Below are 144,179 nucleotides of genomic sequence, written 5' to 3'. Positions count from 1 at the left end.
TTTCTGAAAAGTATCTTATGTAAAACAGAACCTATTTTAATATAATTTTGAAATCTGTGCTGTTGAAAACCTTCTGTTGTGTTATTATACTTTTTATTTTACAGCCTGTCCAGTTTTGAAACAAATCCCCAAGTAATATTTGCTATCATTTGGGTTTTTTATAATAGACTGAAATGTACAGACCTTAGTAAATTTACTTAGCAATACGTAGGAAATGGAGTGTGGGATTATTGTTGGTTTACTTTGGGTGCTTTTCTTTACATGGGTAGAACACTTTTGTAGAATGACAGAAAGCCTCAAAGCTAGTGCTGCAGCATGTTGTTAAAAATGTGGGTTTGCTTGCCTTGTTTACATTAGGTAGGTTTTTCTGCCTGCTAAATGAGAAACGGATGAAATAATTTTCAGTGTTTACTATGGCAAGAAAGAGCAGAAATTAGACCTGTTGGATTTTCTACTGTGTGCCCATCAGTCCTGTGGCGCCGTTCCTAAGCAGCTGTTATTAGCCAGGGAAAGGTTTTGCAATGTTCATGTCTACAGTTTGTATCCTGAGGTTTACCACATACTGTAGTATCATCCTTTACAGACTGAACTGTGCTGAAGTTACAGGAAGGTTTTCATGACTGTGCATATTCAGAAGTGGTATGTAACTGAGAGAGCGTTACTTATTTAGCTGGGGTTTTTTTCTGTTTTTCAGCTGTCTGAATAAATTTTCAAAATGAAATAATAAAAATTAAAGCAAGAGGTCAGCTTTTCTGTTTATTTACTCTGTTTATTATCTGATCTATTGTTTTCATGTTTTCTTTCCAATTTGTTCACATCAGTCTTTACTCACCTTCATGTTAGGCCCAATTACTCACCTTCATGTCCACTTTTTTTTAATTTCTAGTTCTTTCGCTGGTTGGTGCTTCCTCAGCTCGGTTAATTAATAGCCTTCCCATGACTGCCTCACATACTGCTGCTCTCTTAAAACACAGGCAATTAACTTTCACAAAATTTGCAAACTTTCCTCTCGCTCTCTGATCCGTCCTTCTCCTTTACTGCTGTTGTGTCCTCTCCATTGACACTATGGGATGTTTGGGTAGTACTGTAATCCATTGTTACTTCATATAATTTACAGAGTGTGAAGAAGAACAAAGGCACATTTTCGGCTAACTAATGAAAAATCCCTGATATAAAATTATAGAACAAAAGAATGAAGAGAGAAAAAAATAGAAAGCTTTCCTCATATGCTCTCATATTGGGTAAAACATCACATAACTAAGCTATCATTAATAAGCAGTTTTATTTGCAAGTTTCAAAATATTGTAAGGCAATTTATCAAATCCAATTGCAAGTAGTAGACCCATGACTATTTCAAATGCTACACAATAATAAAAATTACTTCAATAAGTTTATTTTATTTTGTTTGTCTATGAAAATGTTATACTTTTTGTTTGGCTACTCATAAAAATATACAAGACTGTCTAGTCTGTCTGTCTACAATAGTTCACCATAGTTCAAATGTAAGAAATTACAGTGACTATCTTCTATCATAAAACTGTGTTCAGTAGCAAAAGAGGCTAGAGAAATCTCAACTTTCCTTAATGTTCCATAGAGTATACTACCAAATATATGAAAAAGGACCTTCTAAAGAAAAATGTTTTATCCTGCAGTATAGTTTGGGATGTATTGCACTTCACAATGAATAATAACCAAGGTTTTGGTAAATCTTTAATGTGCTAAGAAGTAGATTCTGTCTAAAGAAATATAGTTAACTTTTAATCTTTTAGTAAGAATTTGCACTTTTTTTGGTAAGAATCCAGGGTTCACTAATAATGAAAAAAATTTATTTTGATAAAATATTTAGCAAAAATAGCCAATGTCTAGAAAAAGCAACATCTTCTTTTAATATTTAATGTTAAGAGGCTCTTAACAGATAAAGAGGTAGAACTTTTAATAACATTTAACCTTTCAAAACCTTTCAGCATCTAGAAAAGAAATTTAGACTATACAGCAGGACTGGCAGGCATATACAGGCATTTAATGCCAAAAATGTTCAGTGACTGAAAAATAACTTAGAAAATACCTTTAAAACCTAAATAGCATGAACAGTATGTGAGAAACTATGCATTCCCTATCTCTTCACACCTCCATCTCTGCCTGAATTTTCCCAAGGGCAATCACCATAGTGTTCGTCTGTTCCTTCACTTACCCCAGAGTCATTGCTCAGTGTCCCCTTCTCACTGCTCACTCTTCATCCTCCCCTGACCTACCACCACTCAGTATTTCAAGGAGACAGCAGTTTTCAGAGATTATTCTTGAGAAAAGTGTCCTTTAATGAGATTTTCTTTTAACTCAGGAAAGTCATTAATGGAGAAGGTCACAGGTGCTGTATATGAATGCTTGGATGTCAGATCTTCGTGGCCCACAGTCAATCACATTCAGCAGTGAGATGGGAGTGTAACTTTTTAAGTGCTTTTTCATGTAACATTCTGGGCATTCATCCTTTAAAGTTTCATAAATTGATATCCCACCCCACTTTTTCCAAACTTTAATCCTCCCTTAACATTTGAATTTTAAGCTTTAATACAAAACAGTAAGTGTCACCTTTTACATGTCTAAGGCATTAATACAGTCTGAACTCATCACGACTATCCAAACACTTTTCATATAACCACTTCTGATTAATTATTTTTCCCTGAATCCATCATGGTCTGCTGACAAAGGCTTCTGCAACTCAGTGGGCTCTTTTTCAAGACCTAATGTGAAGGTCTTCTCCAAAACTATAAGAAAAGCACATTTAATTCCATTTCTGGCTGGTCCAAATCTTGAGCAACCTGAAAAAAATTACCCTTGTCTTGAGCAAGAGATAGGACCAGACAACTTTCAGAGGTCCCTACCAGCCTGTATAAATTTATGTCTATACATAATGCTAGACACATACATGTTATGTCTATAGATAATACACCATGCTTCAAGCACAGAAGAGAAATAGTTAAGACACTGATGGGCAAAACTGCTACATAAAAATACAATTCCTTCTTAGAGTAAATTTGCCTGAGAAGCCCACAGCAAGGGGTGCATCGGCAGCCAGAAATGAAAGACATAAAAAAAGAAAATTTATTCCAGCCACCCAGCAGCTGTTTTAAACTGCTGTTAATTTCATGGTTAACAATGAAGAGATGTGCTTTAAAAATAGTTTTATGACAAAACATTTTTTAACCACAGGGTTTGGAGGAATGACCAAAAAGGGGTTAGTGAGTATTGGAATATATTTTGCTAGCCCAGTTAAGCATAAATCCTACCCCTTCTCATAGTCAAAATTTGTCAGGTTGTGCTGAAGGCTAGCAACATAGAAGAAACACATAATATGGCATTAGGTATCAAGGAAAGATGCACTGTTAGACTGCATGTAGCTCAAGGTAAATATTCTGTGAAATATGTCACCAATAAGGTGTTGTAAAAGTCAGGGGGTAGGTTTAAAGATTGCCTTTTATACGGAGGCATCCAGGATTTTATATTTTGGAGAGGTGTGGGTTTGTCTCCAAAGAGAGGCAAAGACATGACACAAAACTAGCAGTAAGCTTTTACTGTTGCACATTTGGCTGGGCACATTTTATGTTAGAACATTTATGTTTTCAATTGTTTTCATACATACCCATTTAAACTGGAGCCCAGATCCTTTTTTTTATATGTATTATCTTTATGTTTTCTTCTGAACTTTCAGGGATATAATGTTTTAACCTCAAACTCCTCTGACAACACTAGTTCTGTAAGTTACCCCTGGTGTGTAACTGATACAGAGTTAAAACAGTGAAAAAAAATTTGAATTTTTGAAAACTTTAACTGCCTGCTGATCTTGGCTAAAACTGCTGGAAAATTCCAAAGGCTCACCACCAGCAGAGAATACATCTTGCCAGGACAAGATTTCAAATCCTGTGATAATTAGATCTAATGATTCCACATGCAGTGAGATAGATTACAATCAGGTGCAGGATTTCCTTTCTTCACAGGAACCCAAAATGCAGGGATTTAAAGACGCACCAACCTCACGACATTGCTTGCTTGTTTGTTTCAAGTTGGATTATAAAGCACCTATATTTTCAACATTTTCCAATGCCAGGCATTTGGTTTACTTTTTGTGGGCTTAGATAGATACTTTCCTTTGAAAGATGTTTCCCAGGTACTAATTAGAAGATCTGTGAGCAGATAGTTTTGGCTGCTTGTTTACAAGGACCTTTTTTCTTCTGTAAAGCTATATTGCTTTTGTTTTCAATCTCATGAGTGCACTTTTTTTCTGCATAGCTACATGATTTTCCTGTTAATTTCACTGCTCATAATATTTTTGGGCCACCATCCTCATCTCCTTGTTCAGTGTCATACTAGAGTGGGGAAAGGAGTATGCTCATCTTAATGGTATCTCTCCAGCTCTATGCTTCTATGTACCTTGGTCTCCTGGCAATGAACACACAAAGCATATGAATCTAAACAACAGTATCACTGTTTGGCACCTACTGATCTCTGTGGAAAAAATTGCTTCATCTAGCTGAGAATTTGACCATTCTTTTAGCAAGCTATTATTTTTTTTTCTGATAGTTTTTATGAGGTAATTTAACTTTTTACTAAAAACTGTATAGACCACTTTTATTGGAGAGTCCTCTATTTTTACCTATCACCCACTTCATTTTGGCACTTGTTTTTTGAGTGAGTGACTTCTTTGCTTTATATACAGTCTTGCATGCAGTGGTTTTCTGTTGAAATATTCTGGGAGGAAAGGCATGTCAGAATCTGTCCAAAAATGTGATTTCACAATCTGGGTCTCTGACTTTCAGGCAGAGACTTTCAAACAAACATCTCTCTGAGTGTCAGAAAAGAGCCCTCTCTAAAAGTCACAAGGCGATACTTCAGGAATTTAATTTTATCTTTAGTTTTGCTAAAACTGTACCCAAAGGCATTTCCAGTCACAGATTCATCAAGACGAAAGCATCACAAAAAGAAAACAGACTGCAGAGACAGTCAATATTTCACCACTTGTTTTCTTTTCACCCAACTTCTAAACACCAAGAAAAGGGAATACACATCTAGAGCCAGGATTTGTTTCCCATAAGCATGTTTTTAATTTTCTGCTGGTCTGCATCATTATCAGCAGTGAACCTGTCCAACAAATCCAGGGTATAGCTGGACAATCCCCATTTTGTTCTGGCTGGGTCACCCAGGACTTAATGGTTAATTTCTTCCATTTTCCATATAATTTTTACCACTATTTAATCTACTGAATAAATTTAGTTCTATCTGTTCCTTGGTACAGGGGATTTAATGGTAATGTAGTGCAAGGGAAACATGTAATTACTGTGAACATTTCCCAACAGAAATGTGTCATCAGTCTGATGCTCATTACACAAAACAACTTCTTCCTTTGTAAGGAAGGAAATTATGATGAATTTGAAATGTCATTTTATGTCTATTTTTCTGCTGATTTAACAGTTTCATAGGAAACAGGTTTTCAGATGTGATTTCCCAGGAGACAAAAGGTATTTTAAAAAATGTAACTGTGGTGAAGAATCATGAAGTTCATACTGTTTTATTCTCTTAACCTCATTGTTACAGTTACTAAGGCCAGAGGAATGATATCATCTGCATAACACATAAAACATATTTTAACCTAATTCTGAGCTCAAGCTTTCTCTCTAAAAACAGATGGAATGACTGCACTCACAAATGCAGTCAAGAATGAAGTATGAGAATGAATGCAGGAATTATATAAGAACCCAGGATATCTTGCCATCACAACTATAAACTGCAACTCAAAGTTAGAAATTAATATATCCTGTCCTTGAAAATTATGCTTTCTATTCTAAAATCCTAAAATTATCCTTCTTGGGTATTCTGAGAGTACGGTTTCCCCTAATCATCAAACTTAGCAGAGAAAGCATAGGCATAAGAAAAGTTTCACAAAACTGCTGAAGTAGATTAACTCTGTCCACTAGGGATGCTGTGATTTGAATCTTGAGACAAATCTTAAGCTTTATACAATTTTTCTTAAAGACCATGAGTGGTGTACAATTAGCTGGAATCTTATTCAAAAGTATGAGTGAGGAAAAAAACCCAGCCAAACAGATTGCCATGTGAAAACTGGACAGAAGTAAAAAACTGAATTTCTGCCTCAGTTCCAGAAAAAGCACATTTTTTTTTTCAGACAGCAAAACACTTCAGCATTCTTTGTACTTTTAGAGAGCTGTTCAGATTGCAATTGAGACAGAATATGTTGGGAATCACTGTGAAGTATTACTTATCTTTTTTGATGGAAAATAGGAATCAGCCTATTTTCACCTCTTCATTCCATCTAGTTTATCTAAGAAGGAAGGTTATGATGAATGAAATTATGTGCACCAGCTATTCTTTGGTTACATTCTGCAAGTCTTCTGCACAAAACCACAGAAAGCAGCATATATTTTTCCTATGCAATAAATATCCTCATGGTATAGCAAATTAGAAGTTCCCTGACTATATGGAGAGAGGGATAATTCACTTATCATCAGATATCATGTCTCTATCAAGTTCAAGCTAATCATATCAGTCCTATGAATTCTGGAAAAATTATTAAATTCCTTCCTAAACATTTTGCTTTTTGGAATATATAGATATTTTTAACTCTTTAGCAATGTTAAAAAAAATATCACTTTACTTTTCAGTTATTTATCAGATAACTTTGTAGATGCTGCTAACAAAACACCTTTCTCTCTTTTGGAAACAAAACTCATGCTCATTGCAATTGCAGAGAACATAATCAGAGAGCTGTCCACAAGTTCAAAATGCAACTCACATTATATTTCACTTGAAACACTATTACTTTAGTGCTGATTACAGGGCTCAGTACATGAATACAGGAACTTAAAATCTGACCGCAAGTGCTCTGAGCTGATGCATTCTTTTAAGCAGAGTTTGTGAAACTAAGCCATGTGGTAGGACATTAATTACACATATCTCTTTTAAAATCTTCTTTCTGCCATAAATAGGAGAACCTAGACAGTGCATTACCATTTGTTTGTTATTAGAACATTTTGGTTTTACCATTTAGCTGCTGTGACAATCCAAGAAGCTGAGGGAAGTTGCAGTTAGAGTGTGTTACACATTGTTTATTTTGGATAGAACTAGTCAAAAGAATTCATTATTATTTATGTTACTGAACACCTAGAAACCTCAGATCTTGGGTGAGGATCCTACAATGTTAGATACTACTTATTCTTAAAAGAGTGGATGAGGGGAGAGGAGAAGAGAGGAGAGGAGAGGAGAGGAGAGGAGAGGAGAGGAGAGGAGAGGAGGCTGAATTTATTCCGTTCCTGTATAAATAATAATATCTTAAACTGTAATGTTAAAGCAAAAGATATAACAAGTTTCAGTAAGAATCTCAGAATACATATTTTATGACTTTAAAAACTTTCTATAACATTTTGTTATAAAATGTAAGCATGCAAAAATAGCTCAGAAACAAAGGATCCTGCAACTTTACTCCATCTAGGATTAAAATAAACTAGTTAAAATATGCAAAAGTAACATCATGTGCAATAACATGAAAGTTACTGTATTTTTCAGTTTTAAATTACTAAAAACAACATTTTTACAATTAATACTCTATGTTTTGTACTGGTTGGATGTTTCTTCCTTTTCTAATCTCACTCTGTGATCCTTTTGAAATATTTAATATTTTTCACTTCATGCTACAACCCTATAACTTCAGTAGTGAAACTACCTGGGGTCTCCTAACTCTCCCTGACTCGTTCATGAGCCTGAGGAAATGAGAGCACAGACAAAAGCCATCTAGCTTTGGTGGCCTGGAAGCATTTTTCAGGCTGCTTTTCATCACTTCTGGATTGTGCCATGATTTAGGACAGTATGGTGATTAACTGTAAGCAGTTCCCAGGCTGGTCCTCTCTCATCCCTGATTAGCCAGCTGCTGTCCTTTCTTAGTTACTGATCATGCTCCCGGCCAACTATCCTAAATTTTCAAACTGTTTATATTCCCTGGAAGTCTATAATCATCGTCTTATCTTCCCCCTAACATCTTCCTAATGCCAAGCTGCTGTTTTCTATCTTATCACCTTCCAATCAAACTGTCCTTGCACACCATCCCATCTGTTGCATTTCTGTTACAAAATTCGGTATTTGAGAAGGTTTGGAGAAGCCTGTAGCTCCTGCATTATTGAGTGAATGTCCCTCCAACTTCAGAAGCATTGGCTCAGGTTTCTGGCCTAGGTTCAGATCCTCTCAGAGGTTTTAAGCAGTGTTCATAAATGTGAGGGAGGTGGTTTGAAATGAGACTTGTGAAAAGAAAAATAAAGAGATGAAGAAGAAAGACCTGGTTCCAGTCTCTTTTTAAAAGTCAGTGTTTAAGTGTATCAGATATTTACTGGAATAGAGATGGGGCTTTTGGAGCAGGTTTTACACATAATTCCAGATATGAAATTGTGCTATATTCTGGTTCTTGTGTGCATTCCAACAGTGACACTTCTACTTCATTGAAAATTGAGCTTTGTGGGATACAGAAGGTGAGGAGAAGGCAGAGCCAATGTATTACATGCACAAATCTCAAGTGCGCCTCCTTGCTCTTGCACTAAAATACATCATTCTGAAAAAGACTGCATGCATATAAGAACATGCTTCAGTGTTTCACCAAAATTATTTTAGAATCTGCTGTCTTCCTAATATTTGGGAAGATTGCTTTGGTAAAAGGTCTGCATGCTCATATAATTCTTCTGGTGGTGAATAGTGTTGCATCCAGTTGGTGGCCAGTCACTACTGGTGTCCCCCAAGGATGAGTGTTGGGCCCAATCCTGATTAACATCTTAATTAATGATCTGGATGAAGGGATTGAGTCTACCATTAGGAAATTTGCAGATGCCGCCAAGTTGTGTGTGTGTCGATCTGCTGGAAGGTAGGAGGGCTCTTCAGAAGGACTTGAACAGGCTGGATCCATGGGCTGAATCCAGTGATATGAGGTTCAAAAAGACCAAGTGCTGGGTCCTGCACTTGGGCCACAACAACCCCAGGCAGCACTACAGGCTGGGGACAGAGTGGCTGGACACCAGCCAGGCAGAAAGGGACGTGGGGGTACTGACTGACAGCAGCAGACAGCCAGCTGTGCCCATGTGGCCAAGAAGGCAAATTCTGTGGCCAGCAGGACCAGGGAAGTGATTCTTCCCCTGTACTCAGCACTGGTGAGGCCACACCTTGACTGCTGTGCCCAGTGCTGGGCTCCTCAATTTAGGAAGAATGTCCAGGGGAAGACAACAAGGCTGGTTAAGGGTCTGGAACACAATTGCTGTGAGGAGCGGCTGAGGGAGATGAGGTTGTTTAGACTGGGGAAGAGGAGGTTCAGGGGAGACCCCATCACTCTGTACAACTCCCTGAAAGGAGGCTGTAGCCAGGTGAGGGTCAGTCTTCTCCCAGGCAACCAGCAATAGGACAAGAGGACACAGTCTAAAGCTGCACCAGGGGAAGTTTAGTTTGGATGTTAGGAAGAGTTTCTTCACAGATGGGATGATTGGTCATTGGAATGGGCTGCCCAGGGAAGTGGTGGAGTCACTGTCCCTGCAGGTGTTTAAGAAAAGACTGGATATGTCACTCAGTGTCATGGTCTAATTGACAAGGTGGTGCTGGACTTGATGATCTCAAAGATTGCTTCCAAACGAATTGATTCCGTGATTCTTTTGAATCCAATCCCTGTCTTCACCCTCTTTATGGCCTCTAGCATATTCTGATGGCCTCTGTAATTAAAATGAGATTGAGATTTTTATCCTTGCCACTTTCTTTTCTCAGTTTTAGTAAGTCAGTATCTTCTTTCAGCTGGTCATTAAACTTTGTTTCCATTACCACTGATGGGTTTTTTAAAAATATATTTGCTGCTTGTTACTCTTGGGAGTAATTTCCTGTAAACATTCATAAAAGTATCCCAATTTCTTCTTAAAAATTCCCCTTTAAAACCCTTCCCTTTTAGGAATAGAAGATATCTGAAAATTATTAGCTCGGTCTAAGTTCATGCTCCCCATACTTGGAGATTGGCCAGGCCAGCTAACACTTCCTTACTGTGTCCCTGCTTGTCTTTTTACATCCGATTAATGTCTCTTGTCCCCTTCCAAGACCTTTCACACACACACACACACACACACACACACGCAAACATGCACTCCAATTACAATCACTATAGCACTAGAGAACCTATTTACCCTGTTTTCAGAACACTTAGCCTAGTCTCTAGCCATGGGCCGTCATACATCTCCAGGAATTGCAACAATCAGGTCAAAAGAAGCCCTAGTACTTGCGCTTTTCTATTAGACCCTATTGTAAGAGATATGAGAGGCAAAACTAGACCATCCTTTAAAGGTCCCATTAAAAATATGATTCTTTATTAAGTAATAGCACTAATTACATTATCTTGTTCTAAAGAATGGCATTGTTACAATGCGCTTCCAGTCATCACTGCCTTGAAAGGCTTTTTTCCCCTTAAGCCTAAAAGCAAGTTTTGATTGCTAGATAGACCTGTGACATACAGATTTTTTGTAAACAAATAATTTTCTGAAACCATTGTGGAGCTTCTTGGCTCAAAGCAGCTCTGACTGGAGGCAGAGACATAGCATCTTATGACACAGTCCTTATGGTGAAGCATGTTCTTCTGATAGGAGTCAGTCTTGGCTTTGCTTCCATAAAGGAATTGGATATGTTATATGCAGGTTTACTCCAGGATCTTATTTGACTTGCATGGCTTTAGACATCTTATACCACCTAGCAGAAAGAGAAAGTGAGATATAGGGATTCTGTATGTGCTGTAAGCCCATATGTACAGCTACATATAAAACTATACGTATATCTAAGGATTTTTCTTCCTGGAATACTGAAAAATCTACAGGGGATAAAACCCTGCAAATCTGAAGCACAGCATAACCTGTATTCATATCTTGTGGTAACAGGATAAGGAAGCAAGGCGTGCATAATATTTAGCTAATAACAGGATGATAAATTGTGCATGCTCATTTGAGGAAGGATGTTTCAATTTAGACACAAAAGTGACAATGTTCATCTCCTTTGTGACAGTAGGACTTTCTAGACCAATGCTTAATTTTTGCAACATATTTATCCTGCTGCTTTATCCTGGAAGACCTTTTGCCCCATAGTAAGAATTTGAAGCTTTAGTAACAATGTTATTGAAATAAAACTATCTAGAGAAAACAGATATGCTTACAAGGCTACAAGGGAAGAGGGGATGTTTGTTTTAAAGACAGGTAGGGATGTTAAAGTTTGTGTCAGGTGAACACCATTCTTGATTTTTCTTTCCCAACAAAACTGAATTTCCCCATGAAGAGATTTTTGCTTTTACACTAAATTGTAAAGCACAGCATCAGTCGAAAGCCTTCTTTCATCCAGATGCCCCACAGTAAAACTTGAAAGGTTTTACTGTGACAAAATTAGGACACACATTGGGAATCACTTCATAGTAATAAATCTGTTTATGATGCTGGAATACTAAAAGTATATAATTGTGTCAAGTCAGTCATATAAAACATAAAAATCCCACAGATATGACCTGTATTGATGGTAGGAAGGGTAATGGTAAAAATATTTTTTTTTTCTTTCTAATTAGTGCCTCAAGGAAATACTTTTGATAGTTTCTATTAAATACTCCTTAGTTTTAATTATCTTCCCTTGATTCCAAGGTTGATAGTTTTGTCAGTATTTCAATAAAATGTTCTGAAAATGTAAAGAGACCAACATGATCAGTAGTACCTTCTCCTTAATTCTTTTTGTCACTGAATATTCAGAAACCAATACAGACTTAGCCAACTGGCAATAGAATAAGTCGAATACATTTACTTCAAATATTAGAGTGGCATTCTATAATCCATCTTTTACTTAAATTAAAACTGGGTGTCTAAACTTCTACTTATCAAATGCATATCAATATCTCTACTTTCCAAAATGAAAACAATAACCCTGGCAAGCATTTTTATTGGCTTAAATGCAGTAAAAACATGTCTCCCTTTAATGTGACTCAGAACACATACTTCAGTTACAATTGGACTTCCAAGCTCATCAAATTCAATAGGAGTCTATGTTGACTTTCTAGTTTTTGTTCAGGACGTGGGCATATGACATCAGAGGCTGGCTTTGCAAGCTTGTGAATATTTTTGGCTCAATTGTCTTCTACCAGTAGGTGTCTTGCATCTCAAAAAGTTATACCAGAACTCTCATGCTTTGATCATAAATACCTCAGCACAGAAATGGAACAAAAGTAGAATGTGCTTTGATTAGAATATGTTCCAAAAAGATAAATATTTTAAAGGCTCTAATTCTGCAAATGTAATTTTGTCATAAGCTCTCGTTTGGAAAACTAACCAAAAGGATCTTGAAACATTGTTTTCATGCTGGGCCCAAAGAAAAGGGATCAAATTAATTACAAAGATTTACTAGGCCTGCACAGCATAGTGAAACACTACACACAGATAGCAAACAGCCCTTAAGTGAGCCAGCTCAGGTATTGGATATGTACTCTTCACCAAGGCAAAAGTACTGGACTGTGCAGAGCAGTGGTGCTCCAGACATGAGCTGATTCCAGAAGTTAAGACTTCTCAGGTGCAAGGGAAGATGTTGCTGTGCTTGGAACTGGTTGGAAACCCACTGAACCGTTCTTCTGATTGAAATGTGTCTCATTTTAATTGAACATTTTTAATTAGTGAACATTTTGGTTTTGTAAAAGAGAAAATTATGTCAGAAAAGCTAAAATTATTTTTTTGCTGATGTTCATTTAGTCATTTCCTGCCTATATTGTTCTTTCTGCTCAATAAACATAAAATATTTCATCATAGAACTTAATATTTTCTTTTTACTTTATAGTTTCTGGATTTTGACCTTTTACTTCTCTGATGGTTAGCTCTCTGAATGAGATCGGTTTACACAAAGTAGTGTGGAAGATATAGTGTGGAAAGATACAGTTCAAGAAAGTTCAAAGAAAGTTCACAGAAAGTAAGGAATAAAACTCCAAAATTTAAATTCTATGAGTCCATAAGATTTAACATTCATTAACATGCCCATGTTTTTTTAGATAATTTTAAGCCTTTTAAGACTTGTGAAAATTTGACCTTTCAAAATTTTTATTTTTCATTGTGTATACAATGTCACTTATCCCAATATAGGATAAGGACACATCCTGAAATGTTTTAAATGCCCAGTGGATTAAAAATTTGAATTCATTCTCTCTCATTTGACATATAGTATTAAAAATAATTTAAGTATTTCCCACTGTACTTTTAAACCATATTTTCTTAAAAGTTTTAAAATGTCACAAGAAATGTCACATTTTTATTATCTTTACTGAAAGTTGAGCATAAGTACACCAAGGTACAACAGTTTAGCTTTCATTAAGTGTTCCAATTGTGCTAATCATGGAGGTGCATTTGTCACAGATGATATATAAAGCTCCCAGGACAATTAAACAAAGGAGTTTTAAAGTATCTGGTCAATGGAGTAACTCCCCTGCTAAAGAATAATGGATGTGTTTATCCACAAAATACAAGGATGCATGAAATTTCTGTCATAAAAATGATCAACCTGGAGTGGCTTAAACTAAAGTATCTTTCCTTAGTATTTAAAAAATGGACATAATCAGTTTCATAAAGCTCCTGAAATTTAATTGTTGATGACATGTCTTATTTTTGTGGAAAATTACGCTGCTTAAGGACAATTTCTTTCTAGATGGAAAGTGCACTACTGCAAATGCATGAGCTCTACTATTTCTTGAGGTGCTTGCATTTACTGATTATTCTGTACTGTTTCTCAAACATCTCTGCCTACTTCTGCCTACAATATAACTGCCTTATATATGTGTATCCCTGAAGTAAATTGATTTATCTAACTCTATGCAGAGAAATGCTCTTCACTTAGGATGAGGGAAAGGCAGTGGATGTCTGTCTAGACTTCAGTAAGGTCTTTGCCACTGTCTCCCACAGCATCCTGCTGAAGAAACTGGATGCTCACGGCTCAGATGGAAGTATTCTTCACTAGGTGAAAAACTGGTTGAATGGCCAGGTCCAGAGAGTGGCAGTGAATGAAACCAAATTCAGTTGGTGGCTGGTCACCAGTAGTCTTCTGCAGGGATCAGAATTGGGCTGGTCCTATTTAACATCTGTAATGATGATCTGAAGGAGGGCTTTGAGCACATCCTCAGTAAGTTTACAGATGACACCGTGTCAGGAGAGAGTGTTGATCTGCTGGAGGGTAGGAAGGCTCTACAGAGAGCCCTGGATAGCTTGGATCAATGGGCTGAGGGCAACTGTATGAGGTTCATCAAAAATGGGTGCCAAGTCCTGCACTGGGGTCACAACAACCCCAGGCAGTACTACAGGCTTGGTTATGAGTGACTTGAGAGCTGCTCAGAAGAAAGGGATTTGGGGCAGCTGGTTGCCAGGCAGCTGAACATGAGCCAGCAGTGGGTCCAGGTGGCCAAGAAGGCCAATGCCATCCTGGCCTGTATCAGGAATAGTGTGGCCAGCAGAACCAGGGAAGCAACTGTCACCCTGTACCCGGTGAAGTCACACCTCAAATCCTGTGTTCGGTCTTGGGCCACTCGCTTCAGAAAAGACATTGAAGTGCTGAAGTATTTCTAGAGAAGGGCAACAAAGCTGGTGAAGATCTGGAGCACAGATCTTGTGAGGAGCAGCTGGGGTTGTTTAGCCTGGAGAAGAGAAGTCTCAGGAGACAACTTACCGCTCTCTACAAATACCTGAAAGGAGGTTGTCTCCAGGTGGGGGTCCATCTCTTCTGCCATGCCTCAAGCAAAAGGATGAAAGGAAATGGCCTTAAATTACCAGAAGTCCAGATTAGATATTAGCAAAAAACTTTTTTACTGAAAAAAATTTCAGGCATTAGCATAAGTTGCAGAGGGAGATGGTGCAGTCACTGTCTCTGGAAGTGGTCAGGAGGTGATCTGGATGTGCATGAGCAAGCATTAAAGACCAGTATATCATGGTGTAAATGCCTCCTTTACAAAGATTTATTTAGATAATGAAGAGCCTCCAGTTTGTATGGAGCACTAACATATGTGTCTGTATATTGTAATATACGCTTAGAAAGGAGAGCTCTTTATTGGGACATCAAATATAACAGTTCCCATTCATACAGACTGCAACCAAATTCTTTTCAACCTGCTTCATCACCATTCTAACCTTCTTCCCAGAATTTATTTTTAAAAGAATTTGGAAAGAGTTAAAAAAGGACTATGTGACTTCTATTGGTCTTGGGAACTAAGGATTCTGTGTTGATCTGTATTATATTTGAATTCAAAATTACAACACAGAGATATGCAAAATGGTAAAAACGACATCTGTGTTTCATTCAACATCTTTCAATGACCTCTTCTGGACAAGTCAGGCTTAAAAAAACAATAAAAGGAAATACTGACATTTTTCTGATAATGTCTTAGCCTATGGTGATTTGTAGCTCATGGTTTCTTTTAGCAAGATGCACTAGTTTCGGTTTAATAAACCTTTGATTGGTTTATCTTTCAAAAGTTTTGCCCCATCACTTTTTGGACCTAAATCTTCAATTGTAGAATTGCATACAAAGCATTTGCCTTGAAGCTGGATGGCAACTTTCAAGGATACCTTAGTTTTTGTATTCGTAACTGTTTATCTATATATAAATATGTACTTATGTTTACTCAGGATGTTCTCTTCCCTCCACTACAAGTTGCTTGAATTATAAGCTTTCCTATTAATGTACAGAATCATTTATAAGCATGTCTGATCTCACATTTCTTTATCTTTATTTCTCTGCTTCCTCTCTATAGGCCTTCCACTATGTGCAGAGAAAATAAAGAAATAGTACTCGATAACTACATAAAGTACCTTTAGTACTTCCTCAGTTACATTAGTGTCATTCTCTCTACCACCCACAATCTCCACAGAAAATCTGCTAATAAAAAATTTATCACTGCTGAGAACCATGGCACTTTTTTCCTTAGTCTATTCATTCAAAGAAAGTAGTTTCTTACTATATACAGAATGGTAATAAATCCCATCTCACTGCACAACAATGTATTCTTGTTTTGGAAAATATTTTTTACTACTCGTGAAGGCATTATCATCAGTTGTTTGTAGAAAGCAAATGATGCATTAAGACATTGCCAGAAACAATTGCAAGAAAAACAGGACTTAACTACTTCCATTTCTTGGATCAGCAGCAAAAGTAAATAAGAAACTACAGACTTGTGTTGCCATAAACACCATCTTCTGAAAATGTGGAAACTCAGAACTAGGAACATTAATTGCTGTAAACTTCCCAGAGAATATGTGATAGATAACAGCATGCTCTTCTTTCTTTATATCTAACTTAAATCTACCCTTCTTCAGTTTAAACCATTGCCTCTTGTCCTGTCACTACATGCCTTGGTAAAAAGTCTTTCTCCAGCGTTCTTCTGAGCCCCTTTTATGCAGTAAAAGGCCACAATAAGGTCTTCCCAGAAGCTTCTCTTCTCCAGGCTGAATGGCCTCCATGCTCTCAGCCTCTCTTCAAAGGGGAAGTGCTCCTCTGACCTGCTCTAACAGGACTGTGTCCTTTTGGAGGCCCCAGAGCTGGATGCAGCACTCCAGGTAGGGTCTCAAAAGAGAGCAGCAGAGGGACAGAATCACCTCCATCAGTCTGCTCTTTATCTGCAGCCCAGCATACTTTCTGGACTTTCTGGCTTTCTGGACTGCAAACACATTGCTAGCTCATGTCCAGTTTTTTGTCTACCAGTGTTCCTAAGTCCTTCCCTGCAGGACTTCTGTCAATCATTTCATTCCCCAGACTCTAATAGTATTGGGGATTGCCCTAGCCCAGGGACAGGACCTTGCACTTGGCCTTGTTGAATATCATGAGGTTAAATAGAAAGCAAATCCTAGAGATGCAGGTTCAGTGAGGTAGCCTCAACAAAGTGCATGATTACCACATTTGGTAATAACATTAAAAGCTTCTGTAGTAAAGCTTTTACAGAAAAAAGTGAAAACCAGATAATCAGAACTTTGGCTAAATGCTTCTTATGTAAATGATTTACATAAAATATTTAATATATGTTAATAGCAGCTCTAACAAGGCTTAGAGGTATAATTAAACCACTCAGGCTTGGCAGGAAGTAGTCAGTCAACAATTAAAAAAAACAAAAACCAAACAAACCCCTCTCAGAAAAATGAAAAGAATACCTGCAGTTATATAGACTCTACAGCTGGTTAAAATATAACCATTTTTTCAAGTGAGCTGAGCCATCAAAGGAATCTGAATTTACATCCATGATCAAAATCTAGAAAGTAATCTAGAGATAAAGATGTAAATCTTCAAACATACATATATTAGACATGCAACCAGGTTAAGGATGAAAAAAGATTATGGAGAACTTAGAAGAGGATGCCCAGTCATCAATCCCAAAAATCTTGCAGCTTCTAGCAAGTTTTGCCTTCAGAATTGATGGAGATCTTTAGGCAGGTGACATTTCCTGAAGTGTCTCAGGGAGGCTATTTCACAAATACTGCAGAGGCATCTGGCTGTCCCATTTTAAAAAGCCCTGCATTTCATATTTATTTCAGTTGTATTCTTTTGCCACTGATGTTGTATCTAGAGACTCCTCTTCCTAAATAAATTCTTTTTGTGTTACTATTACTTTTGTCTGATGTGATGAATCACTGTGAATCAGCACCAGGTGATTCAGAGGCTATGCCCTGTACAGCTGCTGGAAATTGTAATCAAAGAGGCCAGCTTGATTGGTCCTTGCAGGGATAGTCCCATGTATATATATATGAAGATCCCAAAAGCAGGTGGCTATTAACTAGGTAATGAAGCTCAGTTAAATTTTTGGGGTTGTTTTAGGGGTGGTGGTGAGGAAATTGTTGGGGTTGTTTTAGGGGTGGTGGTGAGGAAGTTGTTGGGGTTCTTTTTCTTCACCTTTTCTCATGAGGGGGTTTTATCTTTGCCTCCTTTCTGAGGTGGGTTGCTGGTTTTATTTTTTTTTTTTATTAACTAGAAGTGAGGGGAGCTCAGGATGAATCAGAGTAATGCAAACTTCAGTGGTCTGTGTGAATGGCTTTGACATTTATATGGAAGTGGCATGTTATGACTAGGTAACTAAACTATAGGTAAAGCTAAAAGTAAGGCTGTAAAATCTCAAGTTTCAGTATAAATCTTCTTTTGAGCACTCTCAGTTTATACTGGTAGAAAAAATGTGACACAATAATGGTGCTAACTCAAACAGAGCAGTTGAAATGAGGCTGCTTTGCAAAAAGTCTGAATAACATGTTTTTCTCCTGTACACAAAACTGTGTATGTATTTGAAAAAACAGTAAAAGTTTGCTTAAATCAGCTGAGTGAGAAGGGGCAAGACCAGGGGTCAAAGACAAATCCAGTGACTATTATAGACCTGTTTGCTATGATTGGTACAGATGGTACTTTCTGACTCCGTCAGTTGAAGTCCAGCTGTGATGTTCCTGTGTTACCTCTCCACTAAGCTTCCAATAGATCATTACTCATAAATAAGTCTTTGAGGCTGATTTTGAAGGGAATCCAAGGTAGCCCCACAGATAACTGTGTAAGATGTTTCATCTGCTTGGATTTAAGAAGTTTGTTGTAAAAAGCCGGTCCACAAAGTGTTTATTATGGTGTGCTCTTGAACTCTCTGCAACAGCACTCTTGTGTCTCACTTTTTTAATCCATGTGTGGTATTACTCATATGAGTAAATAGCTCTTATCCAATCCAGATGTTGCACAATCTTTTCATAAACTTGCCAAGACATCTGATGCTAGAGCTGTGATGTCATGCATGCTCTATCCACCAACACATTAATACCTTGCTCTCCTAGTCACATACAGCTAAGCACCTTTTCAACTCACATTCCTACCAAACCAACTTCTACAAAGTAGTTACTTTGAAAGCCCCTTCTTTCTTTACTGTTGACCTTGTTGCAGCACATCAAACATAGATGGTTTGATACTGGGGAATTACTTGTCTAGCTAGAAACTAGGCTGGTAAGGGTGATCTGTGGGATAATCCTGACACAAAGTTTCATTAGCATAAATGGGGTGCCCTGTGTACCCTGTAGTATGTCCTTCATACACAATGTGATGAATGGTCAGGTACAGTGGTTTGAAGTCAGCTTTTAGAGAGCTGTTCAAAGAGAATGCTCTTGTAGCATTGATGTTTTACCTCCTTGAAACCAGTGAAGTTAGAACCCTGCTGAATGTTTTCATGGTGACTTGCATCTTGAGGTGTTTAAGAACGTGCCTCTAAATTAGTAAATTCATTTAATAAATAATGCAGAGAAACCATCTACGCTTTCCTTAGAACAAAGTGGATATTTTTGCCCTCTTTAATAAATGTTACATCACCAATGAACAGCAAAAAACAAAAGTTCCTATGAAAAACAAAATAGTGTTTTTCCATTTTTATATGAAACTCTAATACTGCATCTCTGGCACAATGGGATGCTGTTCAGAGAAGAAAATTAACAGCACTTCCTGTATCACTTTGTCACTCAGAAATCTGCCCTTGAGCAAAAACTTATTTTTTCCAATTTTTTAGTGTAAGTGAAATCTGGAGCAACCAGCAAAAGAACAGGCAATGCTGTTCTGCAGGAATGTAATACAGTTAGTTTTCCATCTCTGCTGGAACCCTTACTAAAATTCAAACTCCAGTTTTCATGTTATCCAGATTTTTTTCTTCTTTAATATTTTTACTTTTCCACTGAACTCTCTCTTGCTGAGATGCTACATTATTCCTTCACTGAGAGTCTCTGGTTTATGCTTCTGTTTATCTTTCTGTCCATCTGGCTGTACATTTGTGGCTATGCAACATATAGAAACATAAGGCAAAGAGTTTTCAAGATGAGTTCTTATGTAATATATTGAATTTACATGTTTTATTATGTGGTTTTTATTACCTTAAGACAGCGTTAAGCAAATGAGTAGTTTCAGGTAGAACTTTTAGTCTGATCAATTATAGACATTTAATTTTTTAACCATTGCTTCTTCCTTGACATCTTCTGTCCCTAGTCATCTTGAAGAAGCCTTTATATTTGAAGATGTGGACAGTGGAACAGTTGTTTACATAGCTGTTATGGTTTATATTTTCTGTTTAGTACAGAGCTACTTCTGAAAAGTACGTGAATGAGAAGTAACCAAAGCCACAGAAGAGCGAGCTTAGTACTATTTTACACCCTAACCTCATATGGATACCCTCAGGAGTGAAAATTCCTCTGTGTAATCCATGTAATTGCACACATTCCGTCAGATGAAATATGGGGGCAAAGTGATTAACTCATATTTTTTATTATATTGCATGTTTTACAAAGATTGGTTATTAAATAACCTCGTGAAATATATCTCTTAGTGTGAAAACATATATAGTTTCATTTATTTAGCATCTGTTGGCCTGTGAACTCAGACCTGTGCAAGTCCTTATCCTTGAAGTAGGCTTACCCTTATGAAATTTCTGTAAGTCTGACAATACTAAAGGAAACTAATTGCACATGTGATGATTTATTCTCTTAATATAGAACTTACATATATCAGCAGAATAATGTAAATTTTACATAATTGTTAATAATGGTATAGGAACCAAATTTCGGCAGGTCAATAAAATGCAAATGTTTATTAAATAGTGCGAATCAGTAATAAAAATGTGCAAGTCTCAGAATTTCAGCTAAAACAACTGAGAAATTGAACAAGTTCCAATGTCAGTCTACAGGGTGTAATTTCATTACTTGCATACTTTTATAAACTCAACCACTTGCAAAAAACTAGTGTTAATTGGAAAGTAAAGATGGAGAAGGTTCCCTATAAGCATATTTCACTCTTTCCTCAACAATTTTTAATGGGATTTTTTTTTTTTTTTTGGTCAAACCTAAAACCCCAAACACTGATTTTTCTTCTTTAGGAAACTGAAACATGGACATTTTTGTCCATAAAATTCAGAAATTTGTGTATGTGTTGGCTAGAGTCAAAATTCTTGCCAAAGTCCTGCGTTGGTCAAAAGAGGTTGAGGGAAGCATATGGTCTTTTCATTTAATTGAAAACTAATTCAGCTATTGAATAAACATTGATAGAAAATATTTCTTAGCACCAGTAATAAACCAAATACTGTGTGATTTCGGCTGTCCACCCAAATGAACAACCACTTACTCATCTTTCTGCCATCAAACATCGTTTTTAAAGGATTTGATGACAGTGGTGGCCAGGATAATAAGGTTTCATGTTCTGCAATTCTATTCTGAATTTTTAAAGTGCTTTTGAACCTTTCTCCTTATTTCTCTGCAGCTGAAACACTTCAGGGAAAATATGGTTTTAAAAAGGCGGGGGAAAAAATGCAAGTTATTATATTGAAATTTTTAGAGCACATAACCACCAATTTCATGTTTCATTTTGTTTTAAAGTAAATACTATAAGTAAATATTTTGCCTTAGAAAGAGCAAAGAGATTTCTGAGGGTTTAGATTATGTAATTATCTGAAGTCCACAGAAGAAGCTTGTATTGGCTAAAGCCTGTACTTTGCAGCTATAAAAGAAGTAATGATTTAATTTATTTCTTTCTTAAATAAACATTTAAAGGCCAACAGCAACTCAGTTTATGAAAGTACAAATATTAAAGCCTACAAAAAAAAAAACGCTTTCCTGTTTTGACCCTGAGAAACATTTCACTGTGTGGTCTGGACAGGTACTTCTGGTCAAATTATGATAATGAGTCAGATTTTATCTCTGCTTTGTGTTGTGAATTGGGAAGGCAATTAATGTGGAATCAATTTGGGAGTCATCCTGTATAAAGCAATGTACATTATTACAGAAGGCTGCAAAAGATAGGATTTCATGTAATGATTTGTCATCAACATACATTTACCCTTCTGCCTCACGGCATGAAGGCTGGATAAATCATGTTTCCATACCCAAGCAATATAACTTTGATGTATACTGTAGCTTTGGGAACACCTGTGCATCAACCATGTCATGCTAATAAAGATTAAAGATCAAAATGCTTAAATAATTCACCTGTTTTACATCAGAGAGAGACAGATTCTGACAGTACAAGACAAGCTAAAACAAACAGAATATAGAGGAGAACAGGAATTTCCTGTGAAAGTCATTGAATACTCCAGATGTCATTGTGTAAATATAATCTGAACAAAAACCCAGGGATCACTTTTGTGTACTGTAAAATAAATTGGAATTTGAACATTTTACTCTGTCCCATCAATGTGTATTCACCATTGCATTTCCAGGTTCAGTTTTAAAAGCTGTACCCTTTTCAAATGGTGTGAAACTGAAATGTAAAAGAAATATAGTACTGTATTATGTGCAGAACAAAAGCTTATTATACTTCAGAAATAGTTAATAAAATTCAGTCTTGAAATAGAAAATAGATTTGCAAAACAGAAATATGAGATAAGACTTTTGTCTCAATCAAGAGGACTTTTCCAAAAAATGTGAAATGTAACAGAGAACAAGGTTACATTTTTGCCTCATTTTTAACAGCTTGGAAAAAAGAGTACTAGAGCCAAAATGTTGCCTTTAATGTTATTTTCAATATTCCACCATGATTTTTATCAGACATCTCCCTTTAAAAAAGGTCCTTTTTTCTCTTTCCACGTTGGGGCCAGTCTTACTACAGAGCAAAACAGATCTTCATTTCCTTTTTCATTTTTGACATAGTTAAATGTGAGAGGAAACATACCAGTCTGCGACTGATGTGTTCCCACCCTCTCTTTTCTCTTTTGTAAAATGAGATGTCAATAAAACCTTAAATAATTTCAAAGTGTTAGTTACAGAAAATCTAGCTATCTTAGGTGCTGAACATAATAGGAAAATCACAAGTCATGTTTTAAAGAGCATCAGTTTTCAACTGGTTTTACAAGGACTGGGCAAAGAAGGTGAAAATAAACCAAAGTATGTTTAAAAAAAAAAAAAAAGAAAAATATTTGAAGGAAGACTTCTTTCAGCATGGGGGAAAAAAGCTAAAACAATAAAAACCAAGGCTTTTTAATAGGTGTGGGGGAGGTACTTGCAAGCAGTTGAAAAGAATCAGAAAATGAGAAATCACAGGGCGAAAAAAGTTTAAAAGGTGAAAATAATGAAATGTAAATAAATGAAACATAAATCAGGACCAGACTGGCTAGAATAAATTGAGCAGAATTTACAAGGGAAGAAAGAAATAAAAAGAAGCAGATTTATTTCAGAACTAAAGGCCCTTCAAAGAAATCCAGAATGTATAAGAAAGTTGACCTAAGTGAAATGATGTGCAGTTAAAACTGGAAACATAATTAAAAGTAAAGTGGTTGGAAATATTATTATGAACAAAAACCTGAATACCTAAAAATTGAAAAGAACAGAAAAGTAAAAATTAATATTGCTGACTGAAATATAAAACTCAAAGTAAATAGAATAGAATTTAATTCAGAGTGCAAAAGTAATATGGCACAAAAAGCTGCAAGGCTTCAGTCTGTTCATTTCTAAAACCTACCTCAATGGAAGAGACTTGGCCTTCATTTTAAATATACAAATCAAAATTGGAAGCCATTGCTTTCCATAGGGAAAAATGATGTTGCCACTTTTTATTTGCAGCACAGTTAAGTTTGGTTTTTTTCTTACAATTTCTCAACACAGAAGTTGAAAACACACTAAAAACAGAGATCTCTTTTTTTTTTTTAATTTTACTGACCTTACTTTGGCAAATACATACCCTGAAATAAGCTAAGATAATATTCCTTCTTCCCTGACACGTGGTAGTAGCAGGCCTGATATCTTTGACTCTCTTGTCTGACAAGTGGCTACAACTGGACACAGGAGCTTGTTCATACAAAAGATGATTTTTTTGCATGTAATTTTATACCAAAGGACAAAATTAATATTTTGTTTAATGAGAGGAAGGATAAGTGAAGAAAATCAAGTTTCTATCAGCTTTCTTGAAGTCCTGTGAAAGATGCTATTTAATGTTCTGAGCAAGTAGTCAGAATCAAGTACATCTTTATTTTATGTACTGTTATAGGTTACTTGAGATAGGAACCTGTTCTTTTTCTGTACTCATGGTGAGCTCTGCAGATTGCATATCTGGTTCCTGTAGAGAAGGGATAGACATTTAACTCATCACAGACTTAAAGGTAATCTGGTATCTGTACTTAAATGCTCTTCCTTTTCACTTAAGCTCTCTCCCAACTTCAGCTGGAAATCAATGAAAAATAAGAAATGTCACTGTGAGTCTGTCGAAATGAGGCTGCCAGAGTATGTTTCAGATATTTATACTTTTTTTTTTTTAAAGATCTAAACTTGCTAATAAATTTATATTCATAGTGTTGCCTTAAATTTACTGCCTATATTAAGTATCTCTACAATAAATGGTGCTATTTCTTGTTCCAGAGTAATTTTCAGGTTATAGTATATGTATCAGAAATAAGGAAAATCAACACTTCTGAAATTAAAATACCATGTCACCTTCATTTTCTTAAAAAACCCTTTAAGAACACAGCATGGAGTTATTCTGATCCACATTTACAGTAAGCGTGCATGCGAGAAAGAGATTTTCAAGACATAAAATCTTATTAATGAGTATTATATTTCTTACTACTGTAATAATAATGTACCATTCTCTTTTTGAATAGAGTATTTTATTTCAAAGTATTACCTTTGGTTACTGTTATAGAAGCAACCCCAACAGTTTTAAAGTTGCTTTTAAAACTCGTGTTGATGGCAATAACAGTGAACTTGTGTTTCCTTTGAAAACTCTGAAATGTATGGAACATGCAGCTATTTGAAAAGATATTCTTAAATAGGAAAAATTCCCTAATCCGACATGGAAGCTGGATAACAGAGGATAGCTACTCTCCATACTGTAGAAATATTTTCTAATTTCGTATAAACAAAATGGAAATGAAAGTGTTCTTTATGATTGTATCCTTAAATGCATATTCATGGCTGGCATTGAGCAACAGAATTAGAGAAATGGACACTGCCTGATGATTTGGCTAATGTTTTCATGCTAAGAGACAACTTCTCTCCTATTCTCTGCAGGTCAGCTGGCACAAGGACTCATGATGGAGAAAAATGGTACTGTCTCATTTTGTTGAAAAAGATAAATGTCAAGGACACCCTTCACTGGAATTGCAAATCCTTCATGATTCATAGGCTGACATATAGGGTCATAGGCTTGTCACAGCAATAAGAGCATTGACACAGTAACAGGCTAAGAGAAGATGATGCTTACAATGAGGGAAAGGAAGGATGGACATCTGTTAGTGTAGCCTTTGGCTACACTAGGTTCCTGGACAAAATCCTACAAACTATATTTCATAAAATATGAACTTAGGTGTCAGGATCATTAAAATTTTTCTTGGTTTCTTTCTGCCGTACTCCTATTATTTCAACCCACGACTGCTGGGTTTTGACCCATTCAGACAAGGATTCTGTGTTGCTAAAACCCTTCATTGAAAAAGAAGGGAGTGGTTACTATGGACATTATGCAGCCTCCTCTGCCTCAAGCAGAGTTTCTGAAAAAGCTTTGTGAAAATGAACTTTTCCTAAGGAGAGGAGGGGAGGGGGAAAAAAAGTAAGAAAACTTTCTTTGCTGTTTTGTCCATTCTTACTGTGACAGAGAGGAGGTTTTCACAGTTTCAAATAATTAATGAGTTCCCCAGTTAGACTATGTGGCTACACTTTAGAACAAATTTCAATACTGTTCTTTGTTATCCACAGTAAGTTAAATCATCTGTATCAAACGTTATTTTGTTGTACGAAAACTGTCTGAAGGAACACTATCAAAGTTTTAAGACAAGAGGTATTGAAGTTTCAGAAAGATGATTAGCTGCTCCTTGTCACAAAACTGATGCATGATTTGGAAGTTGTAAATACAGTTATTAGTTACCTATGGAAAAAGAGCAGACATGAATACAATATACATTTGTCTTTAAGCTGAGAGGACATTTAAAGAATGAGAATGAAGAATACAAAGGAATCTAGTTAATATGTGTGTGGTTAATGATTTCTAGTATGTTTACTGAAAGAAAACATGAAATTGTTCTTCATTAAATTTGTAGATGACACACAAAGAGACAGGGTATTTATATTCAATTTATTTGGCAGGGTGTGGCAGCAGGGGAGCTGCTGGGGTGGCTGCTGTGTGATCAGACCAGCTTAACCCAACAGGGTCTTTTCTGGTGCCACACACAGGCTCTGGAGGAATTTGAGAAAAGGACAGTAACCAAGAGAGGTAATGGAAAAATCTTGATCTGAATATTACCAGAAAATGGTATACTTGTGAGGAATGTTTTGTAGTTGCAATGTGGTGTAGGGGCAAAGGGTGTGGTGTGCATGTGTTGTCCACCGATGTCAGTGCAGTCATGATATCAGTTCAACTTTGGTGGACAATTCTCTTAATCAATGTATGTGAAGTTTTTCTAGACTGTGTGATGAATGTATATTTTAATGATAATTTTTAAATATGTGTTTCACAGAGGTGAGGGGGGAATGTCTGGGGGGCAGATGGTCCAAGTGTAGGCAGAATAGATAAAAACTGAAGGAAGCTGCAGTCTGTAGGGAACCCACACTGGAGCAGCTCTGGAAGAGTTACAACCCATGGGAAAGACCCTTGTTGAAGAAGTTTATGAAGGATTTTATCCCATGGGAGAGACCCTACAATGGAGCAGGGGAAGAGCATGAGGAGGAAGGATCAGCACACCTGAAGCAAACCCCTTCCCCATCCCCCTCCCCCACTTAAGGGTGCAGGGCGCAGAGGTACAGGAGTCAGGAGAATCTGAGCCTGGAAAGAAGTGGGAGTGGTGAGATGTATTTAGTTTTGGTTTTGTTTCTCACTATCCTACTCTGTTTTTAACTAGAAATTAAATTATTCTTCCTTAGTTTTAATCTCTTTTGCCAGGGTGACAGTAATTGGTGAGAGATCTTCCTCACTCAGCCCATGAGCTTTTCAGCTTCTATTGTTCCCTTGTCCTTCGGAGCAGGAGAAGAGACAAAGTGGCTGGGTGGGCACCACTGGGCTGGGTGACAGCCAGCCAAGGTCAACCCACTACAGTATGGAACAATGAAAAGTTTCTTATCAATATCTATGTTCTCTGCAAAGTCTGTGCAGTTAAAAATAAAGTCAATAAGCTACACAAACTGGAGGGCAACTTTTAAAAAGCAGTGACTAAGAAAAAGGTACTGAGACAACCAGCTGAAGGAGAATAGGTTGAAAACGCTTTCTGGTAAGTGCGATTTTTGGGAGTGTTATGGTAAATTTCTTATGTGTAAGCAGAGCATAAGGATTGGGAGGTGCAAGTGTAGGTACTGTGATTTCCTACTGCCTTTCTCTGCATGGCACTTGCGAAATGATTTTTTTGATGATGATGTCTGCATCTGGAGTTTATTCAAGAGAAAAATAAGGTGATTGCATTACTTTCTGTAGGTAAGTGTGGAATAAACTTCTTAAAGTACAGACATATTTAACAGGAAGATATTTCACAGTATGCAGTGGCTGGAGGCTTATATAAGACAAATTCAGACTAATATTGAGGCATTCCTTTTTAACACAGAGTAGCTAGCCATTGAAATAGCTTTTCTAATGGAGCATTGAATTTTATATCATCTGCAGTCTTTAAATAAAGGCTAGATAATTTTTCTAAAAGGTCTCCAGCTCAGAAGTTTCAAGGTGGATACATCACTTGCCAGTTTAAAGTCTAAAGCTTCTACAAGCAGGTCAAGATACAATGATACCTGATAGACTTGAAATCTGTGTTAATTCTTAAGAGGGATATTAAATGTAAATGATAGATTGGAAAAGTAATTGCCAAGAACAATGAGGAAACTTAGGCACAAATTTAGTGAAGTGCTTTTAGAGGTGAAAAAGGCAAACACAGACTTGTTTTATAAACACAATGGTCTGCATCCAAAAAACAAAAAGTGTATTCAATGAATGACTAGTGATTTCATTTTAATGCATCTTACTATAGGTTTTATCTTGTAAGATAAACTGGAAAGATTTTGGAGAAAATCAACAATTCAATAGGACAAAGTTTCTCTTTTACTGTGGTATTTGCATTTAATTATGTACATTTCATGTCTGAATGATAACATTTTAGTCAATGGGTACAAATGACAAGGAAAGCAAAAAGAAACATGGTGCAGGATGCTCAGCTTCCTGTATACTTACCCCTAAAGAAACCTAGTTTAAAAGTAGGATCACTAGCATTTCATCACATCCAGAGTTTTGATGTTTTCAGGGTTCATAATTCAAGGGATATTTTCTGGAGAAACAGCTCTAGACTAGGGTGAAGCCAGATGCTTCTCACAAACCATATTGCAAATATAGTCGCAGATCATTCGTTATGACTATAGCTATATACCTCCATTCAAGCCGAAACTTTCACTGTTTTTTGGAGAAGAAGAAATTTCTCATAAATTTATCTGGCTTGGAACAATTAGCATAGCATTCCTCCCTGAACTTTTCAACAACAAGAAGCTGACTCTTACGCCGTTGCTGACAGCAGAGGAGAAACCAGCAAAAATAAGGTGCCTACCACTAAACCTGGAGCAAACTTACAATTGAGCAAATAACTGTAAAAGACTGTTATGGCTGACACCACACAAATGGCTTTTTTGCTTTCCAGTCTGTGTATTCTATCAGAGTAACCATATGCTTTTATTATATTAACAATAATGCTTTGCTCCAGAAAACAGCAGTGATATATGATTGATTTGCCATTGTTCTGTACTTTACCATGTGGTTCTTGCTATGCTTCAATTTAAATACAGACTTTATTGCCAACAGCTTTATCCTACATCCCTCCAAGATAGCTTTCACACAGTAGGAATAGCAAGGAAAGCTGCCAAAGGAAGGCCAAACTTTTCACATAGCACCTGTGCACAAAAGAGTTGCACACCGCTAGTCTGTCAGAGGGCAGACCAAATTGATCAGTAGGGTTCCCTTTTCTTTTAAGGACAGTGTGTCTTGTGGAAAAACAATGTCTGAAGCTTGACCTCCTGCTATGCACTTCCTCATCTGACAAATAGAAATTAGGTTTTTTCCCAGTTCATATGAGGGCTGTTCAGATTTGGGAGTCACGTATAGCAGAAGTTATTTGGTATGAAGTCTATTTTCCGTTCTGCTTTGATTCTTCCCGCTGGCATTAGCAGCCTACCTGGTCTAGACAGCTGTGTTCTCTCCTTTTCTGGATGGCATTCACAGGCAGCTCATTTTTCACCTCCACACTGGAACAGAGTTTTCCTGGAGTAGTTCTTCTTTCTAAGAATTGAGGATGACAGCTCAAATGTTCTTAGAGCCTTTACTAAATAGATTTTGGATGATCTCTTAAGAAGAGGCAGAGCTAGATACTGATCAGGATGTCTTGCTGTACTAAACTAAGATGCATGGGTGCAGCAACCTTAACCTTTTTTTCATTTTCTCCTTGACTGCAGGGAACAGGCATTGTGTTAAACCGCAGCAATGTAGATTCAAGTAAAGGCAGAGTTTGGAAAAATTTTATTATAAGTATCCTTTGATTCTTTCTCTTCTTGTGGGGCCCACCAGTTAACTAACTAACTAACTAACTAACTCTTAACTCACCTGGCACTAAACCCCCATCCTTGCACCCCTTAGAATATAGGAATTTTAACACGTGGAGCTGATTTTCTTTGTGCAATAGGTGGAGTGGCAGCCACTGACGTATTCCAGTATTATATCCTGCTTCTAAACAATGTTTACCCTGTAAAGCATATTCACCAAGTGTAATCCTGTATCATGGAATCTTTTAGTCTTCATATTATATATCAGCTGATTTCCACTATCTTTTACCCTTCAAAAAAAATTAGAAATCTCATACAGATGCGATTACACAGATTGCTGGGTGTTGATTTTGTGTTAGTCCCTCAAAGAAGTTATATCCCTATTCATGAAATTTTAGAAGATACACCAGGGTTCTCATTGTGTGGTTTTATGAAATTATGGTGCATTCAATTGGTTTCCTTCAGGTTGTCTATTACTTGGTTCCTGTTTTACATGAGGATAAAGAGTACTTTCCAAGTACAAAACCAGACCATTTTTATATCAAATACTTCATCTCTATCCACAAAAGCAAAAAGCTATTTCCCTAGAAAAGCTGTGAAATGGATCATGCAGTTGATTTGGGAAAATTGATCTTTGCTCATAGTAAAATATGACTACATGGTAAGTGGGTATTTCTTTTCAGTAGCAGAGATAATGAAATTTCTTCCTGGCTCATACTTGTGGATAGAAACAAATAGGTGCAAAGTTCTCACGGCAGGAGTGTTTTTACCTTTAGAAATATGTCCCACATCATATTTTAAAATTAAATTTATTTTCAGTATATAGAGAAAAGAAATTTAAGGTCTATTGATAACTGGCTTTTTCTGCATTTTTAGGGGTTTCCGTAGTCCCTTGTTACTAGACAGAACGAAACACTAAAGCACTACATGTATTTTTTTCCACTTATTTGGCTGGCAGTACTGTACATTTTCAGCAGCTACATGGCCATGCTGAACTGTGTGTTTTTGTGTTCATGAGTTGTATGTTTCCAAAGCTCAGAAGTCTGATTCAAAGAAACTATGAAAATGCACAGGCAGCAGAAATGACAACCTACAATATCTTCTGTGGTTCATGAAGGATGTGAGCCAAGACTTCTGACTCCTCTTACTTTGTGTGGGTGGTCACTTGACAAGTTATCTGCAGTGATATTACTAATACACTGATACTTTTATTTGAAGTCCAAGCCTATCAGTTAGAATGAAATCATGCTGAAGAACAAACACATTTTACAAGGACAGTGAAAAATTTCTTTGAAATGAAACTTAGCCTCATGAAATCCACGGCTCTGGCAAGTGTCTCCAAGTGGATAACCTATTCATCACTACCAGTTTCTGCAGTGGGTTGAGGAAAACTATCAACAAAACACCTCGTTCCCATGAGCATCAGAACATCCCTGCTGCCAAAAATAACCTCATTTTTATGACTATATAACCTGCCAGCATCTAAATACGATTATTAGCCTCAAAACTGTGGAGAAAACAACTGCTTTGATTTTGTGAGCTGAGTACTCACAGATCCCCATTACACAATAGTCCTAATAAGAAATCCAGGTCTCATATGGCCCGGATTTCTAGGAAGAGCTGCATGTACATCAACTACCGAGTTATTCCACTTAATGCAAAAGCCACCAAAGCAGCTAAACATGGTAGAGTTTTTTTCTGAAAAAGCTAAATATATCCTCCCATTACAAATAAAATCAGGCATTAATAAAAGGTTTCAATGTGTGCTGATCTCACCCTATTTCTTTGATTTTTATTTTTTTTACCAGAAATAACTGGGGAAAATGTGGTATTTTCAAGAAAATTTCAGTACCAAATAAGCATCTTTCTCCCACAAAGAATTTCTAAGGACCTATCAACTTCAGCTTGTCAACTTTGCAAAATGATTACAAAATCCCAAACCCTCCTTGAAACTGCACATAAACCATTATTTTTATCCTGCAGTTCTCAGGATTAAAAAAAAATGCCTTGCCTGCAGCCTGCATTCCTCTGCATGTGGTGTGACTGAATCAAGCCTGAACTAAGAGTGCCAAACTACAGCGTTAAACTTCTTGAGAAGAGCTCCAGCTCAGGTCCCTGCTGGATGCTTTTTCAAGTTCCATTCTGTGTGGGGGCAGCATTAGGTGTCATGCTCTCTAACCCCCTTCATAATTGATTACCTCAAGCTTGTATCCATAAAGCTGAAATATTATGCACAACACTGTGTTGAATGGGCTGGATGCACACTTATGATTACACTTGAAAATGAAATGGGTAGATATTCTGCCCAGAATATAGTGCTCTAAACTGCCATAATGGAGGAAACATAATAGAGTGTGACAGAAAACTCTCAGGCATTTCTGTCATTGAGAAGAATGGTTTTCATGAGGATTGACCAATATCTCAGTACCAATCCATATTTCTGTCTTCATTAATCTATTTCACAAGACATGTGCAGCGTTTCTCCAGATACGTTGCACAGATTGGAATCCATGCTCTTATCAGCAAATGTTTTGACCCAAAGCGTTTTAACAATGTACAGTGAAGGACTCACAAGAAATTAAAATCTACATTTGTTTACAAATCTGTTAATCTCAGATGGTATTTTACTATTTCACTTTGAATTTGTGAGCAAACTTTTGACTGAAAGGCTAAAAATTAACCTGAATCTCATTCTGCCTTGGGAGGAGCATAATTTTTTTTATCCTGCAGATCAGGTAATTGTTATTGCTATTACAATAATCAGATTCCCGCTGGTACTGAAATACTGTCCATATATTTCAGTCCCAGTGTAGTGATATACTGGTAGAAAATTGAATCAGTAGATCAATGACTCTTGCCTTTACAAAGACAATTTCTGTCCTGACCAGTCACAGCCTAACTAAAAAGGAAAGTGAAATTACTTATGAACCCCTGAAAGTGCAAAGCCATCTTCCTTCAGAGAAAGTATGAGCATATATTTATGTCTCCAAGTGGCCCTAGTATATGTGGCTTAAGATACAAGCAACCTCAGCCATACCTGAGATCCCAAGCTATGAAAAATCTATGCTCTGGCTAAGTTACATGGTGCTGATTGTTTCTGGTGTAAAGTCAAGGGGTTCTCTACTGCTGGTGTCTAATACTGACTGCAAGAGACCTAGGACTTTATCACTGCTAATCCAATATAACTTTCCTTTGCTAGAGTGCAGCTAGAATTCCTTATGCCTTCTTAAAAAAGAAACTCAATATAAAAATAGAAAACTTTTATTAACTAGTAAAAGAATTCTCACTCTCCTATTTTGACTGTCTTCAATGTAACAGTGAAAAATTTATTGTTATGGGAATATTAAGATAAGGGTGGCAACATATTCAGAGTTTATGCAGAAAATGGCAGGTAGAAGAGAGATGAATTAAATGAAATCACACACGAAATCTCTGTCAAAGTTAGGTTTAGAACTGGTATTCCCTGATGCATAACTCTGTACTTGGACCTAAAGCAATTCTCTCCTGTTAGCTCTATAAAGAAATCATTTTAGATACTAGTTGCATAGCAGAACAGGCTTCAAGCTTACCTTGTATACCTGTCCTGACACTCTTGGTGCTCAGCTGTTTGGACATTTGTGCACGCTGTGTCACAGCTCCACATGTGCCTTGTCCATACAGCATCTGCTGCCACACAGTCTCATTCTCCCAAAGCACACTCACGTGCTGTATGTAACTGCACATCATCAGTGCACTTGAATTTTCTACTTTTAAAGCAAAAATCCCCAATAAACTTTTTTCCACCTTAAAAAAATAATAGGGAAAAAGATAGCTAAACCCGTCAATTAAACTGCCTGCTCCTCCTGTTAGTTCAAAAAGAGCTATAAAAAAGAAAACCTATGGTAAACACACTTCCCAAGGGTTATAGGGCTAGTCACCTCTGCACTAGGCATGTGAAATTGTATCAGTATCCAATGTCTCCTAATCCCACAAAACACATTTGGAAGTAAGGACACATTTCTTTCTTCATCTTCATAAGAAGAGTGTTAGCTTCCTTCCTTTCCAGTAAGCAAGATATGTTTTTTGTTTCTAAATCTGTCACAAACTTCATTTGTGTCCTTTCCAGTCTTTTTCCTCCTTGCACAATGGAGATCAGACATCCTATTTCATGGAAGCTTTATGCAAGTACAGATTTAAACTAAAAAATAAGAAAAAAGAAAAATAGAAAGCATGCATCGTGCGTCTCACAGTTCTGGGAAGGGGCTAAAATTATCGAAATTATTCTCACATTCTCATAGGCTTAAACTGTTGAAGAGTCAGTGTTGTCATAACACCAGCAAAGAGGAAAGTCCTATGTAGGTTGTGCACACCCTGTGCACTGCCTGTTGTTTCTAGAAGCAATAACCACCCAACCCATTCCCAACTGTGGACAGTGTCCTGCCTCCTGTAGGTTGGTACCTGCCCCTTTCCAGGGGTAGCATACTGGCTGGGAAGAAGGTGTATCCCCGGGAAACTGCGCTTGGTTCTATCTGCACAAGAAGAATCCTCCCACTCACTGATTTGGAGGTTTTTACAATGTTACCAAGCATTACTCGTTACAAAGATGACAATCTCTCCGCTTTGGTAACAAAGTTACCTCAGTGGAATCAGCTCCCAAACCTCTTTTTATTCTTTTTTTTTTTTTTTTTTTTTTTTTTAATGAAAAGATAGAGGTGAAAAGTTAAATGTCGGGAAATATAATGTATAGAACCACCTACAAGCATACTCTTCCCTCCCATGAAAGATATTGTCTGGGGGGAAAAGATTTTTTTGCAGCTCATATAATTATTTTTTATAGCACCTACCAATGAGTAGAACTGTCTCCTCCATGTGGAAAGGAAGCACTTGCCATCAGAGATGAATTCTTTCTAATGCTGGTGATGATGCAGGCATATTAGTTCAAGGCTAGACTGTCAAACATAAATTAGGAGCCAAATGACTGAAAATCAAACAGATACTGCCCACACTGCACAGTTTGGCACAATTATGTGACATGTGAGTCAGGATATGTAGTACATAAAAGATTCAAAAATCAAAGTCTTCATTTCTAACGGTTGCTTAGGGACATGTCTTCAAAGGATTAAGCTGTGTGGCACCCGTTAAAGTAAACAGAAGTTTAAAGCTTAAATCTTCTGTCCCACGTTCAAGACTTTCCTCATTGTAGCATGACTTTCCTCATACAGAGCATGAAATATCATAAAACCCTTAAAACTCTTAAAACCTGAAGTCAAAGTGAGGGGTTAATCCCTTTGGTTTATGACACACCACCTGACTCACCTCTTCAGCATCATATAAACAAAAAAAAAAAGATGAAGAGAGGCATTATTTTGTCAGTTTTGAAAGGGTTTACTTGTGTATTTTTTCTTAAGAAAGGAAAGTGAAGAGGAATATAACTGAGCATCAGTGTCTCATTTTGTTGCTGTTGCATTTTCTCTCCATTTCAACAATTGTCATAAATCTTCTGGGGTTAGGGAGATACAGACTGGGGCAGCAGTGATGCTACCCCACAAGTTGCTTCTGCCCAAAAGGGCAATTGTAAGACAATTCAAGATCTCTGAGACTCAGCTCTTGTTCTATTTGCATAAAGAATTATATCTAGGTCTCACTAAAGATGAGTATTCATTTGTCCTTTCTCAGTAAAACTGTCTTGAGGGAACAGTAGGTATCCCCTACCAAGTATGTTTTCTATACTACTGTCTGTTAGTACCTTGACTGAAGCAAAACCAAATTTTCCTCATTTCTAGGCACAGCCTTAAACTCTGTTACACCACATGCTGAATTTCTGAAGTTTTTTGCCTGGGCTGCACTCGAAACTTTAAATATGTCTGTAAATGTGCTAGGAGTCAAATCTCAGACCTGACATTGGACACATTTGCAGTCTTTAAAGAAATGGCTAAGTAACGATATGCTGTTAAATAAAATTAGCTATTCAATATTATGACTGTGATGATAAAGGTCAACAGCATACTCAATCACACTTCAAGACTTCCTGAGTCAGTTCAGCAGCAGCAAGCAAGCAGAGTTAAAAACTAAAAGGGAGGCAAATTATTACATTCACTTTGAAGAAAGGATTAGGCACTAACATTTCCCTCACAACTTTTTCCAGAGATTATTAATGTGCTTTAATAAGAATGTGCTTTATGAATTCAATACATATTGTGAAAGTTCATATATACATAAGATAGGCTTTTTACTGATATAGGGGATTTAAGAACTGCTCCTTCTAGATCAAAATTTAGATTATCCAGTCATACATCTATCTCTGTCTTGGTTTAATGCTACATGACTGAGCAGATATAATAATTTCATTACTAATAAACTAGAGATATCCCTTCCCTATCGCACTCCAACAGTCTATTCCTTTCCTGACTGTATAGCACCTCCTCCCTCCTGCATCTATGCTTGCACTCATTTAGTCCTGTGATGAATCAGTTTGATTCACAACTTAAGAAAAAAATAATTGGAATAACAGGTGAAGCACTTTGCTGGGCTAATGAAATAGATCTGTCTGTGAAGGTCTGATGAATATGAAAGTGGGCAGGAGCGAGAGTAGGAAGATTAAAAAAATCTCTTCCTCCACTTCCCCTTCACCAAACTGCTAGATTTGTTCAGCTGCTTGTTCAGCACATCCCACAACAGGTGCTTCAGCAAAGAATGGTTTGAAGTTTTGCAGAGAATGAGAGTTAGATCCCTGAGTCCTTTACACAGACAGTACAGAGATGCAGGATGTGTTCACAGTCAGATTGTGATCTAGACCAGACTCCTTTTGAGCTGTGCACTACTGGCACAAGCATTTTCTGTCCAGCACAGCAGTACAGGCCCAGCTTCTCTGCATTCAAACTGAAAAGGCAATTAAGAAAACAAATGTAGATAATACAGCTGTGATTTCTTTTGTGCGTGTGACAAACACTGTTAGGCTGCTTCTGCAAACTCCAGATACTTCAACGAACTGTTGAGTCCTGAAAATTGCTGATTCTGTAAAGGGTAAAAGATATATATAGAAGGATAAAAAATGTCATCCCTGAAAACAGAAGAAAAAGGCTGTGTAAAGAAGCTTAAGAATTCTGATTCGGTTTGTTCTATTGGTTTTTAATGATTGTTATAAAGTCATGATTGAGTGACACCAGTGTTTTTTATATGGCTATATGGCCATATATCTGTACTCCATGTGTTGTCTAATTTTCAGCTACCTGACAACTGTAAATTATGTAAAACTCTTAAGAGACTGGATACTTTTGCAGTTTTTTATTTGTTCATAACATAGAGAGCTTTCATAGAGAGTACAGAATATTTCCAAAGCTGAAAGCAAAATTCCGTGTTTCTTTCATTGGTGGCAGTGCAGGTTTAAGCAATTTCTACTCTCAGCCCTTCCTTGCTGTCTCCACACCACCACATCCATTGTGCCAGCACAGCTGTTTGTGCAGCTTGTGGTGAAAATGGGAACCATCTGAGAAATCCTGGGGCAGCAGAGAGGAATCAAAATCAAAAAGAAGCTTATAACAATGTGTGAATTAAGATGTATGAGAAGCTGACCTTGCATTGTGTCATCTTTGGGGTCTATGGAGGCCTTTTTAAGCTGACCTTAAAGGACCAGAATTCTGGAGAAACTTTTAGTGTCTCTTATGAAATTTCAAAATGTGTCTAAAGAACCCTCTTATTTACCTAATTCAAAACCTCTTTCTCTATCTAGTGACCTTACTTTTAGCCGTTTGCTGCTTTAAAGATTCTTTATGGAGCAATATTACACTATTTGAAAATCAACCTTCTTGAGGAGTTAAGACAGATACTTAGGTGCCAACTGTTCCACCCCCTTTTTGCTCTTCTCTCAGAAAGTAAGGTGAATTTTTGCTATACATATACATATACATATAGCTACAGAATGTGTACATATAATGTTTGCAATAGTTTTGAAAGACACTATTTTTTTTGTGTCAGGTAAGCAATTTGTCTTTTTTGCTGCCTATGGGAGTGCAGAACATTCATGATAGCTTTATTGAATACAATATGCATGTAATAAAACACAGTTTTATTCAAAGTATTTTATACTTGAACAGAGCTGAAAATTTAATTTCTGTAGAGACCCACAGACACTGATGTCTCACCTGCCTATTTGGAAGTTTCTCCAGAGTGCCTCAGTTCCTTCTTTTTTTGGTAACAAGGGGTTCTGTCACAAGTCTCACACCAAATGTTGCCCATTTATAGGCATATAATTTTGGAACACTTCACTGTCCAGATGCATTGCATATGGGAGGCTGGGTATCTGGTTTCCATTCCAGGGAGCAGGCAGTAAAATGCATATCGTTTAGGTGCTTTGAGATTTTGGCTAATTTCAAATCTGTGAATAATGGTTGGAACTATTCATATCCTTGATAGTAGGCAAATGCCCAAGAGATTTACTAAAATGTTAAATCACAGTAACACAGTGGTCTCCAATTCAGAGCTTTTCTCCACAAACTCATTTTTCTTCACCTCGTATTCTCATACATTGAGTTTTCTGTGCTTTTAAGTAATTATTATTCTCCTTAAACCTTAAATACATGAAAAAATTTCACTGCTTTTTACCCTGATATTTTGTCTTCAGATCAGACAGCTAAAATGAAATAATTTTGGAAGGCTGCATTTCCTTAACATCTTTCCCCAGAACACCTCAAAATTCACTATGAAAAATAATCAAGCTCTTCAATATGTCAGAGGCACTTGAGTACTTGAAGGAAAATTAATTCTGGCACAGCTCAAGGCTTTCTTCCCAGCCCAGTGTTCTCCTGTCCTGATTCATTCCGCCTCTCTCCTTCTCCCCCTATGCTAACAAAACTTCAACCACCTTTGATTCATACCTCTGTTTAACAGCTATATCTTACTGCAGACTATTTCTTCCGAAAGCTTGATTACACCGTACTTTACCCAGCCATCAAAATCTGTTTTCCTCCTGAAGCCCTTTTTCTTCCTCCCCCATACCCCTTTATCTTTCTGATCACCTACTACCTATTCAATTTACACTTTGTCATTCACTGAGTGAGTCTTACTTCCTCAGTATCTTTTTCCTTCTTCTTCTAATGTGTTCCATTTCAGTTCCACCCCCTTTCATCAGTCTTTTGACATGTTTCTTAATTCTTTATTTGCCGGATTGCAAACCTGACTCTTTCTTTGCATGTGTTTCCTTTTTGCATGAATCAAAAATCTGAAAATCTACTAGACTTGCCTTGAAGGAAATTTCCTTTGCCTTTTCACACCATTCTTCTTTTCATTTATCAGTTCAGCTTCTTTCAGTTAAGAGAGTATCTCACATCTTTGAACTTCTAGTGTTGGGAAACACATTCTTTTTCCACCTATTGAGTTTGGGTTGGACATGAAAGATACAGAGGGCATCAAAAACCAGAAAATGACATGGGACTGAATAAAAAGAGAACGTCTACATCTGTTTTTTCACTGAATATATTCTTTGTCTGAACACCCTAATTTAAAGACTATGCCATGGGAGTTCCCACTGCCATTCTGTGTATTTTGTTGGGAAAAAAAATCACCAATAACATGTATTGATGCTGATTTCAGACAAGAGTGTCTTGGTTAGTATTTTTCATTTATTTAGTAGTCAGTAATGATGAATACAGTATAACTGGAAGACATGGTGGTTCTGTCGGAGCTAATACTTTACACCAGAGAAATACTTTACACCATCCCTACCAAACGGGTTAAACAGATACCCAAGTCATGTTTACTGTACTACTTTTAAAACAGTACTGTACTACTTTTAAAACAGTACCAGATATCTCAGTAGCTGCTTTCCTCAGAAGCAATGTCACAGGCTTAGTGTGTCTTAACTTAGTGTGTCTTAACTTAGTTAGTCCTTCAGCTGCTGCCCCTTCTCAGTGTTCCTTGCTACACCCCCAACACCTTTCATCTACCACCTGGCAACTTTAAGAATTTACTGATGATGGCAGTGAGAAGCACTGAAGTTTTTATATAAATATTAGTGTTAGTAGTAATATTTGAGTCAAGGATTCTCTTACTCCACTAATTTGTCAGCTAATTACTTTGCTAACTTAAGAAATAAAATTAGCAAGTAATAGGATATTTAAAAAATAAAAAAAGCATGTTAGACAATACTGATTTCAAAATACTGATTCAAGAACCTTCTGCCTGCTCTCAAGACCCAGAAGTGTACTACTTGGCAATGGGATACTGACAGCTTGTTTTTGCTTCTGACAGCATTAAAAATTTGAGGGTTTTGAAAATAAATACCTAAATATGTATGAAAGCTGCTGAAGGAACAGATTAATGAAGTTCTAAGCTTTAGCAATACCGTGATCATCCATAAGTCTTGTCTTGATAGAGAATAAAAATACATTATTCTGCCCGTCTCAAAACTCCTGAGCATGCCATTTCACCAAGAGACATGATATATGAGCACCATCCAGTGGCAAAGAACGTAAACTACAACCTATATTTTGACTTCCACCTTTTTCCTCAAACCACGGAATCTAACTAGACATTTAGAAGTTTATATTACATTTCCTGCACCTTTTTAAAATTCATGTAACCATATTTTTTCTAATTTCTCAAAGATGTGGTAGGAGTAGAAAGCTTTTTTTGAATACTCTGCATCTCAGCTGAACAGTGCAATTTGAGTCTTTCATGGTGGTTAATACAGGCAAGTATTTTCAGAGTATCTAAAATCTTTTGCAAATACATCCTTTTTTTCCCCTCTGCTATTGCTACCACAATCATTACTGATTCCTCCTTAGTATGACAAGACCACTGTTCCCCTTATGGCAGCATAAGGATCAACTAACCCATATCTGTTGCTTCCTGAGAATAGGGTTACAACTGTTCAATTTTTCCCTCCCTTTTTTCATTCTTACATCTTTTTCTTTTTTTCCCCCCATTTTCTTTTTCTTCACTGCTTGATACTCTGTAAGGTATCAATAAAATTTTGATCCATCAAAAAATACTAAAAACAGGCATCAAGACTGCATGTCTATCCCGCACTTCACAGAATTTGAGAACCTCCACTAAGAGTACAGAGGTAATGACACGGCCTTCATTTGTGCCATACTGATGGTGACTGATTCTCTTAAATTTCTGTAGCAAAATCAGATCCCACAAAGAATATTGATAAGAGGAACCTTAGGCCTTCTGAAATAATTTCATACTCATATATCACCGCTAGAACTATGTCACGTGGCAGCTGGTTACACTGTCCTTAATATTGCTATTGGGTAGCAAATACACATGCATGCAAGTCTCAAATAAGTAGAGCCACTTCATTTTGCTGAATTTCAATAGAAAAAACCGAAAAGAAATCCTAAGACTTTCAGGCTCCAAGATGCAGGATCCAATTATATTGGAAATCTATTTTCACTTTCCACATGGATGATTTTGTTCTTAGGCCATTTCCAATTGTGTAAGACTCAATTAGGATTTTCTTTAATTTTAAGCATGACTGACTTTTGCAATGATCTTTTCCTTAAACCATCCCACTCACCCCCCCCAAATTAATTGTAGCTATGACTGACATGACATGCAGACATTCTGGCTTTTAAGTAGACAAATATGAAACTTCTCTCTTCTGCCTTCTTTTACTGCTTTGCTCCCAAAGTTGAAGTACCAAAGCAGTGTAAATTCCCTTGGCTTTAACAGCAAATGTACATACAAACTCCTACTTTGCTTCAGTAGTTCTATCAGTAGTATGTAAGAACCTGGATGTAGCACTTTATAGTAATTACTTCTAGGTTTTTTAAATCTTCACATCTAGCTATTTTTTTTGACCAGTCCTACTTCTTTAGGCTGGACAGACTGCCTTTTTAAGACCATCGTACTAAACCAGGCTAAAGAACTTCTGCACTTGAGGGTGTTCGATCACAGTTATTATCAAATTATGAACTGAACATCTGACAGTAGACAGGACATACTTTCTGGGCTTTCTCAAGCCTGAAACATTTCATGAAGCCGAGGTGAGATGTGCTAACTGGAGCTAATAGGAAGCAACCGATTAAGAACTAGTGGTTTAAATGAGTGCAAAACCTTAATACTCAATTAAAAGTGTTCAAGTAAAGAGCAAAAGGGCAGACATGTATTTCCCAGCAGAATAATCTTCAGCACTCTGCTAAAGTGGCATTAGTCCCCTTTGTGATACATTAAACAGAAGTAGCTATTGCGCTGTAATAGTAAGATCTTGCTCACATTCATTTTAAGAGCTCTTCTGTAGAAGCAAACATTTGACCATAACTTCACGTTGAAAACTAGGGTCTATGTAAGGAAAGCACCTGCAAGTACAGGAAACTCACCCATAAGAACAGAACTCTGTAGACTGGGCACAGAGGGATGCACGGCAACTACCCCGAACAGTCATTTTAGAAGCCTGATGTGGGATGATGGTGGAAGTTTGCTGCTGCTGTGCCACAGCAGCAATATTTTGTACATGCTTGCTCTGTCTCTAATGGTGATCCATTACATACATGCTAATATCACCAATACATCAAAGAAAAACCTGCTTAAATTATGCCAGCTCTACCCCATATGTTTGAATATGTGCACTGTAGAGGACTGCTTTACATGCTTTTTTATATGTACAATTTCTAACACATGTAAAATAAGCTTGATAATTAAATATAGCTTTTTGCCAACTAATGCTACTAGTTCAACTTTCAGACCATGGAAGTTATTTCAAAAGCTCTCAGAAGTAGAAATTATCTGGGATTATTCTCCTGTGACAAAAGAGTTATCCATAAGGAATTTTATCAATTGCTTAAGTGCTTTGGTTTAAAATTTTGCGCCTTTCCATTTATCTGACATAGCTTTTCCACACTGACATGCTCAAAACTGTACTCTTGACACAGACTCTTGAGCTTCAGAGACCTGCATTGATGAATTAATCTGGTTCTTTGATGCTGGGACAATGCAAGTGGGTTCTGCTCCTTGCTTATTAGGGGTAGCAAAGTCAGAATTTATGCCTAATTTTAAAACATTTTAAGGTAAGGAGTAATCACATACCAGCTTCCAGAGTATCCTGCCAGTTTACAGTGCTACATCAGCCCCTGTATTCACAGTAAATGGCCCTGTCTAATAGTTTATTAAGATGACTGATTTTTTGTTTTCAAGTTCTTTTAGCATCTGTATTCATCTGGTAAATGTCATTCTTTCAGATAGTCCAGATGAGGAAAAAGCAGGCTGTGTTATAATAAGTGTATTAGGATATCACAGAGAAATACCTTATCAATCTCTTTATTTGTAGGTTAAAATGTAATGCCATACAGTTCTTAACAGTTACTGACTGAAAAAAATTATCTGCATAAAACAGAAGCAAAACTGAAGGAGACTAATTAAAAAAGCCATCTTGCTTCAGCTTTTGAAACTATTACATACAGAATAATATACATATTTACATTACAAGTATATTATATAAATATAATATATATGTAATCTTGTAACCACAATAAATATCAAGGTCTTTTTTAGGCACACAGCATAGAAAAAAATGCAGAATCTGCACAATCCTTAAGATTCTTGGAGTGACTCACTCTAACATTGTTTTCACACTGAAAAAGCAAGTATTTTACACAAAATGTACAGCCACAGTTTATGCAGTCCCCAGTGAACAGGGCATCTTTGATCGCCTTCCTATAAGTCTACTCCTTGATTTTCTAATACTATTGCTCTATACAGCTATTACATAAGAAAATAGTTTGCAGGTTTGTTTTTTACTCAGCTAATAGCCTAAGTAATTATCAGTGCTAATAAAATAAGTACAGCATATCTACATAAGGTATAATACAGGTGTTTACATAAACATGGGTTTAGTGAACTACTACTGAGCTCACCACTAAGACTTGGGAGTCAACCTGAAATTCAGCAGAAAAAAAAGGATTTTCAGTGATATAACCTCAGAAATATTTTATCATTTGAGTGAGACCTGTGCTCCAGAAATAGAAAGCTTTGAATTGAGAAATTAATTAAAAAATCAAATTCTTGGCTGTGCTGGCAGATGTAGACTGCCATTGAATTCGAATGCATTTCCTTCAGTGCAAATAAAAACTCAGAGAATTAATCCAAAGGGAGTTTTCTCAACCAGTACGTACAGTCATAACTTTTTAAAGACTGTCACTATGAAGCACCTGAGATCGCACCCTAGTAAGTGAAGCTGAGCACTTCTCATAGCAGGGCTGTGATCAGTGAGAGAAACAAACAGCACTTTTTTTCCCTGTAGTTACAAATCAGACTCTGGCATGTCAGGCATATCTGCCATCAGGTACCCAATACCATAACGTCCATTTGGAGCAGTGTCCAGAGTCGGTGATCCAGTCTGTTTTCGATATATGTTTTTGCCAAAATTTGGAGACGGCACTTCACTTGGACTCTTCCCGTGAATCAGACTTGTATTATCTCCCTCCAGATTAACAGGTTCCTTTATTATCCGACCTCTTTTGTAGGATACAGATGCCAAACTACCAGAACTGTCATCGATAAGGTTGCAACGGCGCACCATGAAGACTATTGGGACTGGCAGTAGGGCCAACACCATCAAAGATATACAGACGATCATTGCCCATGTTGGATAGCTGTGGAACTCTTCCATTGCCTGAGAAACACAACAGAAAAACTATTAATACATCTTTACCAGAAAAATAAGAAAAACCTGCAGTCTTCACTGAGGTCTGTGGTTTTCAAGCATATACTCACCTTTTTGTCACCCTGCACCCACACTGTGGGCACCACTACAGATCTCAAATTTGAAGTCATGGAGATGTAGGATTGCTATCTTTCTGCCAGTGAGCAGGACTAAAACACCACTGAACAGTTTCTGAGATGTTCAGAGCATTTTAGCAGCACACAAATCAAGATTTTCACTTTAGGCTTTGTTACATTTCTCTGTAGTTGTGCCCTGATCCATGGATGACCATAGATCCAAGGATGTCCAGAACAGACAAGTGTGCAACGGTATCTGTAACTATGCCTGGAAAATTAGCCCTTGTTCTGTAGGCTAACAGGTGGTCTAGACAGGGACCATCTCAGTTATTGCACTTTGCATAAACTTCATGTAAACTATAATGCATTTACTGGGGCACTGACTACACCCCACACCTCTACGGCATCCATGCATCACTGGCCAACAGGCTCCACTCACCTAATTTTGTATGTGGAAAGGAATGGCATGTTTGGTATTCTAAGGTATTTCTCCTTCTAATTTTTGAGGGCAAGAATCATATGTAACAAGAGCATTTTTCTGAGAATCATGTAGTTGTCTGGATAGAGGCAGGCATACTGTCTACCTATAGGAAAGCCAACCACCTGTATTTACCCTTTACCTGTCTTTGTTGTGACTTCACCCCTGGCGAATTTGGACAAGTTTCCCGAGATTAATTTCTCTGACATTTTCTCTCTCTCCATTTTGCATAAAAAGCCCATAGAAACAGCTGAGGGCTGATGAGCCTACAATTAGCAGAACTCTTCCAATTTACCTTGACTGAATCTCTTTGAAGCCAATGCTCAGAACTGCCTTGCCGCTCAGCCTGACAAGTTCTTACCAGAGACAGGTTTTAATACAGCTGCTACCTACACTGGGATATGTGTTCCAAAAGTGAAAAAAATTATGACATAGCTAAATTTCAATATTTAATTCCACATGAAAAGTCTGATGTGATATCTGAAATGACTTACGCGGTTATCACCTGTTTTCTTCAGTAAAATAAGACTTCATGAACATAAACAACCTCTCCCAACATTAAGAGTTTCTTCAATATACATCAACAAACTAAAAGTCACCCAAGGCATAAAGGTTTGTGTCAATCAATTATATTTTAAAGCAGAACTACTCTAAAATTAAAAAATTGTTGGTTTTACGTCAAAGCAACCTGAGATAAAAGCAACCATGTCATTATTTATACTGATTTTAATTTCTAATTGAGATTTTTTTGTCTGTTCATGTACGTCTCAAATGCTTCAGATATGATCACTATGATGATGATGGTATTATATATACATACAAACCCTACATATACACATACATACTATATACATACCGTATCTTCAATCCAAGCATTGTAACCAGGAGGACTTAATCCCATTTGGACAATGCTAGCTACCAGCAAACATGTCAATACAATTGGTGAAACATACTTCCACATGTAGTAGTAATACTGGCTTGGAGAAAAACCCAGCATATCCTTCAGGTCCTCCATAAATCTGTGAAGGGATTAAAAGGTTATTGTTAATGCACACACTGAGATTTTCAGCGCTATAGTCGACAGCACCTAACTTGAGGGAATCAACACACTGGAAAAATGCATATATAGAAATAGCTGTACTTTAAGCTACTGATGGGCTGAAAAATAGAGTTCATACTACTAGCTCAGACCAGATGAACAAAAGGAATCGCTGCACAGTGCAGTGACTTAGTAAGCTGCTTGCTGGACTGTGCTGAAGATATTTAAACTCACTTTTCATTTATATTCCTTCTTACATTTTCTTGTATTGACTGCTGGGTTGTTTACCAGCACATCTTACAGATTGTGCAATATTAATTTTGAACCCACACATGTGCTGCAGTCTAAAAAACCAACTTTATGCATAAGCTATGGTTTGCATCATATAAGCTGCTGAAATAAAACTTCGCCAAGCTATAAAACTGCCTCCTTGTTCCTCAAAATTTTAAGTTATGACATGAACAAAACTCCTATTTTTGTTCTCATGATGAAGTTCCAGAGCCAGTAGAAACACAGAATGCTTTCAGAAATAATTCTTTTGGAGTGTGCAAAAGCAATGATTGTTTTAACTCCCTTGTGGTCCCACTTCCTTTTGAAATGTGCATCTCAAAAAAGCTCTTAGAGCAGTAAGTACGTTTTCAAAGCACTTACACATGTGAAGCTTCTGCCATGTAAACTCTCAGAAAAAAAAAAAAATAACTGCACCGCTTGAGGCATTCTATTGTTTGTTGACAGTGAAATAAAACACATCATTAAAAAAGAAGCTGGATTTACAAATGGATTGTGCCCTCTATAGATAGCGTTTTCTTTCTGAGATCTCCAGTTCTTCTTCCAGTTGAACACGAATCTTATCTTTACTTCAAAGTCTTCCATTGTCTCCATCCTACTAATCCTCTTCTAAAAGTCTCCTTTAGGCTCAAGCGCCTTATAGCACTGATCCCAGAGGAGGAGATTTTCCTTCTTGGCTACAGAGATTCCCACGTTACCTTTTTTTTATCCCTTTGGATGCTATGCTTTGGTTTACTACTATCTTATCAAAGACTTTTTATCTAATAAGACATTTATATGGAATTTCATCTACAAGGAACCCTTGGTACTATCACAGCCAATGGCAATCTGAGGCTGTTGATCCTGACAGTTTTTGCAAACTGAATTGCTAGGTTCCTGAAGGATATTCTGGAGAAACATACATCAGAAGAAATATCAGGAGTACTCCAGAGGGAGTACTTGGGTGGTCATTACGAATGAGAACTTTAGCTGTTAACTTTTCACTGTATCCTGTCAGAATCCCTTCTGAAAACATGAATGGCCTGCACTGTGAATCGTAAGTAAAGGATTACAATATTTCAGCTATGCCTAAACATCAACTTCCTCACAGGAAGCTGCTAACGTTTGGCATGTCTACCTCCATTCACAGTGGAGCTCGGACATCACCAACCTTATAACCAGGTCATCTGTTTTATCTTTTGGTTGCATGTGTAAAATAATCTACATGGTGTTTTTATATCTAAGTGATCAACTGTAGGATTATATATGTGGTCCAAGTTGGAATTCTCCCTTAATGAGCAAGTAGGCCAAGCACTACCTGCACAGACCAAAAACAATGTCTGGAAACTATAAAACTAAATTTTCTTCTTATAGTTTTGTTTCATTGTGACAAAGGATTGGCTGATTACTCAGATCAAACAAGTGAAAAGTCAGTTGAAACCCCACCCATTCTATGTCACACTTTTTCTCCATGCAAAGGAATCACAGATGCTTTAACTACTTCAGCATGTTAATACAGCAGGCTCTGCTTGACCTGCAGAGGGCACGAGTTATTTTTGATCCAAACTCTTCTACTCCTTAAGTGTGGCACATACTGATCTCGTTTACTGAACACATTCTGCTGATTTTGGTTATAAAATGAATTAAACAAAAAAAAAAAAAAAAAAAAAGGAAAAAAGCAAGAGGGACTTATAGCCACTCCTCTTCACCCATCGCCAATACGTCACTTTACGTCATTGTCAACTGTGCTGCTTCCAAATAAGCTTTGACCCTGTTTTGCTATCATCTCCTCTCACAACTGATGCAAAGAACAATTGCTACAACACCCCAAACTAAATTTAGTTCATAAATAGAAATTTTTTCTTTTTACTGCCATTAAGAGTTTGCTTTGTTCCTTTCTCAGCCTGCCTAGAACACTGCATTGAAATACTCATACTCATCTGCTGATTAGACCATGGTTATTCTTGAAATCTTTATGTCTTTGTTGCTACAAATTCCCTATACTTTCATATCCATTCTCCTTTCTAATTCTCTAATTTTGTTTCTTTTACAGTATTCTCCTCTTTTTGGACCTGTTATACTCATTCTCTGGGTTTCAGTACACTGTCCTGATGTAGTGTATCTTGCTCCAATCCTGCCCCTAGTAACAGACTAGATTCTTGACCAGATTGACACGCTTTCTACTTACTTGTATTTCTGTGTATATTGAACATGCTTCATACAGTATAACTAAAGCAGTAATAATTATTGTAATGAATAGTGTTGATAAGGACAGGGAGATACATTTCCTTCACTTACTTGTCTATTCCATAAATTCGTATGACTGCAACATTCTCCAAAATGACCACGATAAGCAGGGGCAGAGTAGCTGAGTAGTCATCAAACATCGTCACAAAATAATTTCCAGAGCGCTGCACAAAGATCAGGCCAATAAAAAATGCTACCAAGCAGCAGATGACTGGAATAAAGGACAGCAATGTGAGCAATAACTACAACAAAGTTCCCAGACGAAGAGGAACTAACGCATTATTTCATATAAGTAACATCGATAACATTTTACTTTTTAGGTGGTCTCAATCCTACAAAATGGAAAAGTTATGAAATTAGAATTACTAGAATTTCCATATTACAGCAGTCCTGATTAAGCAGCAGAGATTAATCAAGTGACTATTTCTGTAATAATAAATGTAATGTGAATGCAAGGGTAAAATCAACTGGTGGGGAAAACATCATACATCATGTTAACTGGTCACCAGTTCACTATTTGGAATTCAGAAGTGAACAGAACTTAGAAGTGAAAACAAAGGGAAAAAAATAAAATGAAGAAGTTTCATAGACTTCCCCTAAAACATAATTCCCTGCATGAAATCCTATTAGGATCTGTCTAAATGTATTTGTACATTAAGCAACATTTCTGTCCCGTCTTTAGGAACAACCCAAAATGTATTTCCGGAAAGGTTGATCCTGTGTAATGGATCTCAATATAATTTTCTCCAACTAAATTTGTCAGTAACAGGACTTAATGCTTAAGTAGACATAAATTAAGTCAATTTTCAATAAATTGTGAAATCAATTTTAGGCTAAGCATCAGTAAGACTGATTCTTCCAGTTAAAGTGCCCTTTTTTTTTTCTCACAGGGAACTTAGGCTAAGGATGCACCTAAGTACTCCAAAATTAGGTGAAAATTACCTGGGTCAAAATATAAAATATCTTTATAGAATACACCCATTGGATGAATCCAAGATAATCAATTATTGCTGATTATAGTACTGAAAGTAAGACAATGACACTGTTACAAATACTGTGGTAGAAGACTTATCACTTTTTTGAACCTTGTGGGAACTGTTACTGGAATGACTGTCTGAACTTTACACCTCTCTGCACAATGTTGTTGAACACAAAATAACTTTAACTATTTGAGCTGGTTCCCCTGAACTCAAAAGGGAGTTAACTGGAACCAAAGAGTTGCAAAAGTGCTTACAATTCTAAATTGTAAATGTAGGAAATTTTTGTCCTGTAAGCACAAAACCTATTGCAGCCATAATTCTTGTTAAATGCCGCCAATACTGCATGAAAAATGATCCAGATATTTCATTCCTGTAAGTTAATTATACAACTTGATAAGGTGTTTTTAATCTTTTGAGTACAACTGAGTTTAGCTAAAATCATGCATGCATACCACTTTAAAAAATTACAAGAGAAAGGCAGTTCTTGAATATTCCTTTATCTTAATTTTTTTTTGGTCAAACAGAGTAACAAAGAATTACTGTAAAATGCTCCATTACTCCTGTGTAATGACTATGTATCATGGTATTTGCATACATACTTAGGAAGAACAGCTAATTTCTAACTCTTGCAGCAATAATTTAATACCTTATTATAAAAAAACCCCAAAAGACCACCAATTCAGGACTTCCGAAAAATCAGCTGATTTATCTTTCTGAAGAATTTGATTTTTTTAGTCAATCAAATATTACTAAAAAAGGTATATTCTAATATTATATTCAAATATTATCTAAGAAAGGTAAGGAAAGCAGTTGGGAAAAAAAGAAGTGCTCTGCTGCATTAGGGGTTAACTCTTATAAAATGCATTATTGTTTCTCTCACAGAGTTCATTATTTCCTTCATAGAATTAGATAATATTAAAGCAACTTTTTAATGTTTTTTTATTTTCTATCCCACCTTTCACAGGCATTAATATGAAATCTGAATTTGTGCATAACACATCATGTCCTTTGCAGCTGTCCTGAAGGTTTTCAGAAACCTAACTTTCACACTTTTGCTGGTGTTTTATATAAAAAAGAGAAATCCCTACAAGTCAGAACTACATAAACATGCCATACCTCAATTAACTTTGGGCATTTAAGTAATAAAAAACCCCCAAATAAAACAACTAGACATCTTGTTTAAGACTTTATAAACATTTAACAGGGAAAAATATGTTTCTCTAGAGAGTAACTGTACTGATTTTAGCATAATAAAAATTTCATCATAAATTAAGATTTCGTTTGGCCTACTTAAGAATAATTTGTAGTAATTTGCAATGTATTTTCATTCTTTCCTTTTCCTTTGTTTCTCCAATGTGTGACACAGGCTGGAATAGAAAGTATTCCAGAAGAGCCCAAAAGGACTGACCATACAGAAACTTGTAACAGAAATTAGTCCTCCATTAAAATTTAAGTTTTAGAGTGTTTATGCTACTATAACATTCCGGAAAAGGTTTTACTGGCAGATATTAATGTGCCTGTGCATAGAAGTACAGTCTGGAATACAGTGATTTACTGCTCTGTAAAATACTCTGTAAACTTTCATGTCAAAAAAAAGAAAAAGAAATAAAAAAAAGAATTCATACTGTCAAAAAAAATTCAGCTTACTGCTCTATGGAGAAAAGAAAGTTTGTGTAACTCACCAGTAAGAATTTCTTTCCTGACTTTGAAGGTATCAACAATGGGTGTGATAATGCCTTCTATGGTTCCAAACATACTTCCAAGTCCCAAATTTACTAACATGAGAAAGAACATAACTGACCAGAAGGGAGAAGCAGGGAAGTGGGTCATTGCTTCTGTAAATGCAATAAAAGCTAAACCAGTTCCTTGAACTGCCTGTCAATGAGAAAAAAACATTCTGTCATTATTTGTGAATTTGTTTTTAATTTTTTTTGGTAGTGTGACAGCCTGACAAGTCTGACTTCGTGTTCATGCAGTGTCACTGATTACATCTTGAAGGCAGAGTGGGAAGTTGCTATCTAATATGCAATTCTTCCAATTAATACGATTTACTGAAACATGAGAATTTATTAGCTGATTGACATTAACACAATTCTTTCACATAATCACAGATTACTAGGTTTGAAGGTGTCTCAAGGATCATCTGGTCCAAACTTTCTTGGCAAAACCAGTCTAGAATGATGGCCTAGCACCCTGTACAGCTGAATCTTAAGTGTCCAGTGTTGTGGAAACCATCCATTCCACAGAGAGATTAGTCCAATGGCTGATTGCTCTCATTACGAAAAATTTTCCTCTCATGTCCAATCAGAACTTCCTTCTCTCTTTCACTGAATTTTGCATGAGAGCTACTATACAGGACTAGTACAAAATATACTCTGTTTTCTCCAGTAAGCATACACAGGATTTAATTTCTATACTTTTGTTTCAAATTTAAACAGTGGGAATAGTGTAGAAACTTTTGAAGTCTAAGTCACCAATTTTATATTTTATCTTCAGATCCTGGTGCAACTATATAGAAGTCAGTGTTTCAATCTACAATTGACTCCCTAAAGCTATAATTTCTGCTATATATTTCATTTACTGTAACATTTCAAAACAGGATGATACTCATTAAACAACTACCTAATAAGTAAAGAATAATTTTTTACTTTCAGCAAAGTAGTATTTTTATCTAATAATTGTATCTTAGCATTAGAATATATTGCAATCTGAGATAATGAATAGGTAACACCTCTGTTTAGTCTTTGGAAAAACCATCATGCTCAATTCTTCTAAAAAACAGAGCTTTAAAAACTTATCACCTCCTGAGAAGAGTGATATAATGATCAAAATATATTATAAATCAGTGAAGACTATGTTAAGACACCAGACCCAAAAGTCCTCAAGTGAGCTGGAATGCAACCATGTTTTCGTCCAGGTCTTTATAGGTGCACGGCTCACAGGTATGCTGCACTGATACTCTGTGTACACAGGTACACTTCACAGTACAACTTGTTTCAGGCTTACAAATACCCATCTGTTCATAATTTCTGTATTCAAGACTGAATGACATTACCTTGTCAAGTTCATCTTCTATTTGACAAGATTTCAGACCAAGAGAATCAAACTCTTCTTCTTTAACTTTCTGTATAATGTCATAAACTAAATTATAATCTTCTGCTGTAATGCTTGAGAAATTGATATGATGTGGGATCATATCCTGGCTGAGATTGCCCATTTTCAAAAGTTTTAAAATCTTCTCTGAATTTCTGTAAAACACAATAAAACAGAGAGATCAAAGTCAGTGATCTGTGTTAGCTCAGAAATAAAATAAAGCATAAAAATAATTAAAAAAAAATAAACAGATATTCGTACTGGATAACACATTTTTCATTTATGATATTAGCTTTGAAGCCCAGCACTGCAAACACCACCAAAGTTGCCAGCACAGAAGTGAAAAAATTGATGAAGGACACCAGTACAGCATCAAAATGGCAGTTGTTGTCTCTCTTGTTGTAGCTTGAAAAGGCAATGACTCCACCAAATCCAAGCCCTAAGGCAAAGAACACCTGAGTAGCAGCTTCTCTCCAGACCTTGGGCTCCAGCATTATTTCAAGCTGTTTGAAATTAGATATAATATATGTCAGCTATAAATTGCATTTCTATTATATGAAAAAACAACAGAAAAAAACCCTACATCATAAAACCCTAATACTCCACCACAAATGTATTTTCATTATGATAAAATGAAAGCTGAATGCGACACCTGAAGTTGGCAAACTTATGGGCCAGAATTTCTATGTATTTTATATTATCTAAACACCAAAGAGAAACATGCTTGCTCTACAGTATGTTCCCAACAATAAGACACTACTGGAGCTATGTAACTGAAATAGTAGCTAGTTATGCTGAGAAATAAGAGAACTTTTTTTTTTTTTACAGTATTAACTATCTTTTATTTACAGTATATGTACTGACTTCTGTTAGACTTAAGATGTCTTTTAGATTGACCAACCCTCTTAATAAATGCAATGAGTATAATTAAAGCTGCTTTGTTGTTACTTTTAAAACAAACAAAAAAGGTGAACATGAGATATACATGCTTATATGGAATCCTATTACATGCAAATATGTAAAGCAAAATGACATATATGATATGAACGCTGGCCACCACAAGCTGTATAGTCCATGAATCAAATCTCTAAAGTCAGATGCCTTAAACTTAAGCCTATGTTAAATAGGTCATGTATTTCAGGGGCAGCTATGCCTTTTATCAAAAAATTGAACTGTATTGCGCCTTCAAAAAAATAACTTTGTTACAAAGTTATGTGTCATCATCTGTCTAGCTCAAATTCTTCTAGATACTGAATCACAAAAAAGAAGTAAGGAAGTACATGTCAAATTTAAACATTAGATTTTCTGAAGCTGATTCAGGGCCTCCATTAAAGAATGTAATTTTTATTTTTTTTAAGCCCTAGGTTTATTCATAAAATTAAAACAAAAAAGCATCAGCAAAGATGCAAGCATTATTAGACTGACTGTCTTACGCTGAGAAGAAATAAATCTGCCATTGTTATAACATTTTGAATAAAATGTCAGTTTCCCATGAAGGTAGAATATTTATTACAGATAAGTAGCAGATAGCTTCTTTATTCACTAATATATAGCTGAAATACAATGTAATTGGGAAAAGCAAAGGTGTTTATGACAATAAATTTATTCCTGACTCACAATTTTGATTATAATTACAATGCACAAGTAGCTATTGCACGCAGGTCAACCTCTGTATCACATGGTCATGCCACAGCTTTCCCACCAGAGGGAGATCGAGGAACATTCTTAACTGTACCAAATCCATAAATGCTTGAAATATCAAAACACTTCTCGCTTTCTACAATGTATCATTTGGTACCATCAAAAGCAATGCGTTCTTGGATACACATGGCCCAGACTTCCAAAATAAATTTGCAATTGATTTGCTGTTAGGTATCTCTGTACTTCAGCTTCATATAATCCTATACTTTAATTGCAGTAGTTGATTTAAGTGGGCTTTTCATATACCTTTCTGTAGGTTTTCCATGAAGTTTCTTATTTAGAATCTCTGCTTTGTTCAACAACCATGCCAAACAGAGAAATACTCCCCTTCTACATTAGTCCTGCACTCTCCTACCTGCACCAATGTGTGCTAGTCCTCTCCCATGCTGGCATAACTCTTACGGCAATTTGCTGAGATCATCTGTGCTCCAAATGTAGTCATTTGCTCAGCTAATTGGGCTGAAAAGATGTTTTTCCCTCCCCTCTCACATCTATCTATCTGAATAATTTTCATGCTAGATTGGTTTAGCATTCCTTTTTATAGCTTATATATGGCTGCCCATATAAAGTGCTAGCACAGTGGAGCAAACGAAACAACAGGTGGGGGAGTCTAAATTTCTTTAGGTAGTCTCATATGAACCTACAGTCCAAGTTAGTGCTCAAGTACAAAAAATGATAATGGAAATACTTTTTAAGGTTTATATTCACATATAATACATGTAACATACAGGTCTCCTAACTTCAAATTTAAATCACACCTTAAATTTTGATACAGAACTGGAAACTGGCAGAATAAATTAAGAACAATTTTTTGTTTGATATCATTTATCTGAACAGTTGAAACAATTGTATAATTAAGTATAACATAACTGTACAGTAAGCATCAGCTGCAATTTATTTTAAGTCTAACTCAGATGAAGTAGTGAGTACTGAAGAGGTGTTGGTATCCAAGGGGAGTTTTTCTATTTATTTTCCCTCAGTAGCTAGTGGTACTTCTCCAGTCAAAGAAAGTATTAACACTGCGGTCGAGAAACCAAATTATATCTTATAGAGGTCTGTATTTCACCTCTGCTTTAGACTTTCTCTTGTTAGTAGGGACTACATTTCTCTCTTTCTCGGGTTTCCCAAATTTGCCTGAGCAGCCTGCAAGTTCCTGCACAAGCACTACTCTCTAAAGCAGTGACAGTGAGTGAAGTGGAACATGACTGCATCAATGTGAGAGCTGAAAAAGGTCATTTTTATAGGATGACAGCTCTTCAGACTCAAAACACCTGGAATCAAAACAACTGACAACACCCTGTCATCTGGCATTAGCCACTATGTGCATTGATTTTGATTATTTTATTATTTAGCTTCAATTTTTGAAATAATGGTCCTGTTCTTCTTAACTGTATTATGAAGGGGACTTGCTGGAAAGTCAATTTCACAATACAATATGAAGCCCAGCATTATACAGTCCTGAGTATGGCTCTGACTATTCAAACATGCTGTTCCTATAGTACAGATGTAGCTGTGAGCATTCGAGATAGGTGTGGGTAGAATTTAGACCTTCAAGCTAAACAATGATTCATAACATCCCTTAGCACCTCCGTAGTTAGAAAATCTAAAGCTGTGTAAGGCACATTGCTGGTAAAAACACTGGCAGCAAAAAATGTATGCTCAGAACTTCTGCTATCTTGTCACATCATAAGAAAATGGATAAGGAAAGCTGAGTGGAGAGTGCTTACACTACTTTACTATTAAACACAGGTCTCCTGTACTTCGGGCTACTATGTAAACAGCTTTAGTTTATTTCTAGAAGGGAAGAAAAAGAATGTTCTTTTTCAAAAGGGACAAGATAATTATTTATGCCATGACTGTTCAAAGTGAGGCACTGACATCCCAGAACTAGAAATTTCAGTATTAGGAAATGGCAAGATTGAAGATTCACTTCTATTTTCAGTATTTAGAGCTCTCTGAACATCCTGAATCCTCTAAATTGCACTCTCAGTTGCTTAGCTTTCTAGAGGCGTAAAACTCTGGGAACCCTCACCTAAGGGAGGTAACTCTACAGACCCTTGGAACACCTAGAGCCTTTGGACTTTAGGGCTTGGTATTGTGCCACTGAGGTAAAGAACAATTTTGCAATTTAAGCAACAGAAAAGCAGCCAAATGTTCTATGAAGACAATAAGTTTAAATGAGAACATTCATAAATGGCCAAATTGCCACTGAAACTTTAACACTCTGCAAACAAATTAAGTACATACCTTAGGGGTGAACATGTGACGAATTCCATCCACTGACCCATTAAGGAGCAGTCCTCTGATCAGAAAGCATAAAAGTACCACATATGGAAAAAGGGAACTAAAATACATGATCTGAAATATAAGAAGGTAAGAAAAAATGTAACGTGACATTTAACATGGACTTTCCATTCAATAGCTTCATTCACTACTCAGTATCCTTTGGATGTATGACTGAATTGGTAATCATATGTTCTAAGAAATATGCAGAACACTTCCCATTCCCCGTGTCTCTGCAGAAGAAAGCAAAATCACATGATTGCAGAAGAAATTAAATTCTGTACTGTACAAAAACAATACAACTGCCTGATGTACTTATCATTAACTGATAAAGAACCACCAGACTTCCAGGGAAATTCAGTATGATTTCAATGAGATGACAACAAAGACAGAAGTAAACTGTGGCAGAAATGCCTCTCTTTACAAAAGCACTTTGGCTGGGTATGGCAAAGGTATGCAGCATGAATAGTAACTAATTTTGTCTTCAGAAGGAAAGGGGACAAGAATCAATAAAAAGTACATAATCAATGAATTCAATCAATAGGTAATGCTTACTGTCAAAACAACAAAAAATAGTAATCAAATCTGATCTTTCATTACCCATCACTGAAAAGAAAATTTATTCTATAAAGTTTAGTAAAATGATTCACTAGTTAAACTTGATACTTTTTTCTTTAACTGAAATGCTCTAAGGATGTCACAGAAATTGCCATGTCAGTGCCAAACTTTTTAATAGCAAAGAATTTTGTTATTAGAACGAATTATTTTTCCTCTGAAAATCCCACTGAGATCAACAGATCTAGCAAATCTTTCACCAGCTAATCCAGCTGGCTGCATGCAAAGGAAAGAAGACAACAGTACTCAGATGCAAAGGGATGGTAAGTGATTAGTCAAAAGAAACAATCCAGAAACCTGGAAAGCAGCTATGTTAATGACAGAAGCATGCATATGCAGGTGCACTGCAGTCATACTGTGAGTACACATGGAAACCTATTTCCTTAAACACTCAAAACACACAGACTTATGCTGCACAATAAAGCTGAGGAACAGTTACATGCAACAATTATGCTGATGAGAAGTAAAATGATTCTTCAGATCTCAATTCCCACTAAATTAGCACCATTTCCAATAAAATTGCTAAAATTTTAATGCTTAACTACTAACATTCCTCTGCTTGAGATAATACAAATACAGAGGTGAGTCACAGCACTTAACCTGCTCCTACAGATTTCATGAATGTAAACAGAGGGTTTGGTGAACAGAAATGTCCTGAAATGCTTCAAAGTAAAACAATGTCATGCAGGTAAATAGTATACTCACTTTGCCTGAAGACTGAATGCCTTTGATCATGGCAAAGCATACCATGACCCAGGCAGCCAGCAAGCAGATAGTCATCTTCCAATTTAAACCCCCACTCTCTGACAGAGAGCTGGAAATATTCAGTGCTTCTCTGTACCAGTAATAAGTGGTTGCAGAACTTTTTTCACACTCTGGCTCCACAACTGTCAAAGAGATGTTAGCAAGTAAAGAATGGGTTCAGGAGAGATATTTCACTGCAGTGTTCTACCACTTCTAAATATTTCTAATTGTGCCATCACCATTTATTAAGAAACTAAACTCAAAAAATAGCCTTAAGACATTGTCTAAAAGAAAAAGTGACTGCTATCAGTGAAAGCTTCTGGCTATATCTTTTAAAACACCCTTTTGGGATAATGTATTCCTCAGCATTATGGTTAATCCTGCTCCAAGGCAGAATTTATTTCTCACTTTAGAACTAAATAGTAGGCAGGCTTAAATGAAGACATACATTCCATTTATCACACATAAGACTGCATTATCTGCATGTGATACCATGAATTGCACACTATGAAAACCATCTCTGCAATGAACACAAATTTGAAGACAAATGTAAAACAAATTGTCGATTGTGTCCACTTTGATATGGCACTGAAATAAAAAGGGACTTAATTACTATTATAAACAATAAAATAATAGCGTAATGATACCAAAGTTATGAGAAAAGGAAATAAATGGTTCCTACACAGATATGTTTAATGAAAGTTGCTATGTATATTCCAGAAATGATTCTTTTGATTATACTGTAATTCTGTTATACTCATGTTACCAAAGAGTTTAAGAAATTACCTAGACATATAACACATAAATAGAAAGATTTCTTCAGAGAAAATATTTACTTAAGTTCTTTATAAATTATTTATACCTGACAATCAACTACATATGTAAGCTAGGCCCTGAATCAAGATAATTAATGGAAAAAAATGGAAAAATATGCTATTTCTAAGAAACCTAGCACAGATGCCAGATCTTCACTGAAATAATCTATTAAAATGTTAAGATATTATCAAATATAAACATTTTCTTTTTTTAAACTTCGTTCAAATGGCTTCTGCTGAAGCTGGGCGGACACACTGTGTCTTATTTAGGCAGGATAAGAGTACATAAACAATCACTGTTGCTTGATTAATGGACAATACCGTATGAAATACAATACATTTGACTGTGTCAACATTCAAAAGTACTGACTATTTCTGTATAATAACTGAAGCAAGCAACTCTGGAAAAGACACTGTGATAAGGTACCACTTTTCAAATGTCCCTGGTTGTTCTTTATTCAAGTGGCAAATAAACCCACAAAAGATAATGAAAGAAAATTTAGAATCTGGAAAAAAAGGAGACTAAAAAAATAAATAATACACATTTCAATAGCAATAATAATGCAAAATGCATACTGTTACAAGATAAACAAATCCAAAGGATAAGGCACTTTTCATGCTGTTATAAAATATGTCCATAAGAGATCATCTCATTACAGCAAAAATCCAATGACTGATTATCTCATTTCTATTAATTTACAAAGAAAACAGTGCTTTCATCACTTGCATTTCATTGGTATTTACAGTTTTCCATTTTCCCCTTTCTTAGTAAGCCAACAACTTTGTGCCAGGAAGTACCCTACTAATTGAAATGTAAGAATGTTCCTCTTTCACCTTTGTTTTTCATCAAGTAAGTGTAAAAGGCAGTATCAACACCAGAAAAAAAGAAATAAGTTTTTTCTGCAACACACTAAATAGCATTCTCCTAATTTCACTACTCTTTAAAATGCTGTTGACAGTGATGCTTCTTTCCAAATATAGTGTATTTGTCTTAGATTAATCTTCTGTTGTATTTTTTCAAGTATTATAACATGACATCTTATTAAGATAGAAAACCAGTTTCGCCTAGAACACTTTTGCACACAAATATCTTTTTGAATTGTATTTTGACTCCTTTTTGTTTGAAAATCTCAAATTTTACGTATTTTATATGATTTTTAAGAACCTTATGTTGACACAGACTTACAGGTATGAGATGCATTTTTAACTAAAGGACATTGGTCCCATGGTAACGGATGCTGAAAAGACTGGGAAAAGTAAAACAGGCTCCATCCAATAATGACATTGTAGTACAGGGCCACAAAGAAGCATACCTAATAAAAAGGAAAAAAAAGCAACCAAAAAGTTACATTTATGAAGTAAATAAAAAAAATCCCTGCTGAACGTCTGCATGTTTCTGTACATCAGACAATGAACCTAAGTTTAACTCAACTAAGTCAGAAGAAGAAGGGAATGATTGGTCCCATTAAAGTACATGACATTTTCTAAATTTTCACTTTTCTCCGTACCTATCATATTACACCTATACTTTTACAGGCATTTTTCCTCCAGAAAACTATTCTGTTCCACAGTTCCTAATTTCAAAAGAATCACAAAATGCAAGTTGACTGATTTAACAGACACATATATATCAACATTTTTAATGGATCAATTCAAGTTCTAAGATCTTCAAAAACAGTGTAAACTGACCTTGGTGCCTAGCGAAAAATCAGTGGCCTTTCCCTGTGGCAAAACAGGAAATCTAAATCACAACATCTGAAAGCAAACGACGCAATGTTAAAAAACTTACTACACAGCTTGCAAATCCAATTCCTCCAAGTTTGGGGCTGATATAATTCCACACACCAATACTCCCTCGGCGGATCCTCTGCCCGACAGCAAGCTCCAAGAAAAAGAGTGGAATCCCTATTATCAGCAGCAAGATTAAGTATGGCACAAGATAGGCACCTAGGAGGGGAACAAAGTATAAATCAGAGTAAATGGAAGAATAGTCAGAACTTGACAGAACACATGTGAAAACTTCTAATAGTTTCAAATTTGAATTACTGTCCTTCATTGCGAAGCTTTTTTGATCACATGCAAGAGTGATTTTACCTCACCCTTGGTCATAAGTCTTGTAAGATATCAAAAACCCAGAGACACCTAATTTATAAAGCACTGTAACAGGTTTGAGGCAAGCCTTACTGAAAGTGAGATATTACTGAAATTAGTTATTTATTTGTTTGGAATTTTGGACATTCAACCAAACTTTTTAGAAATATAGAATGATCAGGAACAGAATCAACATTTCTTAGAAAACCTTACATCTTGACTTGTAACAGAGCAGTAAGACTGAATATAAAGGAAATATAGAAAATATTCTGTATTCAACATTCTGAGCTTCAGTCATAAGAGGTTTCAGAAGATATCTCTTGATTTCTCCATTTCTCAGATGCTCAAAAAGGGGATCACACAGTGTACATAATGGTGATGCTACCTAGCCTAGCAAGGAAACTGTATCAGCCTGTTGCTACAAGGTTCCAGACAGAAAATAGAAACATGAAGTGGAAGCGAAATGGAGTATTGTAGATCTGTATCTTGTAGTTCTCCCCAGCCCTCTTCTTTTCAAGGCATATTTGAAAATGCAATTGTCACTTCACCTTTACATAAACATATACATAAGAAGCAATTCCTCTTTTTAGGGTCTTACTCCCAGGAGCTGATCATACACAATTCTAACTTAAGGATGTATCTCCATTTATTTCAGTAAGTCTGATTGCAAGCAAATATATCCATATACTAAGAGCCCTAACAAGCTCCAAGCCTAACTTTCTCCTCAGTGTTGTGGAGTATTTAGTACCAGATCTAACAAAACATGCAGGCCTCAGCAATAAGCAACATAGCACCTGACTTTGTGTGGCTCTTATGCTGCAATATAGACTGCTGTGCCAGACAACTAACTCAAAGGGCTTAGAACTTCTGTTTGAAACTATTGTAAGGCTACAGAAAAGCATCTGAGAGATGCAGACTGCAACATGTCGAAGCAAGCTACAAAGCAAAGATCTAAAGACCTCAGAAGCTTAGGTTCAGAGCTGCTAACTTGTATAATCAGTCTCTTCATCTCTGTGATGAGAGAGAAGCTGAGCAAAGTTCAGAAACCAATTTGGCATTTATATCCTGAACTCCAGCTAAGTCCTACTTCAAGTTCCCTCATTCAGGGTCAACTTTCTAGGGCTTTTTTAGGAATCTATCAAAATACACTGGCATTTTCATATCCTTAGTGGGCAGCTTATCTCATGGAATACAGCTTACTTTAGAAAAGTTAAACTTTCCTAGACTGTGAAGGAGGTCTCAGATGTTCTGGTAGCATTCATTCCCATTTAGGTCCACTAGCTATTTTGCTCCTCATGCAGTACACACTAATTGGACATCCCCTTCCACTACAATGATCTTTTGAAGATATTAATCATGGACTAACTCCAGTCTTGATTCCAAGACTAGTGGGGGGAAAAAAAAATAAAGTCTGAGAAAACTGGGGGCCCCAACACACGATGTTGACCAACTGGAATGAGTCCAGGGGCACCAAGTTGGTCACAAGACTGAAAGACAGACCTGGAAAAGTTTGGGTTATTCAGTCTGGAGAAGAGAAGGTTCTGGAGAGACCTTATAGAACCTTATAGAAGTACCTAAAGGGGGCCTACAAGAGAGCTGGAGATCTTTAATAAGGGTATGTAGTGACAGGATAAGGGGGAATGGCCTTCAGCTGAAAGAAAGTAGGTTTAGATTAGATATTAGGAAGAAAATCTTTACTATAAGGTTGGTGAGGTACTGGAACAGGTTGCCCAGGGAGGTTTTGAACTCCCCATTCCTAGAACTGTTCAAGGCCAATTGGATGGGCCTCTGAGTAACCTGGTCTAGTGGAAGGTTCCCTGCCTATGGCAGGGCAGCTGGAACTGGCTGATCTTTAAGGTCCCTTCCAAACCAAACCATTCTATGAAAAACTACTGGTGCACCAGCCAGAGAATATTAATCTCATGTACCTCACAGTCTATAGGCTATGTTATCAAATGAAGTAGCTCCTATGTTTTATTTTCATGATGTGATAATAGGCTATGCAATGATATTGTCTGAGCAGCATTTGGTCAATACCTATGTCAGGCTCTGAAAAATATACCTGTTTTGAGGTCATAGTACTCCCTTCATAGAACCAAACATCATGGTCTATCTACCCCTTTCAGCACACTACACTGTCTACTGAAGCATTATTTTTACTGAGGTAGCAGCTACATTCCCATTCAGTACTTTGGTGTCTCTTGCAGTTCATCTTCTATGCGCACATAATGGAAAGAATACAAAGGACTTACTTTCTATAAAGAAAAGAGACAGAAAGATGTAAATGTGGGGAAAACTAAGGAACATTCAAAAATGAGGGGGACTATCTGTCTTAAGAACACATAACACAGAAACCATTAAATAGCCCTGACTTACCCTCAAAATTTCTGCAAGATAGAATTTACATTGCAAGTGAGAGGCTTTGGCATAAAATCTGCTCATACAATTCATTGACAGCCAACAGTACACAGGTTTTATATCATATAATGCTACTGTAAATGATACCTTAGATCTTAATTAGACAGATGTGGCATAGCTGAGTAGAGACAAACCTATACAGCTCAAAAAAATTGGGGCCTAGTGACTTACCCTGTATCCCACTGGATGACTGTACTAGAGCAGGAACTGAACCCAGCTCTTCAGTGTCCCAATCCACAACCTTAATCACAAGGCTGCAAAGTTAAGCACACGTTTAAAGACTGGGCTGATGTGGGTGTTTTACGGTGAAGTATCAACGTTAAATTGCAAGATTTATCAGTTAGATTCTACTAAATGAGTTAAATAAATGTGGTGCTTAATCCACATTACATTAGACACGACAACCCTGTAATTCACTGGGTAGCCAGACAGCAGAGTTCACCTCTATACTGCTAGGCTTGAAGTGCTGGTCTTCTGATTATTAAAACATGCTGAGCTTCCTTCTGATCTTGTTCCTCTCCCCAAAAAGGACATAATGGAAAAATTGTGCATCTATGAGTTTCAGTATGATAGAGCTTGGATGCAGCTGGATTATACAACTGCATCACAGCTGCAAAGGGCTTCTGTGCCCCATAGTCAGCATGAAACCACAGCATCTCTGGGCAAGTATTTTGCTGAAGTCTTCCCCTGAAGCTAGACATACTTCAAAGAACTCTAAGACATCACCACTTCATCCTAAAAAAGAATCACTATGGAAACATCTCAGCATGTCTCTTATTTGCCTGTGCATGAAAACATGGGTCCTTGCAGTTACAATACTGGATAAGGACCATTCTTATTTGAATTTGATTAATAAATTTGCCTCGAACAACATCCTACAATCATTTGTCCGCTACATTTACCAGCTAAGCTGCCTCCTGAATATTACAGTTCTGTGTAGCTCAGGATCCCCAGCTCTCCCTTCTACATTTACAAAATTATTTAACTGTGAAGTCACTTTTTTTTTTTTTTTTTTTTTGCACATTTTGGTCTTAAACACTGGCTTCCATATTAAAAAATTCATCTCAGTAAGGGAAAAAAAAAAAAACATTCATCCTTCTTCACTAGAAGGAGTGACAAAGATACAAGAGATTTCATGAAGATTTCATGATTGTCAAAACTGTGCACAGCACTGCTTTGATTTCCTAATTTTTTTATTTAATCAAGCACCAGAATGGGATAGCTGGTAAATTGTCTCCCTTGAGATTACAATAAGCACTGCATTTGGCAACATTATCAATAAAAGTGGAATAATGACACTGGTTTTGATTTAAGCTCTTACAAATGCTCCAAAAAAAAAAAAAAAATTACATGATTCGTAGTGCTTAAAGAGTTGGAAAATACTTTCAAAAGCAATAACACAAGGTCACATAACCATTTCCATATTGATACTACAGAAGAATTTTCTTCTTCTAGCAATCCTTGATGTAACCTGAAAAATGTGCTAACTTTCCACATTTGTTTCAGCAGCTGCTGTGCTAGATTTTAATTAAGTGTCCGGTCTCTGATTTAATTCTTATTTAATCAAGGTGAAGTTTACCACTGTCTTGAAGAGAGATCCCAGCTCTTATTGCTTACTAGACACTTACTAGTAGAATGCAAGCAAGAAGCTGATATTCAGATGAAGATCAACTTATTTTCAATGTCAAATGCTAAAATTTTCAAAGTTATGGCAAGTGAGCAACAGAATACTACAAGTTAACATCATACTAAGCTTCATTAAGTGAAATTATTTACCACTACAAATTAGAAACTCCTTTTATCAGGAAAACTCTGATAAATGGTTTTATGTTTTATCTGTAGGTTTATAGTCTATCCTACTGATAGGATAGTCTTCCTGTCACTAGTTTCAGTTTCAGTATGTTCAGGTGTGCCTGTTTACAAACCTGGCTATTATTAGCCAATAAGCTTCAATGAAGAATTACACTTGCAAAATAAAAACAAGACATTTTCAGTACACTCAAGTACAACTAAATTTTATATCTGATAATACCAAATTCGAAAAATGATACTGAAGTCATCAGTGAACTCAAGGCACTGAGTATAAATTACTGATCCAAAGCTACATAATAAAGCCTCTGAATCCATATGCAAGTGTTGGAGTACAAGGGAATACTTGCTTTGTTCCCATTTCTCTTGTACTAGTTGTTATCTTCTAACAACTACTCAGTCTTTAGCAGTTTTTATATACTTTTTGCTCTGCAGTTGTCCACTACAACTGCTGTGCTTTTTCATTAGACCACAGAACTTTAATGTCAAGCTGCTGGTATTTCAGTAAAAAATTCAAACTACTTAATCATAAAAAGTCACAAAGTGACTCTACCCAGGTCAATCTTCTCAAAACGTAATGACAATATCATCTGCTACAATGTTTCCTATTTTGCTCACATCTTTTATCTATAATTGTTTAGTAGTTCTTTTGGCTTTTTACATCACAGAGATCTTAAAAAATACTTTCCTTTAAAAAAAAACAACTAAGTTAATGCTCACAAAAATGCAACACAAAATCTTCGGGAATGCAGTACCTTGTAGACTCCTCACTTTTTGTCCACAGTAACACTCTCACTCTTTTTAGAAGAACAGCTAATTTAACTTGCTTTTGTTACTTCTAATTATGTAAAAGTATCATTATACTTCTGCTAATCCTAAAGGGAAATGACCAAACAAAACAGAATAAACTTTAAATATTTTCTTTGTTTGAAAATAGTGAAAGGTGTGCAAGCTGTCCTCCAGATGACAGTTATGAGAAGCAGGAAATTGTAAGTCTAGTTTGTCACTATTTATGAGCATCTTGGCAAGACTGGGTAGACCTGAGCAGTTCGTTTTTAAGGCTATCAACCATAGGAAGCTCTGAACCTATGTTATGCTAACAGAGGTTATGAAATTGTTATATAGGAACTATGCTTATCTGAAGAAACACATGTACTTACTTTCATGTACTAAAGGAGTAATAAACAAATCGTACAGTGCAAAAATGATAAATTGAGCATACTCAGCTCCAGTGCAAATCACCTGTATCAAGAATCAAGGATGAAACAGCTTTTTTATCTGTTAGGCTGCAAAGAGGTGCCCTAAGAGCCAGATGGGGTCTGGGCATTGCCTACCGGGGTAAGAAGGGCCTGTGGTGAGGACAGAGATCTATCGTCAGTTCCTCAAAACTTTACTGAACATCTTCAGCCCCTCTTTTACAGAGCATAAAACTCCTTTGGGCACTCCCTCTCAAAGTCAGGAAAACCAGCACTCTGGAGTGCTCTCAGTCTCCTCCCGGACTCTTTTCCATTCAATACATTCTGCATTACAACTACATCCCCAACATGGATCCAAGTACATCCCAGCTGCACACCAGCCTTTTCTCTCACCTCTCCCAATAAACATTTTTCTGGGAATGAGACAAGTGTGAAAGTTAGCAACGAGCTACCCAGTCTAGCTGTAACTGAGTTAACTACAAAAAATACCAGATATTACTCTAAATATTTATGAGTTGCTATGAATTAAAGCAACGGAAGTAACTGTTAAATGATCACAAGAAATAAATTGAAGGAAGTTGGTTTGGTGGTACAGACCAGACCCAGAAACAGAGATTGCAAAGATATCCACAGACGTACAAATTCTCACTGCAGTGTAGTGCTACTCAAGTTACTTTTAAAGATGGTATCACAGGTATCTCATTGAAGCAGTAGAGTGCTCTGACGTCAGAAATGTCACCATACCCCAGGCCACAGCCATAAACAAACTAAATCTCTGTAGAAAACAGGGCAGGAAACAATTTTTTCTCCACAAAATCCTCAAATAACATATCTATTTGGACTAACCTTGCTGTGTCTTATCTATGTTTATTTTGTTGTTCTTGGCCCAGAAGTTTAAAAAAAAGATAAAAATGAAGATTATTACAGATTTAGGATTTGCCTTTTCTTTTACTGGTGGCTTTAGAATACGTTAGGAAGCTGTGAAGGAAACTAACGAGTAACTATGGTTTTTACTTCTTTTTGGTTTAAACTGGAACTGGATTTATTGGTTTACTACTTTTTAATATACTCCCCTCACCTGATGGTATTTTCCAGATATAAGTTCCTTTAACACAGGGAAGAAAACAAAAAATGTTTGGTCTAAACTGAAGGTAGAGACCTAGTCATACACTTCACTCAAACAGTCCTAATGAAAATCCAGAGAAAGATAGTTTACCATATATCAAGAGACTTCAACAGGTATTTATAGTAAAGCTTTATCAGCAGATTACACAACAGTTCTGACACCCATATTTACACTGGGTTACATAAAACCACCCTAATTTTACCTAGAATAAAACTTATTTGAAATAATATGCGTAACAGAAAAACAGAACCTCATATAAAATGGGTATAGGTTTTCTTACCATGTGTTTGAAGTTTGCACTCCCTCCCCCTACTCTTCTATGCATTTGTGAGGATTACCTGTCCATCTGCACACACCTATACCAATGTATTTTACACATTTCAAAGTTTTGTATCACCTTCTACATCTTGCATTATGACTAACTTGAAAACCAAGCAAGCTTCAGCTCTAACGATCAATTCCTTTTCTCTGTTGTTCAGAAAGCTGCCATTTGCTAAAATGGTGCACAATTATTGTTAAAAGCCAAATACACCCTTGTCTCAGCATGTGCAGAAAACGTTGTATCTCCACAGACTATGTTATACATCCAATTTCCTGCAATCATAGCACAGGAGAAAACATTTAACTACAATCTCAAGTGACACCATAACTACTTTTTCAAGTTTGATTAATGAAGTCTCATAATCTTTGTCTGGTTTACTGTTTTGGGGGGGTTTGGTGTTTTCCTGAAATGTGAAATTACTAAATAATTTAATTCACTTATATTTGATCTGAATTAAATTTACCCTCAGTCCCAGAGTAACTTTACAAGTGCCTGATGGCACGAAACCAACAGCCTAAGGAGCACACCAATGGATCCCTTCTTGCGCTTTGAAGGAGAATCCAACCAGCTTGCAAAATTACTAACTACATTAGACACAGACTTTCAAAAGGATACAACTACACAAAACAAACTGCTGTAATCCATTATCCTTGAGACTAATTCTTGACACCATACTTAAAATCAATCATTTAATGACTTTCTCTCCAGAATAAAAAAGAAAAAAAGAAACTTAAATGATAGTCAAAAAAAATCAGTAACTAGATATAAAAGGATTTATACTTTATCCTGAAGACAGAATATTTGAAAGCATAAACTTATTTTTTATTGCTTGAACTAAGAGAAAACAAATAAAGAATTACACTTTTATTATATTCTAGGCTCATTTCTATACTCCTCAATTATATCAGTTGCATCATGCAGCCTTTAAAATCCAGCAGGAGTAAAACGTTATTCTTCATTTTCTGTACATGTTCATTTTCTATATCATAAAAAGTGACAGGTTTGTTTTGAATTCAGCTTAGTAATTAGCTACAATAGAGTGTGCGTTAGTGTAGTATATTTGGATATGGTATAGCATTGGATAAAATACTAATCTGGCATTCAAAAAGAAAGGAAATTCTCCAGCCTCATACTTCAAATGCATTCAAGACCACAGATGGTCAACTAACAAACATGTTAGCTGTTTAAAGTGATGTTTGATGTTATTGTTTTAAGTGAAAGGTACCTTGTTATTTAGGAAAATAGTAGACTGTCTAACAGCACCAAACCAGATGCAGTCCCTTAATGTAATGATTGTAATGATTTAAATTATTCGTCATCAGTAAAAGAAAACCAACCAACCAAACAAAACCCAAACAAACAAAAAAACCCCAACAACTTTTTCCCTCCTAGAGTATTTTGAAGTTCTTGCCAAAAGTAAATCATGATCAAATGGCCAGGAGCCAAGAGCAATTAGAGAGTAAAAGTGTGAAGCTTAGTACCACTAAATACTAAAAGACCAAATGCGGCCTTGGTCTTTAAAGTGGATGTAGTTTTAATGCCTTGATTTATTGTCCAAGTACCATAAAGAACACTTTGGCACAATAACCAGGTCCTAAACAATGCAACCCTCTATAATCATGTGTTATGGGGTAGACACTGGTTTGACCCATAGTCAAGGCTGTATCAAGAGCTGTCTACCCTAAGATAAGGAAACGGCACCTTAGAAGAATCTGCTGCTTACTTTAACAAATGCATCTTTCTAAATAAAGAGAATGTGGGGTTTTCCTCATGGGCTCTGGCAAAAACTAAAAGAAAAACCTGGCATGTTGGAGCAGGTGTTACAGTGGTTCTTTCTGCTGACTTTGAAATCTGAAAGGTTAGCATCATCAGTTAGGTATAACTAGCTGTATCATAAAACTTACCTCCACCATTCTTCTGACACAGATATGGGAATCGCCACACATTCCCCAATCCCACAGAAAATCCAACTTGTGCCAGAATATATTGGAGTTTGCTGTTCCAAGCAGGTCTTTCATCTTCTACATCTGAGCCTTCTTCAACATCTACATCTTTTTCTTCCTGATCATCAACCATAAGTTCACTCTTCTTGAAGGCATCATCTGAAGAGTCCTCATTAGAGAGCAGGTCCTTAACTGACTCAATGACCTCATCATCTAGTTCTCTTTTCACTACCTTGCTGTTCTTAGGCATTTGTAACTTGAAACAAACAGCAAGGAGATGACGTTCAGCTGAGACAGATGGACACAGAAGTAAGCTCTCCCTCTTCTTAGGCAAAAATACTGAATAAAAAGACTGAAGATGATGCCTGATGAGTCCTTGATATCAGGGAATCAAGAGTAAGGACTTCTGTTTCTGAACGCTTATTCTACTGAAAGTATCTGAAAAAAAAAAATTAAGAAGGATATTATACTATTATGCAGAAGAAAATTTTGAAATCATGTGCTTTGTTTTACCCATTTCTGCTTATCTCAATGATATGACGAGAGGAGAAAATGAGAAGAAAGGGATGTTAAACCACTTTAAAATTGTAGCGAATACATCCACTATTTGGTCTAAAAGATTTTTATAAAATACATTTCATTCAGTTGCTAAGGGTTTTGTTTTGGTTTAGTTCCTAAAGACTGATAGTCTAATTGCTCATATTTTCATATCATAACTAGATTCTTCTTATCAGTCATAAAAGGGTATGCACTTTACATAAAATTTAGGAGCCCAACTCCATTACTTCCTGACTTAACAGGTGTGCTTGAATTTATTAAATGTATATTTTAACAGAAGTAAATTAAGTTTTTCAGACCATTTCAGAAAGTCATGCAGCAATTAAATTTTTGATACAGAGCATGTAACTAGTAGTTTAAAAGCAATGCTGACTTATTTTCTTGTTAATCTTTGTCATGGTATAATCACAGTCATAGTTTGAAAGGATAGATGCTCATCCCTTACAAGCTTTGATGCTTTAGATATTTTTAATTATTTCCTGTTTCTAAGAAACTATCTGAAATATCTGAAAAGCCAAATCCATTTAAAAAGCCTAATGTTTCAAATATGTATGTACAGAAACAAAAACGCCTGCGTTTGAATACATGTTTTTCTTCAACACAATCATTTAAAAAGACAGACTTGCTTGCAGCTGCCATACAAAAGGTAACCATAAGATTTTGGGGAGGAATGTTTTTCAGTAAATTCTTCATTAATCACATGGGATAAAACTAGTGTGTGCAAAGCCATCTGCACAGTTAAGAGTCTTAAAAGGGATTTAGATTATGTGTTAAGCTTCATGAAAGCCCTAAAGAGGGCTTCTGTAAAGAATACACAAGAAGTCTAATCAAGAACTGCTAACTTATGAGAATCTGAAATTACTTCAGGAAACATGAGACCTTACAGCTTTTGCTTATGGACTTGCTTCAACATCTGGTCCATAGAGTGAAGGCTGCATCATGTCCTGACAAAATCCCATGCAGTGGAGAACTGCAAGTTACCTTTTGCACAGTCATCGAGAGATCAAGCACCTCGTGGTTGCTTCCATGCCAGACCCAAAGGAAAGACACTAAGCCACTGGAACCCAGCTCCCAGCTTATCAAGATGAGACTTTGCAGTACCAAAAATAAAACCTCTGCCACCACAAGTACTATCACCAGCCTCCTAGCCAACAGGGCAATTACCTTCTCCAATAATTTCCAAGGATTTGGAAGTTGAACTTCACTCCAGTTGCCTACTGAACTCCACTGCAACCTCTTTTCACTGATTCCCTAGACTCCAGTCACTGTCTTCTCACTTTCCCTTCTGTTACTGCCTCCTCTCAGCAACTCTAGCTCTGGCAGTCAGCCCGATTTTTTTAAGCATAGTAGAGCCTACTTGTGATCTGCTTCATGTTCACCACTATCACTGAAGGGTTCGGGGTCCTATAAACCTTCCTTCTGACATGCAGTGGGACTAGCTTTGCTTTGACTGATACCAGTTCTTAAAAAAAAAAAATAAATAAATTTAAGTGTATGACCTATACAGACAACAGCAGAATAGGGGAAAAGTTGTTTATACAAGAGAGAAATCCTATTACTCTATCCTGTATATCTGGGCTAAATGAATGCCTGTGTGGGCCTCTTTTCATCTGTTCTGTCTTTTGCATTGCAGTCTTCAAAGGACTCTACTACACCCTCTTCTAGCTCATACATGATTCAGTGGCTCTTGGTTCTGACTAAGTAGAACCAAAATGCAAACTTAATACTAAGCTGAAGCATTTAAGCAGTCCAAATGGAGCTTTGGGACTATAAGCCACAGAATCTGGTACTTCAAACACTACTTTCAGCCACATTTCAAACTTTTTTTCCCTTTGTTCCACTGATGTAAATTAGAGAGCAGCTTCTCAGTTCCAATAATTAGTAATAAGATCAAGGATTACATTAAAATGAAACACCTGCACATGTGAAACTACATCAGTATTCATGTGTAGGTCTGAAATCCTTCTATAACTATAGTGAGCAAGAGATTTTCAGTCAAAAAGACACAAGCCATCCATCAGTATTTACTGAAATGTTTTAAAAGGTCATACCTGTTCTAATTATTTTATATAGAGTAACTTGCAGGGCAGCAATACGATTTATCTAGAGCTCTCACTGATGAGTCAATTCCAACAAAAATTGCATCATTCTGTCCTTTCATGCATTAAACACTGCACCGGTACACTTCAGGATAAACTGGGCTTGATACTTTTACTCCTAGCACAGTATCATATCAATTTCCTTTCATTAACCTTCCACTAAGCAGTATGTTATCCATAAAACTATCACTGTATAGACTTGCAACATTTGCAGGGCTTGAGAAAATGTGGGAGGCATACTCAGCAGACTGATGCATGGTTCTAACAGTACTGCGTTATCACTGGCCAGACTGCACCAAGGATGGCAGACAGTCCTTCCGGACACATTGCAAATCCAAAGGCAGTCTCCAGCTGTCAGATTTAACAACTCTTCTCTGTATGAAAGGAGCTGGTACTAAACCAAATAAGAAGTCCTATCTCAAGAGATACTACCATCAGGTACAAATGTTTGAAGTGTGGTCCCAGCTGGTTTGTGTGAGGAGTCAGCAAGTCCATGCTCAGCACTCCCAGAACGCAGTCAGTGACATGCACAGAAGCCTCTATTTGATCCAGAACAAACCTGCACAGAAGACTGATATCAAACTACTCAGCTCAAGCTTGGTCTAGATATGAATGCTCCTGAGTGAAGTCTGAATAGGGAGAAAGAGTTACTCACCAGCACTGTTTAGCTAAACATGAACCACTGAGCAAGCTTTATTTTGTTTTTCTTTTTCCTCATCACAGTATTGAACTTGAGCACTTCACCACATATTTTCTATGTTCCCATATCATTTAGTTCGGCATTGAAGTTCATCAGCATTAAACCAGGAAATAGCACACCAAATTCTGTTAAGCACCTTCAGTTAGTTCCAGCAGTCATTACCTTCTACGCTGCCTTGAAGAGAAATACAGCACTATGTGATAAGACAGTTTATCCTAAGTATCATTTAAACATCTACAAAACAAACCACCATTTTAAAAGGATTTACAAAATTAACTACTATTATATTAGAACTCTAAGTCCTAAATCTTGTCAGGTATTTTAAAACATTACTATGCTATTATCAGCATCTTGGATTAAAAGTAAAATGTGTAGAATATAATTCAGCCTTATTAAAGCTGTCTGTTTGTAAGTTGGATTTTTTTTTTCTGTCTTGGATCTAGATCATGGAATTTGATCAATTGATTTAGTTCTGGTTTCCAGGCAGGTTTCTCATCCTTTTCATGACTCAAATGATGCAACCTGTCAGATGAAAACACTGAAGGGAAATGTTTATTATCACATTTACTGGAGAATATAGTATTTCCCTGAACTTGCCAACAACTGAAATCAGCAAATAAGGATGGTATCCCTTTTCTTTTGTAAAATTCTTTTTATAAAAAAATCTACAATTACTCTTAAACTGACCTGACAAGTGTCTGTACTGTTTGAGGGAATTTAACACAATGGAAATTGATGAACAGTACACAGTTCAGTTAAAAGAACATTTAGAAAATTATTCTGCCACTGAAATAACAGCAATCAATAATCTGACTCAGCATAAACAAACTTCTGGAAAAACCATTACTAAATCAAACATATGAGCTAGATTTTAATTATGTCTTACTAGCATTGTCCTTGATATGCTAAAATCTAGTCCTTTTGCATACTGAAAGATAAAACAGTGAGTCTTTTTTGACTTTTCTCATATCAAACAAACTGCAGATCCCAGCTTTCTCTCTCAGAACACAGTGGGAATTTTGTTATTTTTTTCCATGGAAAAATAATCAAGTCTCAATGCGCCAGCACGCAGAAGTAAAGTAACGTGATTAGACCGCCACATTACTAGCAGATTAAGCAGTAATAATCCCTTGCAACAGGGAATTCAGACCCAAATTAGCTCCCTGGGAGATCCATGCTCTCTATAGAACTTTTACTTCAGCTTCAGGCCTGCATTCAGAAATGCTGGCACAGGGAGATAAGACTTGCAATGCCTCCACTGATGAAACTCGCAAGTGTTTGCAGTAAGACCCAAAGGAACTTCATTAGTCAAAGCACCAAAAGACACATTGAAAAACTTCATTTCATATCCTTTTCTCACAATCTTTTTTGTATGGAATGCCTAGTAAGGGAGTTGTCCTGGTTCTGTTCAACATTGCTGCTCCTCCTCACCATTACACTGATAATGAATCCTATGTCAGGTTCCTTCCAATGCATCTCTATCAGACAGATCTGCATGCCAATCAATATATAGATACCTACTAGAAGAACCCTGTACTTCCAGTTCTCTGAGCTGTGTAATACCAGTAAACAACTAAAAGTTACAAGGCTGGGGATTTTCCCACCATGTACCGAAAAACAGGAACCAAAAAAACCTCACTTACAGATCTTAAAGTATAATGAGTACAGCTGCCCCATGCTCTTGGAAATTAAGCACGAGTATGTATAAAAAGCCATTTTTAAGGCAATTTCATGTTTAAAACATCCCACAATACTATTGCAACAACTGATATAACTAAATACTAATGAACTTCTGGCAGTGTTTTTCCGACATAAATTACAACACAATAGTTCTTACATGGCATTTCTTCTTAAAACCAGCACTCCCCTCTGAAAAGGAAAGCCAAAAATACTCCTTTCTAACACAGTGGACTTCTTTCTTTTATACTCTTATTTTTACATCTGATGAAAACACAGCAATTTGACAAAATTATTTACATTTAATTTTTAACGCCTTACAAATAATCCTCAATACCTTTTTAAGTTCAATGTTTGCCATTGAAGGGATTAAAAAGACCAACATTCTATTCTTCAGAGCACTGCGTTCTTCCCTGAGGAAGCAGTTCCATACCAACACGCTGATGTGAGGGTGGCAAAATGCAATAAAAAGCTGCAGCCAGTTCACATCACTGTAATCTCAGCTTTGAAAGTAGATTGTGCCAGTGCGGTGTACCAGTCCTGTCCCACAAGCTTGTGTCTTATGTTCCTGTTCACCAGATCTTCACCTTGACTCCCAGTGAAGAAGCTAGTATGATTAAGCAGAGGACACAGAACTAAAAGTCAGGATTCTCACCACGGTACATGCTCATAAAAGATCTTTACTGATATTCTTGCTAAATGTTTCAGTCTGTATGAAATCACTGGAGGAGAATCAAATGCAAAAGTGAAGAATAGGAGCCTTTTGCACCAAAAGGAAATGTACAAAATGCATCTCCATCACAAGTCTATGGGCTAGGAAGAAAAAGCATGATGGGAACAACCAATATAGAAAACAAAAACCAAAGTTTTAGGAGCAAGGGACTGATGTGAGTCTGCAAAAAAGGAATCTCTGCAGGCAGGATGAGGGGAATCTAGTGACCATTATATTTGAGGGAAAAAGAGAAGAAGAAGACTGCAGGAGTAAACCAGGTTTCATGGGAGTACTGTGACTGTGAAGAATGGCTATCGCTGGGGGAATCTGTGTACAGATAATTATTTCAGGAAGAGTTACACTGTGTTACAGTACTCATTGCACAGACTGAATTACTGCTGCAATGCAGCATTGTGTTCTTTGGTGGAAATAGGAATACACACCATAGCCTTTTTGCCTAGTCAAGCCCATTTCCATCTACGTACTGAAGCAACCATTATGCTGCTCTTCAGCATGAACTACATGATTTAGCATTTTTCCCTATCCAGTTTAATACAGCCTGTCAGTAAGATATAGATTCAATAGGCACTTAACTCAATTGCAATTAAAGATAATTATATTCTATACAATTATACTTGCATTAGCATGTCTCAGAAAACATCACTGAAGAATGTAGAGAAATCTGTTACACATTCATGACACTGTAAAAAAAAAAAGAGCTCTGTGGGCTATGGGAGACAAATGCATTAGAAGCAGTTTCTATTCTGATGTCTACAATGAAATCATTTATACTATAGCAAAAGTATTTAAAAATGCAATATGATTTAAATTCACACCTGCTGCAGATACAGGTATTTATACAGACTTCAGTGACACTGCATCTGTTTCATTTTGCTGGGTAATTTATTCTCTCTCTCTTCCTATAAAATCTTGTTCATGGCTTTATCCTACAACAAAACCCTGCACAGACTCAAATGCAGGCAATTTCTGGTCCAGATTAGTCTCCTTAAATTTTAGTTACAGGAGAATACTTCCTATAAAACAAGCACAATAAATTGACAAAACCAGCAAAGTTTCTTTCTCAGGATTGTTCGTTATCAATAGACTTGATCTTAACAGCTTGTGTAAGTACTGCCAAATCACTGGCCCAACAGAAACATCTAGAGACAGAATGTTACAACCTAGAGCTCTTGAATGTCATTTTTTCTTTTCACTGCACATAATCTCTACAGAATTTATTTGCCTTACTGTAGTTTCTCACTTCTGCATTCACAGATTTCTCAGATTTTCTTCTCACAAATCAACTTCACCAAAATACTTCACAGACTTACAGGATGAGCTAACTGTAACCTCTTATTCAAATGGAGAAAATGTATCACTTATTCAGCAGTCTTTTTTTATATGTACTTTATTGAAGGAACAAATTCATTAGTTACCACTCCTCCAAGTGAAGTAATCTCAGCAGTTATGAAGAAACTCTACCCCTGGTTGGTCAAACTCAAAAGGTGTAACTACTGGCAACTTGAAACAAAATCTCCATATTCTAAGTTCACCATATAAGATACAAGAGAACCATGAGTTTATTTTACAACTTATCACACTTTTCAGAAGAGGATAAAAAAGTATATTTAATATTTCAATAAAGTTATTTAAGTTGCAAAATCAATTACTGAAAATTAGATATTACCAGATACATAGCTGCCCCAAGACCCTGATTGTCTGACCTCTGTGCTTTAGAATGGATCAGTAAGTAGATCGAGTTGTCCTTGGGAAGAATTTATGTGATTACTTCTTCCTCTGTGTTTTTTATATACAAGCAAAAAGCTGAACTGATCATATGGGTTAGCAGAAATCTTACTTCTCCTCACATCTGATTATTTAATTTCATTACATGGATCATGTTTTCAAGTCATGTTACATTAAATCCCCATGTCTTTAAAAAGAAAATTATTAATACCAATTCCAATATAGAAAATCAAACGCTGTAAATGTCCTATTACAGTTTTCATCTCTTCTCCATTTTAGCTTAAGGAGAGCATACTGAATTATTAATACTGCATTACACGTTTCTGACACTTGGAATGCAAAAATATCATTTGCCAGCAGCAAGAAACTATTTTCCCAAAGTGGGAAATAGACTACTGACACCATGACTTGAGGCACTGTTGTCCACATCATTACACAAATGTTTTCTTTGCTTTCTCCCATACAAACAAGGAATCTCTAGCCTTAAGAGAGAAGGATAAGAACAGAGAGCTCTGTTTCAGAGTAGTCTTACAGGAAGCTCAGTTCAGTTATTGCCATTGCCTAATGCAACCATTCTGGCAGTTACCACTGCATTTTCACACTACTTTGTACCAGCTTGCCAGGATTTGTGCTTCCAGCTCTTCAGTGGCACAGCATTTGATTGTCATTTGTCAATGATAATTTGTTTCTTAAATTATTTGAATACATTTCCTGAGCAGTGGCAAGGTGACTGAATCAATTTTCAAGGACAAATGGAGTTGTTCAATGTTTAATCGGCCACCTGCTGATACGTCAAAGTTATTCTGCAACTGAGAATTCAGAGATCTTTAAAGTCATATGGAAAAGCTGCTACAATTGCCATGCTGATCTACAAAATTTGGGACTGAAATCTGTTCTTCCAAAATCAAGATGTATTTTGTCTTTTAAGAACTTTACTGGTGGAGATGAGTGAAACGGACAGAACAATGGGAAGTAGCTGGGAAACAGGTAAATATGTCCTTAACGTTGTGTACACTTCTGGTATACTACTCTAGAGAATTTCCAGAAAAAAATCTTCCCAAACAGATTCTACCACAAATACTTCAAGTGGTAATTCCACACCACTTGAGCAGCAACCACTCCAATAGATCTTAACAATGCAATTTAAATCAAAAGGAATAGCTGCAATTAGTAGATTGTGCTTCTGAATAAACTGTGGGGTTTTTCTGACAAATTCAGCATTTTAAAAGTTTTGTGCATTCAGCTTTCCGGAATATGAAAAAGACAACTGTAAGAATGACAAGACATGAAAGGTCAACAGGAATCAGATTATGCTGTAAAACTAGTTTCAAGATGCCTTGGCAGTTTCACACACTCAGTTTTCTATACTGGTGACACATCTGAACAGCTATGAAACGGTTTGGTTTTTCATGCACAGATCAAAACCAATGGGATTGTTTGTTCTTGAGTCTGAAGCGCAGAGCTGAGCCCAAAGGGAGTGTCTGATACACACTGAATGCAGGCTGTGATTCCACAGTTATCTTAATATGCGGTATATGTAAACAAAAATCTTGTATATTAGCCAAAACTAAATTAAGAAATCTTTCCTAAGTATTTTTCATAGTTTCCTTTCTAATGTGATGCTGATAATGGGAAATATACTAGCAAATAGAAAGAAACCGAGTATGTTGTCATCGTTTTTTAATCAAATGGAGAAAGCTGGCTGCATAATACATCCAGTGTACATTTATATGACATCAGATAACAAAATATTTGCTTCATTTATACTTTTCTTTGGAGGGGGGAAATTGGGTCCATATCCTATGGTATGCCACAGTGACACACAGATGGTAACATACTACTTAGAAATTATTAGGCTTAGAAAACAACAGTACAGCAGTGAGCTTGTGATGTAGCAATATCACACTGAAAATAAAATAGTTGATAATAACGTGGTCTTTAACAAAGAAAACAAAGTGCCATTTACTTAAATAGATGAAATCCTATCACAAACCTCATGTGTGACAGGTCGGTGTGACTGTGCAGACATATTTCAATCATCTAATTTACTTCCACAACAAAAGCAAAGCCTTGCGAAGAAATTCCAGTTCTCTCTAACACTAGCAAAATCAGAACAAAACCAGGAAATATGGGCATAGAAAATTAGAAGGATTAATAAGCAAATGGAAGAGAAAAAGAATCACTCGGAGAAAACTGTAGGTACGAATCTACCCTGTGGGTATGCCGTAGTACACGGCGGGCTGCAACCATCAAAATCCTGCACAGAAAATAAATCCAAGAGGCACAAAGGTTGGGAGAAGGTCCTCATTACCATACCCACCCAAACATGGCTGACACGACACGGGCCCGCAGCAGCCCCCGGCCGCGGGGGTTGCCGCCGCCTTCGCGGGGCGAGAGACGCGGGTGGCGCGGCGCGGGGAGGCACCGTGCGGCCCCGCCGGGCGACGCCCACGCTCCGCAGCAACAATGCGGTGCCCGGGCCCGGCCCCAGCTCCGCTGCGCCTCTGCCCGCGCCACATGGTGGGCACGGGCGCCGCGGGCCGCTCCCGATGGTACCCGGCTCCCTCGGCAGCCGCCTCAGCCCCCTCTCCCCGAGCCCGGGCTCATCCGCGCGGCGAGGCGCATCACCACGGTGCTCCCGGGATGGAGACAGCCCGCGCCCCCGCTCCTCCCGGAGCACGCGCTACACATGCATCTCGGATTTTTTACGCAACACACGGGAGATGAATGAAGTTTCTTCCACTCGAAAAAATATATAAGTTCCTCGCCCTTCCCAGTAGAAATAATAATACTAACGCTGACTAATACAGCCCCGTACATCCTTTTAACCTATGGCCGAGTAAAACATATGGGCGGCTTCTAACCAGTGCTCGCTATTGTCTCCCGAGGGGTCGGCTCTCTCCCCGCCAGCGAGAGGCTGGCGCCAGGGCGAAAGCAGCCTCCCCGCGTGGGCTGGGGGGACCCCCTGACCCGCAGGAAGGCGGACCCCGGGCGGAAAGGAACCCCCGGCACATCCTGCCCCTTCCCGCCCGGTGACACAAGCGAGGCGGCCACGTTCCCCCCCACCGCCCCAGCGGCACGGCAGGGCTGGGAAAGCGCGGGCTGCCCCGCGCACCCACGCTCAGCGCCTCGCCGTGCCGTGCCGTACCCTGCCTCACCGTGCCGTGCCGTGCCTTACCCTGCCTCACCGTGCCGTGCCTTACCTCCGCCCGCCGGCTGCGAAAAGGAAGGGCCGGGTGCCCCCGCGGGCGGGGATGGCGAGCGGGGCCGTGCGGGCACGGGGCTCAGCAGCGGGCAGGCGGCGGCAGCCACAAGTGCCCAGCCCTCACTGCGGCGGCGTTTAAAGACAGACATAAAAGCGGCGGGGGGAGAGGAAAGGGGAGGGCAGTGCCGGGCCGGGGGAGCCGCACCTCCTGACGCAGGGAGGAGCGCCCACCCACCCGCCTGCCTGCAGCAGCATCTCTCCGCCGGAGGCGGGCGGCGGGGAGGTAGAGGCGGCAGCGAGAGGGCAAGGAGGGAGGAGCTGCCGTTTCGTCGCCGCGCCAAAATCCCCCCGGCCACGCTTTGGCACCGCGGGTTCCTCATTTTTGTCCTCATCTTCCTTCCCTGCCACCTCCGCCCCTCCGCCCGGATTCGTGACGATGCCCAGGTCCCTTGTGCCTCTCACACGGGCTGCGAGCGGCCCGCCCTGGCTTCCTGTTGGTGGGGTAGCGGCAGACGGGCGGGGGTGGCCTCCGGGGCGGCCTGGAGGAGAGAAGTAGGCACACAGGTGGGAGCTTCCTTGGGGAACACGGAGGTTTTCCGAAGGAAGGGGGTGAGTGGGAATGAGGGGTGTGAGGAAGGAAGAGAGGTCGGTCGGAGGAAAGCAGGCAGGCCTCAACACCTGCGTGCTGGAGGCCGGGAGGCGGCCGGGAGCGAGCTCGGGGGCTGAAGGGGTGGAGAGAGACGGTGAGAAGAAAGGAAGGCACCGACCATCCCCGTGGTGATGGTGCACAGGTTTTGTAGCCCTGACTCCTACAGTTGCTTCACTCGCAGGAAGGTGATGTTTCGCTTCAACGCCTCCCCTAAACATTCTGTCTTTAAGTGTTCGCTGCCCTTCGTCAGTTTTTTCTCTGCTTGCATGTTTCTTGCTGATCGATCCTGCCTAGCAAGGAAGGCTTGTAGTAAAGATGAGGAAGTGAGCTGTTCAAAGACGCGGCAGCCCGATGGGAGAGGCGCATTGGCTTTGCTGCGGATAGGCACGATCGAATGGAGAGTGAACTGGTTTTAATGTTCGTAAATCAAGGAGAGATTTTCCTTAAAAGAGGGGGAAGATAGTCTGCCTAAATTGTTTGCATTTCCTTCATATTTTACTGAGAAACCTGTGATACAAACTTGCTTTCATTTCTGCCTTTTTATTAAAAGTAATTAATCTCAGCATTGTACTTTTCTTGCTATTGGTGCTAGTTCACTTAACTAATAATTTCCACAATGTATTTCAGTTATGTATAAAAACTGCCGTATAGACAATAGATTTTGTACTTACTGATTGAATATTGTTTGCAACTCAGTAAAAATGAACTTGCTTTGAGTAAGTTTCTAACTGTGAATTAAACTTTTTTTTGTACTAAGTACTAATAAGAGGAAGAATTTACACTTTCACTTGCCAGATCATGAGTGATACTTTTATTTAGTAAATTAACTAGTAATGTTATCAGATGACTGCACAGTTAATTGTAACAGGAAGAGGTAATTTCTGGATCTCTTTAAATTCTGTGTACCATTAATGATGAGCTTAGACCTGAGTTAGGGACCTACACACACAGAGACAAAGAGAAATTCTCATTTGCTGGTCAGACTCTCCAAGTGTCTCTGCTTGTGACTCAGGAGGTTTGAGGATAGAGAGAAAAAATCTAAGTGGAAAGCAAGAAATGCCAGCAAGAGAAAAATCATTATCATAAAAAGCAAAGCCCAAATGCTGATGTACAAAAGCTCTACACTGTCAAACCTTTAGAGAAAAAAAATGCACAAGCAGAGAAAATGACTGGAAGAAAAGCAGTTATGCCAATTTTACTTTTCTGCTTGGTTATGCTATCTTGTCACTTGCATAGAGATTTTAAATATCGTGAGTTGGAAAAGACCCACAAGAATCATTGAAGTCAAGTCCTGGCTCTGCGCAGGACAACCCCTCACACAACATATGTCTGAGAGCATTGTTTGAACTTCTTGAACTCTGTCAGGCTTGGTGCTGTGACCACTTCCCTGGGAAGGCTGTTCCAGTGCCCAAACACCCTCTGGGCAAAGAACCTTGCCTGATACCCAACCTAAACCTCCCCTGACACAACTTCAGGCCATTCCCTTGGGTCCTGTCACCGGGCAACACAGAGCAGAGATCAGTGCCTGCCCATCCTCTTCCCCTCATGAAGAAGTTGCAGACTGCAGTGAGGTCTCCTCTCAGTCTCCTCCAGCCTGAACAGACCAAGTGACCTCGGCCACTCCTCATACAGCTTCCCCCCAAGGCCCTTTACCATCCTCATGTCCCTTCTCTGGAAGCTCTCTAAGAGCTTAAGGCCTTTCCTGTATTTTGGCACCCAAAACTGGCCCCAGCACCCAAGGTGAGGCTGCCCCAGTGCAGAGCAGAGCGGGACAATCCCCTCCCTTGCCCAGCTGGCGATGCTGTGCCTGATGTACCCAGGACAGGGTTGGCCCTCCTGGCTGCCAGGGCACCGCTGGCTCATGTTCAACTTGCTGTGGACCAGGGCCCCCAGCTCCCTTTCTGTGGCATTGCTTTCCAGCCTCTCATTTTCCAGTCTGTCCATACATCCAGGATTACCCTATCCCAGGTACAGAATCTGACACTTGGGCCTTTTGCGTGCAGGTATCATTAATATTCTCAGTGCATATAAATGACACTTTTTCACATGCTGGGTAAATGTGAAATTAGTCTTGCATTTTACACCTTTCAAATCTGTCACTTTTGTTAATATTCTTTCTGTCTCTCTGTTAGCTCAGCATTGAATTTTTCCTTAAACTATTGCACTCCAGAATATTATGGATTACAAATTGAGTAATATCAGTAATTACCAACTACACTAGTTTGCATAAGAAACAGCCATTCCTATTTTTTTCCATATTTTTCAAAAAGCTTCATGATCTAGTAATTCTAAATCACTCATGATCCTTTTCAACATAAAATTTTTATTTTTATTTTACTAAATGTATCCTCTTTGGTTAAGAGCTGTAGTAGTCTATTCAAGGAAACAAAAATATGCTTTTTAGGATTAATTAAAACAACAGAGAATAAGGATGTTTTATATAAGTTGCCTATTATCAATGATTTTATGATAACGACCATATTGAGGAAGTTCAGCTGAACAGAACAGAACCACTGACAAGTCACTGTGACTTCTTATTGCTGCATCATTCTGGCTGCTCTTAGTTCTCTAGGAGATGGCATCTGGTCAAGATTCTGAAGGAGATTTTGCCTTATTGCTCAAGACACAAATTATCCCTTTGGACATAGCAAGCATAGTAAGCATGGATTTCCTGACTGCAGCACCTGTTTTCGTGTCCGGAGACATTGAGAAAGACACCTTATTCTATCCAGTCTGGGGCAAATCAGAGTACATTGCAAGCACTGGGTCAGTATAGAGATTAAAATACTCAGGAACACTGTCAGTTGAGGGTATGGCTAGTTAGGTTTTGAGACGTGTGTTTGAAGTTTAATTTTCACTAAATTTAAAATTTAGGTGTAATTAATGAAATGATATAGTGACTATCATTTGTTGTACAGAATAAATTAAATAAGTACCTCATTTTACTCAAAGAAAGAATTAGCATTCTAAATATCCAGATAGATACAAAGTGTCATTTAAAGTATAACTGTAGCCATAAACATATAAATTTTGGTCTTGAAAGTAACACAGAACCTACTGCTTACTAAAGAATGTTTCCATGTATTACGTTCATCTATATAACCCATTATGAGAACCTCAGAAGCTATATTCTCCACTGAAATCTAGTGCTTACCATAAAATCATAACATACCCAGGGGAAGTTCTTTCTGATTCCCAAAATTCACTGACACTAGAAGAAAAAGATTGTAGTAGCTCAAAACTCTGCATGAGTTAAAAGTAATTTCTTCTCATGATGTTTTCTATCTGAGATGATTTTCCAGAAAATCGTTGGGGATATATTTTTTTAATAAATTAATGCTTTTATGATAGAATGAAACAAGTAGGAACCACTGTTACAATTACTGCAATTCAGAATCCCACGTAAATAACAGAATTTAATATTAAGACAAAAGAAGAGCATTTATTTTCAGAAATCCCCACAAGACTTTTACAGATTTAATCTATGATAAATTAATTTTTGTGGCAGCAAGGAATAAAAAGCATAGGATTTTCAGTTGCAAGCCATCTGTGAGAGGTACTTAAATGTATTTAGGCACATAAATGGGCATTTCTATAGTGCGTTTGAGACCATCCAAGTTACCTCTGGAAACAGTGCTAAGGCACATTGAAAATAAGGAGGTGATTGGTAATGACCAACATGACTTCACTGAGGGCAAATTGTGCCTGTCCAGTTTGATGATGGGGTTACAGTGGTGGTGAATAAAAGGACAGCAAATGACATCACCTACTTGGAACTGGTATTCCTTCTGGAACTGTACAAAGCATTTGACACTGTTCTGCATGAATTCTAGTCTCTGAACTGGAGAGACGTAGGTTTGATGGGTGGAACACTCAGTGGATACGGAATTGGCTGCTCAGAGTTGCGATCGACAGCTCGATGTCCAAGTGGAGACCAGTGGCGAGTGGAGTTCCCCTCAGGGCTTGGTATTGCTATTAGCACTGTTGAACATCTTTGCTGGCGGCATGGACAATGGGATTGAGTGCACTCTCAGCAAGTTTGCAGATGACACCAAACTGTGTGCTGTGATGGACATGCTGGAGGGAAGGGATGCCATCCAGAGGGACTTGGACAGGTGTGACAAGTGGGCCAATGCAAACCTCATGAAGTTCAATAAGGCCAAGTGCAAGGTCTTGCCCCAGGGTCAAGGCAATCTGAAGCACAAGTACAGGCTGGGTGGAGAATGGATCAGGATGAGCCCCAGAGAAAGGACTTGGAGTTGTTTGTGAATAAGGAGCATGACATAACTTAGCAATGTGAGTTTGCAGCCCAGAAGGCCAGCTGCATCCCGGGCTGTATCAAAAGCAGTGAGGCCAGCAGGGTGAGAGAGGTGGTTCTGACCCTCTACTCAGTTCTCATGAGACCCCACCTGGAGTGCTGCATCCAGGTCTGTAGTCCCCAACATAAAGAAGGCTGTTCTATGTGGCCTCCAGGACACAAGGAAGAGAGCAAGTACTCTGCTCCAGAAAACAGAAGAAAAAAAGTGTCACAGCCATGGGTGTCACTGCTACAGCTCTGCTAAAACAATATTTACTTTGAAAATTAAGAAGCCAGCAGGTTACTGAGTTGTTTTCTTTACATCAGAAGTAGGTTTGTATTGCAACACAGCATTCAAAAAATAAAACGTTTACATAGAAGTAATGCTGTATATGAGAATACAAATTCTCATATACTCAGCTTTAGCACATTTTAAATTAATATGAGCCATTAATATAAACCATTACATACACACACACATAAACATCACATAATAGTTCAACATACAGCTGAGCATAGTGATCTGTTCATGGAAGTACTAGGTCTTGAATGAAGGTAAAATGATGTCAGGACGTTTGTTCATTTTTTTAGTTTGCAGAGTAGTCATCTAAAAATTATTTTTGCTTGCAGAACAATGTGCCACATTTTGAGTATTATACTGAGGTCTCAATTCAGAATGGCCTTCATGTTAAATTCCTGCCTGAAAGTGCACACAATACTCAGAATTGTTCCTTATGTTTGAGCTTGGTAAACTATTTTAAATATGAAGTCTTGCTATGCTTTGGGGTTTTTTATCATCTCATAATGAGTTGAGCCAGAATGGAATCCTAGCCTCTGCAAAATGAATTCTAAAATTCTTTGAACTAGCATAACATGAGCTGTGTTAATCTGTACATGGCATGAAGAAAAGTGGTTTGAAGAAAAGTTGCAAAATGTCTCTGACTTGTCTCATGAGATTTCAGAGCAAGCCAGGTTGCTAGTATATTTTAACATATGTCCTGTGATGACAGGCTTCTGGGCTGAGAAAATCCAAGCATATTTCTTAATCCCAGGACTGGCAAGGGCAAATGTAAGGCTCCACTCATGTATGCAATCCTGTGAGTCATCACTGCCCATAGAAACTATAGTTTTCTACTTGCAGCCTAATAACTGCATGATTTCATAATAATATGAAATCCATGTTAGATTTTTGCCCATGTTTTACACATGCTATGTCATTTTTAGCTATTGATGGGCAAGGGTGGGAATTACTTTTTTCTACTGCGTGGAATTTTCTTTAAAATCTGTGGTACAAGGGGCTGGTGTATTCCATATGCCTCAAGCTGAAGCCCTTATGAATCAATCACAACTTGACCTTTGTGTCAAAAGAAACAAGCAATTCATATGAAATAGTTTTATTTTAATAGATTATAGTCATAAAACAAATCTGAGTATATGCAAGCTTATAGTACATTAGTAGAATTAGAATTTCATTGTTGGCCATCAGTTAAGGCCAGGGATTTAGGACCAGGGTGTGTGTTTCATTCACAGGACTAAGAGACTGAAGGGAACAACTGGCATTAGCAAATCTAGGTCTGTGATATCCTAGTTAACCTGCCTTTAGGGATGGGTATAAACCTATCCCTAAATGTATCATGTTCATTCTTAAAACTACTTAGGTTTCACCACTGCATCTTGTTGAAGTTTCTCTAGAACATCTCTCCTGTGATGGTTTGAAACCTCCTTTGAGCAGTCACAGCCTATTCATCATTATTTGTTCTTGTGCCAAAAAGTTTTTAAACTGTTTTCTGTCTTCTATTTTATGTATCATTTTGTATTTTTGGAGGGTAGCTCTATCATTGCCTCCATTTGTTTTAACAGTGTATAAAACTGAGGGTTTTTAGAGCAATGAAAGATGATGCAAAATATCCTCATGCATATTAGTCATACACATGGTGAAAAGATACTAGCTTGAGTCTTAAAAGGAGCAGGCATGTGATAGTTTACTCCAATATTGTAATAAAGAAGTGTTATTCCTGAGTTAATCTACTACATCTGTGTGAAAGAACAAGCAGCTCCCATGGAGCACAGTACAGTGCCCATGTAGCACATGTTGTTTCCAGTTAAATACACGACCAGAACAAAGGTCCACCTGGATGGTATCTGTCTTCAGCAGTGCTATATGCTAAAAGTTTACAGAAAAGCATTAGGAACAGCGCAGGTTTGATTTCTGGTATTATAGCAAATGTTTAATAAATTTCAGATAACATTTCCTATAATTAAAATAGAATACTAGTTTATTCAATACAAATATGAAGCTAATATGCATGAATTATCCTTAGCAAATCCCTGCAGAGCTTACCAATTTTTATTTCTCTTTGACTCTTTTTCTTTCAATTTGATTGAAAAATCTGCATGTGACTGGAGTGAAATGAGTAGTCTAACTGTTTACCTTAAATATATTATTTCCAGACATATTTACAATTCTTGACTTAATTTATTTATTTTCAAAAATTGCTAAGGAAATCTTAGAAACATGTATTAGAATCTATCATGCATAGTACTTCTTGGTATTCTGGGATGGAAATCATTTGACTTTTTCCTCCCTTAACTGTCTCTAGCTACACAGAAATTGAAGTTTTATTGTTGAGATTTGCTCAATTTTAATCATTCTCATTAGCAAAGCTGCCTTTGATACCAAGAATTACGCCACCAATTTTGCTTGAAGACTCTAACAAGCTCTCTAAATTTTTTGCATATTTTACTTAGGGAGGCTGTACTTTCTATTGTGTAAGTCCACAAACTTCTGTAATAAGTTTCCTAACTTCTTACTCTTGGCTCCTCTGAAATCAAAAATATTATTTACAGAATTACTTAACCTCTCTGGTTATGTAGTTGAACTAGCTCGTGATTACTAAACTCCTCTTTAACTTCTTTGTTTCCATTATGACTTCACTTTTCCCCAAAACAAGTTAATATTAACCTTTTTTTGCTTCATTATGCATTTTTAAATAAAAGGAATCTACTGTATGTTCTGCTCAGGAACAGTTGTTGTCGATAGCAGTATTTCCCCTCCCAACTGTCTGTAGTTGCTACCTTTATTACACAGGCCTCAGTAATATTTACCTTGCCAGTATCATTATTTTGTTCATATCAGTGTCCTGTTCTGAGGGTTTATAGTAGACCTATGCCATTTATAACCAACCAACCAACCAGAAAAACCCCAGCAAAAACATAGCAACTTTCCACTACCACCCCAACAAATTGTTTTAACCAAAATGGGTTTTTCATGCTCAATTCTGATCTAATTATAGCTTGTAGCAGCAGCTTCCAGAAACTACACAGCATCTTTAACTTTTTATCTTTTCCATATCTTACACCAGAAGTTCTAGTTATTTAATTTTATTTTCAGAGTTCTTTACAGTAATGTAGATGTTAGTTATTTTCTCTTGAGTTCATCCAATTTCCTAGCTGAATTAGGCAATCTTCTGTCTTCTATCCCTGACTTCTGCACTTAAACATTCTCATGACTGTTCACCATCTCCTAGACTACTATGCTTCATTTTCCATACCATTTTTTTTACCACTCCATTTATCAATTTTTCTCTTCTTTATTAAATGCAAGTAGACTGATTTTCTGAGACTCTCTGATTTAGGAAAAAAAAATTCTGAGGGACAAGCTTTGATCTTAAATGCCCGGGCTTACTTGTATGCTTAGAATTGACTCCTTCTGTCGAGAAGACTCCTTTTTGTGCATCTGCCTCCCTGAAGCTGGACATCTCTCCTGTTCGGCTTCATTACCTAGATCTGAATTTCCAAAGAACTGCTGCCTGTGGAGTCCACTTCTAAAAGGTTTGTAATCTCAAATACTGATTTTAATAATCAAAGTGAGTTTTTGCCATCTTGCTTAGAAGTCTTGAAACTCCATTTGTGGTCAGATTCGTGCTAGGGGGGCTGTTGGACTAGTAACACTCTTGTGTTCAATGACTTCCCATTTCTATGAATTTTGCCCATGTCCACTATTTATTCATGGTTTTCAGTGGGAATCAGGAAGTTGTTTGGCTGCACATGAAGACCAGTCAATAGTTTTTTTTCATTTTAATCCTTTTCAGTCCATAGTCAGTATTGTAAATCTTTATTGTGTCTGAATCTGCTCAGTGGGCAGGCTTCTTGATTCTTAATTTCTAACCACAAAGACTCTTTTGATACCTTAGTGAACATGAGACTCTCTCCCATCTGTTCTATTCCTTTCTGAGGATCGTTCTGCCTTCTAGACATGTTTCCTATGTATCATCCTTTCATTGCTTTTTACCTGGTTCATGACGGTGTCTTCTCTTCCCCAAATTTTACTACTGAGATGAGCTTCCCTCCTTTCTATGCTCTTAGTTTGGCAGAAATAAGGATACTTTACTGCTACTGATCTGCAAAAGTACCTTGCATTTTCCAGCAAATTCCCAGCCCTTCTCCTGAATGGTGCTAATTAAAAAAAAAAAACAACCTTTTACCCTATCTCTGTAACTGTTGCCTTAATCACTTTTCTGTGTGTCTTTTAAACAAGCATTTTTACATTTTAGTCTTTCAATTTCCCTGTGTTTCACATAATGTTAACCACATTGGCTGTTTTAAAACCCCAACTAATAAAGTACTGATTTACATTCTAGTAATTAATGAAAGATTTTGATGTAAATAGCATCAAAACTATTTTATTTATCCAAAAGTTGGGTTTGAACTTTTCATTTTTATTTCATTATTTCCATTGGCCTACAAGAACAATATTGAAAATAAAGGGTTTATTCAGAATTTTTTTTCTCTACACTTCTAGAAAACTTCAAGTGGCATTAAATACACGTATAAAGGATCTGAGTTTTGCATTTCATCTATTTGTTTGAACTAGTTTGTTAGAAGAAGTTACTTTCTCAAGACTGTAACACTGATTAATTTACAAGTGTCTTTTAGTGGGAAAAGTCATAAAACTACTCAATCATTAATTTTTCAGTGAAGAAAGAAGCTATACATAAGCTAAGGCTATTTTCATGTACTCATAAAGACCTATTTTATGCTTTAGTACTTTATTCCTTTATGGAATAGTACTTTATTTTTTTAACAGCTTAACATCATGCCATTACAAGGGAAAGCAGAATTGGCAACATAATGAAAGATTTTTTTCCATTATGTCGTACATTTATATTAACTCTTATAATGTAAGTACTATGTTCTAATATTGAAAATAGGTTGTATCTAAAAAACCTGCTGATTTTAGTAGGGTTTTTTTTCAGTTTAATGAATTACAATGAATCCTAGTATTAATTCTTTAAAATTATGTTATCTTTCTTTGTGTTAATTATAACATGTAAATTTTGGACCAAGTTCAAATTTGCAATGGTGCCTTTATCTAGTTTGGACTAGAAAAATCAATAATTCCTTCAAATATCAAACTAGCTCACTCATGCAATTCCCCTGGTGGTTTTTTTGGTGTTTTATTTTTGGTTAGGCTTGATTTTAGGGGTTTTGGTTTGTTGGTTGGTTTTGCTATACCAAGTGCAAAAATACATATTGGTGTATCACAATTACTTCACAGGAGGGATTTACCTAACAGTGTCAGCCAGTCTGACATCATTGATACTTAGATTCCTCTGGTGGGATTTGACAAGTTTGTTTGTGGATACCTGTTCTGTCCAGCAGCTAAAAAGAAGTCAAAACCTTAGTTTAATCCAGACTTCTAATTTTGAGGCAGCTGAAAAATTCCATTCCTTACCCAGGCCTTTTACATAGGTACAGATATGAGATTTCAAGTCAATAAATTGGTCTTGTTATGACAGAAATACTTTGACATGAGTTTGAGATTCAAGCTAACTAGTTGTACGCTTTGACTAAATCCATATTATTAGAATTTGTGATGAGGAAATGTCTGAAAATGACAGTGTTTGACGATTTGCTACTAGGCTATGTAAAAATGCTGCTTTAAAATAACAGGCTGTAGAAAAATTTACTTTGGATTCTAGATATTATTTTGCATCCTATGTGTTGTATTAATGTGAATATTAGAAAAAGACTATTATGATTCTATTTGGCATAAAACTTTCTCAAATTATATTTTTCTGAATATGCATTTACAAATGCTAGAAGTCTTTAACTCTTTTTTGCCTGAAAATAAACACTATTTTCTGTATATGGAAATCAATATAAGCAATATTTACATTGATGATATTGTAGGATGTTTTCTTTGATTTCCCCTTACTGCTAGACAAATGATATATCAAGGAATTTATGTTGTTTTGGTAAGAGTTTTCTTTGAAATGATACCTAGACCTTGAGGAGTCATTTTAGCAATGCAATTTAAACTTTCAAAATGAGAGACATTCAGCTCTACAGGACTTGTGACTCAAAAGCAAAGCTTAAATGCAATTTTCAGAGGTGATAGTGAAATTTGTAGGCCCTTCACTGCCAGACCAGGGTTTGGAGTCTGTGGAGACCTTGTTAGGTTAGTTCTTTTTCCCAGGGCTGTTGCTTTAGCCTGGACTTCACTCTGCACCTGAGAGCCGTATGGGGTGTTCTACTTTGGAACTGAAATCACAAACTAATGAGTAGACTGTTAGCTTAATTCTCTGTACATGTGCTTTTCTTATGATACTGTCTGGTTTACACTGTTCAGGGCTATGACAGCTGGGATGGGTCCTGGTTTTACCAAAGTCAGTGGCAAAATTTCCATGGTAAGTAACAATTAGAGTTTCCCAATTCTTGACAATGTTAAAGTACACATGAACAAAAGCTTTACTTTGCTGCAGGTAGGAACTAGCAAGAAATAACTCCCCAGAGTAAGAGAAGTAGGCAGGAATATGCACCACAGCTGTGAGTGCCTCAGGGCAGACAGACATAGTACTTATAAGCTCTGCTGCTTTGTGCACCAGACTTGCTTTAAGCCAAAAGCTCTCAGGAAGTCAGCACCTGCAACCAACATTTCAAGTGGTAACTGACTGAGAAAGTTTGTCAAGGTTGATGTCTGTGTTAGGTGAAGTATATGATTAAAAAGGCAGAAAGCTTCCTCATATTGACATGTTTTGTTCACAAAAATAGTATGTCCAAAGTAATTAATCTCTTGCAAATATGTACAAAGAGACAATTAATGCTGGATGCATTGCATGAAGGCACCAGTTAGAAAGCTGATTTTCCTGGTCCCTTATCTTCAAAATGCAATGGCCCTACTTGAACATGACAAATGAGGATAAGACCCTGTGAAACAAGCCTTGTCTACTTTGTTGTGCTGATATCATTGTTCAATCAATGAAAAGGATGGATTTAGTTTTAAAAAGTGAAAATATATTATTGATTTCCTAAGGGATCCCAGTGAAAAAGGATGCATATAATATTATTATTTAACCTGTAAAAGCAAACAGAATACAAGCAATTAAACTTTAGTTCTTAAATATGAGAAATTTTATTCATATTGGGGGCAGAGTGGTACATTCATGTTTACCCAATAAAACTGATAAATGCTATTACATTCAACTGAATATCTTTCCAGCTGTTTGACAGAGGATTATGAGTTTTCAAAAGCTTTTCATAAATCTGTCAAAATCTGGAAAAAAGTTAATAGAGAACAGATTGTCTTGCTGAACAAATAAGCTCATTAATATGCCAGACAGTGGGAGGATGAAGTTTGGTACATACTTCATAGTGGCAACTTGAGCGTTGTGTAATTTTGGCAGCCAGATTCATATATGCATAAGGAGTCTGGTGCTTGCTGGAGCATTAGCACCGATCATGGATTTGGAGAAGCAGCAACACCAAGAGTTCAGTTGAGGATTTAGTGAAACAGTCAAGAGAGGAGTATGTTGAAGAAGGTGATTTAGTTTAGCAAGTGCAGTTCTTCAAGTTTATGTTTACGTGTTTGCACTTTTGTGTAAGGTCACTACTCAGAGCCCAATTTTATTCTCTTCTGTGAGTGACAATATTGGGGGAATAGAAAAGCACCAACAAAATGGATACATCATCCTTTAGATGTAAGATAACCAGAAAGGAGGTCCAGAATTTAATTTTCAGCTGCCAGGTTCAAGATCCCAAGCAAAGACTCTGGCAGGGTACACCCATTTTGCAGTGCCATGCTAGCAAGTGCAGGGTTCTCTTTGTGGTACCAAGGAAGGTAGTCACCTTCCTCACCTGTTTTCTCACCAGTGGCTCATAACATGCTTTAGTCATCAGTTTACAGTGGGCAAATTTTCAGTTTTTACTCAATAGAAATTTACGTGCTCATTTGGGGATTTTTAAAAACAGAGAGTCGTTGAAAACAAAAATTTAAAGAAAAAAACTCAATCTTAGATAATTTAAAATTGTCATTATGTTAGTGTAATTATTTTCTGAACCAGCAGAATATTTATGTATTTGACAATTTAACTTTGTATTTAAAAGAGCAAATTATCTGTTGTATAACTTCATTAGGCCAGCTCTCATGTTCAGGGAGTTTGAATTTAGCTAGAGTTACAGTTCAGTACAGTATGTACTTGAGGGATTGGCATTAAAAACTAAAATAAGGTGAGGGGAAGGAAAGGTTATTTCATCCATTTTAGATTTGAATATTTAGAAAGTCTATACAAAAATACAAAGACAAGCAGATATTCTTGTTTTCTTCTTGCAGTGACTTAGCAGATTTTACATTTGGTTTCTTTAGAATTTTCTCTCTTATACCTGAGCTAAAACACTGTAATCTCTTCTATGTCATCTCCTTTGATCTGAGAAATAGAAGGATTATAAATCACAAAATTCATGCAAACAGAATCTGCTAAGTCCCTTGGAAAAATTGTGTAAATTGGTTTGGATACACCATTGTGAAACCCAAACTGAAACAGCTTTTGTTGTAGGAAGAAAAAAGAGAGAGCTCTCAGTACCTCACAACAGCCAAAAGAGGATAGGTGTTTTGTGCAGAATGCTTGGTGGGAAAGAGTTAGCTATAGTTTTCACACAGACTATCAAGTAAAGGGAAAAATGGAAGGAAAGCATTGTTACGAAATGCTTCAGTATAAAATAAAACACCTGTTGCTCATATCCAAGTTCATTGAAAACAAATGAGCTAGTAAACACGCAGTGTTTTAATTTAGCAAACAGACTTTGTTTTATGATGGGGAAAGAAAGAGTATGACTGTACATTTGTGGTACTTAGATGGGTAGTGATTTGTAGTGGTGTAGACATGATTATATTATTCATCATCCTATCATTTGTTTTTTTTATTGCAAGTCTGGCAGGAATAAGGTCAATCATCTTACAAATAATGGACTAACATGAAAACAGATTCAAAATTTAACTATTTTTGACCTACAGGTGCTCTTATCAGGTAGTACTTATAAAATTATACAGATTTTATTGGAGCTGACATATATTCTCTTTCTGTAAGAATGCATACATAAACCGTTCACCCACATGTGCACCTGTACATATATATTTTCGGATAGATATACTTGGATATCTGTGTGTGTGTATACATACATACACTAACCTATGGCTAAATCATATATTAGAGAGAGAGAATGAGAGAAAGAGGGTGGGTGAGGGAGGAAGAGACCGATGCATATTCATCTGTCAGGTCCACCAACTCTCACAACTCAGCACTGCTTGCTTGTGGAGCCTGGGACTGACAAGCTGCTGTTTCTAAGCACAGCATGGATTTGCTTCACGAATTGTATGCTGGCATTCAGTGGTGACAGGAGACCAGTCAGGCCAGATAGCGTGATCAGTGGAGAGAGTCCAAGGGTGGCATCAAATTTGGAACTCTGTGTCTTCTGGATGAGCACCTTTCCATCCATAATTACAGGGATCCTGGAGACACTGCGCCTCCAAACAAGAACTTCAGTATAAAGTAGTGCATGGTATAAATGCTTTCCATATCTGTGTGAGTGTATTTTCATGGGAATTACTTAAAAACAGGTCAAAGGAGGGTGATGCTTAAACAGCATGCAGGAAATCTTCTTAATTGATATATTTGCTTATTTTATTTGACTGACTTAATTCAGCAGATAATGCCAGTTTCTAGACCATATATTGGATGACATTATGTCTGTTGCATATAATCAAGAGAATGATATCCTGCCAGCTTCCCAGTTGTAAGCCATAAAATTTGTCCTCTGGCTGCACAAATCTCAAATTTAAAATGTTGCCATAACTTGCAAATATGCAGAAATGATTTACTTTTTGCATCTTGTTAGACTAAATATAAACTGTACCATTTATTGTTCATTATCCAGTTATTTCTTTTCCTGAGGAGTAGAAGAAAGTCATTCTGAAAGCTATTGGGGATGAGGATCTGTGCCAAATGAAATCTGAAATAAAATCATCTGAAACAAGCAGCAAAGTTGTACATTCCTCTGCCATGTTTTGGTATACAGATAATAATCCTTTCCCTTAGGATATAACCCTGTTCTCCTGACAATAGGTATTTGCTTCTGGCTATGATTTTTAAAATCATAAGTAATTAAGTTACTTCAAAGTATGATTTTTATCAGTCTGGAATGGAGGCATGTTTCTGAATTATAGATATACTTTAAAATTGCTTTCTTTCACCTTAGTGACATATACTCAGATTCTCTAATATATGGACACAGACAACTTTTTATCTTTGTACCATTTCTACATATGAGAAAGTATATCCTGTCTTTTTTTTGTTATCATACTACACATTCCTTGCTTTATTATCTGAGAAACAAATTTTTTGGGTGATACTTCATTTTAGATGATAGCATAGAGAATATTCCAACTCATCCCATAGGAAAAAATATACTTCTTGTCACATCTCAAATAGAACTGTGATAACAGTAAAATGAAAATGTTACTCAATCCCTTGTTTAAATGACTGAATTGTCCAATAAGCTAAAAGCAGTTGCATATATGATTTAAACCAGGCACAGGTTTCTGACCACAGAAACTTCTGAGCTTTTTTTAAATTATAACAATTAATTTCAAAATTAATTCAGTGTGGGGAGTAGGAAACATTTTATATGTCAACTTGAATATACTATATTTTCTTATTATATCATTCAATCTTTTTCCTCCTCTATTATTTTTAAGTTGACCACTAAGTTATGAAATGGAAAAATACACTGCAAATACATGCTGAAAAAATGAGCAATGAGGGACTGTGTCAGGGCTACAACTTGGGATGAACAAGGCAATCCAAAAACAGGATGGGCCAACCTTGGAAGGTTGCCTAGACTCTAGGCAAAGCAGTTTGTCTTCCTGATGATTTCACGTATACTCTACAATAAAACAGTTATTACTCAGAGCCCAGTTTTATTCTCTTCTGTGAGTGACAATATTGGGGGAATAGAAAAGCACCAACAAAGTGGATACATCATCCTTTAGATGTAAGATAACCAGAAAGGAGGTCCAGAATTTAATTTTCAGCTGCCAGGTTCAAGATCCCAAGCAAAGACTCTGGCAGGGTACACCCATTCTGCAGTGCCATGCTAGCAAGTGCAGGGTTCTCTTTGTGGTACCAAGGAAGGTAGTCACCTTCCTCACCTGTTTTCTCACCAGTGGCTCATAACATGCTTTAGTCATCAGTTTACAGTGGGCAAATTCACAAGTGCTTTGTGCTTTGGTTGTTTGGGGTATTTTTTTCTTCTTTAACATCTTGTTAGGAATATTTCATCATGTTAAAAGCTCTGGGCAACATCACATGTTACTCTGCATGTCTTAGCCTGGCTGAAAGAGCTTTTTGTCTGCATTTTTTTCCCTCCCAGCTAAGGGAAATTGCCACTGCTCCTGCTTTCCATAATTGAAAGTTTGTTTATGTTTGGCTGGTGCTGTGCATTTTGGTAGCAAGAGTAAACTGGTTTCTTATACAACTCCATTTGTAGTGGCAGAATACCAGATGGATGTGTGTTCCTCCTGTCTTGTCCTCCTCTCTTTCATTCTTTTTTTTCTCTGCTTATTACACAATTTGTTTTTCAAAGACCTATCTTGATGTTCAACCTCTGATGTTCAAATCAAAATGAGTACTTACAGCACTTTCTGCTAACTGCAGGATACTGAATGTGTATTGAGAAATTATGCCCAAAATATTACTAGAATTAAAATTTGCAAGTTTAAGGGGTTTATATAGAGGGAGAGATCTGAGGTCTAGAAATGAAACCAAATCATGTCACCCTGAATTTTGGACACTGGCTTAACCATATAGAAATTCTGCCTTTTAAATTTCATTTCTAAAAACATGTTAAAATACTAAAGATACTAAGTGGCTAAACAGTTACTACATACATGCAGGTATAGAGTACTCCCAGAAAACTGGAGTTTTCCATTTAGTAACAGAATTTTGGGATCAAGTGTTGTTTAGACATCTACTTCAAACTATTTCAAACACTGAAGGACTATCAATTATTGCTGCTGTTTCAAAGAATTTCATGAATTGTAAAGGTCTTTGTTGAGGGAGACGGATGTATAATGTAAAAGTACGGCTAAACTCATAACCTAAATGCTTGCCTTTTACGCGGCCAGAGCACGTGGAGAGTGTGGAGAAGCAGCACCCTGCCGCTCCTCGTGACTCTGCTCTGCCTGCAGCACCGTGACCGTGCTGTGGCCACCGGTGTGATTGCCAGCCTGCCCTCAGCCGCCCGTGGCGCGGTGCCTGCAGACAGACGCACCAAGGGCAGCTGCTGGGACTCACCTGCCTCCAGCAGTGAGTTTGCTGCTGTGGTCTGCTCCTCTGTTTGCACGTGTGTTCCTACACACACTCACACATGCACGCCTTTTCTTGCTCAGAGAGATTTCCCTACCAAGGTGATGATGGTAAATATGAAAAGCAAACCTCAATATGCAACATGAAGTGTGCCACTTCTAGCTCATTTGCACCATGCCAGTACTCACTCTGAGTAGAATTGCTTAGCAGTGAAGAGAAACAATTGAAGTATAACCTCAGAGGATAATTAAGAAAATAGATTTTTTTCTTTAGCTTTCCTTGACATATTTTCTTTACAAGACTCCATTCAACTTTAATTAAGTTTTGCTTTGAGGTTCTGAACCTGGAACAGTGCTTTATTATTTTCCTTGTAATATAAACTTTACCTTGCAGGTATAAAAAAAAATAAAGTCATGGAGCTATAATCATCAGATCATAGAATGAAAGGATTATGAGTTTTATACAGGCTAAAAAGTAAAATCTTTGAATTAATTAGCATTTTATGAGTTTCAGGTACATGTGAAATATCAAATTAATGGCACCTCATTCTATTCTTATTAGGTGTGAAAAGAGTATTAAGTGGGAAAATGTAACTCATGTTCAATTTAAGAGCTCTTCAAACTAGGAAGATGTTGGAAAGTGATTAAGGGCTAGGCCCAGAAACCTTCAGCAGCTTTAATAGATTAAATTAATGTAAGTCATAGGTTTGGGGGTTTAACCTGAATAAGATGAATAAAATTCTACATCAAACAAAACACCCTTTTAAACTGAAATATCTTGTCTTCAAAGTTACTTTTATATCTCTGATATGAGCACTATCGTTTCTAATCTTTACTTTCAATGTAGGATTACAAAGCCTATACTATTGCTTATTATCCAATTCTGTGTGAGAGATGCAATAGAAACAAGTGAACTAATCAGTCAAAGGTAGATGCAGTTACAGCTCTGAAAGATCACAGAGCATGAAAAACTAGTAATAAAGTACATATTTTCTTGCATATTAAACAGGCAAATCATTCTCATTTATGCTGTATATGCATGTAAAGCATTTTAAAGACAATATCAAAGTAGTAATCTAGTTTTGATCATGAAATATGTTAAGCATTTCTACAGAGTTTTATTTTTTTGAGTCACAACAATAATAACTTCATTTGTTGTTCCAACAAAGCAAATATGAGTTTCCAACAATCACAGAGACCTACCCCAGTCTAGGTATGAGAATCAGAGCTAAAGGTTTCATTGTCCAAACCATAATCTAATTCTAAATTCCTCTGCTGGAAATGCGAATAAGGAAGTATTTCACTGTACATGTTCAAAAACTCAAACTAATTTTATAGTTTTTCTACTGCAGGTATTATAGATGGCTTTGCAATGTAATTTCTAGAACATCTTATATCTCATTAAAGTCCTATTACTAAAACAAAAAACATGAACAGATATTGATCATGCCAAAAAATAAAAAGCCAAATTATGAAATAGTTACTTGAAGGGGTGCAGAAATGTGAAAATCTACACTGATTTCAGAAAATAGCCTGACACATTCCAAAGAATTTTTCGGTTGTGCAGCTGAGGCTTATATCATGTGCCCTAATAACTACAGCAAGAAAGGCAGAGAGAAATTCTAATTTGAGATCAACTCATTTCTAGAACTCCACTCTACAAGGTAGAAATTGGTAATAGAGAGGACTGAGTACAATCCAAACATGTATTTATAGACAGTATTACTTCTTCAATGTAATTTTGCTTTCATGTTGAGAACCCTAGGTTTGAGACAGCTTTTTTGTCGGAAACAATGACACTAACTTAACTTCGTGGTCTTGTGCTGTGTTGCTCATGAACTTAGCTTCAGAGCCATCAACCAAATTTCTCTTTCAGTGCAGCAACTTGCTACAGCTTCTTTTTTAAGGGGAAGGTAGAGATTGTGGAACAAGGTAGGTGTTTGGAAAAAACAGAAATAGGAGAATCCCTCAATATTTCAGTGTTTTATCTGGCCAGCTACAGAGATTTCAGAATCTTGCTGACAGGTTTAAGAGGTCTATTTTAATATGCATATATGACTACAGGCTATTTTTTGAACGGTTAAAACTATTCCGCAGTTGAATGCAGATAAATATTCATCTATCAATTACATATTTTTTCCTCTGTGAAGATCAGCAGTTATGGTGGTGCTAACTTTGTTTAACAGTTAAACTCATCCTCCTCTTTGTTCACTCCTCCCATCTCATTTGGCTTTCTTATATGACTTCCAAAACCTGCTCTGACCTGAACATTAGAATAACATTAGAGTAAGACATATTTTGAGTCAGGGTTTAGTATTGTTTTGATCAGCACAAGAAAATTATGCTTTTATTTGCTTTTTCTTGGTTTGTATTTTGTTATCTGAGTATTTGGTTTGTTAAAGAAAATTTAGAATCCACAGTTTTCAGATTTGTTTAAATGTATTACCCTTCTAATTACAACCTGGAGATACATTAGACTGAGGGAAAAATAATTCACTCTCCCTCCCTTTTATGACTAAAATCCTGGTTAGCATGTTTCTTTTGACAAGGGAATTTCCATTCCAAGTAAGAAAAGCCTCTGCAACACCTCTGGCCACATTATGTCAACACCTAAATACCAAGCAAACATCAGGATGAGCTAAATCAGCACCTTCTAATGCAGATTTCTTCAGTGTAGCCCATGCCCCTTGACTTTCTTCTTTATTAAATCATGAGGCACTATACACTCTGCTAGGTGCTGCTTGCTTGGTCAGGGGACTCTGGAGAGCTGGAAAGGCAGCACCATGGCTCCAAACACCTCCTTCACCTCTTTCAGGATGCTGCTGATCAGGTCCATCTGGACCACAGGAGCACAAAAGTATGGAATCTTGCAAAGTCTGGGACAGTATCCATATCAGCATATGAAAAAGGCGAAGTTCTATTTCCCCTTCTTTGTTCATAGCTATTACTCCAAAGGGCTGCCAACACCATCCAAGCATTTGCTCAGCAACCCTGCTATCCTTTTATCAAAATATTTTCTAGGTCACAGCTTCCTCTCCAGCTTGCTGCAAAGGTGGCATGTGCATAAAGTGGGAATGGAAATTTGGAGACCCATGGTGAGGAAAGGAACACAGTAAAGCAGTGTGCTCTTCCATAAAGCAGCATGAGCACAAATTTTAGGACATTCTATAAAATGGCGGCAGATGTTTATTTTGACTACACAGACTAAGGTGTTTTTTTTCCCCTAGCCATATAAAATTAATATTAATCGCCAGAACGTGACATCAAACGCTGCAAATTAATATGACCTTCTACACAGAGTTGAAGAAAAAGAGCAGTCTTTCAAAGTGTTCAAGCGAAGAGAAGATGGCTTATTTTACTAACAGTATCATGCAAGTTCTTGTCCTGTTAAAATATTTTTATTACTACTAATTACTTATGTTCTAAGGGGAAAACAATGATTTCTCTGTTCCTTCTTAGACTATTTCACACTGCCAGAGTGCACATGAGCCAGCTTGTATTTCTTAAACCAAGTAAGTGCAAGCTGTAGTCTTGATGATATTCAAGGTTCAAGACAGAGTGAAGATTAGACCAGTTCTATGTGGTTTTTCTCTGTAAGAAGTTTGTCCTATAACATTTGAATTTTTTTATTTATATGTTTCATGTAGTCTGAATAACAAATTTGTATTCTTTTACATATTTTATATATTTTCCAATAGACTCAGAAAGCTAAATTTAGAAGTACTTAACTTTTTCCACAAGGACCTAAGAATTTCTGACATCAGTTTTATTTGATTAAAGTGACAATAGAAATTCCATTTTGAAGATAAATGTGCAGATTTCAATTAGAGAAAATTTAAATTAGGGGCTTGCACACTTTTCTCTTTCTGCCATCAGTGTTCTTGAAGGTCAGATCTTGCTCTCTGTCCCTCAGCATTTTTTATTGAATGTCAGTGACTTTCTCAGTGACACCACCTCTGCTCTTGTCCCTAGGAGCACAGTCTGGCACGACTGAATCTGTCTGTCCTTGCTACCCACTGCAATCACTTTAGTTGCTAAGTGAGACTGAGCAGCTCTCACTGTAGTGTTTTCCCCTCTATAGTTTCCATCGGAAAGGTGCAATGTCCCTCCAGACATCCCAGCTGATCTCATCCTGTCAAGTTTAAGTAAGACAAACCAAGACAGAGAAGCCAATGTTTTGCCTTGTTATTATTATTATTATCTGTATTTACCAGACATTTTTACTTTGTTACCACTTAAAAACAAATCTTGGTCTCATTGTGCTAAACACTGCATGAACATAACTGATGAGAAAGTGTGTGTCTCTAAGAGCTTTCAGTCTGAAGGATAGGACATAAATAGCAGATGAAACAATCAAATCAACTGGACAAAACTGAGGGGAAACATGCTAAAAAAAAGGAATCCACAGTTTAATGCATTCTGCATCACAGCCACAGTTTCCCATCTGTTTCTGGCTGATAACAGACTGAGAGATACCATTTCCCCTGTTACTGCTTAATTTAGTAAAATGTTATGTTAAAAAAAGTGTTACCTCTCTGTGGGGCATTAGTGGAATGAATACAAGTGAATACAATGCTTAAGAGGTTTTGGCCTCCCAATTATTCCAAAGGAAAAGTAATGCAGGAAGCATCAAAATGATTATTTGCTGTCCTATACTGTCAACAAAACTGGTAGTTCTAATAACAGGCAAGTCAAAGAAACAAGTACTTCTCAGACTTTCAGCCTTTCTGTGTGTAATCCCACCAAAGTCAACAGTTGTACAGGATAGGATTCAGCCACAAGATGTTGAAAATTAAAAAAAAAAAACTTTAATTTTCAAGAAATGGATATAAATAAACCAAATCAAAGTGTAAAGAAGGGAGAAGTTTCTTTTTCCTTTAACTTTTCAGAGGAAGGAAAAAGTCTTTTAAAAGGTACTATCCAGCAAAAGTAAATCTAAGCAACTTTTGCTTAAAACAGCTAAATGCATATTGTATTCAAAACCCTTTTACTAGTCTTCTAATATATTCCCATAATTTTTTCATCAGTGGATGCTAGCAACTTATGTCCACTGTAATCACAATAATTGTGTTGTCTTAAAGAATTTTGTCAAAATTTCTAAAGGATAACAAGCTAATAGAATAATTAAAAGCATTATTTCTATATTTATTCACCTTAGAAAAAAGATGAATTTTTATATGGTAACAACATTTAGGCAATTTTCTGCTTAAGATAAATCTTAAATTTTAGGTTTATAACTCAATGTAAGGTGTGGGATGTGGAGAATTTATTTTGTTTAGCTTCATGAGCAATATTTAAAGGTTCAGTTGTATTTATCAAACTGATTCTTCAACGATTTTTTCTTCTGCCGTGCAGCTTATTGATTTCTTTTTTTTACTGGAAATTGTCTGTCAGCTGTTCGATTTGGCCACCTCACTTTTCAAAAACTTAATTAGGAAGCAAACTTCATCCTGGGTAATGGATGTGAGAACTTCTGGCAGAGGCAGAGGTACACACATCTGGGGCAACTGCTGTTTGCTAAGTGACCCTGTGTCCAAGCCCAGGTGCACTGTGTCCCTGTGCTGCCACTGAAATTCTTCCCTTCCCTCAACTAGCTCATGTCAAGGTAATTCAAGCTCCTCTGTATCCCATTGTGATCCATGAAAATTATAATTTATTGCACTATAGTTAGGTACAATAGTTTATCTACATCTCACAGGGCTAGGTTGCTTTTGTGGTCCTTTCATAAGAGAAAAAGTGTAACCCCATCTAGTAAAGATTAAAAGCAAACAAGTTTTCTGACTGCATTTTGAAGTGTCTTCACTTTTTCTTTTCTTTCTTTTCTCTGATCTAATCAATAGTCTTCAATTTGCCAGTCAGGCCATCTCGTACTTGGCTGCTAATTTAGAAACTTCTGGAAATAGGATTTTTCACCTTCAGTTTTCTATTTAACACATTCCAAGCATCACTTCTCAGGTAACATGAAAGATAATTTCTTTCTCACCACAAGAGAAAAGAGAAAATTTCTAGCTATTTTCAAAATTATTCTGAAAGGATGGAGGCTGTCTGCAATTTTTGACTGACTGTGTTTCTTTCTCTTGGTTGGTTTGAGGGTTTTTTTCCTTTTTTCTTCCCAGAAGCCCCCAAACTGATTAAAAGTCAAGCTGTTGAGACAAAGTAATTTTGAAAGATTAATTTGATGTCTTATATTTCTTTAATATCCTTTAACTAGCCTGTGTAGTTAAAGGATACTAAAGAAATATAATACATAAGTTACCCAATAATATACTGAATAGCATAAACTACACCTACGGGAGAGATATGAAGAAATTATGCTCTTCGCTTGATTTAATTTATTTTTTCTTTTGAATATAGGCGGAGTGAAGGCACAAATTTGTGTAGTTCATAAATAATCACAATCTTTAGGGCTAATTTTTTCATGATTTTGCTTCCACTACCAGAAACCCAGGATAGAAATCATAAGGTAAATAAATATCAGAACATCTGACAAAAAAAAGTCTGTTAGAATGTTATGAGAAGAGAAATAATAAAAGATGGAAAAGGGATAGAAGGAAAGGAAAATCGGGAACTAAAAAAGTGAGCTAAAGCACTAAGAGAAGAAAATAATGGTACAAGAATAAACTTGTCTGTAATTTCTTCTCAGTCTTGGCTTACATTTCTGAGGCAGAGATTGCTTTTAAATACTGTTCAAAACATAATCATTTAAATATATCAGATGATGGTCTCAACAGAAAATAAGATTATCATTTACCATTTCACACATCAACCACTAATTTCCAATTCAATATAGATCTTCTAGTTTGGAATGTCTCACTGATCTTAAAAGATCTTAAGTGGAGATTCACATACAATTGAACAAACATACAATCAAATTCCAGTCCCTGTTTTCTTTTGCATATGCTATTAACTTGTCCTTATATTTTAGTAGATTTGACTGTGTCACTAAATGTCTTTTAGTCTATTGATAAAATATATAGGTACCTGTATATTACTTTTTCCTGTATGTATTTTCTTGAGGAATAAGAGAAACTACATTATAATGGAAAATTCACTGACAATTGGTTAACATTTATATTTATAATTCTGCTGTCTTTTTGTGTTTTATGCTTGTATGGAACTTGCTTATTGTTATAGGTCAGAAGTCATTTAATTCTATAAAACACGTCATACTTTAAAGACAACAAAAGGAGAATATGTAGCTATAGAGTTTATCCAAACTGTAAGTAAAAGGAAGTCTGATGAGTTAAGTATATTACATTTTCAAGGCAAAGAAATGGCACTATTGCATATGGTAAATAATGTCCTTTTCACAGAAATGTATACTAAAGCCTACAACACCACCTTATTGTTAGGCAAAATTAATAGCTGTAACCAGTAGCAATATTTAAACCTCTTGTCGGCTTATAGCTGATATAATATTAATTCTTATGTGTGTCACAGATAATTGAGATTACTGAGCTACCACACGAGGCATTATCAACTACTAAATATTTCATAAAAAATGATGTAGCAAATCAGTGCTCTTAGGTACTGTTGTGGGTTGTGGTTTTTTAGGCATTGCATATCAACATGTCAATACTCCTAAAGAAGCCTAAAACATCCACACTAGGACATGTGCAACCCACAGCAAGTTGCCACTTTACACTAGACCATGGGTATGGGCGCGTTGCTCAGGCAGCTGATTTTGAATTGCCACAAAAGGCAATCTGACATAGTAGAGAAAACTGAAATTGATGGTGGTTTACCTTAAGATGTCAGGCTGTAATCTGCTGTGGTCATTGTGGCTTTAAACTGAAAGAAACTAGGTTTAGATGCTTTACTGAGGGTGGTAAGGCACTGGAACAGGTTGCCCAGAGATATTGTGAATGCCTCATCACATTCAAGGCCAGGTTGGATGGGGCTTTGAGCAACCTGGTGGAAGGTGTCCCTGCCCATGGCAGGGGGCTTGAAAGTAGGTAATCTTTGAGGTCCCTTCCAACCCAAACCTTTCTATGGTTCTATGATTTCAGAAGCAGCTGAGCAGCCTCAGCAGCTGTCTGGTACCTGACAGGAGCAGAGAGAGGCAGGTCACACCCAAAGCTTCCAACAGAAGCTGGGAGGATGTCTGGGACTGCCACACTCTTCTGTGGAAATAAATGTTTCCTGTGTCCTTTCACCCTTGACTAGATAGCCACTATTTTGGATACTATCGGAGAGATGTTACCTACTCTTTCAAGTATCATTAGGGGACTGCAACAATACTCCCGCTAAGTACTACAGGCATAGGGTTAAAATTAAGCTTGATTCTTGGGAACTGAAAGCTGTAGGAAATTACTGTTTCTGTGACCTGAAGACCTTGATGGTTTAATTACAATCCTTCTAATTACTGCTTTCATTCTGACCATAACGAGTCACATGCTTCTCTGATCATTCAGTCTCTGCTAACTCTATTCTGCTTCTCTGCACACTGTCATTTCTGTGTGCTAACTTATGTGATGCCAGTGATTTCATACCCTGATTAACTGAATTACTTATTGAATGGAAACATCTTTTTTTCCAGTTATTTTTCCCTTTACTCAAGCCTGCAACCTTTGCAAGACAAAGAAAGGCTGCTGTGTTCCCTGAACCACACAGATGGTGCACATGGTGGTCTCTGAAATGACATTCAAGTACAATTCAGTCCTTGAAGAATATTTAATCTCTTTCTCAATCAAGAAATATCTTTTAAATTAGGGTATTATGTTGCTGGGCTTTTTGAATTATGCTTGTGATAGCCTCATTGCTAAAAGTGACCAGGCTTCTGCAATTCTAGTATTTTTGGTAGTTTATTTTAAAAGATTCCAAATATTAATGTTTATTGAGCATTCTTTCTGTGAAAATCAGGTCCTTTTGAAAATTTAAGTCCATCTGTTCTATTTTTCTGCCTTCACATCTCAAGAAGTCATGGGAAAAATAAGCATCCCCTGGCTGGCACTGTGTGAACTAACCATACTTTTGGCAAAGAAAAGCTTAGGCATGCACAGTTTCTCTACCCCAGCTGAAATCAGCACATCTTCCTATCTCTTACATGTGCCTTTTTTCCACATTTAGTCCCACAAAAACTATAGAGATCACTATGTTGCAGATATCTGGATAGATAATTTTAAAGGCTGTATTTTCCTTTTTTGTAGTCTGACCCTATAGGGTGGTTTTGGTTTGGTTTGGTTTTTCGTAGAGACATAACTGATATTCAATCATTGGTAAAAGCACTCATTCTGGCAGAACTACCTTTCTCTTCTAGTTTATTACTCTGATTAGTCATTAAGTATTCAGAAGAGTATATATCCCTTAACAACCTACATGTGATGTCAACTGCATGTGTCCTTGCTCCTAAGCTGAACAAACTAAAAAGAAAACTGTCTATGCCTATAGATTTTTATCTGTTGGTGCAGCTACATCTCTCCTCCACAGAAAGCCAGCATTTCAGCCATGATGAATGACTTGTATACACGTGATTTTGGTTTTGAATTCGTCACTCACTTTACAATGAAAACTGAAGCTGAGGTGTTTTAAAGGCATCCTATACACATACATACAGATAGATAATGGACAGGTAGGTTGATTGCTAGATAGATAGATAGATAGATAACTCAAAGCAAAACAAAAAAAAAACCCAACCCTTTTGCTGAATCAAAAGTGTTTCTCACATGTGGAAAAACTATCAATGCACAAATTCAAATCTTCATTTGCCGTATGTATATTTGCATGTTGCCATTTCCTGAAGAAACTTTCTTTTCTATCAGTTCATGAACCATCAGTCCTTTAAAAATGAAGTCCCTTCTCTGTAAAATTCTGAATAATTGCATTCATATAAATATGGTTTCACAATTTTTCTCTAATTATTATAATTCATTATATTAAAATATTGAAATGAATGTTAAATTTTCTGTATTCTGTGGGAGACATAATTTGAAATTATACACAGAAAAGGATTTGAGGCCCAGGTTCATCACAGTCCTCCAACTGCTTATTACTACAGGAAATGATGGGAAGGAGATGGCATGTAGTAGTGCATATGGAGTTTGATCTCCCTTTTGTTCTCTTCTTGTAGTATTAGATGAAGGCAAATCATATGTAGCATTTCAGATATTAACTACTTTGCTATAATACAGATTTTTTTTTAGCAATTAAGCAAATATTTTCTTTGTATTTTTTCCAAGAATATAGATTATATTTTAAAAATAAAATAATTTTGTTATTGTATTATAACCGTTCCTAACAGTTGCAGCTGAAATCCAAGCTCTCTTTAATTAGGCTCTGTAAATGTGTATAACATAGGAAAAGACATTCTGAGGTACAAGTAGCATAACTTATACCTAGATAAATTACAAATTACAGTTTTAATCCCTGTTTTTAATTAAAAAGACAAGATTTTATAGAAAATTTCAGTGTTGTCAAAAACCCCATATAAATGTTCCAGCTTTTCTGCTACAGAAAAGTTGAAAAAGATGACCCATGTGTGCTGAAAGGACCCAAAAAAGCTGAAAAGCAGATACTGAAGTACAAAATGGAAAATGCAACTTAAAACTAATTGTATTTTTTTGGGCTGGTTATTTGTTTTCAAACATTTGGAGCTTTTAAAATAATTTTTGCAATGAAAATATTTCTGTTTATGGGCATATAATCAGTCATGATTCGTAACTGTTTGGACTGATATGCAGAAAAAAATACATATATGTGCAATATACACTATGCTCTCATATGTTTTTTACATATCTATCTTATCATAAACATTGTGTTGTGTTTAATTTCAGATTTGCTTTTAGTTTTCAGACAAGCGTGTTCCAAGTTGCAACTTTTTTCTATCACCTTTCTGTCATAAAAAAAAAGATCCTAACAGAGCTTTCAGGAGCATGTTCCTCCCCTGAAGAACTGAAAAGAATTAAGAAATGTTAGGATTTGCATAAGCTCTTTTATATGGCTGCCTAACAAAAAAAGGTCAGGAATGACATTCACTGAACCCCATATGACTATAAATTTAAAAATACATAAAACAATTACATTGAAAATATTGAGGGGAAAAAATAATGCAAAAAAAAACCCCAGATGAAGATGTGAAATTCATATTTCAGGGGGAAAGAAATCTGTAATTTCATCTTTAAAAACTTGTATGAGATAGTTAATTTTCAAGGAATGAAGTAGACTTAGTGATCACTATACAGAAGCTGAACAGGAACATGACTAGGATCTTTTCCTGATCCTGTTAGCTGTCTCAATACCATCCTTTAGGCTTTTAAGGTTGTCTTCACCTGATACTTCTCAATTATTATTCTCAGAAATTACTTCTCTGTTCCTCACCCTAATCCAGTTCTCTCAGACTTCACAGATACATAAGTTCATACAAATGGTGCCATCTCTGTATCACACGTTTTCTGCAGTTCTGAGGCAGAGGTGTTTATGCACCATGACAACATTTGTTTTTGATTTAGCCTGACTAGGACACATGAAATACTTATCTGCAACAGTTTTATCTGTAAGATTTTAATTACATTACACTCATACATGTGCCAACTTTGTTCAATATTCATACAGAGATGCCATTTTTATTTCATATTACATAAAAGTGCATATGACTATTTTGAATAAGAACAGAATACACATTGTCATCATTCACCCACAAAATGTTTATTCCTTTGTTATGTCTCCATGACTCATGCTGAATTGTATATTACCCCTCAATGAGTTCTATGGCAACCCTTTGGGATCTCGTAGAAAGAAGCAGTTTAAAGATGCATAAAATATTTTGGAATGTCTGCAGTTCTGATTTTCTTAATGTTTGTACCAAAATGGATGTCATTTACAAGCTATGAAATACAGTGACCTGGCAAGAAGGAGGCCAGGATTCACTCCTAGTTACCTGTGTTTATAGTTCTTTTGGTGTTTCCAGGGCTCTGTTCATGCATGCATCTATACAAGTAGATACACATAATTTTTAAAACTGCCAGGCTCTTGTGTTTTCCCTCTACATGTTTAAGGATCACCTACGTTTTTCTTTACTCAGCAAGTTGGAATTGATTCACATGCACTTCAGTTTGGTTTGTGTTGAAGGATCCAGAGAATCTAATTAGTTTTTCAACAGATCGTTTGAACAGAGATTCGTAAGACTTCATTTAGATATTTCTTGGTGAAGTTTTTAGAACCACCAGGAAACTTTTTATATAGATGGACTAAAATTTTTAATGAAGGCTTGACACATATGAGGCTACTCGGTTAACCTGTTTCAGAGAGAATACCACTGAATTCCCCCAGGCATTTTATTCACTTTTAGTTAAAGTTTGGAAAAGGCATGCTAAAGGCTGTTGGTTAAGTGCTATGGTTTTGGGGAGGGTAGAAGAGGGTCTTTGGGGTGCTTTTTGTTGGGTTTTTTTTGTTTTTTTAATTTTCCATTGCTGATTTGTAGTCCTTTTTAATATTGCTGGGGAGAAGTATTTATATCATGAAACAGTTCTGAGGCAAATACTTTTATATCTACAAGAAAATTGCACATACTGGCACACTTGGAGGAGTGCTACAACAGAGGTATCTGTTTTGCTTCAATAAAAATATTTATTGTATTTAATTTTGTATTTTGTATTTCATTTGGTTTTTGGTGCAAGAATATGAACCAAGATAAGAAGAATTAGGTTTTTCTAGCCCACTCATGTATGGAAACTAAGAAGTCCAGGCCAGGGCAATGGTGTCCACATAGACCACCTTCCAGAATAGTGGGGAACAGCAACATGCAGTATGGAGGCATGTTGACTCAGGCAGTTCAGTAATTTCAGAATTTGGTTTAACTTAGCCTGTCTGAATTCTTCCTCATAATCCTGGACTTGGTAAATTGTATAATTATTGACTGCATTGAGAACTCGTTCAGTGGCACATTTATCACTGTAGCTGCATTTTCTCTGACTTTGTTACTCTTTTCTTTCAGGAAGTGCCCTAAATACAAGGTAATATTCATGTGTCACTCACTCATTTTCCACAGCAAATGTCTGCTAACTGACTTCTCAAGAATATTTCGCAACACAGATTTGTGGCCTAACGTGTAGATTAAAGGTACAAGAGATAATTGTGATTAATTACAATACATTCTTGGTGCATGAAGATACATGTTCAAGTAAATTTGACTGCCAAAATAATTGAATGCTTCTTCTTTTATGCATTTCTAATTAAATATAATTTTCAGCATCTTAATATGTCTACATCTCTTGACAAGTTACAGCTATACTTGTACATATAACATAGAAATATATACTGCTTTAAAACTATCTCAGCATTATGGTATAGATTTTATTCCATTGCTAGACATCAAGAAGGCAAGAAGCTGAATTTCTACCTCCATAAATACTCTGAGCTCTTAAGAAAATCTTACAGATAAATCTCTTTCATCATGCTTCCTCTTAAAAAAATTATATCTGCCCAAATGCTAAAACAATTAAATGCAGAGGAAAACCTAATCCTCTTGTTGCAAGCTTAAAAAATAGTCTATATTTTGTTAAGCTGGCAGAAAAGAACACCCAACTTCCAGGGATAGAAATGTTTTCTGTTATACTGACAACCCATCAGCAATCCCCATTCTATCACACTCTTTATTTTTTTCCTCTGTTCAGAAACGTGATTCAGAAGTTATTGTCTCAGGCTGTGTTTATGACACAAGCTGTGGCAGAAAATTTAGGCTTTTTAAAATTTGGAGAGAGGAGGAGATGTCTTTTACAAAAATGTTAGAATTGATCCATGAACAATCACAGTTTAAACAGATTTTTCATCACACAATTTACTTCATTTGGGGAACTGTTATAGCAATAGCAGAAAAAGCTTGGGTTTGGGGTTGGTTTTTTTTGTTGTTTTTTTTTCTGTAGTGTATGCAGATTTTAATGTTCAGTAGAGCTCTCATGTCCATTCCAGACATCACTGTATTCTGATGCATTGTGCAGGTATAAAATGATAAAGTCAAGAATGTACTTTGAGTACTTTTCCAGTTAGGTTGCTTCAGTGAAGCACTGTTTCCCTCACAGATTCAGTGGCTGGCCTACTATTGAACTAGTAGTCTGAACAACTCACATACATTAGGTGAGAAAATATAAACCCTGTGAAGTTCACTGCAGGCAGAAGTCTTCCTAAGCTGATCACTCCGTTTTTACCCTAAAGATACCTTTGTTGATGCTAGGAACCTCTAGCCACTTGGGATCTCATTTGCCAGGAGAGAAGCGCATGGTAACTATACCCACCTTGCAGCTGAACTGTCAAGAAGTTAGAGCACTTTCTTGGGAAGTGAGAGGCCTGGCTTGTAGAAACTACAGAACCTACAAGTCAAGCTACATCTTCGCCCCGCAGATAATTGGTAGCCCATATAGTATCTTTGGTATGGATGCTCTGGGGCACTCATTCTGATCTTAATGCACTGCCCAGCTGGGGAGTTGCAGGTGGTGTTCCCCAGCTGAGCAACAACAAGAGCAAGTTTCTCAGTACTGAATTGCCATCCTGATTCCCAGACCTTTCATTCATCATCTGTACAATAATCACATGCCGAAAATCTCCCGAGAAGCAAAATGAATATCCCACCATTGCACTCTGCTGCGGCACTGCCAGCTGCGCCTCAGCCAGCCAGTTTCAACCTAAGACAAGACACACTTAGACTGGCCCTCTGTGCTGTTAGTTTGAAATACATAAGGTCATGATGCAGCCATGTATTTGCAGGCATGTCCACTGCTTTGCAGTAGAAATTATAGAACTTTTGTTTTACAGATGGCTTCCCCAAAATTTGATGTTCTGTATATAGTATTCTTTAGTAAGTACACCTAATGTCATTTAGAAGACTCCTATTTTTAAGTATAAATAGTGTTACTTAATGTCAAAAGTGTTTGCATCTTTCAATAATATGATGAACTAAGAACGCATTTGCAGTATATGCTGTGAGTTATGCTATTGTGTGTTTACAACATCTCTCTCTTTTTAGGGCACATCCATAATTCAAAGGTGCTTATTACTTCTTTCTATCATTTGGGGTCATGAGCTGGACATAAATTGTTTGTTCCTTTTGAGTATTTTGAGCTGAGTATATCTGTCATACTGGACTCTCTAAATTTTTTTCTTCATTTCCCCTGCAACATGAGTTAAACATTCTCAGGCATTGTGTCCACAGAAAAATATCATTCTTTAGCAGCTTTTTTTTAAAATGCTCTCCTAAGGTCATCCTAATAATTCTTCATCTGCAGTGTGGATATTCACATGGTGTTCAACATTCCTCTGAGAGAACACAATTTAATCTCTCTCATTTGTTCCTCTGTGCCATTTAAAAGTATTTATCTTGTATAGTCATACAGAAAGGTTGAACATATATGATACTTCAGCAATCTTGGAGAATGAATAACAAAAAAAAAAAATCATACTCTTTGGAACTGCATTTGAAAGACAGAGAACTAAAACTTTTCTATCAGTATCTTACTGTTTAATCCATGGCAATGAAACTATTTTCCTGGAGAAAAGCAAAAGGAGCAGATACCGATCTCATCTCTGTGGTGACCAGTAACAGGACCAGAGGGAAGTTGTGTCAGGGGACGTTTAGGCTAGGTATTAGAAAAAGATTATTTACCCAGAGGGTGGCTGGGCACTGAACAGGCTCCCCAGGGAAGTGGTCACAGCACCAGCCTGACAGAGTTCAAGAAGTGTTTGGACAATGCCCTCAGGCACATGGTGTGACTCTTGAGTATGGTCCTGTGCAGGTCTGGGAGTTGGACTTAACGATCCTTGTGGGTCCCTTCCAACTCAGCTGATTCTGTGATTCTTATTTAAAATAAATGTGGAAGTGTTTTTATATTCTCACTAATGATGAACATTTCTATCTAAGTTCTGCTGATGCACTTATCATCCAGTGAAATGGCCCAGGAAGAGGGACCCAAAGCAGGAAAATTCCTCAGTCTAGAAAAAATCCCTGTGGTTGTATCCTCGAGAAAGGAGAGGCTTTATACTATAGATGGCAGATAGGCTTCTTCTGCAACTGGTGATCAGTTACTGTATAAAAAAAAATGAAGACATGAAGACATAACCTAAACATTAAAATAGAACTCATGATAAACATATCCAGACAGTCTTTGTTTTCAAATCCAAACTCATACCTTCTAGGATATTTTACACTGCCTCTTTTAAGAAGAGACTTGCAGTTAGTACAAATGAAATCCAATTGTATCAAGAGACTTATTTTTAATACTTAGCTAGTATAAACTATTTCTGTCAGGTCTCCTTGTACAGCCTGAGCAGCTCAGACATAACCACAAAAAATCCCTTTTGGAGACTAATTTATAATCTGGTCTGGTGTGTGCATATGCATCTGTCAAAGGATATTTGTCACCTGATTACAGGTTTCAACTACAGACTAAGAGTAATGTTTTCAGTTCTGTCTTGAAAGCTCCAGACATATTTTTATGTCAACATTATTTTGCCATAAACTTTGTATATATGAAGAAAAAAGAAATTCAGAACAAAAACCAAAAAAGATTTATGAAACTGAGTTGTCTCAAGATTTCTCAATAATGAGGGCAAAAGAATTTCATCACTTCAGAAATGAGGGACCAGCATGAGGATGCATATGCCATGGTAAGGAAAGGAAACATGGAAAGGCAGGAAGAGGAGTAGGCATCGATATATTGCTCTTGGAAGCATGGGAATTTTGGACTGGATGACTACAGAAAATCCCCCTCCTCTGGTCTGGGAGGTTTCTTCAGCAATTTTGCATCCCACTTCCTCCTTTCACAGTTTACACAAATAAAGCAGAAGTAAAAATGCTTTTCTGCCAGTTAGAGTAAATATTGATCATGTAAAAAAAAAAAAAAATCAAATTTCAAAGGTTTTATCAGAAAATAAGTCAGGAAATCTGCATTCTGAATGATTCCCAGGGTAAAGTATCTTTTTGTCCTGTCCCTGTCCCACTGAACTCAAATAGCAAAATTCCCATTGGATTAATGGGAAATAGTTCATGAGACAAGTAAGTGTGTTGTATTGAAACTTCATGATGAATTTTCAAATGTCACTTCAAAAATTAGTTCTGCTGCTGCAGATTGTAAGGTTATATAAACACTCAGAAAGTTGATAAGGGGTTACTGAAAAGATTTGAATAAGATCATCTAATGACCACGTAATTTTACTCAGATGCTCAGGAGAAAATAAATGCGTCAGTGTTGTAATTATTAAGAGACACAGGAAGTATCAGATATATAGTATAGATGGTGTACAATAAAATGTTACTCTATCTTCTCTCAGTAATGAGATTAGATAATATCAAAGAATGCCTTCAGAGAGCTCTCTAGCAATAGTGAAAGGTCATTTGGACTTTGCACAATATGGAGAAAAGAGAGACCCACTGATTTTTAACTTTTTTTTTTCTCAGAACCTGGCGAAAAAAATCACCATGTATGATGATGTATGAAACAATTTTCGACAAAACGGCTGCCTTTGCCTAGCTTTAACCAAGCTACTGATCTGGGCCTTCTAACACCAAAGGTTTTATACAGCCAATGAAAACCCCAATTCTGAAGCTTATTTTACCTTACACTTCCCTACCAACAGCTGTATCTGAGTAATCACGTTCCAAAATATGAGTGTGGTTTACTTTTCAAAACGTATTTTGAATTTTGGGAAATTCAATTATTTTTACAAACAGTCTGGGGGGTGCCAAACTTGTGTAGTCAGCCAAGTAAAGATAAATATTCTCTGGTTAAGAGGAAAAGAAGAGTAGATTACATAGATGTATTCATCTTCTTATTGAGAGGACTTTTTGACCCTCAAGAGAGAGGAATGTTGGAAGTGCATGTGTGCACCTCCTTCCTTTCTGTGGGGAAGGGGGGAGAGGGGAAGGGAGGAGACAGCTCTTTTTCTCTCCAGTCTCTTGAAGCAAGCAATTCCTTTGTCTTCCCTTTCCTTAAAGAAATTCATGACTTCCAAGAAAGTGCACAGACTTACACAAAAATAGCTCAGCAGCCTCATACCTATAGGTCGCTGCTGGCATATGCTGAAAGCAACAGTTAAAGGAAACACCTTTTTTTATATCCCAAAACTCAATTATCAAGTGACTCTGCTTGAGGCCATCAGGACTTGGGGCCATCAGGACTTAGAAGACACAAGCAAATTCTGGTGGAAGCTCCAGTTCACAAGGGACTTAAGTTTAACTCTAAAATTTAAACTCTTAGTGTTCAAATAAGTTTGAATTTAAGGGAAAAAAGTCTTGTGCTCCCTGACTAAAGGATTTTCTTCAGAATCTCTTCGTCTTTCCTGTTTAAACATTCATAGGCAAGGCTCATTTTTCTTCTACAACTAGAAATAGCAAACGTAATAATGAATCTGATCAATGTCTGCCAGCAAGCCTGGTCTACATGAGGCTTTCATACAGCAATTAGGATTTTTGACTCTTTCCTTTGATCTCTAGTCTTGCCCTTGGCAGTTGAAACATTGCCAGATGGACCTTGACAACGGTTCATGTCCACTCTGTGCTCATATGCTCAGGCTTCTGTGAAACTGTGCCATAATTAAATCTGTCTCCATCAACAGTCATAAGAGATTTTCTTAGGCTGGGGGGTGGGATGAAACATTTCTGGCTTCTAGTGTGTTTGTATAATGATCACAGGTTGAAATTGGAAGTCTCAAGGATTTACCTTTCTCTTGCTTATACAGAATCTTAAATTCACCATAAAATGAAAACGAAGAAAGCAGATATGGATCAAAATTAATACAACAGCAACAAATAAAAGGAACACACAGAAAATTAAGGTCAAATCTTAGTTCTGTTAAAGTTAAAAGCAAAATATCTAGCTGTCACAATTGAGCTCATTTTGATTAAAATACTAGGAGTGAAAATACGATTTATAAATCTGTACGTTGGTAAGGTTTGGAGTTTTTTTATTGGAGATGCTAGGGATAATTTTTCTTGGGATGAACAGCTGAACAAAAGATCCAATTAATTCCAATAGGTGACTGTAACCTGAGTAATCAATAACTATTTTCATCTATAAACTAATGGCCATCTCATGTAGTAGGATGTCATACATATCCATTTTCATCTTTATCAAAAATCACATTTCTCTCTGCCTTTTCTTTCTTTATTTCTTTTTTATTTCCTCTTTCTTGCACACAATTTTCTAATTGGTGGTATTCATAGGGTAGTTTCAATTTAATTATGACTAATGTTTTGTCTGTGTTCAGTCTCTCTGAGTGCTATCAGTCTGTAGCTCTTAGTAGTTTACTGTCCCGAATCAGGTTTTGCAAAAAAGATAACTCTACACTTTTACTTTATCCTTATGCTGTAAGATGGTATATATGTTTTTTGTTTGAACATAAAAACCCTTAGAACTACAGTGAACTCATTACTTTGGAACAGAGCAAGTGTCCATCACAGATCTCAAAATAAAGACTTTGTGTAATCAGGGTAGAAAATTCTTAATTCACTTTTCCCATGGACTTTTATTAAGGAGATAACACATTCGTTTGAAAATCTTCACCACTACCATATGTTTGCCATCTCCAGGCTGCATTGGTATGAAGCATTATATCTCTGGTTGTAGCTGGGATCAGGGCAGAGGTCCAGCTGTGTGGGATGGGACAGGCAGCTCCTCAATTAGGTGAGTCACTATATTTACCTCTAATTCATCCATCAGCTCCTAATAGCTTCCCATTCCCTCTTCAAGAAGTTGCATTGCTCAGCTTCCTAACAAGTTCAAGAATGTATCAATTCTTTGCCTCCAACAGTATTTACAGATTTGCAGCATATTTCATAATTCCAGAAGGAATTAAAACTGTATTTGGGGAGAATATTTGGGGGGGGGGGAGGTGGGAGGTGGGAAGGTGGGTTGTGTTATAATGAATGAGTACTTTCCTTCCTCTCCATTTGATAAGGAATAGTTTTATAATTATGACCCTTGTCTTGCTGATGGGGGTCAAGGCTTGTAAATCTATTCTTTCTGATAAAGTTAGTTCCCCAGTTTCTCAGGCTACATACATAATTTGTTTTGAGAAGGATACTGTTCATAGGATAAAGAGATGGAAAAAATACAGGCTTATGTCCTCATTTGAAATCATTAAACTAAGATTTACCTTGGGACTCCTGTTTTTTAGTTAGTGGCTTTTACTACAAGTCTGTGATCTATAGGTTGTGAGCATATAATCCCTATTTCTCAGTCATATACAGACAGGATCTAGGTAAATCAGTGACTGTACCTTCCCCATGATCCATCAGGCAAGAAGGAAGTACAGTTAATTACAGAAAAATAAAGTAGTAACGACTTGGACAAATTCTTCTTCTGTAACTGCTCATAAAACATGGAACTTCCACAGCATATTCACATAACTGATAAAGGATTACATGCCTCCTCAGCAGGTTTGCTGACAACACAAAGCTGGGAGAAGTGGCCGATACCCCAGATGGCTGTGCCATTCTTCAGATACCCCAGCCCTTCAGAAGGGCCCCAACAGGCTAGAAAGATGGGCAGCAAAGAACCTTCCAAAATGTAACAGAGGCAAATGCAGCGTCCTGCGCGTGGGAAGGAGTTACCCCACACACCAGTACATGCTGGGGGACCACCTGCTGGAAAGCTGCTCTGCAGAGAAGGACCTGGGGTCCCGGTGGACAACAAGCTCTCCATGAGCCAGCAGTGCCCTTATGGACAAGAAGGCCATTGGTGTCCTGGCGTGTATTAGGGTGAAGGGACGTGACCCTGCCCCTCTACTCAGCCTTAATGAGGCCACATCTGGAGTGCTGCATCCAGTTCTGGGCTCCTCAGGACAAGAGAGACATGGAGTTCCTGCAGCAGGTCCAGCAGAGGGCTATGTAGATGATTTAGGGAATGAATGGAGCTTCTCTCTTATGAGAAAAGGCTGAGGGAGCTGGGCCTGTTTAGCCAGAATAAGACTGAGAGGGGACCTCATCAGTGTCTATGAGTATCTGAAGGGAGGGTGTCAGAGGATGTTTCCAGGCTCTTCTCAGTGGTGCCAGGCAATAGGACAAGAGGCAATGGGCAGAGACTGATGCACAGGAAGTTCCACCTGAATATGAGGAAGAACTTTTTTACTGTGCAGGTGACTGAGCACTGGAACAGACTGTCCAGAGAAGCTGTGGAGTCTCCCTCACTGGAGATATTCCAGAACCATCAGGGTGCAATCCTGTGCCATGTGATCTAGGGTGACCCTGCATTGAGCAGAGAGGTTGGACCAGATGACCCACTGTGGTCTTTTCCAACCTTACACATTCTGTGATTCTGTGAAATTATTTGAATGCTGGAAAATTTGAGTTGTGCTAATACAGAAAAAAAAAAACAAACATTCTGCCTTTCCTGGAGTCTAAGCAATTTCTTTAACTGGGTTATAAAAGTTGCATTCCAAGGGTACTGGAAAGTTTTTCACTCACTTCTTTATCAAAATAGCACCTTGATAGAGAAATGGAATTAGTTTCATGAATTCAAACATGAAAGAACACTAAAAACATGGGCTTCTGAATGTAAATTTCATTATGTGTGGTTAGTTATGGACAGTGGATTTTCTTTCTACGTTTTGTTCTCTTTTTTTTTGGAAGTTTGCTGAGTGAATTGTAAGTATAATGGAGAGAAATAGCTTTCACATGCCCTGGCATGCAGCAGGAATGATTAAAAGGACTCAAATTTAACCCACAGAGTTTCTGTATTTTGGAGAGCAATTATTTTAATCAGTGATTCTTGTTTGTTTGTTTCCCGAAACTGGGTTTATGGCTTAATTCAGAGACTCTGCAACTATTTAACAATTTCCCACATTTGTCTTGAAGTGAAAGAAAGAGAAGTCCTCTCTGTACATTTCTTGCCCCCAGGTAAGTCTACATAACCTGTGTAGTTCAACTACAGAAAGAATAGAGGGGGTTTTTTTACACATGAAATGAAGTGACTGTAACATTTCAGTTTGAAGAGTCCTCTACTCTTCCTGTCATCACATACCCAGTCTTATCTGTAGCCAATGGTAAAAAGTGCAGCCTCAAATCCATACTGATATTTTAATCCAGGCATTTTGAAAAGACAGGGTATAAGGGGTTATTTTGTGCTGATTATTAGGTGTGATGAACTGTGATGAGGTATTCAGGTGTTTTGATAAGCATTTCTTGAAAAGCAGGATTCCACATTCAGACCATGCTCTCCTTTCTTCAAATTAGAGCAGAACTTAAAATACATTTAGTATTCACTTCCCCCCCCCCAAAAAAAAAAGATTAAATACTTCTAGCTTCTATACTGTTCCACAGGTTTCCAGCATTCTGGAATCTGTGTTTAGTCTCCTGATTGAAACCAAATAAACCCAGCTGCCAGTAGGCTTTACTATCCCCAACCTGGGTTAGACCCTTTTGCCCTCCATAAGGAGAACCAGATCTTCTGGGACCCCCATGCCAGAAGTTACTTGCTGGGATCTCTTTGAGTGTCACTAGATTTGCTAAAAGTTGGTGAACCGGAAGATATTTTGAATAAAGGATTTCAAGTGAGGCAGTATTAACAAATGAAATCTATTTATTTATTTATTTTAGGAAAGCTGTAACCAACTCAAACAGTAAATATGAATATTTACTGATATATCAGATTTCTGGATTTTACTTATGTTTTTATGCCTTTGTGTGGAACACAAACATGAAAATCTGAAAACCAGATATTTTTCCAACAATACTCACTGTAATTTTCATGGTAGTGACAGAAGTTCACCTCAGAACTGGGTCTTGTATTTCTGCCAATGCACAGCATGCTTGACCTGCAAAGCCCTTGCTATTCCAGAACTAAGCCTCCACTGAGTGAACTCTGACAGTCATGCAGACTATGGTAATGTGGATCTGTAGCCAGTTAACAGGAAAGTAACATCAAGAAATTAATTTCCACTTGTGACCTGAAGCAAGTCTCCGGATAAGACAGCAGAGGAGCATAACTTAGTGTTCCCCAATCTGTAATACTATTGCCTAGTAACTGGTGTTCAGCTGGCTGCAATTTTGAAGTGAATACTCAAAAAATATAATTTGATGATGAAACCAATATGAGTTACCTTCACAGCATGAATAAATACATTCAAAGCAGGAAAATAAATTTTGATTAGTTGGTTAACCCTTCTTTTTAGCAGAAAAAGTCAGTCATATTTGATGCAGTTCCTAAGCAAGTACATCATGTTAACAGGGAAAGTATTTTATTTTTGACAGGCACTGGTACAGCTCTTGGGAGATCATGTGTTCATGACAGCAGCTTAAGCAAATCAAGGAGAGGCCATCTCTCTACGGTATGTCGGAGCTCACCATGTGAGGCGCAGTGAGCTCCTGCCTGGCTCACTGTTGCCCAGAGCAGCAGGGAGGCATGTGATGGCTCTGGTGTGTGACAGCCAGCCAGCAAAGGGAGAGCTTGGCTTTGACAGTGGTGGAAATATTGGTTTGGACAGCTGGAGAGTTTCCCAGTGTGTCGCAGTAATAAAGTGGATTGATAATTCTGGTGGAAAAGAGGACAGGCATAGAAAACCAACCCTATGAGCAGAAGTTCTAATTAATTTTCTAGATGTATTTCCAATAATTATTTATTAAAAAAAAAAAAATATCAAGCAGGTGCACTTATCTAATGTTAGAAACACTACCTTGGGTTTGAGGTTTTTCTATCTTTAACTACTATACCGTAATATAAGCAAAAAGAATGACCAAGACATTTGACAGAGAAATCTTCATAGATTTAGTTAGGAAATTTAAAAAATGAAGTAGAATGCATAAATCCTTAAGAAGAAAAAATAAGATTTATTAGTTTTTCAGTGTTCTTTTATCCTCAAGCACTAAAATAATGATAAAACAAAGAACAGTGCTGAGAAATAGTGCTCATAGGCTTCAAATCAATATATTCAGATAATAAATGTGCATTAGGCCACTGTACATACCATATATCTGCAGCTTGACACAATGGCATGCTCCTGGTGTATCCCAGAAACTCAAAATCATCAATTTTATTTTTCATTCTTCTTAATTCCAGTAGGTCTTTAGAAGCATTATATGCGCAGCGAGTTAAAAATCTCAGAGTAAAATATTCTTATATCAGAAAATTCTACACATTATATTTTTATGAGGCATCATTTGCACTATAACAAGTCAGGGTAGTCACACAAGCTGGAATTTTTTCCATGTTGCATGTTTCAGTGTTTCAATTTTTTTCCCTCATATTTGAACTTTTTAATTATTTTTCAAAAGTTATATTTTTGATAATATATTGCATGCTGTCCTGGTTCAAAATACTTCTTAGATGTTTGAGTAACTTATAAATAATTTTGAAATTTCATTTCATATAAAGTAATTTTTTTTCAAAACAAAATTAAGATTGCCAAATGTCTGCAGAAATTCAGTTCCTTTTCTTCTCATAACCTTATGCTTGCAGCAAAATTTATGTGTTAAGTTATAAAACAGAATATGTTTTCTTTTTGCTCTAGTATTTCTGAAAATGTATATATTTGACAGAAATACTTGACTCTACATCTTTGCAGTTCTTATGAGTATATGCCAGTAACTATCTATTACAGCAATTAATTATAGACTGTGTTCAAACAGCAAGAGAAGAGAAAACGCACAGATGTCTGATGGGTAAGGCAATTTAAGTAAAATTCTCCCAAGCATTTTATTGGAACAACTTTAGTTCTTTGCATTCATCAGAGCCGTATTTCTAATAGTAACAGCTTCTTTGTTAGACTTAGATATTTTATTTTAAAATGGAAATATTCCCTGAGGAAATGCCCTTTTTTGACAGAAATACCTTTTGCAAGAACAGAAGTAAACACAAATCCTAGAAACCTATGGCATCTGACAATTACACTGCACAAGTATTCAACATCCTGATTCTGTCTTTAACAGGATCCTTCCATTAGATTTAGTAGAGGGCCTAAGCAGGCAGATCTGAGATGCCTAAGACAAAAAAATTCCTCTTATACTCCCCACTCGATGATGTCTAAACCTGAAGGCTGTTAAGATCAGTTGATTCCTCCCTGATTGATTTAAGGTTCTCCAAAGTCTTAAAATTTTGTTTCAGTGCATGCCCAGGTCTTCCCAACCCCAGGAGATCCTTATCTCTGGCCTAAACCCGATGCAGATGTGGAACCAAGGCATTTCTCTGCCAGGCTCCTGCAGGGTCTGACACAGGCTGACACAACCTCACAAAAATGCTGTGGCTGCTTTTCTTCCAGTTGTAGCTGAGGGGAAATGCAGTGGCCAGAGAGATTCAAACATTCAACCAGGAAAGAGACACACTGGATCGAGTTCTCTCCTTTGCCTGTGGGATTCAAACTGACATAACCTACCTCCCAGGAGAGACATGTAAGAACTAAGGTGTAGGTTATTTGAGGGAACAGAAGCAAAGCAAGTCTGTGAAGGGGTGCTCTTGGCATATTCTGGCCCCATTTTACTTCCAAGGGTTAAAACCAGAAGGCAGATGAGTTTATGGGTTCTTCATCTGAGCAAAGCAAGTCTATGTTGTGTTTGATTTAAAGTACAGAAACAGTCTTTGGAGAAAGGACCCAGAAAATCCTCCAGCACCCTTCAAGTCCTGGCCATCAGCTGATGGCACCAAGCCCCTTTTTCTCTTGCTTCATGAATTTCACTGCTGACACAGGACAGGGACAGCAAAATGGGATCTAACCATAATAATCATTGTTCACTGAATGCATGCTGCCTTATAATGAAACTTTATGGCTTTAAACCTCTCTTAGTAAGGAGAATTTTGGACCCAAGCAGGCCACACTTTCTAAAAGACATGTTAAATACCACTTCTCCATCTTTCTTCTTTCTCTTTCTCTCCCTACCACTCTCTCTCTCTCCCCTTCTCTTTTTTCTAAAGAATAGTAAACCCACAGACATATAGAATACTGGATAGAATTTTCTACCACCATTTGTATGTACTCACCTGGACCTTTTGAATATGAAGTATTCTCGTGGAGCCACTGTTCTCCAGCAAACAGCAAACTGCTATTTCAAATGTACTGTTCCCCAGTGTGCTATGCAAACTTGTCCTTTCCCAGCATCTTTTCCTTTCTGGATCCTATTCTGAAACAGCTAATTCTCCTCTTCCTCTTCATTGGAAGCCTAAGCCTCACTCAAAACTTAATTTCCACTAGGAAAAAATGCCTAAAACATAATTAAACATGCATATTTTTAGCTGTTAAACACAGTTCTTCATTAAATGCAGAGATTCAAGAAGTGGAAAGAACCTGGCTTAATACTCAAAGCATGTAAGTAATTAGAGAAAAAAAACCAACCCAAAATATTATTTCACATCAAAGCTAAATATTTGTGATATGAAAAGACTTGCATTTTCTAAATTAGATAGCTTTCTTGTGAGGCTTGCTTTCTTGGTGCCATCATTACTGGAAATCACTTGCAAGAGAAATTTGGATGCTGCACATCCAGCCAGTTACACTCAAAAGGATGGTTAGAGTCAAAGAGAGATACAAGTTTGAAATTGAGTTATTACGGCTTTTTTTTCCCCTCCACATTCACTCAGTGCCATAATATTAGGAATTATTCTGTGAATTTTTGTATATCTCATATCAATATTGCTGTTGTGGTTGTTTGCAGAGCAGGAAAGAAGGAGTCTATAATGCTCTGATTTTAATATACCATCACCATTTTGTTAACATTTTCCCTGCTTCATGGTATTACATAATTGGGAAATTCATCAAAGGAGGAAAACAGAATATGATTTTAATAATTCCAATGGTTATAAAAGTTCTGCACAGTGTAGCACCAGGAGGAGTAACTAATTTCACTGATACCAAATTATGATGGATAACAACAGGTGCAGACCTATATATATACATAGGTATATGAATGAGCATACAGGGATATGAACATATAAGTACCTATTCCATACAAAGAAATACAACAAAAAGGATTGTGACAAATACACTTGCTTTACATGACAGGTAGTTTCTTCATGCATTTCTGTTTCTATATCTTCATATCCTTAAATAAAGTCTCATCAGTTAGGTTCATACAGACAAAATTTTCGCCAACTCCCAAATTTATTATTGGATCTTCACTTTTGGCTTACCTTGTTTAAGTGCGATTGTGTACCTTTGGATTGTTGTTTCCCTGAAAAGCAATGTTTATAGTGAACGAACAATAACCAAAGGTATTTGAAGAGTCTACTGCTAGGCAGAACGGTATCATTAAATCATCTATAGTTTAGTTTATCAGAAAACCTACGGAAAAATAATTTACAAGGAAAGAATCTGAACATTCCCTGACATGCATTCTGAATATATTTCTCATAGCTTAGGAATTTTAAACTGTAGGGAATCTGATCCAAACAGTATAATATAATTGTGATTTTTATTTATATAGGCAAAGTGAGAGTTAGTAGACTTTGAGAATATAATCATAATAGTTGATACTTAGGACCAACTTATGCCAAACTTTTGGAGGGCTTAAGAACTAGATTTACACTAAAGTATAAGTTAATAAAAACGTAAAACTATAAAAGGACTTTACACCCAGAATTCTAATTTCATTTCAGACTTTCTACATCTTCTCTAGGTGCACAAGATTCAGTATCAAAAACCTTGATTTTGTTCTAAATTCTACAAGTTATTCCCAAATGTGTGTAATGTAAGAAATTGCCAAAATGGGGGAAAAATTATATTCCTTAACTTGTTCTGATAACTTTTCAGTGTCCTCTAAATCTCTTCTGTGCTTTTCAGAGATGCAGCAGAGTACACAGGCTGAGAAGAGGCAGCCAAAGCAGTTCAAGCCCCTGGACTTCAACAAGGCATTTGACACTGTTTGCCACTGCCTACTCCTGCACAAGGTGGCAAGCTACTGACTGGAAAAATGGTCAGTGGGATGGATTGGAAGCTGACTCACAGACTGAAATCAGAGCGTGCTGATTGATGCTTTTACTCAGGCTGGCTCCCTGTCACACACAGGGTCCCACAGGGATCAAAACTTGCCCCCACCCTGTCCAACATCTTCATAAATCATCTAGATGATAGGTTTGAAAGAACCCTCACTAAGTTAGCTGATGACGCTTACATGTGTAGAGTAATTATTACTCAAGGAAGTTCAATTTCTCATTGTAAGTGTTCTATAGAGTACTTTTTATGCTGTCTTTATGTCCAGCTACTTCTTTAGATGCTATTAGTCCATCACTCCTGAGTAGTAAAGAGGCTACCCACATCTAGTCTGCACTAATTTTCCGATTTTGATGTTGCATGAACTCTGCTCAGAGAAAGGGAGGAACAAAGAAAACAGTTGCACTGGATTTTTTCACAGTTAGTGTCGGATGGTTTTGTACTAGGGCTTAATATTTTATCTGTATCAGAAATTATGGAGCCAAGTTTCCTATGTAATTTTGTATGAAAATTAGATTCTTTGGTGTCTGCTTAGAAGTGAAGTAGAGTTTGGAGAAACTTTCCACTGTGAAAGTTGTTTATTTTCAGAAAAGTTCAATTTCTATGAACATTACAGTTTTGAGGCTTCTGTTTCACTTTCATATTTGGTACTTAAAAATGGATTCAAAAGAAGAGAATATGCCTCTAAAAGAACTCACACATTAAACATGACTGTCTAGAACTTGAAATCAGTAGAAGAAACATAGAAATACTTTTTTATAAATATTATTTTCATTGTTAAATATATAATCTGTCTTAAATCAGTTGCTTTTTAAAAATGTAGTCTATCCATAAATGTTGCCAGATGTCAAACTCAAGTCTTCAGAAAGGTGTTAGGTCTGATTAGAAATCAGTGCTGCATAAGATGCATTTATGGATGACCTGGAGAGTTCGCCTAGTGAGAATCACTTCTCACCATGCAAGAGCTCCAAATTGTATTTGAAATTAATATTTCTGATTAAAATTGGCACTCCTCAGCCTCCTGCTGACTAACTCCTGTTTGCTTAAACAATAACCTTATTTCAGCTGAAAATATCCTCAGCAGACATGCTTTCAAGTTCTGTACTTCATGCTGCTCTAATGTTGCAGGAAGAATCTCAAACACTTATCCCAGACACAGCCACCAGGCTACGGAAGTGCCTTGGCTTTTTCCCTGCCATTTTTGCAACTGCTGTGCTGAAAGAGGAGCCAGTGTAGTGACTGAAAATTTCTGCTTTCCTCTCAGCCGGTGTCTCTTATGAATCTTTTGATTACCTGCTGTTCTATTACTGCCTTATGATCACTGGTCTTCCCTGTACCAGCCCTACTATTTTATCTTATGACACCATTCTGATACATTTCTACAATTTCTGAGAAGTGTTTTAAGATACAGCAGCACCCAGGCAGAGAGCTCAATTCCATGCTTCTCATTCTGTGATTATAAATACATTTCTATCTCAAATGCTGATGAATAATCAAAATGAAAAAAAAAAAAAATTAATCAGTCTTTTAATCCATTTTGTGTTTCAAGTTTGTACTACATCTGTCTTCAGCTTCTAACTTGTGCTCTTGACTGACATTTTTACTTTTGAAACACTTCTTCCTTTTCTAAGTAGAAGCAATCACTTCTCCAAAGTGAAAAATGTAAAACAAATTTGTCAAAAAAAAAATATTTTGAAGTTTCCCTCTTCCAGCTTTTTTTGGTTTTGTTTTTCCAATCTTTTGTGTTTTGCTTCAGCTGTAAAACTGTAGATGACTTCATGTCAGTACATCTTTGTAATATCCTCTCAAAACATTATCATTTTCTGTCCTGACATAGTGCCAGAATTTTCATTGTGATTCTAAAGCAACACTGTCCTTTAATCAATGTCCTTCAGATCACTGGAAAAGGAGAGAAATAATACTGCTTAAAGCTTACTTGTGATTTAGTCATTGACAACATTATTTACTCTCAAAAAGAATGAAGTTTAGCTACAAAATAGTCCTTCAATAGGACAAAAAGGTACTCGCTATACAGCATCTGCTTCTGCTGCGTAAGTATAGAGGTGCAATTAAGTGGCTTCACAAAACTAATTTCAATAGCCATTTTCCAAAACCCAATAGAAGTAAGTGACAGCTAACTGGAGTAACTTAGATGATAATTACTTGGCTTAATTGACAGAACTATGCCAAGCCCTGGTGGTGTGAACTAAAGATTCATTCAGGTAGCTTCTCCTCAGGAGTGAGCTCAGAACATTCTGTATGTTTCAGCCAGACAACAGTGAAAAGCTGCATCCCTAAAGTACCTGCTCCTTTACAACAGAAATCATATTTCGTAGAGCCAGTGCTTTAACTGCCCTGATATCATGTAAAGGTGCTCATCTCCCCTGGCAGCCAGTTGTCAAATGAATAAGCATAACTGATCAGATGAGTAATTTTTCCACAAACTGCAACTAACAGCTCAGGTTTTCCCACAGCTGTGGGATACCAGCAGCTGTGTGCTTGAAAGTGTATTACAGAGATTACTGGTTAAGAGATAAGTGCCCTCACTCCTAAAACAGGGTACTTTTGTCCACTGTGTAATTGTCTAGAATAAAACACCAGAGAACTAACAAGTAAACTTACAGATTTCAAATGCTTAGAGTGATAAATGTTGTCAGAGAAGATACAGACTGTTGCAGTCTAGGTCTGGCTCTTTGCCATATGCTGTGTCGTGGTCACCATGGTAGCCCCAAATGTTGTTGTATAACCAACTACTGAAATTATTCTCAGTGTCTGTGACCGAGATGCACCTATTGCTCCCAAGGATGTGCTGGGAAAGGGTTGGCATGAGCTATATATCTGACAAAGCATTGTCACATTCAGCTCCTGCCTGGGTCCCTTAGACCAAGTCCACACTCGAAAATTTGGTGGGCAGAGGAGAATCCGATGGACAGAGATGAGTGAGAAAAGCTCATAGGGAAGGTACAGATACAAGGTCAAAGTTGGGCATTTATTGCTCAGTTGATTTGTTCACAAGGACAGTTCTAAAATACAGGTTCATTAGAGAGAGGAAGGTACAGCACATTACTCACATTGAACTATGGCATTTAATGCTACTGATTCCCAAGAGCCTGAATAGTGCTATGCAAATCAGATAAACAGAAAGTAGTTCTGACTGTTGCTGAAAGTTGGGTTTAAAGTGTGCATGAAGTTTCTGTTGTTTTTGAGAAGTCCCAGAATTTCTTTGATAGACTTAAAACACTGCATAAAACACCTTTCATTTTCACCTGTATTTTTGAGAGAAGAGTAAGGAGATGGACAGGGAAAACAGTCTGCGTTTTTAGAAACATATTACAAGGCTAAGAAATATGGGGAAGAATACATCACAAAAAGAGTGTGCAAATTCTACCACAAACTGAATTCTCTGATTTTAAATGCAATCTGTTCTGTTGTTCTGCTGGAAGTAATTACTCTATACTTAAGGTAGCAGAGAATAAGGCATAGATTTTCATCTGCTCTGCTCTGGGTTACAGATGCAGATGTGGTTCTCTGCTCCCTGCTGCAGCTGAAGTGTATGGGACAGCCTCCGAAGGGGATCAGGAAGTGTGCTGGTCCCAGATTGCACATCCTGTTCTCTGCTGAGTCTTCTCTGAGGACAGGCATGTGCAGCAGACCGTGGGACAGCTGCCAATGCCTCAGTAACTCCAGCAGGAAGACAATATCTGACCTGTTTGCTGCTGCTGTAGCCATGGGGCATGAGCTCATGGCTGAGGACAGGGGTGAGCACCAGGGAGCTGGCTTGTAAGACCAAGCTGTTATAAAAACAGATTTTTTTCTGATTTTGCAGAATTTCCTCTAAGAGTGACAAGCATATCTTTCCACGTCTCTCTTTTTCTGAGACAGCAATGTACTGTGGCAGTGACAAGTTGTCCCCTTTTCTTGACATTTTAGTTTGGCTGGCAGCCTGTTGGTCCATCCTCTCCATGTTGGAGGTTCCCATGCCTTATTGCCAACTTCGTGTATTTTCTATTTTTTAAGTTTTTTCTCCAAAATTATATGATTAGGTGAGAATTTAAGGGGGCTTTTGGGGATGAGATTTTTGGTTGGTTGGTTGGTTGTCGGGTTTTTTTTTTAAATCTTGTGAGCATCAAGTCAGAAAAATGATATTTTCAGGCCTCACTCATGGTTTTCATATGCTTGGAGACAGCAAAATTAACCTCCCTTGCCACCTACCCACTTCCTGATCAGCTGCATCAGCAGAACAAGGGAGACAGAGGTATAATACTCCCATTACCTCCCAGACCCAGCATTATCTGTGTTGTCTTGCAGGGCCAAAGTGAGGTTCAACTTCTTTTCCTGGTCCCAAGTGAGTACAGATTTCCTAAAATGGAGGCTACCTTTAAAACATGAGCAGAGGCAGAGAGTTTGGTAGGAGATTCTTCAAATTATTGAGCATTACTGCCACCTTATCTTCATAGGAACAGCTCCTGCTTCAGAAACTACACAAGCCTACACTATACTTTCTTAAGTGAATAGCTTTTCCTCAGACTCATTCTACAGATAAAAAACCGTAACAAAGTTAAAATTTGTTCCTGTACCTCAAAACTAGAACCCCTCACAGTTAAGTCTTGAAAACACCATGCAGGAAAGTGAAATGGCCAAAGTTGGGAGGCTGAGTAGCTATTTTTTACCTTATTTAACACTATTGGAATGTATTTTCTTCCTTTTGGGAGACAATGCTTCTGAATCCTTTCCTAAACGTTGTTACCTCTGTCCTTCTGTCAAAGATGAAACAGAGATTTTTCCTCCCTTCCAAAATCCAGCTGTAGATAATGATAATTCAGTGGTTTGAGCATTTACACCCACTTGCCCGAGGGTTGTCTTCTAACCTACCAATCCTCCAGCTGCATCTGGGCCCTGCCCACCACACATTAAGTTTCCAGGAGTGTGCAAGAGGCCAAATTTCCCCTCCACCTTTGGAACAACAATGCTCTGAAACAAAAGGATACAATATTCAGGATGCACAAGTAGGAGACAAGGGAAGGCTGCTACACCTACTTACTTGCTTCCACCTCCTGCTGTGCCTTATTCCAGAAGTGTGCACCACCTCTGTGTACTCAAATGCATAAAGAACTGCTGCTGCTCTTCTCCTCCTTTCTCTCATAAAGACAAAATACAAAATTAGCCGTTCAAGGTGCTCAAACTTCTTCAGCTGAAAATGAGAATGTTTATTGTTTTTACCCATCCTTTCCCCGATTTGAATTCTGTTGCACCTGCTTACATATCCCTACCTCCAAGTTCAGTCTGAGATTATTTCTTCCTTTCTTTTCAGATGCCATTCTGTCATGGTAAGAGGGGAGGCAAAGAAGAGAAAGGAGAAAGTTGCCTCTTTGGTGCAAAAAACCCCAAACCCATGACCTCACTGCTTTTCTCTGTCCTATTTTTGCAGAGCTCCACTCCCTGGTGCTGTCTCCACCATATCCAAAGGCAAATACCCAAAAGTCCTTCCCATGCTGGATGACTGTCTAGATGCACCCAAAAATGTCCTTGTATGGAGTCCCACGTGGTCCATGAGAGTTAACTGGTTAACTGGTTAGCTGGCTGGGTTAAGCCAGGCTAATGGACAAGACATCCCTGGTGAATTCAGCTCAAGCTTAGAGACAAGCAACAGTCTGAGTTTCGGTTATGGGGATGGATGCACCTCATAAGACACAGTTAAACAAATGAAAGCAAGAAGGATTTTTCAGACCCTTAGCTTTGGTTTTCCATACCGCCTATGCTTGCTTTTCCCCCCGATATTAACTTTAGCTGTAGATTCTACCTGTTTAAAGATTGGATTATCATTTAATTTGTTAACCTGAGGGTATTCAGCCAATCCTGTAAGCCTGGTTATTGCTTGATCTGTTCAAAAGAACATCACTTTTCCTTTACTTGCAACTATTATCGCTGTCAAATATTAAGTGATTTGCTGAACCATTGTGTAGCAACATGTCTCATAACATGTTTGTCAGTGGATATATTTAGCTGGTTTGGCTATTTTATTTTTATAAATAAATCACATATCCTAGTTCTTTTTAACTGAAAATATTTGCATTTAAATTAAGCCTTATCAAGCTACTATATGTATAGATATGAAGAGGCTCCCAAAGCACCTTTTAAAAAAAGACAGAAAATGCAGTAAAAATAGGAAGAATATGAATAGTATCAGCTTGTAAAGCCATGAGCCCCCTATTTGACATTCAAAAATCAATCCAATATTTATTTCCATCTTCTGACTCAATTAGAAATAAATTTGTGGAGGAATTTAGAAAAGCAGTTTAGGGAGGAAAAGTTGATGTTAGATATTTTCACAGTTTTGTTTTTAGTTTTACTTCTCAGGATTTGTCTCCATGAAATGGCACATTTTCTGGGTTTTGACTTTTGAATCCATTTAAGATATGTAACACTACTGAAATCAAAAGCAGAACTTTCCCCCAATTAAATTAGGGCTGAGATTCCCCACTAGACTATTTATGTCCTTACCTTTTATGTTCTTAGTTAAGCATAAATTTTTATCCTCAACTCCTAAACATGAGGAAATTTGTTGTTGACCTCTGATCTGATGGTGAGTAGAGTCCCAGACTGTAGCAGAAGGATACAAACATCCATGCTTACATGATTCCAATGTGTTAAACACCTGGGGGGTTATCAGAACTTCTGGGAGAAATTCAGCTTATTATTCCATATTTCAGGGACCTTGAGGATTTAAAATTTTTCAGTAGATATCCACAGGTAAATGAAATTTTCAGTTTTAATGGCTAAGCAATTTGTGGGAGAAAAGTGTTGTTCACTGTTAGCAGATTTCTCCATCAGTCATTTAAAAATGTCAGGACCCAAGGGCCTCCCTGCACCACTGGATAGGTAAGTCATATACTCAGGTTCAACAAAATGTAGCAGAGATTCAATTTTGTGTTAGCGCATAGGACAGGTATAGTGCAAATACATTTCAAAGTGATTTCTAGCAAAGCTTAAATTATTTAGGGTGCTTTTAATGGCAAAGGATCAACAACACTGTGGCAAGTCATCCATGTGAATAGAAATCATGAAGGAATCCTAAAACTCTACATTACTGAGCATGGAAGAAAAACTCTCCTGTTTGGGAAAACGACTTGAAGCTAGAGGAAAAACTTATAGATGCTTCTCTGCTAAGCATGAAGCCTGGGATGAATGTGGCCTCATCTATTTCATTGGAGCTGACCTTCTCATCCTGGAGTTTCCATGTGTTTCTGTAGCTGCTGATGCAAGAAAATTGTTGGGAGATGCTGTTAGTCAGCTGCCCTTAAGGCTGGTTTATAATTACTGTAGACAATTACAAGATATGTCAAACTGTTATGTGATGTTATCTGAACAGGTTAAAACTCATTAGAAACCACATAAAATCTTTTTCATTAATGCCATGAAGCAGCCCAGTACCTCATTTCTGTGTCATAGGCAAATTTCGCTGCTTTTAGGAACACACCCTCCCATGTACAGTATTGGCCTGCAATCGTGGCCAAGTAGATTAAGTATAAATTCAAAATCATTAGATTTCGGTTATAATTCCTTTCCCTACTATTAAGGTGTAGGTTGAGGAACAAAATCTTCATGGGGATGGTCTGAATCTCTTTTGCTTCTTCGGTCTCTGTTCAAACCTGCTTGCTCTTGCTGCCACGTTGCTTGCTGTGCTCTGACAAGCAAGAGCTGCACAGTCTCTTGCGTAATGTACCCATGGCCTGGGTCTCTGTGTGTGATCTTACAGAAATAATTTGCACTCTCAGAAATACAGTTGATATTCATCAGGGAGGGCAGGGAATTTTTTTTTGTTATGTGTATTTACAATTTGTCTGCAAGTTTGGTCTTCGTAGATGACTATTGAGTGCCTAGCGGGGCTGACCTTCCACCACAGCTCAATAAACTGTCCTGTTGATTTAGTTGCTGGCTGATGACTTTTCTCACATTTGGAAGCTCTACTTCACACAGAGTTCACAGATGTTTTCTTTCATTTTGCACGAAGTAAAAGTCTGTAGGTTAAATGCATTTATTTATTTATTATTTATTCTATGGAACAGCATGCTTAAGTGCATTGAAATGTCAAAATAAAAAATAGAACTTTTTAGGTGAAAAAATTAGAGATGTCTCCTTTTCTTAAGCACAAGAATTAAAAAAAAAATTTAAAAACCCAGTCATGCCATGAATTACAGTAAAGAAGCTGAAGGTACAGAGCTAAGAAACATAATATTAACACACCTTTGATTCGGGAAATATTTGTGCTAATGTACCACTTGGCACACTCAAGTAAGTGTGGTAAAAAGCACCTAAGTAAGCTTATAGGACTCCATTAGCTCTACAAGTATTAGACCTGAGATTGTAGCAATAAGCAGGTTTTAACAGTGAAATTTCAACAAGATTACAGTTTCTATGTCTCTTAGTTACATCTTGAGTACTTGCTTTATCTTCACCTTAGATTAGATAAGTAGAAGGAAAAAAAGTGTTTGCAATTTCTGTCTCAGAGATGGCAGAGCTGAGCTGCAGCTTTCCATTTCCTTCACAAAAATGGAGGATAACAGGAGAAAGGCTGGAAAGTAACTGTTTGTGTGAGGATCTTTCTGGGATCATGTGTTTTTCTGGCTGTGGAGAAAAAAAATCTGTTTAAGAATTAAGAAAAAAATTCCAGATAACTTCAAAAATGGGGTCAAAGCTTTTCTGATTTGAACCAAATCTGGCCACTATTTATGGAATCATTCTAACAGGGTTAGCTGATATAGAAAAGATTTTCCCAGTTTGTCAGTGTTCATACTTCAGAGGAGTTCTCATGACACTGCTGTTGTCTAGAAAAATTCTGTAAACTTAATTACCTATGATAATCTTAAAAAATTGCCTTTTATACAGCTAGCTGACCCAGTTCTCCCATACTAGAGGTGAACTTGTCAAAAAAATTAATAATTTCTATGAAACATAAGGTCAAAAGTCAGACTATGAAAAGGCAAGAGTTTGGGTTTTCAGATCTGTGCCTATGTTAGTTAAACATTCAGATGATCTCGTCCACCAGAATACTCTGTCAGCAATACCTCAGGGATATTTAAACCAATAATCTCTACTGGAAAAACTTCTTTAAAGGCACTTATGCATTAAAAAAGCAAAAATTAAGCAGCCAGAGAGCCAAAAAACCTAGAGATTCCAACCAAGAACCCTAAAATAATCTCGGCATTTTCTCCACTGTACTATATCTGATAATAGATACTTCAGAAGAAGTATTTTATTTTCTATACCTTCATAAACTGCTTATTTTTCTCTGCCAGATGCTAATGAAAATATCTACAGTCATTTACCCTAACAGTACAGTAGTAAAATACATTTGGTAGAAACACCTTGTTAGTATAAATAGAAATGCTATCCAAACTTTTATCTTTTTAGACTGGAATTACTATTGATGGTATAAGTTTTGTGGAAATCTGTGGATGAAGCTTTCTGCCCCTTGTCTGGATTTAACTCACTTCAGCAAAAGAGCTGAACACCTTTCTCAATGCTATAGAGAAGATTGTTCCTAGTAGAAGCAGACACATCTTGCTGATGGCTAGATTTTAGGCAGCTCATTTTGATTTTATAAATTACTTTATTGTGGTCCTAGCACATGAATTTTGACTTTTACCATTGGATAACCTGACCCAAGTAGCCTTTCCAGCAACAGTGAAACTATTATTTATTACAGTAGTGCCCAGTGACTCCCAACAAAGACCACTAAACAAATATACAGAGTTAAAAAGAAAGCCATATATCCGAAAGACATAAAATTTCAAGCAAATAAGTCATATGATGACAAAAAGGAAGTGTTCTAATTCCATTTGGGGGAATTTGGAACAATAAAAGATGAAAAGATTTGCCAGCAGTGACCCAGCATGTCAATGGCAAAGAAAAAAACCCTAGAATTTCTGAGTCTCTGTCTATTATCCTAAGCACAGCACTTCAGAACTGATTTCAACAGTTTATTTCTAAATCAAGATTCAGTGGTGGTCTCAAATAACTTTTTTTAGCTTTTTTAGCTTTTTTAAACTTCTTTCTATTTACATTTCTCATAACCCTCCCAACAGTTCATCCTATATATACGTAAACCATTCAGTATATTACATTATCTATTTTATAGGAAATACAGTCTCATCTCAATTGGCCATGAAAAAATATTCATCTCTTCTTATGAAGGCAGCAAAGGAAATACGTATCTTCAGTTCATGAGATATCTCTCATCTCCAAAAAGCTGGAGAAAGCTTTGTGATTCAGGGTTTGTTCTTGCTCACACTCTTTTCCAACTTGAAGAACACCACTAAATGTGGTGGAGTAAGACACGTGTGAACTTGTGTGAGGAAAAGAAGAACCTGGCCTTTCTCTTCTTGAAGAACTCCTCTTTGGCTTTTAGAGCTATAAAGAACACAACGAAATGCATGCAATGCAAATAAGCCGATTACAAAATTATTTGAAATACATATATTTTTATATTCATGATGCACTAAATCAGCATGTCTTTGGAGGAGAGGATGTTGAAAAGGTCATAAATAAATACAGAGAAATATTCCAGTGGTTCTTTTCCTCTTCATGTTTGCAGAGTCATGCCTAAACATACTAAATATGTTCGTTCTTAGATTTTTGCATTTGTGTTTATTATTTCTGTATAATATAATAAGCATGTGCAGAAAAAAATATCACCATTTGGAGGATTTCAGCTAGTGCACTGAAAAAAGAATCACTAAGAACTGTGGTCTGTAGAAGTGACATGACACAGCACTTTGTAAAGAGAATACCAGCGACTCTGTTATTTGCTTTTAAGCCATTAATTTTAGTTTCTCTCAAATATATCTGCTTTTTAACATATGGATCAGACTCTTAGCTAGCATAAATTTCCACAGGATATTTATCTTACTGGGGTTATGTCGAGGATTTGAAAATTATTAGTGCACACACCTATCTGTCAGAAGTAATGAAAGAGAATAGTTTCCTTTCTGGTAAAGGAAAATATTATTAGTATTTCAAGCTGTTTCCATACAGTCATCACCAGCGTGATGAGTGTGGGAATCACATCATGCAGAGGTACAGGGCAGCAGATGGAGGTGTGCTAACAGTCTGACTTTTATGTGCGAGGTCTTAGGAACAGGAGACCTGCCTGCATAGCCCTCATGTAATGGTATGCCTGTGTGAGGGCATGTGGGCATAAGTGAGCACACAGGGACAGGCAGACACATCCTTGCCTGAGTGTCCACCTGTCATTCCTTCCCCAGACCTTTTGCATCTGTTGCCACTCTCAACCATATTTGTCAGAGGAAGGTTTGAAAGGTTTGAAAATCTTAATGTTCCTCTTGCAGTAATGAGAATGGATGACTGAGAATAGGAGAAAGTCCCTTAGAGGCAGGGCTGCTACAGAAACACACCCTTCATTAGAAACATAAGACTTGATCCAGGAAAGAAATGGTCACAATGCCTAAGCACAAGAAAAGCTCCAACTAGGCTTGCTTAGGACTAGCAAAATGCTTGCAAGATTGAGTCTAGGGACATTTAAACTTTATTTTTTATTGCTTTTACTTTCTGCAGTGAATGTAGGGATATTACCAAAACTTTTTATGCCACTCCTCTGAGCTCCTCAATGACTGATATGTACCCGTGTCTGAATTAGCAAAGGAAGTAAGATGGTGTCACAGAAATATTAAAAGTGTCTCTAATCCACCTAAACATATGAAACATGGCTCTGATAATGACTGATGAGGAATTACTTACAAATAAGAGCATGATGGATGTGACATGAGAACAGGTACCAGCCCAGGGGTATTGGAGGTGAGGTAGTGAAGGTTGTAACAGTCATGCTGATCAAATAACTAAATCTAAATTTTATTCAGACTCAAGAACCATTAAGAAAGTCTTCATTTACATTCTGCATATTTTTTTTTACTAACACAGTAGCTGTTAAATGAAACAATGCTTTGCCAAGCCGTGCTGCAGACTTTGAGGAACCACAATTGGTTTCAATGTAGCCATTCAAGTAGATGGGTGTTGCCATTGCCAGTCAGACTAGAACGATGCTCAAGATCATACACTCATTCTCAGTTCATGGTGTTTACAAATAACATAGTGTGTAAGAATGATGTGTTGTACTAGACTTCAATACTTTATGTTATCACCTGCAATCTGTATTAAAATAGGACAGAGAGCCAGATAATAAACTTGTGACTTCCACAGTACTGGGTAAGTATGGAATTACAGGCAGAGATCTATGTAGGACTAAGTAGGCTGCCCAGGAAAGTGGCTGAGTCACCAACTCTAGAGTTACTTAAAATGCATGTAGATATTGCACTTGGGGATATGGTTTAGTGGTGAACTTGACAGCGCTTGGTTAATGATGAGACTCAGCGATCTAAAGGTTTTTCTCAACCTAAACTAGTCAATTACACTGTGATTCTAAGTCTCAAGAAAGTATAAACCATTGGCATTTATTTCATAGAGTGAAGAGATTATGGGGTGCACCATACAGCCATTTGGAACACCATTATATTCTTTATTCTACATTCAACAAAAAGGGGAGAGGTACACTTCCCTCAATTCCCATGGCCATCATAAATGACTGATATTAGCAACCTGTTCCTCCAAAGCCATCATGCCTTTTGCTACCCTGGGAGGCCTTTTAAATTTGCCCTACACGTGATGATCTCTGGGCACACTGGAATGGAATTGCATTTGGGTAAAGTTATATTAATTTTATAGTTACTTTCCAATAGTTTAAGATTTTGACACTGCCAATGCATAAGAACACTGATTTTTATTTGCACACAGAAATATTTTAGAAGGTAATTTTTGGAGCCTCAAATTCCAGTATGTTTTGGGGAAGAAAAAAATCATGTCTTTTCACAGTATTGAACTGCTTCATCTGGTTGACCTAAAAATATTGACATTAAATCTTTGGAAATTCTTTATTTAATTCAGTATTAAACAAATTTAATGTAGGTAAAAATAGTTCAGGCTGGGAAAAATTGAACTGTAAACATATGCTGTTCCCATCACTAGATGATGTGAATCTAGCTGGGAAATATTTTTTTAGAAATATGAAATATACAGATTATTCTAATCACCTTATTGTCATAAGGGATAAATGCCCTAAGTTCTGTGATCAAAGCATTATACAAGACTGCATTTGAATTTAGCATAATTGAGGCTTAAGAATGTTCTCTAAAGAAAGAAAGGTCACCTTCTATTTTGAAACATCATTAGTTCACTGGGATCATGTGTTAATGTCACTACCTCTGCTAAAGGAGAAAGGGTTTTATTTACTGTACTCTTGGAATTCTAGATACTTTTATAAGAATGGAGAATGGGAGCTTGGCTAGTGATTCTTAAAAGATCTAGCAAGCTTGACATTAAAAAAAGCACACTATACTCATATTCTCATCTTACTTTTCTCCTTTATATTTTAAAGCTAGATATTCCCTTTTTATTTTTTTGGGGGGGAGGGGGGTGTTTTGGGTTTTTTAATCTGTTTTGGGAGGGGGGTTTTGGTTGTTTGGTTTTTGGAGGTTTTTTTGTGTTTTGTTTGTTTTGTTATTGAGTGATAGTTTTCCAGCTGGTAGTATCTATCTAATACACCGTGGTTTCAAATTTTCATTACAAAGAATCATCCTAGAAAAATTATCTCTTTGATCTGTCCTGTTCTTTTGAGTTTGGATCCTCAGATTCTTGGATGTCATACCTGAAATTATCTAAAACAATCTAGACCAAACTAGTATTTAAAATATATAAGCCTCTTCACCTCTTCCCCATGACTTTTATACTGAAGTAGCTCTATCGATAGCATTATGGGAGCTTCCCATTCAGAACATACACATGACATTCACAGAACTGACATTGATTACATTAGCTTTGGATAAGTACCAAACAAATTACAAATGTCCTGTGGGAACTGCAGGTTCTGTTCCCACAGGAATTGAGAAGTATGAGCAATATAATTGCAAACCAAATAACTATAATTTTTATTTCTTTCAGAATATGAAAACAAAATAACCTGGTGGCACTCACACCACTGTTTTTCTAGGGCTGCCTAGCCACGTAGACAGGGATATAGTTAATTTGTGCCTAACTTGTCCAAAAATTTTCTTGGAGCATCAGCAACTATGCAATTTCAAAGTGCCTGCTACATTGCTACATGTCAGCTAGCTTGTACCTGTAGCTCTATAAAAATTCAAGTCTAAACTGAGCTGTGTAGGATTTATTCAGAGCCACCTGAACTCCTCTTAAGCCCCCTGGAGAATTCTCCAAACATTAGTCATAGTGAACACCATGACTATTTATTTGATGTAATACTGACATTTGATCCCATTCCCTTATATTATCTAATGTTATAATAGCTGGAGAACCAATTACAGAGATAGGCACTGTGTTTTCCGTCTCATTCTCCTGAAAAGGTTGAAACCATTTTAAAATTTCAAGTCATGAGACACAGAGAGTGCACTGAGAGTAAGATTCAGTGTCCTTTTACTGAAGATTAACTATTGTGCATCCAGGCACATAACAAGATGGGGCAGATATTAAGACAGCAAGAAGGAGCCTAATTTTAAGATAGGGCTTAGTTTACCCTATGTACAGAGAGGAAGAATAGAAATTCCAATCCTTGCGACGTATACGTGTTTTACACAGGACAAGTGATGGCCAAAAAACCACAACATTCAAACCAACAAACAAACAAGCACGCAAACTACAGAATCCAAAACCAAAATAAGCAACCAAAACAAATAAACAAAAACAAATTAAAAAATGACACAAATCACTGTTTTATTGCAGGATTATTTTTTGGACCCATCAGAGCCTTGGATCAGTTCCTTACAGAGCTGTGTGGCTTCTAGTGCCAGTGCCCAGCCAGGTGTGGGAGTAAGGCTAAGGACATGAAGGCAGTGGGACCGTGCTGCAGCAGAAGAGTGCTTTCAAGCCAAATGAAAGTGACTGTGCAACCACCATCTCTGTTTTCTCTCTTAACTTTGTAGATAGAATTCATGCAGTTATGATTTCCACCTGCACACTCGCACTAATAACTCCTTTAAGGACATCTCCTAATTTTGGTGACATGACTTCTAAATTAGCTGAACTGGATCCACTCATTAGCTTACAGAGCTCTAACACAGCTGCTGAGAGTGGTTTCCCATGCCTTCCTTGGTAGCACGGTCTCCCAACATAATTTTCTCTGTTAGTACAGTGCCATGTGGCTATTGGCTTTAGACTTATTCAGTATGTTTTTAAGTGTGGGCTATATATAAGGTGTGTATTTACAACATTCTGCTTATTTTTTTCTATGTCCTGCATTATTATTAAGCTCCCTGTGTCCTCTAGTGGCTACCTGTCAGAATTGCATAAATTGGCAAACACTTTTCTCCATTTTTGTATCTCAAAACATTACAAAAAACTTTAGCTTTCCATCCTGTAAATTTTGTCCTGTATTAATTCTTACTCCTTTTTTACTAAATTTTATATTAACAGTGACATTTTTATAGTTATTCCTGGTAAGCATCAGCAGTATATGTGGCAGTATTGACAATTTTATATATAATCTTGAACGCACACATTTGTCTATTGTCTTGTTATCTGTTTTCTTGCTGGAGATTTTAGCATCCATTATTAATTTTGAATGGTGATACAGGTCTTGGCAGGTATTGTGGACCATTTCCTTATGTTCAGAATTACATTCTTCTCTCACTTGGGCATGCCATATTTTTCCTTGGGACATTAGAAGTTGCCTTGGTCCATCCTAAAATGATATTTGTGTACAACCCACAGTGAATTTTTAAAGAATTTGGATTTTAGCCTACTGTGAAATGCCAATATGTGAGCACATAATTGACAATCATTCTGTAATAAAGACATATTAGGAACAAATGCAAATTTCACATGTAACTTTATTTGGGGCTTTCTGAATTCTTGACTATATAGTATTAAAGTGAGATCCAGTTCATTTAGTGTTAACCACTTCAAGTTCTAAAACCTATAAGTTAGGGACACTAGGCTCCCACTCAAACCAGAAGAATAATGGTACTTTTAAGAGGATGTCATTCTATAATACTTATCTAGGAAAAAGGATGAATTGCTACTTTACAGGAGTACCCTACACTTCACATGCACTAGAATATTTGTCCAGCTTTACATGGCTGCACTTAGCCAGGTAATTTCATCCTTAATAACCTTTTAGAACAAGGAGCATGATTATTTTAAGTGTAAAAAACCAGTGAGACATGAATAGGTATTTATAAGGTTTGGATGTAATTTACTGTGCTACAATAGTGAATTTTATTTAATAGTGAATAGCCCTCCCATGTGGACTGAATAGAAGTATTTGCATATTTTCAGAAGATACTTCAAACTGACCAAAGTATTCTGTACTTCCCAAAATGTACAGGAGGGAAGGAGACACTCCCCTGAATTTGAAGTTTTCTAAATAAAAAATTCAGCCTGTGGCAAGCACTTGAAGTGGAATTATTATCATTCTAAACAAAAAGAAGATACCAAATGTATAAGCATCAGAAAATTGATTCCTGAAAGGGAAGTTTTGGACAAAATAAGCAATGCTACCACGTATGCTTGTAATACTATACCTTCCTCAGTTCCCAAGATGTTTCACGTCACCTCATTGATCAGAGGATAAAGAATGTTTTAAGGTTTCAAGAACACTCCACTCTAAACCACTAAAGATATTTGATTAAAATAATGGTAAGAGACATTGAGTGAGAACAAAAGATGTCAACAACACAGCTGAGGCCTCCAATATTTATAAGACTCAGTGAAATTTCCTGAGATTGAATTACACAACAGATAAGGACAAAACAGCGAAGGATTGGGAGGAATGGTAAAGGCCTAAGGAAGCAACATCTAGTAATTTTTTTCTTGACCAAATCTGATAAAGGGCTCCTTCTGTTTCAAAGTTCAGTGTACTATATAGTACTATTTACATCACTCTGAACACTCAGGAAACTAATATTCAGGTTATCAGGAAGATTTGTTAACCAGCTAGTAAATAGCATAGTGCTTCAAATTTTAACACACAAAATTTCATACCATAGTACCATAACCATAGTCATGAACAAAACCCAAACATATTAAAGCCCAAATGTTAATATCATCATGTTTACAATAAGTAGAGCCTGATCGAAATTTTAGTGGAAGTAATTTCATAGACTGTCATAAGAATGGATCAGAGAATTCTTACACCACAGCAATGCTCAGGAGAGTTCATGGCTCATTTGGCAAAATATTCTTCCTGAATTTTCTAAATAGCTGATGAGTGTGATCAAAAAAAATCTGTGAAAGGAAAAAGGGTGAGTTAAAAAAAACAAAGAAAGTGTTCAAACGCACTCATGACTGAGCCAATCTGACTGCTAACTGGGCTCCTATGAATGAGAGTGCAGAGGATATAAAGGAGAATGATCAGGATGTGTCTGAAGACAGAAGGTCAATTTTCTGCATCGGTACAGACTCGCTGTGTGACCTCCAGCAAGTCACTTGGGTCCACATTCAAAGAAGTGTCTTGAAATCTGTATCAAGTGACACATGATTCAGTGTTATGTGTTAAATGTTTCAGCACCCTATGAATCCAAATATGGCTGGATTCAATGATCTTAAAGGTCTTTTCCAAACTAAATGATTCTATGAATCTTGGTCGTAGCTCTTGAATGGGGATAATAGTTCTTTGCCATCTGACAAGAATGTGTCAGATGTATATTTAGGATCATGAGACAGTCATGTTCTGTGCTAATGAGGATTAGGTGAATATGAAAAAGAAACTTATTCATTATTGAACTGGCTCACTCCATAGCCAGAATATTTTTACTACATATATTTAAGAGAAGGTACGACATATGGAAGAGGTAAAATAGGCCATGCTTTTAATTGTCTGAGTAAAAATGCACTGATTTCATATTTCACAATTTTAGATATTAATAAAAATCCTTCTTCCTACCTTCAGGGCATCTGTGGAGTGAACAATCAATTCTTTTTCCCTTTATTCATGTGATTTTGTTTTGATATTGAAAGCTCTATTCCTTTTTGCCAAACAAAATTTTCTCATAGATATGTGGGAGATTTCATTGTTTTGTCTTGTTAGATGTAGTACACTCATGGAGTAGGTTCTGCACAAACAGAGGACAAAAGAGGTCTTTTGGTGCAGAGATTTTACATGCTCTTTAACCACTTCCTGACCTTGAAATGCTTTTTGCTTTCAGAGGTCTGGTCAATCACTTCATTCTACAGACTTCAGACAACATAATCCCTGGAGATTGTTGGTAAACACTGCTTGATCTTACTTCTATTTAAAGTTGATGGAAATCTTTAAAAAATTTGGAGAGCACATCAAAGCCAAATGGCACTGGATTGATTTTTACTCCCAGTAAAAATATCAATATTTTATGGGTTTTTTGCTCAGAAGTAGTCTTACCTGTGTAGTTAGTAGGCTGATAGTAATTGCAGGTAATGTAAGAGCATTGTTTTCAAAATATGTATTGAAATGTTCTTCACATTTCTAAGCAAGTACATATGAAGAGATGTCAAGAAAAATCATGTCAATTTTGGAACTCATATTGCATCTTCATAAGAACATACTTTAAAAATACGTAGAATAGAACTTTCTGTGTAGTGTGGTAGGTTCTGGTATTCACTTCCCAGAAAG

The 144,179-nt window shown here is 37.1% G+C and overlaps 1 protein-coding gene and 2 long non-coding RNA genes across 6 annotated transcripts; 2 read left to right on the top strand and 1 right to left on the bottom strand.

Annotated features, from left to right (window-relative positions):
• The first annotated feature begins 9,276 nt into the window (after positions 1-9,276).
• On the top strand, positions 9,277-25,177 carry LOC121659435. The gene is made up of 3 exons (XR_006014325.1): positions 9,277-9,629; positions 16,115-16,120; positions 25,167-25,177. It is a non-coding gene; the product is annotated as an uncharacterized LOC121659435 (long non-coding RNA).
• A 17,568-nt stretch (positions 25,178-42,745) lies between these two features.
• SLC6A15 (solute carrier family 6 member 15) lies at positions 42,746-80,281 on the bottom strand. 3 transcript variants are annotated; one of them, XM_042017638.1, is made up of 12 exons: positions 80,060-80,281; positions 69,351-69,827; positions 60,274-60,431; positions 59,671-59,797; positions 57,631-57,812; positions 56,275-56,385; positions 52,588-52,829; positions 52,289-52,481; positions 50,916-51,108; positions 48,305-48,464; positions 45,557-45,719; positions 42,746-44,115 (listed from the first exon to the last, which is right to left on the bottom strand). In XM_042017638.1, the coding sequence occupies exons 2-12, from the start codon at positions 69,637-69,639 to the stop codon at positions 43,744-43,746; spliced, it is 2,190 nt and encodes a 729-aa protein (XP_041873572.1). In that variant the 5' UTR covers positions 69,640-69,827; positions 80,060-80,281; the 3' UTR covers positions 42,746-43,743. The 3 variants fall into 3 exon arrangements, with proteins under 3 accessions (XP_041873572.1, XP_041873571.1, XP_041873573.1); XM_042017637.1 differs by having other exon boundaries at positions 80,085-80,281; XM_042017639.1 differs by lacking the exon at positions 80,060-80,281 and adding an exon at positions 72,702-72,897.
• Positions 80,282-108,257: 27,976 nt separating this feature from the next.
• Positions 108,258-136,856, top strand: LOC121659513. 2 transcript variants are annotated; one of them, XR_006014362.1, is made up of 4 exons: positions 108,258-110,728; positions 117,186-117,279; positions 120,846-120,922; positions 125,360-136,856. It is a non-coding gene; the product is annotated as an uncharacterized LOC121659513 (long non-coding RNA). The 2 variants fall into 2 exon arrangements; XR_006014361.1 differs by having other exon boundaries at positions 108,258-117,279.
• The last annotated feature ends 7,323 nt before the right edge of the window (positions 136,857-144,179 follow it).

Source organism: Corvus kubaryi, unplaced genomic scaffold (assembly GCF_017639235.1).
Source record: "Corvus kubaryi isolate FWS band 111438036 unplaced genomic scaffold, C.kubaryi_AGA036_p1.0 137, whole genome shotgun sequence".
NCBI lineage: Eukaryota > Metazoa > Chordata > Aves > Passeriformes > Corvidae > Corvus > Corvus kubaryi.
The sequence above is the reverse complement of the archived record's forward strand: the minus strand, read 5'-3'. Positions and strand labels throughout refer to the sequence as shown.

Bases quoted from the DNA above. Each gene is read 5' to 3' on its own strand.
- SLC6A15 (XM_042017638.1), bottom strand. From the start codon at position 69,639: ATGCCTAAGAACAGCAAGGTAGTGAAAAGAGAACTAGATGATGAGGTC. The intron at 56,386-57,630 runs GTGAGTATACTA...CTTATATTTCAG, and splicing joins GCATTCAGTCTTCAGGCAAA to ATCATGTATTTTAGTTCCCT. The intron at 44,116-45,556 runs GTATGTATATAG...TGTGTTTCTCAG, and splicing joins ATGCTTGGATTGAAGATACG to GCAATGGAAGAGTTCCACAG.